At 58.7% G+C, this 135,313-nt stretch overlaps 8 protein-coding genes across 17 annotated transcripts in view; 3 read left to right on the top strand and 5 right to left on the bottom strand.

Moving 5' to 3' along the window:
- Nucleotides 1-2,514, bottom strand: part of PHACTR4 (phosphatase and actin regulator 4) — a 32,752-nt gene extending 30,238 nt beyond the window's left edge. The window contains exon 1 of one of the 3 annotated variants that reach the window (XM_015883517.2): nt 2,436-2,514. In XM_015883517.2, coding sequence (XP_015739003.2) covers nt 2,436-2,497 — 62 coding nt within the window. In that variant the 5' untranslated portion in view covers nt 2,498-2,514. The remainder of the gene's footprint in view (nt 1-2,435) is intronic. The other 2 variants (XM_015883518.1, XM_015883520.2) reach the window with 2 other exon arrangements.
- Nucleotides 2,515-3,478: 964 nt separating this feature from the next.
- Nucleotides 3,479-9,603, bottom strand: SESN2 (sestrin 2). Of its 2 annotated transcripts, XM_015883720.2 has the most exons (11): nt 9,513-9,603; nt 9,338-9,475; nt 7,354-7,419; nt 6,509-6,706; nt 6,086-6,268; nt 5,685-5,894; nt 5,415-5,565; nt 5,216-5,331; nt 4,908-5,098; nt 4,644-4,788; nt 3,479-4,530 (listed from the first exon to the last, which is right to left on the bottom strand). In XM_015883720.2, the coding sequence occupies exons 2-11, from the start codon at nt 9,413-9,415 to the stop codon at nt 4,444-4,446; spliced, it is 1,425 nt and encodes a 474-aa protein (XP_015739206.1). In that variant the 5' UTR covers nt 9,416-9,475; nt 9,513-9,603; the 3' UTR covers nt 3,479-4,443. The 2 variants fall into 2 exon arrangements, with proteins under 2 accessions (XP_015739206.1, XP_015739208.1); XM_015883722.2 differs by lacking the exons at nt 7,354-7,419; nt 9,338-9,475; nt 9,513-9,603 and adding an exon at nt 6,922-7,090.
- A 2,053-nt stretch (nt 9,604-11,656) lies between these two features.
- FAM76A (family with sequence similarity 76 member A) lies at nt 11,657-26,933 on the bottom strand. Of its 2 annotated transcripts, XM_015883685.1 has the most exons (10): nt 26,799-26,933; nt 24,551-24,615; nt 23,710-23,764; nt 23,014-23,166; nt 22,053-22,210; nt 21,492-21,578; nt 20,711-20,842; nt 16,556-16,691; nt 15,987-16,088; nt 11,657-13,641 (listed from the first exon to the last, which is right to left on the bottom strand). In XM_015883685.1, exons 1-10 carry the CDS (start codon nt 26,877-26,879, stop codon nt 13,555-13,557), a joined length of 1,056 nt encoding a protein of 351 aa, XP_015739171.1. In that variant the 5' UTR covers nt 26,880-26,933; the 3' UTR covers nt 11,657-13,554. The 2 variants fall into 2 exon arrangements, with proteins under 2 accessions (XP_015739171.1, XP_015739172.1); XM_015883686.1 differs by lacking the exon at nt 20,711-20,842.
- A 3,682-nt stretch (nt 26,934-30,615) lies between these two features.
- Nucleotides 30,616-34,839, bottom strand: LOC107324070 (digestive cysteine proteinase 1-like). Of its 3 annotated transcripts, none has more exons than XM_015883759.2 (12): nt 34,781-34,839; nt 34,384-34,443; nt 34,214-34,306; nt 33,941-34,113; nt 33,508-33,748; nt 32,938-33,139; nt 32,667-32,860; nt 32,480-32,571; nt 32,243-32,404; nt 31,864-32,053; nt 31,492-31,727; nt 30,616-31,043 (listed from the first exon to the last, which is right to left on the bottom strand). In XM_015883759.2, exons 1-11 carry the CDS (start codon nt 34,827-34,829, stop codon nt 31,540-31,542), a joined length of 1,644 nt encoding a protein of 547 aa, XP_015739245.1. In that variant the 5' UTR covers nt 34,830-34,839; the 3' UTR covers nt 30,616-31,043; nt 31,492-31,539. The 3 variants fall into 3 exon arrangements, with proteins under 3 accessions (XP_015739245.1, XP_015739244.1, XP_015739243.1); XM_015883758.2 differs by having other exon boundaries at nt 30,616-31,040; XM_015883757.2 differs by lacking the exon at nt 30,616-31,043 and having other exon boundaries at nt 31,365-31,727.
- A 1,078-nt stretch (nt 34,840-35,917) lies between these two features.
- On the bottom strand, nt 35,918-41,038 carry LOC107323803 (digestive cysteine proteinase 1-like). The gene is made up of 11 exons (XM_015883201.2): nt 40,552-41,038; nt 39,934-39,993; nt 39,643-39,735; nt 39,369-39,541; nt 38,246-38,489; nt 37,977-38,172; nt 37,710-37,903; nt 37,523-37,614; nt 37,286-37,447; nt 36,625-36,814; nt 35,918-36,272 (listed from the first exon to the last, which is right to left on the bottom strand). Exons 1-11 carry the CDS (start codon nt 40,604-40,606, stop codon nt 36,085-36,087), a joined length of 1,647 nt encoding a protein of 548 aa, XP_015738687.1. The 5' UTR covers nt 40,607-41,038; the 3' UTR covers nt 35,918-36,084.
- Nucleotides 41,039-42,241: 1,203 nt separating this feature from the next.
- FGR (FGR proto-oncogene, Src family tyrosine kinase) lies at nt 42,242-50,419 on the top strand. Of its 2 annotated transcripts, none has more exons than XM_015883716.2 (13): nt 42,242-42,400; nt 45,260-45,317; nt 45,437-45,685; nt 45,771-45,873; nt 46,007-46,105; nt 46,206-46,309; nt 46,385-46,534; nt 47,125-47,280; nt 47,697-47,876; nt 48,018-48,094; nt 48,173-48,326; nt 49,053-49,184; nt 49,276-50,419. In XM_015883716.2, the coding sequence occupies exons 3-13, from the start codon at nt 45,448-45,450 to the stop codon at nt 49,482-49,484; spliced, it is 1,602 nt and encodes a 533-aa protein (XP_015739202.1). In that variant the 5' UTR covers nt 42,242-42,400; nt 45,260-45,317; nt 45,437-45,447; the 3' UTR covers nt 49,485-50,419. The 2 variants fall into 2 exon arrangements, with proteins under 2 accessions (XP_015739202.1, XP_015739201.1); XM_015883715.2 differs by lacking the exon at nt 47,125-47,280 and adding an exon at nt 46,858-47,022 and having other exon boundaries at nt 42,243-42,400.
- Nucleotides 50,420-78,893: 28,474 nt separating this feature from the next.
- Nucleotides 78,894-98,396, top strand: AHDC1 (AT-hook DNA binding motif containing 1). 2 transcript variants are annotated; one of them, XM_032448969.1, is made up of 7 exons: nt 78,894-80,820; nt 89,821-89,953; nt 91,077-91,186; nt 91,288-91,328; nt 91,417-96,449; nt 96,568-97,220; nt 98,130-98,396. In XM_032448969.1, exon 5 carries the CDS (start codon nt 91,494-91,496, stop codon nt 96,405-96,407), a length of 4,914 nt encoding a protein of 1,637 aa, XP_032304860.1. In that variant the 5' UTR covers nt 78,894-80,820; nt 89,821-89,953; nt 91,077-91,186; nt 91,288-91,328; nt 91,417-91,493; the 3' UTR covers nt 96,408-96,449; nt 96,568-97,220; nt 98,130-98,396. The 2 variants fall into 2 exon arrangements, with proteins under 2 accessions (XP_032304860.1, XP_015739165.1); XM_015883679.2 differs by lacking the exon at nt 91,077-91,186.
- Nucleotides 98,397-107,048: 8,652 nt separating this feature from the next.
- Nucleotides 107,049-133,211, top strand: WASF2 (WASP family member 2). 2 transcript variants are annotated; one of them, XM_015883649.2, is made up of 9 exons: nt 107,049-107,183; nt 118,868-119,021; nt 122,803-122,937; nt 123,450-123,603; nt 124,662-124,779; nt 125,775-125,905; nt 127,253-127,408; nt 129,098-129,618; nt 130,077-133,211. In XM_015883649.2, the coding sequence occupies exons 2-9, from the start codon at nt 118,892-118,894 to the stop codon at nt 130,232-130,234; spliced, it is 1,503 nt and encodes a 500-aa protein (XP_015739135.1). In that variant the 5' UTR covers nt 107,049-107,183; nt 118,868-118,891; the 3' UTR covers nt 130,235-133,211. The 2 variants fall into 2 exon arrangements, with proteins under 2 accessions (XP_015739135.1, XP_032304849.1); XM_032448958.1 differs by lacking the exon at nt 107,049-107,183 and adding an exon at nt 118,597-118,723.
- The last annotated feature ends 2,102 nt before the right edge of the window (nt 133,212-135,313 follow it).

Here is a 135,313-nt window from a genome sequence, read left to right as displayed (position 1 = left end):
ATGGAGTGCTTGGAGGTGTTGTACAGAGCTAAAGGGAGCATGAGCTGCAGCCACATGGGGGTTACCAGGCCAGGAGGGCTCTGCTCCCCCACCCCACAACCTCACCTCACCCTGAGCATCCAACATTTGGGCTTCCTTCCTCACCTTTATAGGATGATTTCAGGTCTCCTTCCAAACTGCTATTTAAAGCAGTGCCAACAAACACCAGCCCAGCTCCGTGCACCCCCCCACAGCCCAACATTCCAGTTCTACCAGTTCCCTCTGCCCCTTGTTGCTCCCTGAGGAGCAGCAGCTCTGTGAGCCGTGCCATTGCACTGCACCTGCACAAGGAGAAGCATTTCACCTGGGTACAGCACATCCTGCCATGTCCTGGATGCACATCCCACCCCCTGCCCTGGGCAGAGCAGCAGTGAATCTCAGAATGCAATGGTGCACCAACACTGCAATGGTGTGCAGCCTCTGCCTTTCTTGCACGCCCTCCTCCTGCTCCAGGAAGGAAGCAATCCTTTTCCAAAGGAAGCAATAGCCTGGAGAGTGGGCAATAAAACACTCAAGCAAGGAGCCCACCTCCCACCTGGGGCAGGTCTGGCTCTCAGCACCATGCAAGCAATGCCTGACTGCCCACCTTCCATCTACCAGCACCAACAAGGCAGAAGAGCAATGCAGGAGTGATCCCTGCCATCCCATACAACACCCAGCTGATCTGCACAAGAGGCAGCAGGGCACTGAAAGAAGCTGCCTGCCAAGCAGCTGCGAATACTCTGCCCCAAAGGGCTGCTTTGAACACAACCAAACTGCAACTGCAATGCATTGCAGCCCTTTGGTCTGCTCTTTCCAGCAGGTAATGACTTCTGAAGGACCCTTTGCTGTGATAACGCTGCAGAAGCAGCTTTAGGAGAACTCACACGTCCAAAGCAACTGCAGCCACCCCGAGGTGCTAACACTGACGTGGTGCTCTGAGGTCAGGCACACGCTGTGCTCTGACAGGGTGTGAGAGCAAGAAGCCAGGAGGCTGGAAAGGCACAGAGCTGCTGTGCTATCTCCATCGTGCAAATCAAACCCCTCTCGCTGCTGGCACTGAGATGGGAGGGTGGGATGGTTGCTGCAAAGTCACCTTGGGAGCAGCAAAGAGGAGGGACTGCAGTGAGGTGGGGGGTTGAAGCAAGAAGGCAAAGCCCAGCAGGGTGAGCAGCAGGAAGGACACAGCACCATCCATCCATCCTTGTGTGGTCACAGAACAAGAACAGCAGCAAAACCCACAGCTGGTGATGCTGGGTGCCATGCTCAGTTTGCAGCTATGAGTTTCCCCGTGTGGGTTCTCTATCTGCCTTCCTCCCTGCGTGCTGAGCAGGTAACCCAAAAGCAGATGGCCTCGAGCTACGGCTAATTGCTGAACTCATGGAGAACAGCACAAGCCCAGACAGCCTGACAGCACCCATCTGACAGCACCACCCCTACGCTGGATGCTGCTCTGAGATGGTGCAGCTGAGCAGAGAAATGGCCTTTAAAGATGCCTGCAGTCTCATCGGAGCCTTTTGGGGTCGGTTTTGGCTTTTCTTGGGGGGGTTTAGGGAGCTGTATGGTCAAAATGGATTTGGAATACAAGGTTAAATCAATTAGGAAACCTGTTACAGGGCCAAATAGATGAAGCCCACAGCTGTACCACTTCTGCCTCTAATCACAGATCTAAGGGACAACAACCAGCTTCTCATTACTCGTCCTCTTCCAGCATTATACAAGCACCATCCAAGGGAACAAACCCTGATGGAATAACAGGCCAGCAGGAAATGGACCACACTGAACATCCCAGCAGCAGCACAGTGACCTCACAGACACGCTCAGCCAACCCCTCCTCTCACTGCTGGCTATTTTCCCCAGGTCCCTGCAGCATAAAGGAGCTCATGGTAACACATCGCCCATCACGAGGCCTATTTCTCTCCACCAATGGACTGGGTAAAGCAGCCCCTATTTCCAGGACACCCGTTTGGAACCTCTGCCTACCCCCATGTGTGGCTCTAACCCAGCCAACACAATCACAACGAGCCTCAATCAGGGGCCACCAGCCCTGCCAGCCCTTCCCAATGGATCAAACACCATCAGGGATGGGGGGCTGCAGTTGTAGGGCCGAGAAGTGGGGCAGAAACAGCAGCACCTTCACGTTGTTAATACCCTGGGGGTCACAGCGCTGCACACAAAGGCCGAATAAACGGGAGGAGCCGGCGGACAAAGCGGGGCCGAGAGATGGACCGTGGGGAGGGGGACGGAGCGGAGCGGGGTCAGGGCACGGAGCTCGGACCCACCCCACAACCCCACACAACCCCATAGAGCCGCATAGAGCCCCACAGTCCCCCATAAAGCCGCACAGAGCCCCATAGAGTCCCATACAACCTCATAGGGCCCGGTTCCCCCCGCACCCCCCGCCGCCCGGCCCTCACCTGCTGAGCTCCGCCGCTCCCCAGGGCCGGCCCCGACGGAAGCCGGGTGGCGTGCAAAGCATGCCGGGAGATGTAGTCCACTTCCGGGGTAAGATCACGCCCACATAGATTAGGCCACGCCCATAATCATACATTAGACCACGCCCCCTTCTGCTTTAGGCCACGCCCCCCAAACTGCGTTAGGCCACGCCCACCTCACGCTTAAGGCCGATTTCAAACCACGCCCCCTGCTGGGTGGAGGTCCGGGGATGGGAGCTGGGGGGTCAATGGGGTTGTGGGGGCTGGGGGTTAACGGGGCTGGGGGTTTAGATGAGGGTGGGCGGTATGTCGGTGCAGCAATGCAGGTATTGCAGCAATGCAGGTTGTGCAGCGATGCAGGTTGTGCAGCAATGCAGGTTGTACAGCGATGCAGGTTGTGCAGCAATGCAGGTTGTACAGCGATGCAGGTTGTACAGCAATGCAGGTTGTACAGCAATGCAGGTTGTGCAGCGATGCAGGTTGTACAGCAATGCAGGCTGTGCAGCAATGCAGGTTGTACAGCGATGCAGGTTGTGCAGCGATGCAGGTATTGCAGCAATGCAGGCTGTGCAGCTCCTCTGTCCTCCTCCACCGAGTGTCGCTGCCGGCCCAGCAAAGCCCCGATCCCCCATTGGGAGCAGCGCAGCCCCCATGGCGACCCCCCCCCCTCAACCACCCCCTAGTGCCTGCAGCTCCGATCCCTCACGACCCCCCCCCCTCCCCCTTCAGGACCCCCGTTCCCATCCCCCTTTGGGACCCCCATTACTCCCTCCATTGCCCCAGCAACACGCACCCCCACCACACACTTCAGCCCCCCCCCCTTGCAGGGCACCCCCTGCACCCACAGACCTCGTGCAGCTGCTCATTGCCCCCCCCCCCCACACCGTCCCATCTCTTATCTGCAGCTCCCAGGTGCCGCTGGGTGCTGATAAGCACCTGGTGCTGCTGCACGCTGCCCCCCACCCCATATCACAGCATGTTGGGGGGGGGGGGGGAAGGTAAAAGAACAACACTCAGACACCCCATAATAATAAAAAAAGAATGTATTCCCTCCTTCACATGAAGGCTGCAGACTCCAGGCCCACATAGGAGTCCAAACAACAACCAGAAATAAGTTAAAGTGGAGCTGTGATGCAGCAGAAACAAACCTGGGGGGTGGTGGGGGTCCCCATGGCTCCCCCAGTGACCAGCACTGAGGGGAAAGGCACATGGGGTGTGGGATGGGAGGGGGGGGGTTGAGCATGGGCACCCCATATCCCAGCCCAGCAGTGCTCCAATGGACCCCCCCCCACGGCAGTGTGCTGTGCAATAAAGTGCAGCAGGGGATGGGGGGGTGTTGGGGGTCCCTTGTGCTGCAGGGGGGGCAGCTGCCCTCCTAACAGCCCCCCCCAGCTTTGGAGTGATGGGCAGCGATAGGAGAAGTGCTGCCCTGGCACTGAGCTCCACAGCCACAAAGGGACCTGAGGGAGGGGGGGGGATGGCACAGGATGCAACACAGACCTTCAGTGGCACAGAGCAGGCAGGGGGCACATGGGGGGGTCAGAAAGGCAGTGCAGGTGCTGCAGCCCCCACCCTAATCCCTACCCAGGGCTCAAGGCACTTCCAGTCCCCAATTGCAGGGGGGTACAAAGGGGGCACCAACACCTCTGTGCCCCTCAGCCCCCTATAGGATGACAAACATGATGGGGCTGTGGGGGGGGGGGCACAGCAGCATCATTGCTAAGGGCACCCCAGGGAAAGGGGCTCAGCTCCACGGGGCTCCCCCCCAACACAAGGCACACAACAGCCCCGTTTCCAGCCACCCCACAGGGGCACATGGGGGGCACTCAGAGACCCCCCCACCCCAGGATAAGAGGCACAGATACCCCCATCTCCCCCCCATATCTCTACATCCATAAGGCAGGAGGTGACATCCCAACACAGTCCAGCTCCCCACTGCTCCCAGCCCCCCCCACAGAACAGGAGGAGGATGGGGGGGAGCAGGGGGCTGTCAGGTCATGTAGCGTGTGACAGCGCGCAGTGCATACAGCAGGGCAGCCTGCAGCCGGGCCTCCAGCAGCAGCAGGTTGACGTGGACCTATAGCAGGACAACAGGGTCAGGGCATGGTGAGGGGGGGGCTCAGCCCCAAAGGAGAGGGGAAATAATGAAGGGAAATGGGGAAATGAAGGGGGAAATGAAGGGAAAAGCACCTTTTCGGAGTGTTTGAAGTGCCTCCAGAACTGCGCGTACATCCTCTTGGTTGTCTTCTCTGGGTAACAGGCCACTGTCTTGATGTAAACCTTCAGGCTGCGCTCCAGCAGCTGGTTCACCTCCCCATAGTCATAGTCGTCATAGCTGGGGGGTGATGAAGCGAACACATCAGCCCTATGCCACAAGCCCATTGGGGCACCCATACCCAGACCCACATCCCTTTAGCTGGACCCAGGGGATGGGGGAGCACAGGGGGGACCCACCGGATGCCGAAGACGCAGTGCACGTAGTTCCAGATGGCGCGGCGCAGCATGGAGGTGTCGACGCCGCAGTGCATCGCGATGGTGTTGTACGTCAGGTTATAAACCACCTGGAACTTCTCGTCCAGCAGCTGCCCCACGTCGGGGTACAGCCGGTTAATGAGGGAGAAGCCGTGGTCCTCCCATGTGTAATCCTATGAGGGGTGGGGAAGATGGTCACCCCTCCATCACAACTCTATCACCTACCAGTGCTGCTGCTTTGGCTCCATCCCAGCCCCTGTTGTTGGTGCTGGGGGGGGAGTGGGACCCACCTGAGCACGGAAGGTGGGGGGCGCCTGCTCTCCTCGCCGTGTAAAGTCCTTATAGCCGAACTCAGGGTCCTCCACGAAGCACAGCAAGCCGGACTGCAGGGCATGGTCTGTCACATCTGCAAGGCACAACTGTGAGCACCACCCCACGGCCCAGCAATGGGGGCCAACAGCCCCTTTATGGACACAACCCCCTTCTTACCCGATGGGGCCACCAACAAACTCTCAGTCTTCTCCATCTCGAAGCGCGTCGCCATCTCCTCCTGTGTGACGCCCTCCTCCTCCCTCTGACTGTCCCGCAGCAGCTGCATCCGCTCCATCAGCGCCTCCACCTCCCGCACAGCATCCCTGCCCTGCACAAAGGGGGCAGGCTCAGTGCTGCACCCCCAATAAACCCCCATACAAGGGGCCACACTCCATCCCTTGGGTGTTATAGGGAGACCCCAGCAGGACGGCACCCCCCAGCTCTTACCCCTGAGCACCCCGTGTTGTCCTCAGCTGTGGGGCTGCTGTCGCTGTGGGGTGAGGGGGGTCTGCAGCCCTGCCCCCCATCCTGCCCTGCCTCGGGGTTGATGCCGCAGCCGAACACGAAGGAGGCGAGAGAATGGTAATGGGTGAGCAGCACCAGCGCCTGCACCAGCTCTGCCAGCGACCAGCTGTGCTCCCCTGTCTTCAGCAGTGCCTGCAGGGGGGAGATGGGGGGGGACAACAGCATCAGGCCCTGAGCCCCATACATACATCACATGCTCCCAGCCACCGCTCCTTCCCCATCCACCCACCCGACTTATGGTCCCCAAAGGGTTAAATCCAGGCAGCGATGTGGCCCCCAGGACCACCAACCCCCCTTCAAACCCCCCTATTGGGGTGTCCCACCTCAATGTGCTCCTTGGTGATGAGCCAGGGCCGATGTGCCAGCAGCTTGTTGATCTCATTCAGGTTCCTGAGCTTCTGTGGGGCGCAGTGCAGCCCCTGCAGCCATGCCGGGTTGCCCCCCGCCTGCAGGAACTCCCCCATGTGCAGCCCCACCAGGTAGGTGCATTGATGCCGGGCTGCAGCCTGTGGGGGATCAGCTGGGTCAGCCCCAACCCCAATACGAGCCTTTGGAGAAGCCACACAGGGACCCCCCCCTCCCCATCACCACCCAGAGGGGTTTCCCTTGGGGCAGCGCTCAGCCAAGGGGGGCTCTGCATCCCAACATCAACCCCCAGGCTGTAAAGGGTGTTGGGTACCCCATAAATGACCCCAAAGTGGTGTTTAGGGGATGGCATCGCCCACTCCTGGGGGTCCCCCGCTCACCATGATGGCGATGTAGTGGCGTTTGTGGTAGGGGAGGGGTCCGTCCATGCGCAGCAGGAGATACTGAGTCTTCCAGAAGCTGCTCAGGTACTGGGGGTGCAGCCCCATCACCATCGTGATGTTGTCCACGCAACCAGCGGACACGAAGGCTTCGATCAGCAGCTGCCGCCGGCTGCTCTCAATGCCGTCCTGCAGGATCTGCAGCCCACAGCCTTTATTTAGGGCCACCTCCCCCAAAGGATACAACCCCCCCCAGCCCCTCACACTAAAGGACACTCTCCCAGCCCCCATATAGGGCCACGTACCCCAAAAGATGCCGCACAAACCCCTCACCCCAAAGGACGCACCCCGACCCCATATAGGGCCATACACCCCAAATGCTGCCCCTCCAGCCCCCATTTAGTGCTGCTCACCCCAAAGGCTGCCCCCAGCCGTCCTCCTCCTGCCCTGAACGGGCACCTCCGACCGTGCGCACCGCCTGGACCCCCATCCTCATGGGGTGAGTTGGGATCAGGGGACCCCATGGCAGCCCCACGCAGCTCAGCACCGGGTTGTTTATGCCGTGGGAAGGAGCTGACACTCAGCACCCCCCGCCCCCCCCCACGGTGACGGCAGCGCAGCGTTATCTCTGCCCTACGGGGATCCAGCTGTGTGTCGGCACTGATAGGGCTGCGGGATCCCCGGCTTTGGGGTGGGAGGGAGGCACGGCCCCAGTAATACAAGGGGCAAAGCAGACACGCTCCACCCCATATCCCACCCGCTCCCAGCCGGGTACCACCAAGAGCCCCCTCCCCTATTAGCTCCGTATCCCACCCACCCACAGAGGACGCCCCCTCCCTTCTTACCTCCTCCGCAGGGATGAAGGCGCTGGGCCCCCTCCCCAGCTGGGGGGGCACCGGGATCCCTGTGTCCTATAGGGAATAAAGAGAAGCGATGTCAGCCCTGTCAGCGCCGGGATGGGGGTGACGTGGGGCTGATACCGGATGGTGACTCAGGGCCGTGGGATGACCCCCCCCTCGGCCCCCCCCAGGCAGGGACATGGGCGGGGGGTGTTGCATCAGGCTGATGAAATCACAGCCGGGTGTTGCTGGGAGGTGACAGCGGGACGGGAACAGCCCCAACCTGCACAGCCATGGGGGGATTCGGGGCCTTCAATGGGGGGAGAAGCACAACTCAGAGCCCGGGGGGCTCCACCTGCACGGGGGGAATGGGAGACCCCAACCTGGGGGTCTGCAGGGCTGGAACATGGGGATGCAGCAGAGCCTGAACCCCCCAGTACCCCCATCCCCACCACCCCCATCCTATTATTACACTGGTGGGAGACATGCACAGCACTTTGGGGGGAGCACCCATTTCCCCTCTGCCCTGGGATGTGGGGCAGCAATGGGGCAGCAGGACCTGAGCCCAGCAATAGGGGCAGGCTGTGCTTCACCACCTCTGCAAGGACTCCTGCAAGCAGAGCATGCAATGGGATGCATCACACAGCACATCTACACCTTATAGGGTTGGGAAGGGTGGGATTCAACCCATGCAGAGATCCCACAGCCCTGGATGGGACCCCAAAAAGCACAGAGCTCCATTGACACAAAGCTCTGCCCCCCCATTCACCTGTAGGATGTGGGACATGGCACAGCAGCACAGCACGTGTGTCCCCCCAGCAGCATCAGCACCCAGACCCAGCACTGACCCACAGCAGGACGGGGGGGCACAGAGCCCACCCCAAATAGGACGATGGGATGAGGGGGGGGGGGGTGACACGGGGCAGCCAGGTGGCAGCTGTCAGTGCGGCCACGCGCTCACAGCGTGATGGGCAGCGAGTCACCATGGGCAGCACAGCCCCATAGGCACCCTATGGGCACCCTATGGGCACCCATGGCCCCAAGAGCATGGAGAGCTCCTGCCCTGAGTCACAGCGGAAGCAGCACTGGGGTGACAGCAGGGCCAGGCTCGTGCCGTGCACTGACTCAGCATCCAAACCACGCTCAGCTCAAAGCAATAGAGAAACCCCATAACACAAAGCTGCACCCCCTTAAAGCAGCCGGGGCTGAGCGCAGCCCTCCCCGCTGTGAGGCTCAGGGTGACCTTTGGAGGCGCGTTTTAATCATTGCTGTGATGTTTTGCTGTGGGAAGCAATGCTGCTCTTAACCCCCGCCGTGCTGCCGTGCTCTGCGGGTGGGGAAACTGAGGCGTAATGGGGATGCGTTGACCCCAAAGCCGGGCTGTAAGGGGTGCAGGGGGGGCTCAGCCCCAAATGGAGAGCTTAAAGGAAGGAGTTAATGGCCGCAGTGCCAAGCTCTGCCCCGTGCTGCTGCCAGGGCTCGGTCAGGTGTTGGAAAATCACTCCTGATAAGGAAAGCTCAAATAAATGCCCTGCAGAGACACTGTGAGAACCATCCCACACCCCAGGGCTGGGGGCTCAGCTCGGCCCCATTGATTGCTGCCCCTATATACAAACAGAGGCAGCTCCCAGATTGGGGGGGAGACGCAGCAGGAGGGTCCTGCGGAGCTGGGTGGGCAGCCCAGGACTCACTCAGCTCTATGGGACCATTCCCAGCCCTTTGAGCTGCCCCAGGTCTCACATGGGACCCAGGGGGCTGCTGCCCTATACCTGTAGGGTGGGTCAGACCCACCGGGATGGGGACTGAGAGCTATGGGGACTCAGCTCAGAGTCACAACAGCTCCATAGGGACCCCACGCAGCCACCCACCATCCCCTATAGATGGGGACGGCCCCATTCATCACAGCGGGCGCTTCCCATACAACCGAACCCTCGTCCAAACGACCCCCGGGAGGGACCCGAACCCCAACCCCCTCCTTGTCCCCTCGTACCTCCTCGCCCCGCAGAGCCCCGCATCCCAAACGCTCCTCCAGCCCCGCAGGGCAGCACTGAGAGCCGGCCACCAGCATGGGACAGTCAGCGCGGCTATAGAGCGCTCATAGCCACAGCAGCGCGATCCGGGGCCGTATGGCTCCTATAGGGCCCATAGCTCCTATAGGGCCCTAACGCTCCTATAGGGCCCTATCGCTCCTATAGGGCCGTAACTCTTCTATAGGGCTGTGGGACCCGGAGCTCCCTTTCATAGAGGGTGTGAATGGACTCAGGCCACGCCCCCTCCCGTCTCCTCCACCAATGATATTGAGGGGGCGTGAGCCCGTAATTAACGGGCTGAGCAATTAGGGGCTGATCTCCCCCCCATTGATGAGCAGCTGGAGCTGGGGCTGCCCCAAGTCCCCTTTTCTCTCCCCCCAGCTGGGATCCCAATTGACAGCCCTCCATTCCCAGCCCTAAACCTGCAGCATGGAAGCAACACGGAACACACAGGGGGAGGCTGCAGCACTGGGTGACCCCGTGCTGGGTTGGCCTCATTTGGGGGCTATAGGGGGGGCTGCTTCTCCTTCCCCCATCCCCAAAGCCTGGAGCGCATTGGGGCCATGGGCACACACCGGGCAGGGCCCAGCTGTGCTGCCAAGCAGTTTTAACCTACAAACCCCCCCTTTGAGGGCTGTGCCCCGTTGGTGCTGTGCACTCACTCAGCAATAAGGAGCTGCACGTCGTTCCCCATCTGCTCTGCAGCTCCGGGCTCGGATGAACCCGACCTTCAATGCAACCTCAGCACTTTTCCTGCTCTGTTTGTGCTTCTCCTTCCCACGCAGCAGCAGCCGGTGGGGGCTGGCAGCAGCTTCACCCCCTCCAGAACAGCCTGGTAAAGCCAGCTGCCATGTGGGTATCTCTGACCCCATCCCATGGGGGTCCTGCTGGCAGCTGGATAACACACAGGGGTCAATGCCCACCCTATGAGCTGAATTGGAGCACCCAGGCAGGGTTTGATTCTGCTTTCTCAGTCACCTGAGAGCAAACAGGGGGTGGGGGTGGGGTGAGCTGCCCCTCAGGACCCCAAGGATGGGGGTAGAACAGAAGTGGGGCTGTTTGAGGAGCACTCAGAGGGGACCTCACCCAAATCACAGCCCTCAGCACAAGGATTCACATGGGGAGCCTTTGGACTCGTGCAGCTCCTGAGGCTTCCTTTGGGAGAAGGCAAAGTGCAGCGAGTTGCCCCCCTGCATCAGGAACAACCCGACTTTCTGCTGCTTTAAAGGTGTTTGAAGACACAAACTCGCTGCCCCCAGGACACGCCACAAAGCCAACGCTCCCAGCAATTAGACAAGGAGTGTAAAGGAGCGTGTTTGGGGTTAATTACCGGCTGGGGAAGGCAGTTCTGCTGCGGGTTGACTCCTGCTGCAGGTACGTGTTGTCGGGCTGCACAACTGTTTATTCATTCCTATATACGAGCTGCAGATCCTTGCCGAGGGGCCTGCAAGGTTGGCAAGAGGTTTGCTGCAAGCAACTACTTGAAAAGCAAACAAACAGCAGCCAGCCTCTGGGTTACAGCTGGAGAAACGCTTTGCAAGGGGTTTTCAAAGCGCCCTGAAGCTCCACAGCTCAGCACTGCTGGAACTGCAGCCCTTGGGGCTCTGAGGTGTCTGGGGTAGGGAGGCTGAATGGCTGAGTGCTGAGACTGGGATCGAATGGACAAGTCTCCTTTTGGCCCTTTGAAAGCCTCTGTTAGGTGCAGAGCTGGGGGCACGGAGGCTGCGAGCACTGAGCCTTGGGTCAATGGAGCTCTTATCTGCCTCCCTGCCTGCTATAAACGGGGCTAAGTGGGCAGGCTCAAGGATACGGGCAGGTTTGTGCTGTGCTCAGCAGAGATAAGGTGAAGCCCTACTGGCACACTTCTGCTGAGCTGCCTGCTATGGAAACAAGCCCAGATCGCTCCTTGCGCTCACATCCAGCAAAGCTGGGGTGAAAAGCCCAAGGAAGTGGGTTGAAAAGGACCACAATGATCATCTGGTTCCAACCCCCTGCTGTGTGCAGGGTCACCAACCAGCAGCCCAGGCTGCCCAGAGCCACATCCAGCCTGGCCTTGAATGCCTGCAGGGATGGGGCACCCACAGCCTCCTTGGGCAGTTCACATCTGTACCTTAAAAGCAGCACAGAGCTCTGTTTCCTATGGAGAACAGTCTGTGCTCTGTCATGTTGCTGTGGTTGTGGTCTGACAGCAGCAGTTCGGTCCTGGAAGGGGGATATAACACAACCAAGTAGCACCCCAGTGCTTTGCTTGAAGGCAAAGAGAACATGAGACACACAGCTGGGCATCATGGAAAACGCTTTAACATCTGTCAGAGTTTGGTACAAATCAAAGCATCCCTTTTTTAAAATCTCCCTTATTACAAACATACAAAGAAAACGAGGTGGTTGTTACTACAAATCAGCCGCTACTCAACTTCTCTGTGTCACCATGAAAAAAACAAACCCCGAACAACAGAAAACCTCAATAGAACCCATAGGGCCTCGCCCCCCCCCACCCCAAGCTGAGTCTGTTTGTGGAGGGAAGCAGAAAGAAAAGCAGAGCCCCCCCCCCAGGTTAAAAACCAATCCCACCCATGCACCTCATCTAAAAACGAGTGAAGTATAAAATCAGGTGGGGATTTGGCAGCTGTTGCTCTCTGGCAAAGCGTTAACAACCCTTCTGGGTTTTGTTTTCCCCTTTTCCCTCACCTCAGAAATCTCTTGGAAAAGCAAATAGAGAACCAACCCCCCCCCCCCCTTTACCACCCCCCCATAGATGTGGCAGTGTCGGATGCTGCAGCGCGTGCTCCCCCCGCGGCGGAAGCCAAACACCATCAAAAAGTGCCTTTGAGTCAAGTCAGCTTCAGAGCAGGAATCAAACCCTATCACAAAGTCTAGTCGAAAGCTGAATAAAAAGCCTGGCAGAGCGGGCAGCCCTGCTTCTCCTTTTCGCTACCTGCCCTCAGTGCTGCTCCACACTATAGGGGTCACCCCCTCCTCATCCTCCTCCTCCGAGCCCTGAGCTGTTTCTTCACGCCCTGCATGGAGCTGGGATGGCAGGGAGCAACCTGCTGCTTCCTCCCATTGCCAAGTGCTTCTTTGCCCCCACTGCTAAAGGGGCTGTGGGCTCTGCTCACCCCATCTCTGAGAAGCACTGGGAGCTTTGGTAGCCCTTTGATTCTGCTGGCTTTGGGTTGGCAGTGAGAAACATCCCCGGAGAGCCCCCAGAAATGCTTCCTGCCTTGGGACGCTGCCTCTGTAAGCACTTTCCTGGAGCCAAGCTGGCCTCTGCTTCTACATCTGGAAGGGGCAGATCTACATCAGAGGGGCAGGGGAAGGAGGGGGGAGAGGGTGAACTCAGTGCAGCAAACAGCTGAGCCTCGAACCGTCCTGATGTAAGAGATGGAGTAAAAGCTCAGTCACATCAAGCCCCAGAGGCCACAAAGCAACCGTGGCACCAGGGGATGAGGTGGGTCTGGGGAGGTATCGTTACCCTCTGGTAATAACCCAAAAGCTACAGTAACAAAACCCCAAACCAAGCAGTCAAGTGTGTCAAGCAGACGTCAGGAAAATAAAAGAAGGAAAAAAAACCACACCAAATTCCTCCCTTCTCCCCCCCTCCCCTCCCCAAACCCTCCAAGATAAATACAACAGCCCCCATCTTGGAAGCGTTCTCAAAAGGATGGACGAACCGTTCTCAGCAGTGGCACAACCTTCCAGTAAGAGCTGTAGGGCTGGTGATGGATCGGCTTCCTTTCCAAGAGGGAACAGTTCAGAGGCATCAAGCTCCCAGCACACAGCTCCTGTCTCATCTGCACAACAACTGGCCATGGCTATCGCCTCACAGCAGCAGGTCTGAAACCAGCAAGCAGTCTGTAATGCAGCAGGTTCCTGGTTGCTAATACAAAGAGTTGGCAGTGGTAGTTAACTGGTCAGTTCTTCCAGTCAGCAGTACTTCAAGGGGGGGATATTTGGGGTGCCTGGGACCTCTCCCCACGGATCGCCATGATGCAGCACAGAATTCAGAGACCAGACACACTCAAGCATGCTGTCAAAAGGCAACACACCCCAGGTGCTTCCATCGAGTCCACAGCAGTGGGGTAGTGACAACACTGAGGTTTTGGCTTCCAGCGATCAGGCGGGTCTCCTAGACTCCTTGGCTAATGCTGGGGAAAGCTCCCACACTGTGGGTTTGGTTTTAAGGGGAGGTTATTGCTCCCGACTTCTCAGGCTTTTTGCCCTTGGATAGGGCAGCTGCTTGCTTCAGGAGTTCTCTGTTCTTGGCCTGAAAACACAGTGAAAATGGGTGTTTAATGGAAGGGATCACCGTCAGTTCTCAGGGTCCAAGCAATGCCTGGATAGAACTGCTGGCAAAGAAAGGAGGGAGGTGTTGCTGTGCAGCACCACAGCACACATCAAGAACCTCACTGCTACCACTCCAAATGGGCTCTTCCCACCCCTTCCCCCCTCTCATCCCCCTGCTGTAACTGAGACGTGGGCTGGACCTTAACAGCTCCCATAGAGAAATGTGACAAACGCGCCGAGCCAGCCAAGGACACTCACCAAGGTCAGCAGAGCTGCCTTTCCTTCCTTCCCTTCCCACCAGCCGCTGCGCTTTGGCAGCACAAGAAGCGGTGGAGAGAAGCTGAGAGTGACTCAAGCTCCCATCTTGACTCTTGTTTCAGCAAGTCAAAGGCACAAGTCTCCTATCTCACACACTCACCCACATCCAGAGGGCGAGGAGGAAGAGCTCACTCTGTTCTCCAATTTTCTTTCACCCTCAGCTTGAGGTGCTGCCAATGTCCTACCAGGATTCAGCACTGACTGCATCCCCACAGGGAGCCTTATGAGCACATCACAGCACCAAAACACGACTCTCTCTTGTTTGAAACAAATCCCAAACGATGGCAACTCACAAACAAGGCTCTGCAGCCTCTCTGACCAAAGCTCTGAGCTCACCCACCTGCAGCCTACACGGTACATTTATTCTATTTCAGCAGGGAAAGGGGAGAACCCATACAAAACCAGATACAGCCCTTCTGCACTGGTTTGATTGGACATGCAAATGTTATTAGAGCAATTAAACCCTCAGCTCCAGTGTTGCGTGTGGTAAAGCAGCTCCTTTTGCATCCTACATACTAAAAGAACACAGCCCAAATTGCTTCCCCCCCCATGGAAAATAAACCAGGACAAAATAAACCAGGAGCACATTCAAAAAGTGAACGATGTGAACACTCTGAGGCCCCTCCAGCACAACAAGAGGATTCGAACTTTTATTTTGGAATCGGTGAGGAATGTTTCCAGAGCCTCAGTCAATAGCAGCTGAAATAGAACATTCAGACAACAGAAAGGAGGAGGTCAGGGCAGTCCCATCGAACTAAGGACAGGACAGCACCATAGGGACAGACATACAAACCCCTCTCCAGCCAGCAGAGCAGGGTGGCAAACCTGCCTGTGGATCTGATGCTTCCTCTTTCTGTTCAGAACTGAGCGTGTTTAAAGCTGCTGGAAGGTGTCTGACAGCCTTCAAGATAAATATGCTCTTATAACTGCAGCAAAGGCAGCATCAGGACATACTCCTCCCATACACGGGGTGACCAGCACGCCCTGTCTTGGAAACACTTAGGGAAAGTGTTCAGAACAGCAAGCCTTCCTTTGCAGGCCACCCAATGATCTGAGATAGGAGCAGCTCTAGGCTGAAGCAGACAGCACAGGATCAAGGAAGCACAACACAGAGCCAAGGCTTTGGCTGCCATCAGTCCTTGAATCACCTCCCAGCCCCCTGCACACCACGCAGCCATCCCAGCTTTCACACAGTGCACTGTGATGGATGCCAGCTCCCTGACAAAAACCGTAGCCTCCAAAACCTGTTGTCTTCTCTAATAATTAACTTGGGTGTGTGCTGATGGAGGAGGGGCTGTTTTCTCAGCAGGAGCATAAGCCTTTTGTCTCATCCCCTCCCACCTCTCATTGCTCGGGCTTGAGATCATTATAAACCCCGGGGTAATTAAAGGGGTGCAAAGTTCATTTCTAAGTCTGACTCTAACCAGCTCCCCTTTGACCCCATCTCTTCAGTGCCTCGCAGTGTATTCATGCTGATAGTCTGTCTAGTGTTTCCATGGCCGTGACAAGAATCCTGCTCTCCCTGTTCCCTCCAGCTCAGGGACTTCTTTATTTGGACTACAGATACAGCGCTGAAGAAACCGCCAGTTGTTTCTTGATCTTTGTTCCCTTTGGTTACTGGTCACATAAATCACATTGAGAGCTACGTGGTGTGAGGAGCTGACAAAGGTTCTGCAGTCTGGAGGAACAGGTTTAAACCTGATTTTGGCAATAAGTCAAAGGAGTTTGACAGTTCCCATCTAGCCCGTAGGGGGGACAGCGCAGCACTTTACAATGCAGTAAGGCTGAGTCCAAGTAGAGAGCAAGGAGGATATAAGTAGGGGGTAGAGCTGCAGCCTGGTGTAGAGCTGGGGGATGGCCTGCCAGGCAGAGCAGAGGCTGGAGGACAGGGCTGAGGAGCATTAGCAGAGCTGTGTGTAAAGGCTCATGATTTGTTCCCATCAGGAGTGTCCTCAGTCACTCCTGGGTGCAGCTCAGCTCAGCAAATTAAAACAAAAATGCTGTCACCTGTAACTGCTCCATGACCTCCTTGTGCGTCTTCTCCATTTGGTTCATCTTTGCTCTCATCTGTGACTCCTGGTATTGCAAGTCAGCCTTCAGCTCCGTGATCTGCAGACACACCAACAAAGAGTGCATGAGATGGAACAAGCGGCTGCTCTCAACACTGCCAAAGAAAGTGCCTCTGCAGAATTTGCCTGAGACTGGATGAGGTTGGAAACACACTGAGGTAGCAGGGGGAGAGCAACAGGACCAACAGAGCATCACAGAGCTGCACAGGGCAGCACAGAAGCACCCAGGGTTCTGCTCTTGTTCTGCACAGAGCTGTAGGATTTCTCTGGGTCTTGTCCCCACATGGATGTTTGAGAGAGTGGCTGGAAAATGACCCTGTATGAAATGATTCCCTCAGGTGGGTCCTGAAAGCCTCTTCAGCTTTGGAAGAGGAGGCAGAATGGAAGCAGCCAGAAAGGCTTCTGCTGACTGCAGTATGAAAAGCTAGACTTGGTTTGAGTGTGATCTGTGTGAACATGCCAGCTGTCAGCGTGCTGGGGGTGGGGGAAGCAAGCCAAGGGCTGTACCTTCTTCTCCTTCTCCAAAATCATCTGATCTTTCTGGTGCAGCATCTTCTTTAAAGTAGCCACCTCCTCCTTCAGCTGGGCAATGATAACGAAGTGGTCAGTGCCAGGAGAATCCAGGGCGAGGTCTGGAGAAAAACTGCAGCAAAGAACAGGGAATAGCTCTCATCACAACCCCTTCTCTTCACTAAGGCAGAGGAATTCCCACACAGACTGCACTCAAAGTAAGAAAGGGAACTGCTCCAGGACACACGTTGTGCCTTGCAAGCACCGTCTGGAGGTGTTACCTGCACCCCTGCCCTGAATGCCACAGGGAGTTTGGGAAGTGCTTACAAAGACAAGCAACAGTGTGATAAACTGAGCTGTATTCTTGCACAATCAGCAGGGACACGGGGCTGCTATGGTGCACACCAGTTGGCACCTGCAGCAATCAAATGGTAATGATCTATTTTCAAACCAAAGAGCTGAGGACAGCAATCAGAGAGCTCATGAAAGTTTATGCAATCACTTAGGAACTCTCTTAGCTCACAGGCAGTCCTTGGATGTCCAGCAATACTTCTCACTCAATGTAAACAAACACGTTGGCAAGGAGGGAACACAAAAGAGAAACAAACAACCTCCAAGTTCAACAAACAAAGGCAGAACAGACACCTAGATTAAAGTCAGCGCTGTCCTCAGCAGGGGGAAAGGGAAAAAGACACACTGGACTTTTGTATTTTGATCCCTACGTGATACAGCAATGTAGGAAGAAGCCTGGTTACCACTGCAGAGCAGACAGGACTCTCTCCAGGAAGACAGAAATAGCTGAGGATCTGCTCAGAGACAGCCCAGGCTAAACTTAAGCAACAGCTGAAAACCCATCTGGATGTAAATCACCCTATAAAGGTAATCCAGGCATCTCCCAGTCAGACACCCAGCCATCAGGGCAGCCATCCACAGCCTTGCACTACAGCTGCATTTCAGATGGTAAGATATGATAAGCTGCAGCCACAGGCCCAGAGAGCTCACCTGATCTTTGCCTGCCTTTTGTTCCCCACTGCTGTAATGGTAAGCTTGATTTTTATCTCGTGGCTCTAAAAGGGCAGCACGCTCCCAGCTCCACACACTTGAAATTGCCATGTATAAAAACCGAACAGTAATAAAAGCGACAACAAAGTTCCACCTAGAAGGTTATTTAAAGCCTGCCCGTTATCACACAGCACCACTGCTACAAACAGCCCGGGATACCTGAATGCTGACATGTTCTGGCAGCCTGCAGAGCAGATCAACACGCGTCCTGAAGCTCACACTCAGCACTAAAACTGGGAGCTGCATCTGGAGGAAGGCACTGCAGGTCTAAAGGCAAACACAGCCCCCCCAGTGCTGCCTCCCAAGCACCCCCAGGCTCCCAATCCCCAGCTATACAGCAGGACGGAGCACTGGTTACACACACAGAGGTTTCCTCCAGCATCTGGAAAGAATCCATTTTCTAATTAAAAGCACAGCCTACACTGATTGGAGAGCAAGAATGGAGCAGAAAACCTTTCTCCATCACTGTGCTGGGGATTTACAGAGGGGAACTAAGCATGGGCAGCAGCTTCACCAACCTGAAAGGCACAGCTCAGTACTGCAGCAGTGAGAGAAAGCTTGGCAAGGGGAAAGCCAGAGCTGGGCAGAGCTGTCTGCAGGGGACAGCTTGCTTTGTACAGCTGCAGCGTGCTGACAGCAGAGCCCGCTCCATTAGGATGGTGCAGGTCTCTGGGTTTGCTATTGGCTCGTCACACTGCAGCTCTTGAGAGCAGATGTCCATATGTGCAGGCTGCACGTATGAAACCATGCCTGAGTGCAGCTCCCTGAAAGCACAGGCTCTGTGGGTGCTCCAGTGCCTTTCTAACAGTAGCTTTCACGTCCCACTCAGTGCAAAGGGAGACAAAAGGAGGATTGGGGGGGGGGGAAGAAGCAGCCTGCTCAGAGGGCAGAAAACCCTCAGCTCTTCCCCACTGAATTCTTCTGGCCCAAAACAAACTGGCTTGCACTAATCCCTTGCCCAGGCAAGCTTCCCTGCTGCCATGTCCTGGGGTGATGCAGAGTGCTGGGAGGTGCTCACGTTTCCCTTAGCAGCTCAGGCAGGAACAGTTCACTCCTGGGCAGCTTCTATTGCAGCAAATAGAGCCATGGAGTGAGAGTGGCCCTGCCACCCAGTGGAGAGAAGGGACAGAAAGGCCACCAGCCTCCTGCAAAGGAGGGGGAAAAATGCCAAAGGCACATCTCTGCCCTCCTTTAACTATCAGATTAAACATTAAACCAACCAACCGACCCCAGACACATTATTTCTGTAAGTAAACTGGAGATCAGGGTTGCAGCCCTTTAGGTTTGATTGGAGGGATGTGTGTTCTCCATGTGTGAGCAGCCTAAAATTCATGCCTCTAATTAAAGCAAATTGATGAGCTCCCATTGCTTTCATTGGAGATGGAGTTAAAAATGGAGCCCTTCCAAAGGCACCTGCCTCTTTCCATTGAGTGGAACAGGAAGCAAACTGGCTGCCTTACCCTCAACACCTGTTAAATGAATGAAATTAGGCAAAATACATGCCAAGATTAAAGGTTCTGCTATTCAAGGGGCACAATGCAAGCTGACCAAACCAGCATCCAGATTTCACCAATGACAAAAATACACTCAGTTCTCAAAAGTCCATTCAGGAATCAGCATGACGGGCTGCAGGTGAAACTGGGGTGCTCATGCACGTATGGGGTGCAGGGCTGAAGGGCATGGGCAGAACAGTGAGGTTTATAAGGCAGGATGTGCTGGGAGCTGCACCCAGAGCTGCTGCTGGAGAGCACTGCTCGGAGTGAGGCAGGGCTGCTCACTCACAGCCCACCCAGAATCACACAAAGCCACCCATTAAATGACTGCTGGAAAATGCTCAGCCCCTTGAACGTAGGCACTGAGAGCATCCTCTGCTCAGAAACACAAATGCATAGAGCTCAGAAGCAGTTCAGTAGGACACAGAAATTCCCATTGCATCCACAAAAGAGCAACCATTTGGGGTAAGCTGCACCTCACTGAGCCCAGGCGTGCCCAGATTTTGTCTGGCTGAAGGCTGCACAAGGTTGGCTGGAGCCAGAAGCTGAGACACACTGTAAGAACAGTGCTAACAAAGGCAGCCTTGAGCTCCATACCCAGCCTGCAGCTCCAGGAGGGCTGTGGGGTGGAAACCCTCATAGAAAATGGTGCAGGGATGGAGGCTGCTGGGGGCTTCATCCTCCGCAGCTCCACAAGCACAGTGAAGCACCATTATTATTCCACTCAAGAAATAAAGCCAGGGGTCTATTTAAGGCAGCTGCAGCATTTTCCACAGCATGTAGCTGGAGCTCTTTAGGAGTTGCTAAAATTACCCACAGTTTGTTACTGGGATTCATCAGAAAAAGTCTGTGGCAAGGAGCACAGCCTTGGCAGAAGCCAGGCTGACAGCATCTGACACAAGCAAATAGAAATAAAGGCAGTTGGTTCTTCTAATTCATGCTCCTGATTGCAAACAAACGACTGAGCATCTGATGACAGAGCACAGGACTTTTTGCTCCCCGGATATTTTAAGCCAGCAGTGGATTTGTCTCACCCCAGGCTTTAGCAAGCAGGTGAAATCACCTGGTCCTGTCCTACAGCCCACACTGCAGCCTCAGGAGGGGAGCAGGGGGATAACAGGGCTCCAGAGGGAAAGCAGTACAGATGGGCTACACCTTGCTGCAGAGATCTGCCTCCAGTCCCTCCTCCAGCTCCACCAGCATTAAAAGCAGTCAGATGAAGTGGAAGCTCCTAAGCCACAGTTAACTCTGATTTTTGTCTTCCAACTTTTAACTGAAAATTCTGTGATAAATGGTCTCGCAGATTGCTCAGCGGGAACCACTGCCTTATCAAATTATTCTATATCACGTAACAGCATTTTGTATATTAACAGACATTGACTAGATATCAACAGGAGAGACGTAATGTGTGACTGTGGAGAAAAGACCTCCAGTTACCAGTGGTTTAACAGACCCCTTGGCACTGAGAAGCCTGCACCACGCTCCCATCTCACTGCTGTTTGGAAGCAGATCCGTTCAGAGGGACAGTTTCCATGTGTGAGACAGTTCCCAGGGAGGGAGGGCAACAAGGGGGGGAGAAAACAACAGGTGATCTCACTTCAGGATGTCAGTGCCTTGAGAAACAGGACAATGGTGGGCACCGAGACTCTGTTGGGAAGCAGCCCACTGCGCCAACGTGGACGGGGCACTCTGGATAGGGGGGCAAAGCATCTCGGGAGAGGAAGGAACGCTGAGAATCAGAGAGGAAAGGGAGGAATGAAAATATGCATGTACAAGAGCATGAAATAAAAAAATAAAAATAAAATCCATCTCAATTTCCTGTTTCTGCTAGTGCCTCCCATTCTGCTGCATGTGCAGTCAGCAACGACAGCACAAACTGTGACAGCAGAATGGGATTGGCTGCTTTCAAGCAAAGCCTGATTGCTTGTCCCACCCCCAGAAGGCAGGAGGGGAAGCAGGAGGTGGGCTCTGATCCTCTCCTCTGAGGCCATCTCTCCTCTGAGAGCCCAGAAAGCACAAAAACCACACAGCTCAACTGTACGGTGCAGCCAACAGCCAGCCCTGCCCTGCAGCTGCAGCGAAAGATACAGTTGATCGGGTTGCAGTTTTTGTGTCTGCTGGGGAGCTCAGCCAACAAGCAGCTTCTGTTCTAACAGGTACAGGCACTGGGTATTATTTTCCTTTCCAAAGCTGTCTAAGCACTCACTAACGCTGGCCTGTCAGATTCTGGAAGCTGCTAAAGCAGCCCCTAGACATCCCAAAGCCCAAGATCCCTGCTCTAAGCATCAAGTTTCCCACTGTTCACACAGAACTCTTCTATAAAACTTAGCAATTAAGACCACCCGCCCACCCACAATCTCCCCAGATAACAGGCTCACCTGTCACCATTGGCAGATATGGCATCAAACTTGGCTTTCTTCTTTGGGATTTCATTCTGAATAGAAGAGGTGGATAAGGTTTTCTGGCTAGAAAAACAAGGAAACGGTACGTCAGAGCCTGAATGACTTGCAGTCAGAGACAGAGGTGCAAATACACATTCCCACCCACTTTCAACCTATTCAAATGAGATTTCTTAGTGCAAGAAAGAACAGTAAAAAAAAAAATAAATATCACTCCTTGAAGAGCAGCTGGAGACTAAAAATAAACAGAAAACAACGTGTCGGTCCAATCAGCAGGCAGGTGAGGAACTCATGCTTATTATCTGTATTTCAATTACAACCCAGCTTAGCTTTAATTGTATACAAGGTGAATCACTGAGAACTGTCAGGTCACAAGTCTGCACCACAGTTGTTTACAAAGGAGCGAGGCCTGATTTAGCCACATTCACCCCAACAGCAGCCAACTGCCAAACTGCTGCTCCATGTTACTTTGAGGCCAGGCACTCTCTTTGCTCACCCTAGAGGGAAGCCCTACACAACATTACAGCCTGTGCAGGCTACCTGTTATAATGGCTGCTGCTGCTGAGCCTGCTGTACTGCTCCTTCTCTTGCAGGCTGGTCCGGGAGGAGCTGCTCAGGTGCTTGCACTGCTCTTTGGTCTTCTGTAGGACCCGTTTGTAGGACAGTGTGCATAACCAGCAGAGCAGCTTTCCATCCACCTGGAGGGCATGAAAGAGAGACATTTTTGTCTTGCTTCCTGCCCGCAAACAAAGCAGAGAAGACAAGAAGCAGCTTCAGGCTTTAAGATCACATAAAAACAAGCAGCAATTCAAAAAGGATCCCTTGAGTGCTTAGAAAGCCACTTGGCATGGCTGGTGCAATGCACTCATTAACAGCAGCTAACTCATCCTAACTTCAGTCTCATTCAAGCTTCGCTTACAGATTGTCTTACAACATCCAGGACATCAACAGGACAGTCTAACTCCACTGGGATTTCTGAACAAGGAAAGCCAAGGAATGGCAGACGACAGGGCAGTCACTGCACTGCACAAGAGCCACAATTTCTGCTCAAACCTGGACAAGATTCTAAACAAAGAGTAGATCTTTATAGCCTGCGGAAAGCAGGCTTTGGAAATACACAAGCAAGAAGCTCTGATGTTGTTTAAATAAAGGATGTGCAGGAGCCACAGGACAGTTGTGGAAGAACACGCTTCCAGCACCTCAGGCTACAGCAGCAGTACTGCTCCCACCCCTCTACCCTGCAGGCCCCTCCTCCTTTGCCCCCTCACTCACCCTCATACCAAATTCAAGAGATCTTTCTCAGAAGATCTGGCAAAGGAACAAAGGGGCACAAAGGCTAAACAGCACCAAAATACAGCTCCCGGAGCACAACTCAACTCCAAAAAGCATTTTACAGTCAAGAGGCATCCCCTTTAGAAACACCAGACATCTGTGAAAGGAGGTTAGAGCCACTGTGACCAGCCCCTTTACCTTTTCAGCCTCCTTTAGCAGAGATACTGACCTTCTTTCTGTCATCCTTCCGGTCGAAGGCACACTGCTGCTTGCACTGCTCACAGGAGTGTGGAGGTCCATACTTCTTTTCTGAGTTTGTGCAACGCTGACACTTGTTGCCAATAAACGCTGCGATGATGTTGCAGTACTGGCAAGGTTTTGGCTTAAAGAGACAAGACAGAACAATATAGCAGTGCCTTCTGATGACACTATTGGCATTGCTTTTTCCCCTTCCCCCCAGCTCTTCTTAACGTCTATTTCCCTATACCAAGCTAAGTGTAACACTGATCCAGGAGACATAACTGCATCCAGACCTCAGGTCTCTAGCCAAGTTTATTTAGGCACACAACCTTTATCGAGGGTTAGGAAATGTTCAGAAATATTTATCACCAAAACAGAAACAATCAAAATCTCTGCCTCAGATTTCACACAAGCAGGAAAACAGATCTAGCACTGCAACCTCAGTTTGTACGACCACGCTCTTGTTTCAGTTAAATATGGAATGGTTCGTTTCATGACCTAAAATGATGCAGAGCTGCTCTTTTCCATACTAAAAGAGAAGGTAAAAGCTTCATGCTTGAGATCTGCATATTATTGATCAATCATGCTATTACAACAGAGCCAGCCCATAAAGTGCTTTGGGACTCGGCAGCATAAAGGCGAGAAAGATGAAAGCAGAAGAGGCTGGTGAGCCCCGCTCACTTACTGTGCCATAGAGCTTCACGTTCTGAGCACACTTCTTGCATATTGTGTTGGTTTTGCTGTGAAGAAGAAGGACAAAGCACGTCATTAACACCTCCCCAAAGAAAACAACATCTATGTGGTTAGGATCCCAGCCTCCCCCAGGCTCTCTAGTGGCAAGACTGCATTCAGCTTCACTAGGGACCCTGATACCAAAGTGCATTTCCTATTCCCTTCTGGTTGAGGATAACCTGGCAAAAAGTGGAATTCCTAGGAGGCACCTTTTAATCAAGGCATCCCCACATGACGTCAGTTTTTTGTCCTGACAAATGCATGTGTCTGATCACTGCCTAATTGGCAGCAGGCATGATTCAGCACCGGTGACAGCCTCACTTCTGGAGGAGGTCTGTGCTCGATTACAAGGTTAAGGCAGGTCAGGCACAGAGGTATATTTGCCTAACAAACACAGGAAAGAACAGTCTGCACAAGTTATGCTCATCAGCTCCTGGGTTCACCTACCCTTCCTCTGTAATCTACACAAGTTGCAGAAGGCAGGATCACAGCTATAGGAAGCACATCCCATGATTTTTAGATACCAGAATCAGGTAGGAGAAAACTCATGGGAAGATTCCCTCGGATCCTTCATTGGAAGATGTTGGTGAGTGCTGACCAAGCCAAAAACCAAGCACTAGTGCAAATCTAAGGACACTGTGTAGGCACACTGACTCGCCCAGCAGACGTTTAAGGCCAAAGGTCTCCCCCAACAACAATCAGGCTCAGCCATTAAAGGTGTGGAAACATTACGGTTCGCCAGGTGCATCCGTCCTAAGGAAACCATCATCCTGCCCAGCACATCAGTCATTTACCTTTCCTGCTGGAATTCAGTCCTGCAGTAAGTGCATTTAACAATGGGATGTGCAATCCGGCACTCCTGCAATAATACAGCAGTCTGTGAGGTGCAGTGCTTCTCCCACATGCTGTTTCCCCAATGCCCAGCTCTCCTGCTGACCTCCACTCCCACCACACACACACACACACACACACTCACACTCATCCAACTCCAAACGGTTCCTCCCTGTACACTCACTCTGCTCTTAGAAGGGCTGAGAGCAAAGGAAGGGTGACAGGAATGCCGTGTGTCACGGGTGACCCAGAAGTAAACCGTGATTTGTAACAGGGGCTATTTGTGCCCAACGCCCACAGACAAGGGTCACAGCTGGCCTCACCTCCGGTGCAGAACATGTAGTCCTATCACAGTCATTCACCTCCCTGCTCTCCAAAGCTTCCTGTGCCCTCCAGCCCAGCTCTCTCCCCTCCCCAACACACTGATCTCATTCTTCCCCACTCAGGTTGTCCCCCAGGACTGATCTCCCCCTTTCAAGATACCACAAAAGCTGCCCCTAAATGTCCCCACAAACACCTTGGGACCACCCAGCTGCCCCACACCTCCCCTCTTGCTATGAGCCACCCTCACCAGCAGCCCTTCTGATGACCGCAGATCTTCTGACTCAAGTGCCCACTCAATGCACAGCCCCTCATAATCCCCCAACACTACACCCCCAAGCCCCTCATGCTCTCCCAACTGCCCCCTCACCCCCATCATCCCCCAAATGCCCCCAGGACCCCATCCCTGTGGCCCCCACCCACCACCTTCCATTCACCCCAAGCCCCCCCTCTACACTTTTCCTTATTAAGCCCCCCAAAAAGCCTACACTCCAAGGCCTCAGCCACCCTAGGAGCCCCCAGGACCTCCCCCTTAGCAGCCCTCTAAGTGCCCCCAATCCCCTCCCAACTACCCTCCCTCAAACACAGCACTCCTGCTGCCCCTTGCCCCCCTCACCTTCCCTCAAGACCCCTCAACTTATCTCCAGAACCACCCCAAAGGCCCCTTACCTCAACACCAGGAACCACTCCCACTTTCCCCCAGTATCCCCATCTCACCTCTGCACTCCCCACTTTCACTTAAGGCCCCCCAGTTACTCCCAAGACCCCTCCAATTTACCTCAGCACCCCCTCTCTACTTCAACACCCTCGAACTTTACCTCGGGACGCTCCACTTTACCTCAGGATGCCCTCAGAACTCTGAACCAACCCCCACTTTACCTCAGCCCTTTACACCCCACTTTACCTCAAGAACCCCCCTTCAACTCGGGGACCCCCCCCCTATTCCTCACAGGTGCCTCTTTATCCTCAGGACACCCAAATCACCTCAGGAACCCCCCATTCACCCTATGACCTCATCATTCACCTCAGGACTCCCCCCAATTCACTCCTCAATTCACCTCAGGACCCCCCCCCCTCAATTCACCCCAGGCATCCCCCCCATCTCATCTCAGAAACCCCCCATTCACCTCAGGATCCCCCAGTTCACCCCAAGACCCCCATTCACCCACAGAACCCCCCCCCGCAATTCACCCCATGATCTCTCACCATTCACCTCAGGACCCCCTCACCCATCACTCCTCAAATCACCTCAGCACCCCCCATGTTCACCCCCATGACCCGCTCCCATTCAGGCTCAGCGACCCAGGTTCACCCAAGAACCCCCCAATTCACCTCAGGACCCCCCCCATTCAACCCCATGACCCCCCATTCACCTCAGGACCCCCAGTTCCCTCAACCCCCCAATTCACCCCAAGACCCCCCAATCTTACCTCAGACCTCCCAGTTCACCTCATCTGACCCCCCCATCCACCTCAGGACCCCAATCACCCCAAGACCCCCCCCATCACCTCAGGACCCGCCCCAATTCACCCCAGGAGTCCCCCCCCTCAATTCACCTCCGGCCCCCCCCAATTTCACCCGAGCTGCACCCCATGACCCCCCAGTTCACCTCATGACCCCACCCATTTCCCTGTCTCAGAGCCCCCTCCACCCCAAATCACACCCCCTATTAGCGCCAGGCCCCCCTTTTCCTCCAGTACCCTCCAGACTCCACCTCACACCCGCCCCCCCATCCTCCCCACACCCCATTCTACCTCAGGATCCCCTTTACCTTCCCCCCCCACCCGAGCCTTCCCTCAGAGGCCTTTACCCTCAGTGACCCCCCATGACCCTCCGCCCCCCCATCCCTCATCCCCAGCCGCTCCTCCCGCTTTCTGCCTCCCCCCGGACCTTGCAGAGCTGCTGGCCTTGGCTGAGCGCTTCGAAGGGAAGCCGCTGGTGGCACTTGGTGCAGGCGTACAGCGCCGCCATCCGCCGCCGCGGCTGACAGGCGCACCCAAACCGCCTCGGCCGCCCGCCTGATAGCCCGCCCACGCACCGACGCATCCGCGCATCTCATCTGGCTTTCCTTTTGCATCGCTCACAATGAGGCCGGTTTTTGATTGGTCGGCTCAGACGTCGCTCAAGGAATTTCCCTTCCGCGGGCGTTGGGCGGTGGAGCGGTGACGTCACACGGGGCGCGTTTCCTGTGATGTAACCGCCGCGGGGGCGCGCACGGGGCGGCGGGGAGGGCGCGCGGGAACGCGCACGGCGGGGGCGGCCCAGAAGGCATTGCGCGGAGGGGGGGGGGGGAGGGGAGCCGTGAAGCGGAAGTGGGGCGGGCTAGGCCTGAGCCTGAGGGGAGAGGGGAGAGGGAGGGGAGGGCATGGATGGGTCAGGGCTGAGTGTGAGCACAGAGATGGGGTGTGGGCAACAGATTGGGATTGGGATTGGGATTGGGGTTGGGGTGAGGGCAGGAGATGAGATGGGACAGGCCTGGCCAGGGGTCAGGGCCTGCAGAAGGGGGAGGGCAGGAGCAGGCCTGGTCTCAACATGGATCTGGGCCTAGGCCTGTCCAAAGGCCTCGAGCAAGGGCTTTGGCTTGGGCTGAAAGATAGGGAAAGGCATCACCAAGCTAGGAGAGGGCTGAGTGGAAGCTATAGCTGTCCTGTGTGAGGATGGGAGCGAGAGGAGGTTGGATTCAGGGTGGAGTGTGAGCACAGAGATGGGCTGTGGGCAACAGATTGGGATTGGGATTGGGATGAGGGCAGGAGATGAGATGGGACAGGCCTGGCCAGGGGTCAGGGCCTGCAGAAGGGGGAGGGCAGGGAGCAGGGCCTGGTTCTCAACATGGATCTGGGCCTAGGCCTGTCCAAAGGCCTCAAGCAAGGGCTTTGGCTTGGGCTGAAAGGCATTACTAAGCTAGGAGAGGGCTCAGGGGAAGCTATAGCTGTCCTATGGGAGAATGGGAGGGAGAGGAGGTTGGGTTCAGGGTGCTGAGGGACAATGAGGGCTATAGGAAGGAGAGGTGGAGGCTGTAGGGCTGCTCAGCCTGAAAGCAGAGCCAGGAGGAGGCTGATGGACGCCATAACGCAGCCACAGCTGTGTCAGATGTATGAGCTAAAGGATAAGGAAGGGAGAGTAAAGCAGGAGGTGGCGTCTGCAGCAAAAGCAGAACTGCCTCGCAGGGTTGTTTCCTTTTTTTTGCTCCAAATGGTGGTTGCTGTGAGGGCAGTTGCACGTCTGCAAGCTGCAGGCAGAGCTGAGGCGAGCTGTGATCTGCAGGGGTGGATCTCCTCACGTTTGGGGCAGGATAAGCGATGTAAATTGCAGCTGGATGCGTTAACACCACGGGTTGGTTGGGTGCTGCAGTTTGCAGCTCACGCTGTTGGGAAAAACTGCCTCCATTTTGCTTCGGGGGTGTGAGGTTGGGCTGCAGAGAGGTGAGGGAGAACCATCTGCTGTGCAAACAGCGGGTAATTGCTCCGCTTTTTAAATGGAGCCTTTGTCGTTGTTGCAGTGTGACATTCCCAGGTGCTGTGAAGGCACAGCCCAAACAAACAAGGGGATTGAAGCACTTGGGAGTTGAAAGTTCACTCTGCAAACCCAAGAGGAAGCAGCAACCGCTGGTGGTTGTGTTCATGATGGCACAGCGCTGTGATCCAGTTGCTCTTTGTGTTGCCTGACGTTCCTGTGTTCTCAAACACTGTTGGGCTATCAGGGTTACCTTGAAACCTTTGGGATCCTTTTCTTTCCCCACCTTTCAGGTTGGGTTTTTAGTTAGTGCAGTGGATTACAGACTATTCCCAGCCGTGGTTTGTGTGAGTGGTGGAGCTGAAATACGAGATGCTCACCGCAGTGTTCAGCCTTTCCAGAGAAGGACCGGGGGAGTGTCTTGGGTTTTTAGTAAGGCTGCGTGGGTGTGCATATTAAACTGAAATTCTGCTGTGCTTGGCTACCTCGGGGACTGGTTCTAATCACCGGGCAAATATGCTGCATGTAGGAGAAAGACTTAATTTCATGAAATTTGTTGCATTGTGCATGGATGGTGATTGGGAAATAGCGGTGGGTGAGAGCAGAAGGCAGAGCTTGGCAGAGGCGGTGGGGAGAGTTAAACAAAACCCTTCCTGGTTGCTCAGGGGGTTGGTAGGGAAATAGGGTGGAGGTTGTAGGACTTGTGGAAGGGTTTGATGGCACACCTGGAAAACCTAAACGCTGTGAGGAGTTTGTTACAAGGAATGAAACCTCCAAGAAGTCCTGGGGGGAGAAAAGGGGGGTGTGTTGGAAATCTCTGGAGCTGAGCAAGAGGAGCTGTTTCATTTCAGAACAACAAAGCTGCCATGAGCAGTCGCAGTCGCCAAGGGAAGGACGTTTGGCTGAGGAAGAGCGTTTGCAAAGCTGCTACTGAGGGAAGTGTAAGAAGAAACGTTTCGAAAGCCGCTGCCTCAGTGATTTTCCAGGAGAGCCTCGTTAGCAACAAAGCAGCTTTGAGCAAACTATCTTGCAGAGGCCATGTGACCACTTAGGTCTTTCTGGACGCGATCACTCGTACCCCAAAACGCTGTGGTTTCTATGAGGAAAAAGCAAGTTTTGCAGCCCCTCATCGTATTCTTTGTCATCGTAAAGGCTGTGCAACACATGTCCTCCTGTCCACAGAGCAACCCGAGGAGCCCTGACCCCAACTGGGAGTTCATGACAGCCTCGCTCGGATGGAGGCATCTGGGAGCCAAGGAATTGCCAAACCCGCTTTGATCCAGCTGCTGTTCTCCGACTCTGCCTGTGGTTCTCTGTAAATCACTCGCAGATAATATTTCCATGTGCTGGCTCTCTCAGTGTCCCCCTGCTTTCTGAATAATTACCTTGTTTTGTGCGAGCCACCAGAGGTTTTCACAGATAATTCATCCGGCGCTGAAAGGCAGCCAGAGCTTTGGGGCTGGAGTGAGTTTTGTGGCCACCTGGCATTGCTGCACTGAGGTCTGTGTCGGAGCACAGCTGTCTCTGGAGGGAAATGCAGCATCCAGCACAGCCCAGGGCAGGGCGCGAAGCAAACCCAGCTGAAATCCCCGCCGCCCTTCCTCAGGGGATCGTTTACCTTGGCAAATGCAGCCTGCCCTGAGTTTCTGGACGTGTGGACAGATTGATCCTGCAGATCTGAATGCTCTCACCCGCAGAATGCACATTTTGCTGGAACAAAACGCCTTGGGGAGGGGGGGTGTTGTTTGAGGGCTGCACTGTCTCATCTCACTCCATGTCTCAGCCAGCACAGGGCTCAGAGCATGTGGGTCAGAGCCCAGCATGGAGCCAGGGTTGTCCGCCCCCTCCAGGTTTATGTCCTCATCATGGGGACGCTGTGGTGGCACAGGGCCTGGGGTCACAGAGGGGCAGCCAGGAGGCTGCCAGCCCTGCTGGAATCGCACCACAAAGTCCTGCTCTGCCTCTTCTGGCTTGGCAGAGTGGAAACAGTCCTTGCCGAGATGAGTGGAGAAGCTCAGAGCCCTGTGCTCCCCAGCCATGTACACTCACGTGGCCAGGCACGTGAGGACCCGCTGTGCCAAAGGAGAGCCCCTCACCCCCAAATCACACCTTGTGCTTCTGCAGCAGTGCTGTTACAGGCACCAGGTAATGATGTGGGGCTGGGATGGGGGAGGGAGGGAGCACTCACTGCCTTCAAAGCACACCGAGCTCAGCTCTGTTTCACCTTCCAGTACCAAATCTGGGGTGTTTCCCCCCCCCCAGAACCACTCTGGGATGGCAGTTCTGCAGCTGTTCTTCTCAGACACCTCCATCCCTGAATCCTTTTCCAAAGCAAACAAGCCGACCTTAATTGAAAGTCCCATCCCTGCTCAACAACCCCCACTTGGAGCCTCTGCTGTCCCCAGTGCCACAAATGCAAAATATCTTGCTCCTGATAAATGCTTCTGGGGGTGCAGAGCCTGCAGCTCCCGGAGCCTCCTGCGTGTTCAGCAGCAAATTCACAGCATCACCCATCCAAAGGGAGCCTGAAAGTCACGGTTCCCTGAAAGTCAAAGCGTGTTTTATTGACTGCAGCCAAGAGAATGAAAGATCTGGAGACCCCAGACTCCCACGGAATAAACCACATTATTCCTGCACGGTGATCGTTTCTCTCCCAGACGTGAATTCGAGTCAGCACCCCTGCTGGGAATGATTAAAGACCACTTCAGAAATCAGTGCAGCAAATTGTAAAATAAGCAGGTGAACAAGGGAAGGAAAACAAGAAAATATTATGACCTGCCACCCTCAATCGGGAGCAATCAGGGAAGGACGATGCACCGCGGTGCTGCCTGGGGTGAGGGAACACAGCAGACCCCCCCGGCTGTTTGCTGGGCACAATGAGGGTGTAGCTATGGGGCAGAGCTGCTCGCTGCAACCACAGCCTGTTTTGGGGAGGATGCAGCCCATACACACACACAGATACAGGGGGATGCCATCAGGTGAAGGTGAGCACACCCAGCAGGATGGATGGTATCACTTCTCTATGGATGTTTATTGTTGTATTGATAAAATACCTCAACAGAGCATTGGCTGCCCTCCTCCACCCCACAGCCACCTTGTAGGACCCTGTGTCCCTCTGCTATCCCTTCTCCTGCATACAGGGACACGGTGGGGACAGTGCCTGCGTGGGGCTGTCCCATCAGGCGAGGATGGGGAAGGAGGCAGCGGTGGCCACGCCGCAGTTGTTGTCCTTCATGGCCATGAGGATGTAACCGTCGTTGCCCCAGTAGGTGGACCAGGAGTTCTTGATGAGCCAGTAGCTCTTGCCGTGCAGGACACCATAGCCCACAGCCAGCACTGCGTGGTCCAGCTCTGATGTCTCATTGCCTGGGAGGAGAACAGAAAAGAGACATCCCCATCTCCACCCATTGCCACCCATCCACTGACCTGCATCATCCCCACCATCCCCATGTACATCCATCCTCATTTCCATCCTCTCCACTGGGTGCCCCCACCCCCTCACCACAGTGGGGCTCCTCGTAGACCCCATTGGCGTAGAAGGTGAAGGACTTGTGTGAGGCATCAATGTTGACAGCAATGGGGCCGTGCTTGAACAGTGCAGCTTTCAGAGCTTCAGCATTGCCTGGCTCCACGGTGACGTAGCCGGCAAGTGGGGCCACCAGCTCCGACTGGTTGTAGTGGCAGTAACCATTCTGGGAAGGGACACTGAGGTGACTTCATGGTCCAGGGCAGGTTTGTAGGGGATCCAACCCACCCCAATAACCAAACCAAAGGGGAGCATCCATCCACCAACAAAGAGATGGAAGATTTGGAGGAGTCTCTCCCTGCATCCCATAATGTTGGAGGGGAGGATGGGGTGTGTGCACCCCCAGCACCCTCACCTGCCCCAGGTAGGGCCCATAGGACTCGGTGCTGGCGATGCCGCCGTGCTTCTTGATCCACTCGTAGGCTCTCCACTCCTCACCCCCATCACACGCGTAGTTCCCAAAGCCCCAGGAGCAGTCGATGAGGACTTGCTGGGACAGTGGGGTCAGCACTCCTGTCTGTGGGGGGACACGCTGTAGGGACAGGGATGGGAACCCACTGACCACCCCAAAGTGTTGGGTCCCTGCTCCCACCTTGAGGAATAGGGCCCCCTCCATGGCGCCCGTGGTGGCGAAGCTCCAGCAGGACCCACAAACAGCCTGGTCCTTCACTGGGGTCACGGCGCCTGGGGACAGCGGGACAACCGATGGGGTGTGAAGGGAAACTGAGGCAGGAGGTGAGGGCTGCCCATGCTCCCAGCAGGGCTGGGTCCCTCCTCACCGTACAGCCTCCAGTCCAGGCTCTCGGGCAGGACGAGGCCGGCATAGAGCTGCATGGAGAAGGGCTGCCCACTTTTGGGGTCCCCGCTCCAGCGCCGTCCCCGCATTGCAGCCATCTCCTGTGCTGTGCGGTCAGCCAGGTGGTTCAGTGCCAGCGAGTAGGAGAGCGCAGCGCGGTTCTTGGAGTGCACAAACCTGGCCATGGGGAGATGCTATGGGTTTGTGGGAGCCCCACTGAGCCCCCAGCTCTCCCCCCACTGCCCCATACACACCGCATGTTGTGGATGAAGGTGTGCTTGCGGTGCTCGTGCTCCTCCTCGCTGCTGTAGCGCTTCCCAAACCTCTCCTTATAGTGGTGGAAGAGGCGGTGGTGGACGTGTTCTGTTTGCGGGGCGGTCCCCACAAACTCCTGCATGGGGTTGGCCATGATGCGGTGCTCGGGGCCGGCTGTGGGCCAGTGCTCACACTGCACACCTATGGGGCACAGAGTGGGGCTGCGGCCTCAGAACATGGACAGCAGGGTGTATGGCACCTGCAGGCCATGGGGTGCCCACCCTATATAGGGGTCTGCATGCAGGGTCTACGCCCAGTGCCCACCCTATACTAAGGGTCTGAATACAGGATCTGCATCTGCAAGCAGAGCTGGAGCATCCCTGCACTGCACCAGAATGGGGTTCCATTGATGCACTAGCATCACTACAGTTGTCATTTGCACTAAACCTATTGACCCAGATTAGGGGGTGCATGCAACTTCCTTAAAGCGAGTTAAAGAGGAGGACACAGAGCTGCATTTCATGCAGGCACATCCCCAGGAGGGCTCTGGGGTGGCAGCAGCTGCTCACCGTGTGGGAGCTGGAAGATGCTGGGGGCAAAGTGGTGCCCAAAGGTGCTGTACTCGATCTGGTATTTGTCGTAGTGGGAGCCCAGCAGGCTGTTGTAGCCCCGCACCTCGTAGTGCAGAGGCACGGGGCCGTGCTCCGAGCTGCCCACCCGCAGCGTGTAGACATTCTTCTTATGGCCCCAATAGGAGATGTTCTGCCACACGGCGCACTGCTGCCCATGGAACTGCTCCTCCCGCACCCACTGGGAATGGAATGGCAGCAACACCGCGCTGCCTCCGCATCCCCAGAGTGCCAGGCCTGGACCTGGCCTCATATTTGCCCCATTCCCAACCACTTCTGCCCTCTCACTGGGTGCTCCAGTGGGAACCACTGTGTCCATCGCTGTCCCATCCCCTCCCCTGTCTCACTGCCCGTCCCCATGCCCTGGGCTCACCCTGAAGTGCTCCAGGCTGGGGAAGACGCTCTGTGGGGTGATGAGGTCCCCGTCGGTGCCATTGATGCGGAAGCACTTGCGGACGTTCACCTCCGTCTCCGTGGTCTCCGGTGTCACCTTGAAGCTGGCACCAAAGGGCCCCATGGAGCCGAACTGGAACGTGACCACTTGGCCTGGGGATGGCACAGCACCGGGTTCCAGCCACGGTGCTGCCATTGGGGTGGCTCCATGGGGAGCAGAGGAGTGGGGTGGCCATGAGCTCTGTGCACCCACCGCCATAGTACTCAATGCGGCTCATTCCCCCGCTGAGGTTGTACCAGGCTTCAAAGGGCTCCCTGATCTCAGCATAGGGCAGGCTGATGGCTCCTGTGGGCACCCCACAGTGAGACCCCATCAATCCCACCCACAGCAGCACCCAGACATGCCAGACCCCCCAGCAGTACCTTTGACATGGTAGACATCTCCAAACGTGGGTCTCTCTGGAGGAGTTTTGCTCTCTGCTCCTGGAAGGATAAAAGGGAAGCAATAATTTTTAAAGCCCTTTAAAATGCTGCTTGCCCACCTCTTCAAGGGCAGAGCTGGCAGCTGAGCTGGTCCCTGGCTCAATGCCTGCATCAAACCCCAGGAAGAGGGGACAGAATGGGGAGGGGATGCAGAGGAGGACTCCCACTCTGCCCATCCAGGACAGAGGCAGAGGATTCTGAAGGTGGGGGTCAGTAGGGAAGGGTCTCCACTCATCCCTGGCCATGGGGACAGGGCAGAAACTCAGCAGTGCCTAAGGGACATCTCCCCATGAAGAGGGCACAACCATCACCCCCCACCCCAGAACTGGGTACTCACCCAGCAGCGCTGCAGCCCCAAGCACCACCATCCACCTCCAACCCTCCATCCTGCATCCACCCACCCCACCCACTGCTCTGCTTAAATAGGACCACTGGGTGGGCAGGGAGCTGGCAGCAGCCAACAGGCACAGCCCTCCCAGAGCCAGGATGGGACCATGTTGGGGTGGGGGGGGGTGGAGTGTATGGCTTTGGGCTGCCCCACCATGAGCACCCTGGGGTTGGGGGTACCCCTGTGCTCCCTCCCAATGCTTTGCTGCCTGTAGCTTGCAGCAGCACTTACAGCAGTGCAGGAGCTGCAGGTAAAGCTCATCAGCTGCCCCAGGAGAGCAAGAAAGCAAAGTGAAAGCAAAGTCCCCCCAGGCGCTCCCACCCCCTGGTAGAACATCCCCACCGAAGCCATGGGGACTTCATGTGCCTGCATCCCTCTGGATAAGCCAGCAGCACAAACACAGGGTCTGCAGTTATGGGAGTTAACTGGGGGAAAATTACAAAGAAAAAAAAGAAAAGGAGGAAAATATAGCTGACATCTCAGGAGCTACATGGAAAAAAGGACCCAGCAAGGAGAGCAGCGCTGTCCCTGCAGCAACGGCCTTCACCCCTCCTGCCTGCAGCGCATCCAACTGGAGCCCTGCCCAAGGTGACAGCGAACCCCAAACAAGGCAGATAGGAGCTGGGTGCAGGAGGGCAGCGTGCGCTGCTGGGGACATGTGTGGGTAGTGCCCCCCGTGCTGCAGCGTTCCCCAAATGCCACAGCCCTATAAGAGCAAAGCTCACCCTTTGAAATGCTCTGAGGGTAAAGCAGAGACCCCCGCAGAGCAGAGCAGCCCCCCAGGGTGCAGAGAAACACAGTGCTGCCCTGAGTGCCACCACCACGCTGAGCCCCAGCACAGCCCAGGCACTGGGGCAGAGGGTGGCTGCTCCCCCCGTGCATCAGGAATGTCTCAGCTCAGCAGAAATCCTGGAGCTGTTTGTGCTCCACCTCAATACAAGGCTGCAGGAGCCTCCCTATGAGCGGCTGAGACGCTGCAAATGCCACTTGTCCCCTCCCCAGGAGAGCCCTGCAGTCCCACAGGGCTGGGAACAAGGAACTGCACTGAGCCAGGCAGCCACCAACTGAATCCCTCCCATAGAAACCAAATTGTGTTTTTCCAGGGTCTTTATTGGCAAGCCCATGGCTGCTTTTCCAGCACCCCACTGTCCTGTCCCACCACATCCCCATCTTCATCCTCCACCAGGAGGTCCCACCGAAGGTTATGATCCAGGGGTATGCGTTGGGAGCACCATCAAAGGCTCTGCTCTGTCTTAGGCCAGAATGGGGTAGGTGGCCTCAGTGGCCACACCACAGTTGTTGTCCTTCATGGCCATGAGGATGTAGCCATCATTGCCCCAGTAGGTGGACCAGGAGTTCTTGATGAGCCAGTAGGTCTCTCCCTGCAGGACGCCATAGCCCACAGCCAGCACTGCGTGGTCCAGCTGTCCTGGCTTGTTTGCTGCAGGGACAACAAGGGAAATGGTCTTTTGGGGAGAGCAGCCCTGGGATGCTCTCATGTATGTGTCATTAAGAAAGACCTCCACTAGCCCCCAACACATCCCCCCTATCCATGCCCTCAGTGCCATATCTCCATGGTCCTGGAGTGGTAGTCACCACCTTCCTGAGCAGCCTGTGCCAATACCTGACTATTCCTTCCAAGTATAAATTTCTCCTAATACCCAACCTGGCCTTCCCATATGGGGCCGCTCACCTCCTCCAGCCCAGCCAAAGCCACTCAACAACATAATGGGGGACCTGGGAGTCTTGGCATCACCCCGAGAACCCCAATCCCTGCGTGCCACCCCACTCACCGCACTTGGGCTCGTAGTAGATCCCATTGGAATAGAAGGAGAAGCTCTTGTGCGAGGCATCGATGCTGACAGCCACGGGGCCGTGCTTGTAGATGGCAGTTTTGACCGCTGTGATGTTGCCTGAGGTGACGTTGACGTAGCCCGTGATCTTGCCCAGCATCTCAGACTGGTTGTAGTGGCACAAGCCATTCTGCAGCACCAGGGGGGGCTGCATCACCGGGGGCACCCACGTCCCCTTGCTGTGCCCCTGGCTGCCCCCTTCTCTGACTCAGGGACTGATGTGGCACTGGGGCTGTGTGGATCCCCACTCCATCCCCTCCTGCCTCCTGCAGGGACCCTGTCCCAGACACTGCACCCACCCCCCCGCTCTGCCCTGTCCCTGTCCCCAGGCAGCCCTGCTCCGTCCCTGTGCCACGGGGATGCAACACTCCCATGGGTGGAGAAGCATCGTCCCTGTTTTGAAAGAAGAGAAACTGAGGCAGTGATGAAACCAGCCCTAGGGCTTGGCTTCAGCCTGCATGGAACCATGGGGACTCTCGTGCCCTGGGGCAGTTTCCCCATCACCAGAGTGCGTGAGCATTGGATGGGGACCATCCCCAAGCAGGGATCAGAGCACATCCCAACAGCAGAGAACCCAACAGGGGTGTGGGGCCACCCTCACCTGCCCCTTGTAGGTGCCGTAGGACTCGGTGCTGGCGATGCCGCCGTGCTTCTTGATCCACTCGTAGGCTCTCCACTCCTCACCCCCATCACACGCGTAGTTCCCAAAGCCCCAGGAGCAGTCGATGAGGACTTGCTGGGACAGCGGGGTCAGCACTCCTGTCTGTGGGGGGACACGCTGTAGGGACAGGGATGGGAACCCACTGACCACCCCAACGTGTTGGGTCCCTGCTCCCACCTTGAGGAATAGGGCCCCCTCCATGGCGCCCGTGGTGGCGAAGCTCCAGCAGGACCCACAAACAGCCTGGTCCTTCACTGGGGTCACGGCGCCTGCGGACAGTGGGGCAACCGATGGGGTGTGAAGGGAAACTGAGGCAGGAGGTGAGGGCTGCCCATGCTCCCAGCAGGGCCGGGTCCCTCCTCACCGTACATCCTCCAGTCCAGGCTCTCGGGCAGGATGATTCCAATGTAGTGCTCAGCAGGGAAGGGCAGCCCATGGTTGGGGTCCCCGCTCCGGCGCCGTCCCCGCATTGCAGCCATCTCCTGTGCTGTGCGGTCAGCCAGGTGGTTCAGCGCCAGCGAGTAGGAGAGCGCAGCGCGGTTCTTGGAGTGCACAAACCTGGCCATGGGGTGGTACCATTCAGCCCCCAGTAGGGTGGGGGTCTCCCCATGGGTCCCCCCTTTACCCATACCTCATGTTGTGCACAAAGATGTGCTTGCGGTGCTCCATCTCCCATGCTGAGCCGTACTGCTTCCCGAAGCGCCGGCGGTAGTGATGGAACACCTCGTGTGCCCACGGCTGGTGCCGCCCCACCAGGTCCTCCATGGGGTTGGCCAGCACACGGTGCTCTGCCACGCTCCCTGGCAGCAGCCCGCACTTCTTTGTCTCTGGGTTATAATGAGAGGACACCATCGGCCCAAGTTCTCCCCAGCACTGAGGTGGGGTCCCAGACCTGCTCACCATTCACTGGGATGTCGAAGACGGATGGAGGGAAGCTGTTGTCGAATTCGGTGTAGGAGATCTCATACTTGTCGTAGTGGGAGCCCAGCAGGCTGTTGTAGCCGTGCATCTCGTAGTGCACCGGGGCCACCCCGCAGCTGGAGTTGGTCACCCATAGTGTGTAGACATTCTTCTTCTGCTCCCAATGGGTGACGTTCTGCCACACAGCGCAGTACCGGCCCTGGTAGTATTCCTCCCGCAGGAACTGGGGGGATGGGGATGGGTGTTTGGGGTTCCATTGGGGTTCTGCATGGACCCCAAAGTGCATGGCCCCCCACGCACCCAACATCACTTTGGGTATCCATCATGACTTTGGACACCCAACATTGCCATGGGTATCCATCATGGCTTTAGACACCCAACATCACTTTGGGTATCCATCATGACTTTGGGCACCCAACATCTCTTTGAGCACCCAACACTACTTTGGACACCCAGCATTGCTATGGGTATCCATCATGACTTTGGGCACCCAATATTGCTTTGGGTATCCATCATAGCCTTGGGCACCCAACACTTCTTTGGGCACCCAACATTGCTTTGAGCATCCATCATGACTTTGGATACCCAACATTGCTTTGGGTATCCATCATGACTTTGGGCACCCAACAACACTTTGTGCACCCATCATTGCTTTGGGGACCTAACACTGCTTTGGGCACCCAATATCACTTAGGACACCCAACAGTTCTTTGTGCCTCCATCATCACTTTGGGCACCCAGCCCATGCCATCCTCCTGGGACAGATCCAGCAGCCATGCCTGTCACGTTCCCCACACGGGATGTTGTTGGTGCTGCCCCAGAGCCTGCAGACATCAGGAGCAGAACCGCCATGCAGCGACTTGCCTGAGCCATCCCGAGACGCCGGCATTTGTGTGGGCTGCGGCACGTCCCAGCATTGCTCAGGATTGGGAAAGGAGTCGGGCGTCCGGCCCTGATGCAGGTGGGGAAATGACCCTCCCTGTGCCCGTGGGTGCAGGACGTGCTGCAGCCTGCCCTGCACCCTGCAGGAGCTGGTGCACCGTGCAGCTCCCATCCCAAGGGATGCTCCAGGCTCCAGGCTCCAGCACGTCCCACCCCTCACCTTGAAGCCATCCAAGCTGGGGAAGACACTCTGAGCTTTGACCACGTCCTCTTTGGAGCCAGGCAGCTGGAAGCATTTCCTGGTGTTCACCTCCTTCTCGGTGGTCTCGGGGGTGATTTTGTAGCGCATCCCATAGGGCTTCACCCCGGCCAGCTGGTATGTGATCACCTGCCCTGCACCCAGCAGGGGAAACTGAGGCACGGCCGTCTCAGCTCAGCTTTCTGCACAGGGACAGGCACAGCGTGGCGTGGACTGCTGCACCCAGAGCACTTACCCCCATAGTACTGAATCCGGCTCTTGTTCCCTGTCAGGTTGTACCAGGCTTCAAAGGGCTCCTCGATTTCAGCATAGGGCAGACTGATAACCCCTGCGGGACACCCAGCTCAGCCCCAGCACCCGGCATCCCTCCCCAAGCCCTGACTGCACTGCATGCATCCGAGGGTGCAGTCCTGCAGCCAAATCCAGCTGCAGATCCCACACACACAGTGACCTGCCCCATCTGGCTCAGCTCTGAGCACCCTCCTCTCCCCCCATGGCGCTGTGGGTCCTGCTGTGGGGCCCTTACCTCGCACGTGGTAGATGGAACCAAAGTCGGGGTGCGGATGGGAGAGCGCATCATCGTGCCCTGCAAGGCAGAGTGATGGGGTGAGCGCAGCCTGTGGGGCTGCTGGAGCCACACTTGGGGCTTGTGTAACCCCACACCAACATGCCCCGCTGCCTTCCCCTTCACAGCACCTCCTCCAGGACCTGGCAAGGCTCCGTTGCTGCTGCACCCAAAATCTGGGGCTCCCCACTGCGCCCTGGGCAAACAGTGCTGGAGATGTGGGGAGCAGCGATGGAGCCAGCAGCCCTATGGGCTGTTCCTAGCACTCAGGGGGGCTGGGGGGCACAGACCCTCTCAGAGGGGTACAGACCCTTCTTCCCTCCCCTCTCCCCTCCCTTTGCTTCCGGCAGCAACCTGCTTCTCTGCAGAACAGGGAACCAGCTGGAGTTACAGCAGCCTGCCTCAGTGCAGCCCTGTTTTCACACTTCCCCCTTACTAAAGCACTTTGTCACCCCTCAAGGGCTTCGAATTTAGGAAACCCCCCAAATCATGCAGGAAACCTCTTCCTCCCCTCCCAGCAATGAGGAGATGCCACCCCCAGCTCCCACCCATGGGTGTCCCCAAAGGGCACAGACTCACCCCGCATGGAGCTGCCGAGCAAGGCAGCCACGATCCAGCCCAGCACACCCATCATCACAGCTCCTCATGGGGATGAGCTCGGCTTTAAGCCCAAACCTGGGCCCTCCCCAGGGGAGGGAAGGAACCAACATCATGTGGTGCACGGGACCGGCTGGCAGCAGGTGCTGTGTGCTGAGATTGCTGGCTGGGGATGGGCAGCACAGCCAAAAGGTGGTGAAGGTGGGGGAACAGAGAGCACTGGGACCCCTTAGTGTCCCCTCTGGCAAACCAAGTGGCTTGCAGGGATAGGGGCTGTGGGGCAGAGGGAAATGCTGGGCTATAGTTTGGGAACTGGGATGGAAGGGGAAAACTGAGGCACCATTCAGCAGGTGGAGTGGGAGATGCTCCTCCAGCAGCACCAGAAGCCTCTCACCCCCCCGTGTCCCTACCTGCCCCCAAGGGCTCTGAGGTCCCCATGTGCTGCTGGGACCCCCTCAGAGCTGCCTCATCTCCCTGTGCTGGCAGCACTTACCCTGCACCAGAGCACCAGAGCTCCTTCATGGTGTTAAGGAGGCTGCAATGTGGTGCCTGGGTGCAGTCATGGTGCTGCAGGGGACCATGTGAGCAGCCACCATCCTGCAGTGCATCATCCCAACTGGGATCTGAGCCCCTCAGGACAGCAGTGATGGGCCACATCCCCATCCCAGTGGTGGTCTGTGAGAACAGGAGGAGCTTTGGGGCAGGACTTGGTGTCACACAGGAAAGCAGCCACCCTGCAAAGGCTGCACTGGGGGAGGGGGGGAAGGAGAGAGGAGGGAGAGGAGGAGGAAGGCTCTGGAGGGACAGCGAAGGGCCTCCATCCTACAAGGCAGCCCAGGTGGGATGCAGCAGCTCAGGGCTGAAGCTCCATCCCCTCCCCATGCACCATCAGCCCTTGGAAGCTCGGCCCCTGGGCAGGAAACCGCGGATGGGGTAAAAATACCGGCAGCCCCTCGCTGAGACCGTCCCGTCCTTGGGGTCAGACCCAGGCAGAGCTGCACTCCAACCACAGAGGATATTTATTTCTAGCCGGGGAGGTTTTGCTTTTGGCAAGCAGCCTCCATCTGGGTCAGCTCTGCACCCCATCGAGACCCCATAGATGCAGGGATGCGGGGGTCAGGTTGCCAAAGCTCTGAGTTGTCTTTGTAAGGAGCATCCCGAGCTCAGAACCCTCATGGGTGGGCTGGGAGAGGGGTGTGGGGATCTGGATGGGATGCGGGGGTCCCAGCAGGGTGTGTGGGGCTGATTAGGGTGTGGGGTCCCTGCAGGGTGTGGAGGTCTCAGCCTTGGTTTGTGCTGTTATATGGTTGATGCCAAATGTTGGGTTCCTCCCACCGGCACCTTCATCCCATAGATAACGAGCCGGTGTACGACCCACAGGGGACTTTATATCCCACCCCATGGCCCCGGTGTCCCCACGCTGTCCCTGCCCCGAGGGTCTCAGCCCCCCGGCCCCACACACGCCTCCTTTGGGATGGGAGCTGGAGGGCGACCATCCCACCCTATACTCCCTATAAGCACTAAGCAGACCCCGAGCAGCGTGGGACATCCCTATGCCAGCACCCCGTTGTCCCTTACGGCCCGGCGCTGCTCTGTTATAACGAAGCATCATCTCGGGGAAGGGGGGGTGGGGGCGAAGGGAGGGGAGGGGAGAGGAGGGGAGGGGAAGCTCCGCGAGGCGGATAGAGCCGCTCAGAGGCAACGGGGGAACCGCACGCACCGCTCCGCCTCTCCCCGCACTGTGCCCCGCAGCGCTGTGCCCGGCCCCGGGCTGGGGAGGGGGCCGGGTCGGGGCGCAGCTCCGGGGGGCTCCATGCGAACAGGGCTGACGGTAAGAGGGGGGAGAGGGGTTGGGAGGGGGGAGGCAGGTGGGGGGCACGGCTGTATCTTGTGTTATTTGAAGGGGGGGTTCCGTGTCTTCTCGCTCTGTGCTTTAGGGGGAGGCTGTGAGCTGCCCCCCACCCACCCGGTGAGGGGTGGGGGGGCTTTGTTGTCACTGGGGGTGTGTTGGGGGGGGGGGTCATTGCTCCCGCGGTCCTGCGGTGAGGATGGAGGTGTGTGTGTGTCTGTGTGTGTGTGTGTGTGCAGGAGACCCCCGGCTGCTGCTGCTGTCTGTTGGGGGGGGTCAGCCCCATCTCACCCATCCGCTTTGACCGGCCGCGGGACAGCAGTGCAGGGGAGGGGGCACGGGGGGGCACCCCTACAATGTGGGGGCGTCCGCTGCCCCCAAACGTCCCCGCAGTGCTGGGCTCTCCATCCTGCCCTCCCCCCCCCATAGCCGGGCTGGGAGCAGTGGGTGCACGCAGCCCTCACACGTACGGTGCCCCCCCCGCGCCCCCCATCCCGCGGTGTGTCCCGGGCAGGAACTGGCCGCTTCCTGCCCGCACAATTCCCTCCCCGCCCGGCTCCTCCCGGGACATTGTATTTGCAGCCCTGGCAGGGCCTTCCCCCCCCCCCCCCCCTGCAGCCCCCTCGGATCCGGGAATTGCTCTTCTTCCAGCGGAAATCCTGCTCTCATTGCCAGCCGTGGGGCTGGGAGGTGGGGGCACAGCTGTGCCACAGGCATCACCTTTGGGGCAGGGGGCGAAGGGGCGCCCCCAGCTATGGGGCAGGGCAGGTGGGGCTGCTCAGGGCCAAACGCTTTGGGGTGGTTTGGGGTGGTTTGTGTCATCGCCTTCTGCCCCAGGGTATTTGTAGGGGGGGGCAATGCAATGCAATGCCCCATTGCTTCCTGGGGAGCACCTTGGGTGGTCAGCAGCCCCCACAGCCCCCATATAGGGGTGGGCAGAAGGGATTTCTTGGCTGCTTTTTGGCTGGAGAACATCGCATACAACCATTGTGCCCCACCATGTCCCCATTCAGGTGTCACCATCACCCCACTGGAGTGCCACCCTGTCCCCATTGGGGTACCACCACGTCCCCATCCCCATCACCCCACTGGGATGGCCACTCTTGGGCCATAACTCTCATGCTGTTGCATCCTGGCTGCATCCCACCCTGCCATCTCTATTGCTGTCCCCACATCCTCTCATCCCCCCCCTCCTTCACATCCACCTGCCCCACTGTGCAGGTCCCACAGCTGGGATTGGGGCTGTGAGCTGTGAGGTCCAGCCCTGTGTGTGCTGTGTGTGCTGCAGTGTTGGTTCCTCTTCCCCAGGCCGGGCTGCAGCACAGTGCCCAGCACCTTTAGGGCTGTAGGGCCATGCAGAAGGACGTGACAGTGTGGGGTATGGGGGTGTCATGCAGCTTGGGGTGCTCAGCCCTGCTGGGGTCCCTGCTCTATTCCCACCCCTGGGTCTGTGCTGGCCAGGAGGTTCCTTTGGAGGCCGCAGCTCCTTCCCCTTCCTCCCCTCCTCCTCCTCATTGCTGCACTCACCAGCCGCTTCCTCCTGCCCCATTGGAGGTGCTTGTGGGGCTGACGTGGTTCCTCCTGTTGCTGCCCACACGTTCCCAGGGGCTGAGGCTGCCACTGTGGGCTCCTTTGGCCCCATATCTCCCCCAGTCATGGCTGAGCCCTGGTCACCCCAATGTCCCCAACGCCCACCCCCCGCTGTGGGTGCCCCCTGCTCAGGATATACCACGATCCCACAGCTCTGTGCTCAAACCATGGGGCCGGGGCTGGCACAGCACCCTGTGTGTGTCTCTGCTGCTGGTGGCTGTCACTGCCAGAACCTCCCCGTGCCATCAGGCCCTGCAAATCAGAACAGATGGATGGGATGCAGTGATGATGCTGGACCCGCGGCGCTGGGGGTGACAGAGGGCACAGCATGATGGCAATGGGGCAGGTGGGGCCACCGGGAAGGGCTCGGTGGCCATCTGCTATAGGGCCGGGTGCCAGCACGAGGCTGTGGGGCACAGGGATGAGAGCATCCCCTCCCCAATGATGGCACCGGGGAGCTGAGCTTTGGGGTGGGGGTGATGCTGTGGGGCAGCCCTGTGAGTGCAGGGATTTATGGGGTGGTGTTGGGGGGGTTGGTGCTTTCCTGGATGTTTGCCCTTTGCCTCTGCTGACCCCAGAATGTGTCAGTTCAGCGCAGCCATGGGGTGAAATGGGAAGCTGCTGTGAATGGCTCTGGATGGAGAAGCAGGGCCACAACCCCAGGCAGCGAGCAGAGCCTTCCTGCAGCCACCCGACCCATGGCAGCTCTGGGGGCAGAGCTGGGGGCTCACCCTGCCCCGCTCCCTCTGGCCCCTCTGCTGGGGTGGGGGTGGTCTCTTCATTGGGGACAGGACGGGATGTGGTTTCAGCACATGCAGAAGTGCTTCAGCTCCTGCAGGGCTGTTGCAGCGACCTGTCAGCCCTTGCAGGAGGATTGCATCCTGTGCAGGGCTCCTGGAGGCGCAGCAAAGCCCTTGTGAGCTTTTGCAGCCTGCAGGAGGTTTTATAGCCCGTGTCAGGTCCTGGTAACCCACATGGGAATGTTTTAGGCTGAGGAGGGGTATTGCAGCCCAGAAGTCCATGCAGTGTTGCAGCCCATGCGGTGTTATTGCAGCCCATGCAGTGGTGCTGAAGCCCTTGCTTAGACACTGCAGCCAGTGTGGGGGTATTTCAGCCCATGTAGGGTTGGGTTAGGCTATGAGGGGGCCCAAAAAGGGGCATTGCAGCCCCCATTCATGGGCATTGCAGCCCCCCACACAGGGGCGTTGCAGGGCTCTGCCCCCCACCTGGTGCCTCCCCCAATGTCTGCAGGTGCCTCTCCTCCCCGAGCTGACATGGAGCAGCTGAAGTGACCCGAGGAGCTGTCACAGTGAGTGGAGGCAGCACCCATGGGTGCTGGGAAGGGGGGACACAAAGCCCCCCACCAGGGCTGGGCAGGGGTTGGGGGATCTATGGGGGGCACAGCACTGCATCCTTCTGCCCCCACAGGCCGTGGCAGGATGGGCTGTGTGCACTGCAAGGAGAAGATATCCGGCAAGGGGCAGGGGGGGAGCGGCACGGGGACCCCTGCACACCCCCCCTCGCAGTACGACCCCGACCCCACGCAGCTCAGCGGTGCCTTCACCCACATCCCCGACTTCAACAACTTCCATGCTGCAGCCGTGCCCTCCCCTGCACCCTTCTCAGGGCCAGGCTTCTACCCCTGCAACACGCTGCAGGCACACAGCAGCATCACAGGTCAGTGGGGTGTTGGGGGGTGGGCTGCACCCATGGGTGCTGGATGGGGTGGGCTCACCCGTGTCCCCCCTGTTGTGTCCCATAGGTGGGGGTGTGACCCTTTTCATCGCCCTGTATGACTATGAGGCCAGGACAGAGGACGACCTGAGCTTCCAGAAAGGGGAGAAATTCCACATCATCAACAACACGTGAGCAAACAGCACGTGGCACGAGTTGGCCGGTCTCAGCAGAGTGGAGTTCAGGGGGTGGGGGGGGGTTGTGCTGTGTGTGGGGGTCTGTCTGTCCATCCCTCCCCCTCACTGCCTGCTCCTCCTGTCCCAGTGAGGGTGACTGGTGGGAAGCACGGTCATTGAGCTCAGGTGCCACCGGATACATCCCCAGCAACTACGTGGCCCCCGTGGACTCCATCCAGGCAGAGGAGTGAGTATGGGGGGCATGGGGGGGGTGGGCAATGGAGATGTGGGGCTGTGGGGCTGCTACGGGAGCTGGAGCCCCAATGGGTGACGGCAGCCCCCGCCAGGTGGTACTTTGGGAAGATCGGGCGCAAGGACGCGGAGCGGCAGCTCCTGTGCCACGGCAACTGCAGGGGAACCTTCCTCATCCGAGAGAGCGAGACAACTAAAGGTATGGGGACGGCAATGGGGCACAATGGGGCCTGCGTCCCCCCCTGCCCCATTCCTGACCCCTGCCCCTGTGTAGGTGCCTACTCCCTCTCCATCCGGGACTGGGATGAGGCCAAGGGTGACCACGTGAAGCACTATAAGATCCGCAAGTTGGACAGCGGGGGGTACTACATCACCACGAGGGCACAGTTCGACAGCATCCAGCAGCTGGTGCAGCACTACATAGGTATATGGAGGTGGGGAGGGGTGTGGGGGGGGTGATGGGACCCCCAGCTGGTTGGTGAACTGGGTGTAACTGGAGAAGGAAGGGGGACCCCCAGGTGTGCCCAGTGCTTTGTTGGGAAGGAGCACCCGACCTCTCCGGAGCAGGTAAATGGCCCCCGGGTCTGGGTGGGTATCAATGGGGCTGGTGGGGCTGCACGGCTGGCCCTGCTGGGGGGAGCACCCCACGCACATCACAGGGCTGAGTGCAGCTCTATGGGGGTGGGTGAGATGACACGGACCCCCCCACATCCCCTCCTTGCTGACTCCTGCCCCCTCGGTGCGCAGAGCGGGCGGCCGGGCTGTGCTGCCGCCTGGCAGTGCCGTGCCCCAAAGGGACCCCCAAGCTGGCCGACCTGTCGGTCAAAACCAAAGACGTGTGGGAGATCCCCCGCGAGTCCCTGCAGCTGCTGCAGAAGTTGGGCAACGGGCAGTTCGGGGAAGTGTGGATGGGTAGGGCCTGCGTCCCCCCCTCGGTCTGCATGCTGCATTCATCCCATCGCATCCCCCTCCCTCCCTCCCTCCCTCCCTTCCCCCCTCCCTGCGCCCCTGCAGAGTGCAACGATGGGTTGTGCCATCTGCTAACCCGCGTGTGCCCCGCTATGAAGCCTCAGACCTTGGGATTAGCTAAGGACGCCTGGGAGATAGAGCGGGAGTCCATCAGCCTGGACAAGAAGCTCGGCATGGGATGTTTCGGAGACGTGTGGATGGGTAAGGGGGGGCTGGGGGCAGGCAGAGCCCGGTGCCACAGCAGGCAGCACCACAGGGACCAGGTGGTGCCCACCATAGGGGAGAGCCCAGCATCTCTGCGGTGTGGATGGATGGGGAATGGGGTAAGGCTGTTAGCTGAGCCCGTGGGGTTCCTAGTGTGGAAGTGAGGAAGACTCCTGGCCCTGGGTTGGGTATGATGATATCACGGACCTTTCTTGCCCTGCCCCGATGCCCTCAAGTCATCCATCCATCCATCCATCCATCCATGCATCCATCCATCCATGCATCCATCCATCCATCCACCCATGCAACCATGCATGCCCCCATGCACTGCTGCATCCTCCCACCCCTCCGTCCTGGCCCAATCAGGGCCAGCTGTCCCCAGGGCTCCAGGTGACCCCCTGTCCCCAACTCAGGGACGTGGAATGGCACCACCAAGGTGGCAGTGAAGACGCTGAAGCCGGGCACCATGTCCCCCGAGGCTTTCCTGGAGGAGGCTCAGATCATGAAGCGGCTGCGGCACGACAAGCTGGTGCAGCTCTATGCTGTGGTGTCGGAGGAGCCCATCTACATCGTCACCGAGTTCATGAGCCAAGGTGAGGGATGACAGCACTCCCATGGGCATCACCCAGCATGGCTGAGGTGTGCAGGGACCTGCTCCAGGGGCTGCATCCCTATAGGGGTGGGCACCCCCAGGTGGGGGGCATAGCACTCCCAATGCCACCCTCTGCCCACAGGCAGCTTGCTGGACTTCCTAAAGGACGGGGATGGCCGCTACTTGAAGCTGCCCCAGCTGGTGGACATGGCTGCACAGGTACTGGGGGAGGGGGCTGTTGTGGGGTGGGGGGACCTATAGGAGCAGGAGGGGTCCTCAAGGCTGCCCCACCTGCAGATCGCAGCGGGCATGGCTTACATTGAGCGGATGAACTACATCCACCGGGACCTGCGTGCTGCCAACATCCTGGTGGGGGACAACCTGGTGTGTAAGATCGCTGACTTCGGCCTGGCCCGCCTCATCGAGGACAACGAGTACACGGCGCGCCAAGGTGAGCCCCATGGATGTGCTGCTGGGGTGGGGGTGGCCGTCCTGTCCCCACTGTACTGTGTGATACCCCAGACCCACAGCTGGTCACCCCTGGTGCTGTGTGCCTTGGTTGATGGGTTCCGTGGGTAGTGATGGGTACCTGAAATGATGGATACCCAGAGCTATGGGTACCCCAAGTGGTGGGTAGTCCAAGTGATGAGCAGTCCAGTTTATGGGTACCCCAAGGGATTGGTATCATGGGTTACAGGTACCCTGGGTTATGGATATCCCAACTGATGGGTTGTCCAAGTGGTGGGTTGCCCAAGTTTCAGGTATCCTGGGTTATAGGTACCCCAGTTTGTGGGGACCCCAAGCAATGGGTATCTTAAGCAATGGCTACCTCAAGTTATAGGTACAGTAGGTTATGGGAACTATGGATGATGGGGGCCCCAAGTGAAGATGGGTGCACCTCAAGTGATTGACACCCTGTGTTGTAGTACCTTGGGTTATGGATATCCCAAGTGATGGGTTGTCCAAGCGTTGGGTACCCTGGGTTATGGGGGGCCTTAAATTATGGGTACGCCAAGTGATTGGTGCCCTGCGTTATGGGTACCCCACATTATGGATACCCCAAGTGATGGGTTGGATACCCCGGGTTATGGGGACCCTACGAGAAGGGTATACCCTGGGTTATGGGAACCCTCTGGGTGTTCATCCAGGACTCATCTACCTCCCATCACCTCCACAGGTGCCAAGTTCCCCATTAAGTGGACAGCCCCGGAGGCAGCTCTCTTTGGGAAGTTCACCATCAAGTCTGATGTCTGGTCCTTTGGCATCCTGCTGACCGAGCTGGTGACCAAAGGCCGGGTGCCCTACCCAGGTACAGCCTCCCCTCCCCATCCACACCCCCATGTGCCTCAGTTGTCCCAGTGCTGCTCACTGATGGCGATGGGGTGCCCCGTGTTTGGCAGGGATGAACAACAGGGAGGTTCTGGAGCAGGTGGAGCGGGGTTACCGCATGCAGTGCCCAGGCGGCTGCCCCCCATCCCTGCACGATGTGATGATGCAGTGCTGGAAGCGGGAGCCTGAGGAGCGTCCCACCTTCGAGTACCTTCAGTCCTTCCTCGAGGACTATTTCACAGCCACTGAGCCCCAGTACCAGCCTGGGGACAACCAGTGACCCCAAATGGGAGGGCTGGGGGGAGGGGGGCAATTCTCCCCTTTCTGCAGGGGGTTTGTTGCTCTCATCACCTGCATCCCCTGTGAGTGCCTTTGGGGCTGTGCAGGGGGTGTCCCTGGGGGGCTTTGCACAAGGATTTGGGACTCAGGGGGCTGCGCCGTGCCAAGCTGTGCCCCCCTCCCCCAGCACCTCTCTCCTTGCCTTCACACCCAGCTTTGAACATGAGAAGTGCTTTGGATGGGGGAGGAATGTGCCCCCCCCCCCCATAGCATACAGGTGTCCTAAGGATGCCCCCCTCCCTATGCCAGCCCCATCTCATTGCCCAGCTCAGCTCTGTGCAGCTGGGGGGTTCAGACCCCAAATCCTGGGGAGGTTCATCTCACCCCCTCCCAGTATTGTCTTTAATTTATAAGCCCTCCCAGCAGCCATCTCCCCCTCAGGGACCCCTATATTGGAGGGGGGCTGGGAGGGGTGGTGGTGCTCCTTGCCTCACCCACTGCTTTTTCTCCTCTCCTTAAAGCAGAACCAAAATCCTGAAAGCCATAAACTGCTGCTGCACTGAAGGGACATAAATGGGGCTGGGGGGACCCAGGGCAGGTCTGTCTCAGGGGCTGTTTCTTGTGGCCCCATTGCCTTACATGGGAACAGGGAGGAAGGGAGCATGGGGCAGGTTCACCCCCATAGTGCCTACAGGGGCTCATCTCAACCCCACCCCCCCATTCCACATCCCTGCAATGAGCATTAACTGGGGTGGGGGGGAGGGATGGAGTGGGGGAAGATGGGGCACAAAGTGAATGTGATGGCACTGAGGGGGGTTGGGGGCCCTCCTCATGGCCAGGAGCCCCCTATCATGTGGGGCAGAGCTGTGCACTCAGGCTGTGCCCCCCCTCTCCCCCTCCCGGTGGGGGGCTGGGGGGAGGGGAAGATGGGAAGGTTTTGTTGTTAATTTCTTTTTTTATATAGAAAATTCAATCTGTAAATAGAGAGAAATAAAACCTTTCTAACAAGTGGTGGTGGGGGGGCTGGGTCCTTCTGGCCTCTGCCTGTGTCTGGGGAGGAAGAGGTTAATTTCCCCTGCAGCTCAGCCCCCCCTCCCGCTCCCCCCCACCCCCCCACAGGGCCCAGCTGTGGCCGCTAATGAATTCCCCAGCACTGATGGAAGGGGCCTTGTGCCCGGCCCCACATGGGGGGCTCAGGGCTGGGGGTTGGGGACGTGCTGCCATCTCTATGAGCCTCTCATCTCCTGGGTCACTGCTTTGCACCCACAGGGATGTCTGCACCCCGCGGGCATCACGGTGCCTCCATCACCCCCCCCCTGCTGCTGCTCTGCCCCCCGGCTCTCACTGCACTGTGCACTCGTGATGCCATGCATGCATGCAAGCTGCCTGGCCCCGGGTTGAGCGTGCAAAGCAGAGTCGGTGCACACATATGTGTGCAAGGCACAATGCTGCCTTACTCTGTGCATGCACCTGCACGTGTCTGCATGCTTGCACACCCTGCTGCGCGTGCACACACACCCACCATCCCCAAACTGCTTGCAGGGAGCAAACAACGCACCCAAAGGATGTGTCCCTCGTCCCCATAGCCACAGCTGTGTTGTCCTTTCCTCCTCCCATTGCTGGCCCTGCTCACACGGGGGGGCTGATGCACCCCTACATGGAGCAAGGTGCCCGCAGCACCCCAGCAGTGCGGGGTGGAGCCCATCTGCAGCTCAGCCCGAGCAGAACAAGCCTCATTTGGCAGTGAAGGGGTTAAAGGGTGCAGTGTGGCCCAGCGTGGCTGCAGGCTGTGGGGGGGGGGGAAGCATCGATTTGATGTTAATGCCACGCTCCATCGACCTGTGGGTGGAGGGACAGGCACCAGCCCCGAGGTGGGGAGGGCAGAGCACAGCATCCAGATGGGGGCTATGAAGCGGGCACTCCTGGCTGGATGGATCCCTGCAGCATCCTATGGAGGGGAAGGAAAAGGGCTCAGCATCACCTCCTGTCCCCACATCCAGGGGAGATGGGGTCCCCTGTACCTCATGGATGTGCCGCCCTGCTTTGGGGGGGGGTGGTGTTTGGTTGGGTTGGACCATGGCTGCCCACGCTGTGCCAAGCGCCGGGCTCAGGTGTGAGACCACTGCAGATGGCCAACAATGCAGGCCTGGCACAGCAGAGCCGCAGAGCTGCCACCAGCCCCCACCGTGGGGACCCTCACCCAAAGCCGCTGGGAAGGACCATCCCCACCCTGCACAGTGCTGGGGGTGGGGGGGCTGTGTCCCCTGGGGGCTGTGCAGCCCATGGATGTCAGCGTGCAGTGCTGGGTCGTGGAGCAGATCCGCGTCCCCATGATGGTGATGACCAGACAACAGTGGAGAGTGGCCAAGAACGCCATGCAAAGCTTGGCCGGGTGCAGCAGAGCTGCTCCAGCCCTATGGGAGCTGTGCCCGTAGGGGAAACCGAGGCACGGAGGGACCCATGTGCATCACCCCACGGCTCAGCAGCGGGCGTTGGGAGGGGACGTGTTTTTCCATGCATGGAGTGGAGGAACAGCCACGCACCGGCCTGTGACCGCAGCTGGGGAGCAGCCAGGCTGTGCACAGCTGCTCGCCTCCTGCCTGCCTTAATGACGTGGCCTCCATGTCCCCACCTCTCCCCACAGCTCGGGCTCTCAGGCCCCACGGCCCCATAGATGGGTTGGGATTGGGGCTGGGAGGGGGGATGTTGGGGGCTGCGGGGTGTCACAGTGGGAGCCGCGCTGAGCCGGGTGACGCTCAGCGATGTTGGCAGCTGAGCCAAACCCGGGGTGGTTTTGCTGCCTGGGAACGCCCTGCTCTGCCATGGCGGGGCTGGTTGAGTCTTTTCCGCTGTGGTGAAGGGGGCAGAATCAGGCTGGATCCGCAGCTGGAAGCCCCCAGCCTCAAATGGGGCTGCAGGACCTGCAGTGCTCCCCATAGGCAGCTCCACAGCCCTGCAGCCCCTCTCGCCCCCCTTCTTACCCCCACCTCGCTGTCTCTAAACGACCCCCAGGGCCCCTCCCCGGCGATCTGGAGCTGGTTTTGGGGGTCCCAAGCGCTGCCACCAACCACAAACCCAAAGCAGGGGGGTGGTGGAAGACACTGCATGAGGACAACGGGTCACCCACCGCCCCAGTGTTTAAAGGGTTGGGGAGGGGGGTCGGAAACCGGGTCAGCCGCCCACCGCCACGACACGAGGACCCCCCCACGGCGCGGGGACGCGGGGACAGCGGTGTCCCCGCTCGGCTCAGCAGCCGCTAGATGGTAGCGTAAGCCCAAGGCACCGCTGCTGACACAGCAACTGTCTGCGGGAGGGACAGAGCGTCCGGGTGACCCGGGGGGCCCTGGGGAGCCGCCTCCTCCCTCCCCCCATCCACCACCAGGAGGGGCCGTGACGGCTGCGACACGAGTGGGGCCGGCGCTGCTCTCCTCCCCTACGACCCCCCCCCAGCACGGCCCATATCCGCGCTTATGGACCCCCCCCACCCCGCATCCTCCCACCTCCCATCCCAACTCAAACCACAGACCCCAGGGTGACCCACCCGGATGCTGCCTCCATCCCACCCCCCCCAGCTCAGATCCCACCCGTGGACCCCCCTCCTCCCCCCCTCCACTCCCAGCCCAGCGAGGGCTCGGTGCCAGCCTGATATCTATATATATTTTATGATAACTATAGAGATGCACTTCAAACCTGACAAAGGACTTTGACAGTTTTAAGCATCTCTTTGATTAATACATGACCTTTTAATGCTTGGGATTAAATTAATAAATCTTTTACATTCTAACCCATCCTCTCTTGCAAAGGAATGTTTTCCCTGCGACCTTCTGTGCAATGCAGCCGACCCGACCCTCTGTCCCAATGCATGTGCAGGTGCAGTAATATATATATATATATAGGGGTAGGAGCTGCAGTATATATGGGGCAGGTGCAGCAGGATATAAAGGGCAGGTATAGCAATATATATATATGGAGCAGGTGCAGCGATAGACGGCCTGGAGATATTCACACGGCGCGAGGTGAGGACGGAGGGATCCTCCTCGTGTCGGAATCAGCCCTAAAAATAGCAAGAAAATTCAAAGCTGACATTCAGGGCGAGGGGACGAGGAAGCCTGCAAAGTTGCTCACTCAGCCACCAGCGATTGCAGCGATCCTGTCTGCGTGTGCAGATTCCTCTGCTGACCGGGCTGGAGTGCAGGCAGGGCTGCTCCTCTCCGCGTGGTTTCCAGGAGGTGGGAGCGATGCGTGCGGGTCTCTGTCCCCTCTCTGTCCCCCCCCATCCCTATTTCCCCCCCTTTCCATCCCGTTTTGGGTGCTGGGATGGAGCTGATGCATTTGGGGGTGGGATAATTCCATGCTTGAAGGCTCGACCCCCCCCTCCCCCTGGCCGGCTTTGGGGTCATTGCACGCAGCAAACCCCGACCCTGAATGCAGAGCGCTGCTGTGCAGTTGGGTGCTGTGCCTCTCCCTGCACCCATGTGTTATTCTGGCTGTGACTCACGTGTTATTAGCAGCCAGGCTGGATTCCCAATTCCCTGGAGTTAACCCTTTGCTTGTCACTCACACCAACAGTGTCACAACAACAAACGGCGGCGGCGTTATCTGCTTTAATCAGATCGGATCTGGGAACGTTAGTGCTGGAGGGGAAGCAATGGGGAGATGGAGGTGGGGGGTTGGGGGGGGGGGGGCTGCTGCTCTGCCACTGCCATCCTGGGGGCTTCAGGCATTGCTCATCCCCCCAGTGCCAAGGATGGGGGGATCCTCGTGCATCCCCATGCATGGAGGCTTAGTGTGGAGTGGTGATGTGTTGGTACAGCTGTCCCCAGGGGGGTGCAGGGGGGTCATTTCCCCTCGGGGTGCTCCAGAACAGTGGATGTGGCACTCAGGGCATTGGGCAGCGCTGGTGGGGATGGGTTGGGGTCGGACCTGCTGCTCTTGGAGGTGTTTTCCAACCTCAATGATTCTGTGTTTTCAGGAGTTAGGAAACAGCGGGGAAGTTTCCCGCACCGCCAGAGCCTTGGGACAGCATCGGAGTTAAAATAATAATCATCATCATAATTAATAAGAACAATAATAACGATCGTCATTGGGAGATTTTAAAACTAAGGGAGGGGGAAAAAAAAGGGTGCGCGCATGGGGCAGATGCGCACTCCGCGTTGTGCGGGTGTAACCCAGGAGAGGGCAGCAATGCCCCATACATCCCATTGGGGGGGGGGTGAGGGGGGAAATCCCGGGTGCAAAGCACCGATAGGGGTGTGGGGATCCCCGCCATCCAACCGCCAAACCCCCCCCCCTCCCAAAATCAGAGCGCAAAAAGCGCGCACCCATTTTGCGCCCTTCCCCGCCTCCTGTGCGCGCTTCGCAGCAACGGGGAGAAAAAGCGATGCGGGGGAGAAAGGAATGGATGATAGGAGCAGAATGGGGAAAAGAAGACTACCATCCCGGCAAGCCCGGGTGCTGCGCGGCTCCCCGGGTGCCGATGCGGCCGTCGCCGCTGACAGCGGAGCGGAGCCGGGCGGTCTCCCGCCGCGCCACGGAGAGGCATGGCGCGCCAGCCGCCCGGGCGCGCTCCTCCCGCTCCCACCCCCACAAAGCGGACGCAATGAAGGCAAGAGCGAGGATGAGGAGGAGAGGTTGAGAGGAGGAGAGGAGAGAGAAGGGGGAGCCAACGCAAGCAGGCTCGCTGCGCTGTGCTTTCTTTTGCTTTCCGCGCGGCTAGCGGGCGGAGCGGAGAGGGGATGTTCGGTTCCCCCCGCCCGCGCCCGCTGCCTTTTGTTGTTGTCGACGAAGGGGGGGGGGGAAGGTGTTGGGGGGGGGGGGATAGAAGATGAGGAAAAGGAGGAAAAAAAAAGCGGAGGAAAAAAAAGAGAAAAAGAGGAAAAGCCGAACGGCAACGGGGAGAGAAAAGGCAGGAAAAATCACATCGGTGGTGGAAGGGGTGGGATGGGCGTGGAGAGAGAGGAAGAGAAAGCAGAGAGAAGAGCAGGCAGGGACGGAGAGGGGGCGGGCTGGCAGGAGAAGGAGTTGCCCCTTGGGGAGAATGTACAGGAGCGCTGGAAATGCTCTCGTTGAAGGTGCGAGCGTGCCGAGAGCTCCGGAGTCCCCGCGGTCGTCAGACGCAGCCCCGGCGGACGGCGCGAGGGGCTCGGCGCTGGCCAACCGACGGGAGTGCCCTTTGTCGGGGCTGGGTCGGGGTCCGCGGGAGGGCGGAGGCGAGGGGGTGGTGTGTGCGTGTGTTCTGGTGGGGGCACCCCGCTTTGGGCGAGGGGGGGGGTGGGAGGATGGCCAGCCCCCCCTCCCCCCCCGACGTCCGTCCCCTTCGCGAAGTGCGCGGTCGAGTTGGTGCCACGGCGCGGAGTTTAATGGCACTTGGGGAGGGGAGGGGGGGCCCCCGCCAGCCCCCCGCCGTGCGCCGTGCCATTGCCATGAGTTCAGCCTGTTTCCCCCCCCCCCGCCCCCCACCGCCTCCCCCCCGGGCTGCGAGCGCTGAGTGACAGCTGTCAGAGCCGGCTCCGTCCGCTAGAAGGCGGAACGGAACATGTCAACAAAATTTGGGGTTATCCTCGCAGCCCGGGGGGGCGTGCGGAGCTTCCCCCCCCCCACAACGACCGCCCCGACCCCCGCGGCTCAACCGCCCCCGGTTGCAGCAGCGCTGGGAGCTGCGGGATGGCACCGGGGGGGGAAGGGGAAGGGGAAGGAAGAGGGGACGACGTCGAGGGGAGGGGGGTCCCCATCCCCGTTGCCAACTCGCGTGGCGCGCGATGCCTTCGCTTTGCACTTGTGCCGCCCCAAAACGTTGTGGGATGCTCGGAACCTCCCCGGCGCCTTCCAGCTCGGAGCCCCTCGGTGTGCGGCGTGGGGACGGGCAGCACCTCGGGGGGACACGGGGCTGCGACCACCCCATGGGGTCACCGCGCTGCCGACCCCTAAAAGCTCCATATGAAGGGGGTGGGGGGGGGCAGGTGGAGGCACCCCCGGGTCGCTGCTTGTTTACTCGCCGTGGGAGGAACTGGCCCCGGCCGCGACCAGGTGGCCTTGTGCATAAAGCCACTTGGCCGGTTGCTGTGAGAACAGCAACCAAAAGCCACAGGCTGAGCTCATTGTGTGCTGGTGCGAACCCCGGCGAGCTGTGGAGTCACTCCAGATTTATCCTGGCGTGACAGAGAGCAGAAGCGAGCCCCGAGGGCGCGGGCATGAATCCTGCCCAGCTGGGGGGGTGATGGGGTGCGTGGTTAAAGTGGGGCCCTGCAGCCCTTCATCCCCCCCCCCCAGGTGTCCCCTTACACTGCTGCTCTCAGGAATTTGCAGGGGAGGTGGTGCTGGTGCTGGTGCTGCTGGTGGTGATGGTGGGGAGGGGAGGAAGGGGAGGAAAGAAGGGGGGGGGGGGCTGGAGAAGGGATGGCGTGGAGCCAAATTCCGCTCTGCCATGTCTCTGTAACCTGAATAGGGCCAACTCCATCCCCGGTGTGAGTCCCCCCCCCGTGGCTCCGCCGCGCTCCGATGCAGTTGGGAGGGAGGTGGCATGCTGTTAAACCCCCCCTACACACACACACACACACACCTCCTTCTTTTTCCCCCGCCCCCCCTCGGGTCCTCGTCCTAAAGCTGTGCTGGAGGGGGACAGGCTGTGGTCTGGCACAGCAATGGGGATGGGGGAGCCAAGGACACGCCGGGAGCAGGCGGCCGGAGGAGGAGAAGAGATGGAAGCCTATGGAAGGTTATAGGGAGCCTGGGGGGGCCGCGCTGCCCTGCCCTCCTTAGAGCAGGCTGCAGGGACCCGGGGCGGGCTATTTCTGCTGAGATCCCGAGGAAAGCTCTGGGAGAATTGTGGGCTTCTATAAATAGTGTGTGTCAGCCGAGTGGAAACAGGGCCTTGAAATGCTCCTGCTATTCTCCCGAGTGCTTGGAACCAGCTCTTGGTAAACAGGGCAGCGCTGGGGAGGGCTGTTTCCTACTTCCGGGCTCGCGACGGGAGCGTTTTGGGGGGAGCAGGAGGAACAAGGGGGGGGGTTTGGCACAGAGATGGAGCTGGGCTCCCCATGGGGCCGGCTGGTGGCTGCAGGGCTATGGTGGGGCCGGCTGGATGTGGGTTTGCATTGAGACCCCCCCGTCCCCTCCCCAGCATTGGAGCTGTGGTGTGTTGCATAGTGCTGGGGGCTGCAGGTGCCATTGGGGTGGGCTCGGCTCTTTGGGGGATGCTCTGCGAGGTCAGGGTGGCTGTGCTGGCTCCGTCCCTTGGGGTGCAGCCCCTGTGTGAGCGCAGGGTGCTGTGCGTCGCGGTGGGCTCCGTGTTTGGAGGTTGGTGTTAGTGCTGCTGCACCCGGGGTCAGTGGGACGCTGCCCGGTGCAGCACGTGGGTTGCAGGGCAGGCGTTGCATCCCTGCTGCACTCCTCTACTAGGGGTCCCATCCCGCAGGGGGCTTTGCATGCAGGAGGGGACTGTGGACATTCACCCAGCTGCAGGGCTGCATCCCATAGCGGTTGAAGCCCGTCTGTGCACAGCAGCTTGCTTGTGTGCATGGCTTTGCTCCTGCTGCTCATCCCGAGGCGTTGCACGGGGACCTCGCTGTGCTGGTGCATCACACCTTGGTGTGCGGCCGTGCAAGGCAGCATTTCCCTCACTGTGCAAAAGGTGTCAGAAATCCCATAGCAGGGAAACAGCCGGGATGCTGCTGGGTGCCGGCCATGAGTTTCTAATGCATAGCGGTGCTGGGGGGCAGCTCAGCATCACAGGGTGGTGCAGCTGGACCTCACCGCTTGGATTCAGGGCTGTGGGGTGAAGAGCAAAGCAAGCAGCGCCGCGTGGGTGGGAAGGGGCGAGCTGAGCTGAGTCCGTGTTGCTCTTTGCTTTGCTTCTTTTCTTTCTTTCTTTTTTTTTTTTTCCCCTTTAATTTTTTTTTTTTTTTTTTTCTTTATCTCCCTCTCTGTGGGTTGAGCGTTGGGGCGACAGACAGGGAAAGTCTGAGCAATGGTCTCCGCGCTGGTGCTGTCTTCAATCACCGCGTCCCAGAATCCCTCGCTCTGGGCCTTCTAGGCACAAGGGCTTACAGCGAAAATCGGCAGCTGCAGCTGCGAGTGAAAGCACAAGAGCCCGGCTGGGTCTTTGGCATCGGCAGGAGAGCAAAAAGCTGGGGGAGGCGGGGAAGGAGCGGGGGGAGAGCAATGTGCCCTGTGGTTTTTTTCCAGCCCTGCCACCGAGGGGTTGTGTTTCAGAGCGACGGTTCCCGGGCACGGGAGGGGGGTGCGCGGCGATGCCTCCGGGGAGCTCATTAAATCTGCTTTGCCCCCCCCAACACACACACATACACACCACCACCCCCCCGTGCTGTGCCTCACCGGCCGAGGATGTGGCAGGGAGAGACGTGCCGGGTGGAACAGCACCGTGAGCCCGCTGCCCGGTGGGGACACTTACTGGCCCGGGCAGGAACGCTGCCCTGGGGGCTCACCTGTTGGAGCACGTAGGGCGGGTGTGTGCCAGCAGGGCCGTGACAAAGGCAGCCGTGTGCCGAGGATTCCCTTTGCAGTGGGGTGAAGCCTATGGGGACACCGACTTGAGGGCTTGGGGGGTCGGTGTACGGGGCTGGCGTGTAGAGCATGGGGAGCGAGGTGGGTGACGGTGGCGACATGGCGCTGTGTTGGAAAGCACGGGGACCCCTGCTCCCACCCTGCTCAGGCGTAAGGGCTGCGGCAGCCTGGCGAGGCAGGAAGCCGAAATGTGGTATTGATCCTCGCGGAGGGAGAGCTGAGTGGTTCTGGCATCCGCCAGCCCCAACCTCTGCCCTTCCCGCGGCTCAACGAGCTCCAGGCCGGCAGCAGCATCCCTTCCCTGTGCCGCCACCCCCGGGGCCCCGAGCCCTGCGCACGCTCCTCGCCTCCTGCTGACTTCAGCGCATCGGCTTGGGCTCGGCGCCTGTAAATTCCTCGCAAAACCTGGGCCTAAAATATCTGGAGGAGGAGGACGGAGCGCCTTGGGCGAGGGAGATGAGATCTTCAGCTGCGGGAGAGAGGGAGGCAGCTCCGGGCTCCTCCAGCTGCCGGCCCCCGGGAATTCGCCGGGAATAAATCTCACCCGGCCTACTCGGTGGTTGGGGTTGGGATGAGGAGCCGGGGGCACCCGGGGCGGTGGCATGGGAGCGAGCTGAGGAAGGACAATAATGAAATAATAAATGCCGAGAGGGAGGTGCTAGGCGGGAACCGTGTGAGAACCAGTTTGCGAGGTCCAGATTGGCAGCAGATCCTGAACCAGGAGGAGCCGAGCATCCATACGGCCCCTGCCGAGATCAGACGAGACGACAGCGGCTTGGTTTGGGGGAAGAAATTGGAGGCGGGGGAAGCTTTTTTGCTGAAATGAAATTTGAACCCCGAAGTGGGAGGGAAGTGGAGGTGGGGGGCACGGCTTTCTCCACATGGTTATTACTGCTGTTTTCCACCCAGCTGAAAGGAGAATGTAGCTTAATATGGACCCGTGGGGAGGAGAAGCGGTCGGGAGCAGAGATTTGTCTGAAGGGAGCTGGGAAGCAGCGTGCAGAGTGTAGAGGTGAGAGCGGCCGGCGGCGTGCCCCGAGGTGATGGCTGCCTGGCTACGGGCACGGGGCTGACACAGGGCAGCATTGTTGGCACGGACCAGCTGTGTCCTCCTCAGAGCTGTTGCCCCCAGCACAGAGCTCGGGGAGTCGGTGGGGAGGGAAGTGGTTGTGGTGGTGGTGTGAGGGCCTGATCACGGCCTGGTTGGGGTGTTTGGGGCCTGTGTGGGGCCTGGTTGAGGCCTTCAGGACCTGGTTGGGGCATGGTCAAGGGCTGCCAGGGTCTGGCTGTGGCGTTTGGGGCCTGGTTGGAGCCTTCAGGGTCTAGTTGAGGCGCGGTCAAGTCCTGGTCAAGGCCAGGTTAGGGCCTGGTTGAGGCCTAGTTGAGGCCTAGTTGAGGCGCGGTCAAGTCCTGGTCAAGGCCAGGTTAGGGCCTGGTTGAGGCCTAGTTGAGGCCTAGTTGAGGCGCGGTCAAGTCCTGGTCAAGGCCAGGTTAGGGCCTGGTTGAGGCCTAGTTGAGGCCTAATTGAGGTGTGGTCAAGGCCTGGTCAAGGCCTGGTTAAAGCCTAGTTGAGGCCTAGTTGAAGCATGCTCAAGTCCTGGTTGAGGCCTTGTTGAGGCGGACTCAAGGCCTGGTCAAGGCCTAGCTGAGGCGGGTTCAAGGCCTGGTCGAGGCCTAGTTGAGGCCTAGTTGAGACGGGCTCAAGTCCTATTTGAGGCCTAGTTGAGGCGTGCTCAAGTCTTGGCCAGGGCCTGGCCAGGGCAGTGTGTGGGTGCTGCGGGTAATTGCAGGTGAACCTGGATGAGGAAAGGGTTGAGTGAAAGTGATGGCAGCAGGGTGAGTTCACCTCTCTGGGTAGCCCCTCTTGCCTGTTAGTTTCCCCGGCATGCTGCTGTCCCCATGTCGCCTCAGCCAGCCCCGCCATTGCTGCCCCTATTGTGCTGCATTCATCGCACAGAGCTGCTGGCGTCAGCCCCCGCATTGCTGCAGCTGCTGGCTGTACCTCAGGCCATGGCGGTGCTTGGGGACGCCCCAGGGTGCTGCAAGCACTGGGACTGGGAAATGAGGAGGAGGAAAAGGATGAGGTGTGTGGTGGGGGGCTGTGGCCATGATGGGCAGTGCTGGGGGTTGTCTGAGCCCTCTGTACTAGCCCCATGGTGAGGGGCAACCCAGGTCATGTGGTTCCCCCAGGCCCAGCTGGGAAGGAGAGAACACCCTGGCATTTGCTCCCCATCCCCCACGTTCCCACCTCAACTCCTCTCTGATGCTTCAAACACAGAGATGCCCTAAAGGCAGCAGAAGCACCTTAGCAAGTGCACACTAAATATTTGAACACGCATGGGTGGGTTTGGGTTCGCTGCTGCTCTTGCCCTTCCCCAGCCATGACCCTGTTGCTGGGATTGGTGTGTGCTCCTCCAGAGCCTACAGATTTGGGGTACCCATGGGTAACAGGCTTCTCCTGTTTCAAGGCAGGATGTGATATTTGCTTGGCAGCTCCTGCTCTCAATTATTATGTCTGCTCCAGCAGAACCAGCATGGTACTGCTGTGCCACCATGATTGCCATTGCATCCACTGTGAGCCACAGCGATGCCGCTCACCTCCCCAGAATCACAGCCAGACCCTCATCCTTCATCCCCACACCCTTCTCTTCCTCCCTGCAGCAGCAAAGCACCCTGCAGCTGGGCCCAGAGCCCATCGGGAAGGGGGAAAGCTGTGCTCCCCTCCCCTCCCCGGCATTCCTCGGGAGTGAAACACAAGAGCTGGCAGGGCACTCGCGCTTTCTCTGGCCTCCGCTCCTCCAATTCCTGAACAAAGCCTCCTGCCTCTCCCGGGAGCTTGAAACAGGAGAGGTGGTTGCTGCCTGGACAGGAAAGGCGAGCTGTCCCCTTCTGTGCTGTGTCAGGAGACAGGAGATGGGATGTGGGTGGGTAGTGGTGGGCACGATCCTTGCAGTCTCTGTACCACCCTGCAGCATCACTCCAATGCTCCACCAAGCAGCTAAACTCCACTGTTCCGGGGACCTCCTCCAAAATGCACCAGTGATGGTTGGAGGACTGGCCTGAAGGTCTGGCCAAAAGGTTTCCCATTCCTGCCATCTTGCTGCAGGACGCACATCATATTGCTATGGAAACTGAGTCCTGGAGGGGACCAGTTCAGACCCAGAGGGAAGCACTTTAACCCCACAGAGGACTGGTTTATCCCCACTCCAGTCCCAGCTTGGTCCAGGCTCCTGCTTGCTGTGCTGGTAATGTAGGTTGGAGCATCCATGGCAGCTTCGCTCCCATGAGCCAGGTGATGGATCCAGCAGTTGAGTCCCCATCCACCTTCCCAAAAGTCCGACCCCTTCCTGCAGAACAAAGCTCTCCCTCCCCACCGCCCCCGGTGAAACAGGCCCCTGTCGGAGCGCAGTCCCCGACAGTGAAGGTTATTTTAATGGATGCATTACTTTAAACGAACCCTCCACCATCTGTTCCACCCCCTAATTACGCATGCAAAAAAAGCCCATCTCACAGCCAGCGCAGGAGAAAGTAAAGATATAAGTGATTTAAATGCATGTATCCCCAGCTCCGCTAGCAGCTGGGATGGGCTGCGCTCCCCTCCTTCCTCCTGGCTGCCAGGCAAATGGTGCAAGTTGCAGGGAAGGAGGCAGAGGGATGGGTCTCCTGGGTTTGGTGGCGGTGGCTGCAGATGAGGAGGAGGAGGAAGGGGAAGAGGATGGCGGCTCTGATGCTGGCAGAGGCAGGGGTGGGAGTTTGTCAGCAGACTCCCCCCACCAACCCCTACAGGTTGTCTGAACCCGTGTGGTGGTGGAGGCTCAGCCTTCAAAACTGGGGGGGGCTCGTGGCTGTCATGGAGCATGGTGTGCAACTGCAGCCTGGCTGTGTTTGGTGATGTCTCGTGTGAGTGCAGGGTCCTGCAGTGTGGGGTTGGGCTGTGCGCAGCCCCCATGTGTGATGTTGAGGTTTATGTCCCACCAGAGCCTCAGCTGGGGACATAAGGGTGACAATGGGATAGCACTGCTGTGACAGCAGGGCCAAGTGTCCAGCTCCCTGCCCTATGGTGGGGATTATCCTCACAGCCCTCAGGTTCTGCCTGTGCATGGAGAGGATGCTGAGGAGCACCCAGGGATGCAATGGGGATGGCTGGGGTGTGCTCAGCACCTCCATGGTGCCTTGTCCCACCATAGCTGCATTGCGTGACCTGTCCCAACATCCATGGCCCCGGAGTGCCCCCAGGCAATGCTCAGATCCTGTGTTACGTTCCTCAGTTCTGCAGGGAAGCAGAGGATGAGTGCAAAGGGGTGATCAAGAAGCCTCCAACAAGGCAGAACCAGCAATATTTGGGGAAAAAAAACCCATAAATTTAGGTCAGCCTCCTGGTGATGGGGTACAGGCAGGGCGTCAAAGGTGGCCACAGCCACCACATCCCTGTGGCTGTCCTGAGGGTGACCCAATCTCCCCATTCCCAACACAAACCCTCTCTAGCGATGGGTGTCCCCCAGGGACATCCTTGGGGACAGGGACACAGCCACAGAGCAGCGCCGCCACATCCTGGGTGCCGTCTCCCCTCTCCCTCCATCTCCTTCTCTCTGTGTCTGACTGCAGCAGATGCGCCAGCTCTGCAGGAAGAGGGAATTAAGTTGGGCTGGAGGAATTTTAAAGATTGCTGCAGGCCTGAGGGTCTTAGATACCCCTGTGGAGATGGGCAGTCATGCAGAATTAATCCTATCGGCAGCCTGGCTCGCCTTCAGCCGGTGCAGATCTCCAGGAGAGCGCGAGGGAGCGCGGGGGGCGATGCTGGGGGCAGCTGGGTGAGCACCGGCGCCTCTCAGCATCGATGGGAAATTAATAATGAAAAATTAAAGCCCGAACTCAGCCTTCCCACAGCCCAGAGGTGGGACTGGAAGGGGGGAGGAGGAGGCAGGCGAATGCTGCTAGGCTGATGGAAAACCTGTTTGTTGTAGCAGAAGGAGCTTGATGGCACGAGCTGGGGTCACATCCTGATTTGGGGGGTGGGGGCTGCATGGGGCTGGCTGGGCTCTGGGCTGGATGCAGAGTTGTGTGCAGTGGGTTGACCCAACAGCTCGGGGTGCTGCAGTAATGGGGGGGATGTGGGGACACGCTGGATGTCCCCACGTGCCGCAGTAGCCACGTGCCATGCAGGAAGGTGGCATCTGGTCACCCCGTGGCTGTGCCAGCCCCACAGGCACTGTCATCCCCATTGTCCCTGCCGGTCAGCGGGGCCGCACTGCCACCAGGCCGCCATGCTCGGTGGCTCGGTGACGCCAGGCGGGGTGGCAGCTGCTGCCGAGCCCTCTGCTCCTGTGTTTTATAAATAATGCACCGCAGAGGCGTGTTGGCAGCGCTGCACACAGCGCCTGCAGCCGAGCAGCCTGCAGCGCCGGGCATTTCGGGTGCTGTCACCACGGCTGGGTGACACCAGGCCAGCGCAGGCCCAGCGGGGACAAGGTGACCCCCAACGTCCCCTCGCCCCCTTCATCCCCTGGCCCCACGTAGCTCTATGGGGCGGTGGTGGTGGTGGGGGTCCGCGGTGACCCCACGTGCCATTGCTGCGCCTCGTGGCGGTGGCGCCGATGGCGGCGCGCAGCTTGCATAGTTGTCATGGTGATGTGCTGGCGCTAACGAAGCCGAGTAAACATTAACGAGGGAGCCCCGCGCAGGTTGGGGCTGGGGGCTGTGGGAGCAGAGGGGGGGGGGCTCGGTGCCATCCCAGTGCTGTGTCCCGTGGGCTCTGAGCTGCCTCCCATTGCGCTGCATGGGGCTGGTGCTGGAAAGGTCCCCATGGAGGGACATCTGGGTCCCCATCCCAGCTTAGGAACAGCATCTGGATGGGCCAGTCCCCAGGATCCCATACAGGGACATCACCGTGGTGTCACCCTGTCCCTGCAGTGCAGCACCCATGGCAGCCCTGTGTCCCCAAGAGCTGCCCGGTGCTGGCACTGAGCTCAGGGCGTTCCTCGGCAGCTGCCACCGCTGCAGTTGTCACTGTGACTCAACTCCCGCGTCCCTCCCTTCCTCCTCGGCCATGGGGAGCCCACATTGCAGCTCAGATAGGGGGCAGCCCCCACGCCGTGATGCCGCAGCCCAGGGCCCTGTGCTGGTGCTGCAGCTCATTAGAAGGAGGTGCAGGTGCCCCCGGTACCTTGGTCCTCCCAGAGGGCTCTTAATGAGCGGCCGCTAACGAGCGCCTCTGCTCCCCGATCTCCTCCTCAGCCGTGGGAAGAGGCTGATTGGTGAGCAGGCGCTGGGGAGCTGTGAGCAGGCTCTTTTTGGGGGGCTCTGTGGGGCTGAACGACCCAACCTGCTGCTCCATCCCTATATGCATTAGTACTGTGCTCCCCATCCCCTCTGCTGGGTTTGAGCATGGCTCTGTAGGTCTTTTACCCTGGGAGGTATTGCATCCTTTCCAAGTGCCACCCTCCAGCCTAGGGATGGGGCAGTTCCACATCTCTCCTTGCCCAGCGGGCTGTTACATTGTGAGAACTGGGTCCCCGTGCCTCAGTTTCCCTTCCCAGACCCTGGGGGCGGGCGCTGGGGCTGGATGTGGATGTGAGGAGATCAGGAGCCTTGTTTTTCTGCACTGTATGAACCTCCATGAGGACGCCTGTTTGTGGAGGCCTGGAGGGTTGTGGAGCTGTGCCTCCCCTGCTGACGCCCCCAAAATTCCCCACTGCTCTTGGCATCAATGCAGCGATGGGGGCAGATCAGCGAGTGCCGCAGGGGGCTGCATGGCCGGGGGGGGCCCTGAGGCTGTAAGAGAGCATCTCATCCCCCCACTCCTCCCCCCCACCCCCCAGCTGCTCTAATCTCCTGCCAAACCTGCTCTTCCTGCAGGGCCCTCAGTGGGGCTGTGGCCACGGGTCCCAGCTGCTTTGGGGGCTGCAGGGAGCTCAGCCCACCCCATCCGGGCCCATCACCCCACTGGGGCCGGGTCCCCCACCTCCTCCCCGCCGAAGGGAGCCCTAATCCTGCATGACACGGCGCCCGGCCCCGCGGTGGCTAATTGCAGCATCCCCAGCTGAGGATTATGGTTTAAAGCGGGGAAGGAGCAGCGGGAGCAGATGAGCTCCTGAGCAACAAAGCTCCCGTTTTCCTGCAAGCCACTTTTATTAGGGGCGTAATTAAAAGCCGACAGGAGGCAAAAATTATGGGGAGGGCCAGGGCGATGGAAGGGGACACCCAATCCCCCCGCACCCCTGGGGGCTGCCTGCTCATAGGATGCTCAGTGCACTGGGGAGGTGGGAGCGCGGTACCCAGTGCTGCCCCACTCACATCCCAAAGGCCAGGACAGGACCGGGCGCCCGTCCCGCTCCCACCGCAGCGTTCCTGCTGTGCTGGCAGGGCAGGAGGCAGCGAGGTGCCGGGCTGGTGGAGGAAACCCAAACTCAACTCCCTATGAAAGGGGCTTTGTGTGCCCAGGAAGGAGCAGCCCTTCTCCTCCTCCTCTTCCTCCTTCTCCTCCTCTCCACGTCGCAGGAGCGTGGGCGAACCTTCGGCACTGCTGAGCTGGGACTTTAGAGGGGGTGGTGGGAGCTGCCCTTGTGCTGCCCACTGCTGGCACCACCACCCCATGGGCAGGGAACACCCTGGGTGCTGCAGGGAAACTGAGGCCCTGAGCAGCCAGGCTGTCCTGCAGCCTCCTGCTCTGCTCAGCCCCTAAAAGGGCTTTTATCCATCGCTACTATGTGTGGCATCAAGAGGGGGAAAATGAAGTGTGTGACCCAACCCCCAGGGCTGTGTGGCTGTGCCAAGCCATCATGGCACCGGTGTCTCAGCTGGTGCCATCCCAGTGTGGTCTCTGTGGCTGGGGCTGGCTGCTCTGACACTATCACAGGTGATAGACATGAGGACATTGTCCCACATCCTCGCACTGCCCTCAGCCCTGCACCACCACCTGCCTCAGTTTCCCTTCCCATTTACACATGCTGTAGGTCCAGCCCTGCAGACCCACATTGCCCTCCCCAGCAGTGCCCAGGTGGGGACACAGCACAGCACTGGGTGCTTCGTGGTGCCCCACAGGGACTCCCACACACCCGTGGTTCCCTATAGGGCAGCGGGGTCCCCCATTGAGTTCTTGGCCCTGTCTCCCGCGCCCCGGCTCCGGCAGGGGGCTTGTTCTCTGCCTGGACAGGAAGACGAATGAATTCCATTATGGGATCGCGATTTTATTCCACGTGTCAGGGAGCCTGAGATTAACTTGCTCACCAGGCTGTGACAAACCCAGACATCCGCGTGCACGCGCTCGGGCGCTGGGGCTCTGCGTGCTAGTGGGCACAGAGCTGTCTGAGACCCCAGCAGACCCCCTGCAGACCCGGAGGGCAGCGGGGCTGTGTCTGTCCTGTCTGTCCTGTCTGTCCTCCGTCCTTCCTGGCTCCTGGGGTGGGTTTGTTTGTCATAGAGGCTCTTTGGCCACCCAGGGATTCAGGTCTGGAGCCAGGTGGGGAGCAGAGCATCCTCCTTGGATACATCTCTATGCCAGGATGTCCATGAGCCTCCAGAAAGCAGGCGGGGAGCAGGGAGAGGAGAGCTCAAGTGGTTTGTGGGGCAGAGTGAGGCCTCTTGCCAGAGCTGGGGATGTGCCAACCTCATTTCAATCCAGTCAGCCCTGGGAGAGCAGGCTGGGGCCATGTGCATGGGGCTGTGCCGAGCTGTGCCATAGTGCCATAGTGCCATAGCACACCACTGCGCCGTGCCATAGTGCTTTGTGCTGTGCCATAGTGCTTTGTGCCGTGCCATAGTGCCATGCAGCACCATGCTATGCTGTGCAACACCGAGCTGTGCCAGCCCATGCCGTGCCATTCCATTCCATGCCGTGCCATTCCATGCCATGCTTTGCCATGTGTTGCCATGCTGTGCCTCGTGGTGCAGCGCTGTGCCATGCTGTTCCATGGCACTCCATGCCGTGCCGTGCCGTGCCGCGCGCCCGGCTGCTCTCCCCTCGCCTCCCCCCCTACTCGGGCGCAGGCAGCTGGCTCTGTTTGCTGGAGGCTTTGCGCATTCCAGTTCTTGGGTCACTCGCCTTCGAAACCTCTCCGGGGACGGAGGCAGTTGGGAGCTGTAACAAACAACCCAAGGGCTCCGATGACGCCCGCGCCCAGCACCGAGCGCCAGCATCGGGGGGACCCGAGGGGGGGAAGGCAGCCCCCGGCTCCCCTGACCCAACAGAACCGAGCAGCCCGGGGAGGTCCGGCCGCAAACACGCGGTGCTGGGGCTCACGGTCAGGGAAGGGGCGGCTCCTTGCAGGACGTGGTGACTTAGAGGGGAGCGGCGCAGCGCACAGCAGCGCTGCCACAGCCCCCAGCACTCGGGGCACCGGTTTGATGCGGGGAGGGGTGATGGAGCCCAGCGAGCCCAGCGCAGCAATGGGGCCAGCGAAGGTTGGGGCTGGTTAATGTGTCTCGGAATGTGCTTCGGAGCCGGCCCGGGGAGATCAAGGGTCCGTGCGGGGCTGCGGGAGCGCGCGGCTCTCGGGGGCTGCGGGGCCGCGCGTCGGGAAGGCTGGGCGGTGCGGGAAGGTCAGGCTTGGCCAGATGCAGCCACTCCACCCTCCTCCAGTGCTTTGCACATTAATGCAAATGCACTGGCCTGAGTGGTTCATTAGCAGCATGTGGAATGGAATAATGCATCCGCATCCCATTAGCCTAATGAAAAAAAGGGAGCCGGCACCTGGAACAAAGCTGCCGACTCTTGGCGAGTGCTCTGGCTCGGCCATGCTGGGCCGTGCTCCCCCCCCCTCATCCCCCCCTTTCCTCCCCTTCCCTTCCTTTTCCCTCCGCCGCCCCTGAGCATCCTCCCACCGAGGGGTACAGGGCTGTCCCCGAGGCGGGCGCTGGCCGCCCCCATTTGGAGACCCCCGGGGGGGGGCAGTGCCGGTATTGGGGGTCGGCGGCCCCCGGTCCGGGTGTCGGTGCCGGGCGGAGCGATGTCCCCGCGTCTCTGGGGCTGGGAGCGCGGAGCCTGAAGGATTAGAGGAAACATTGCCAAACAAACCAGGCTGTGCCGGAACCAATTAGCCTCCAGCAGGCAGAGTTTCAGATGCTGTTATTTCTGCCTCTTCTCTTTCTCTGCCTCCTTCTGTCTCCCTCTCTCCCCCTTTTCCCCCTCCCCGGCCCTCCCCAGCCCCTCCTGCCCGCCCCCAACATCTCTGCCGTCTCCATTCCTCTCCGTGTCGGAGCTTGTTTTGGGCACTGGCTTTGGAGTGAGTCATGCCGCGCGTAGGGGATTTTAAAAGCTTTCTGCTGTCGCTGGGAGCCGGTTTGGGCTGCTCTGACACTGGGGGTGGAGCGCGGCGCGGTGCAGACAGCCCTCGTCTGGGGAGCCCAAAAATCCCCCCGAACCGCCGGGGTCCCGCAGCCCCACAACGGGGCCAAGCTCGGCCGGCCCAGCCAGAGGCTGAGTCACAGCCGAAAACTTTCGGAACCGTTGGAGCTTCCTCTGCGAGGCCCCTGGGCCAGGAAGTGGCTGCCGGGGCGTCGAAGCTGCGGGGCTGGGTGTGCAGACGCGGGATGTGGGCGCCGGGGGCTCAAAACGTGGGAGATTTGGGGGGTAGATTTGGGAGGTATCTGAGGTTTGGGAGATGGAGGTCGGGGATCGTGGACGTTTGCACCCTCCACCAGCCCCGGGGTGGAGACCCCACGGCGTGACCCTCCCGCCGGTCTGCAGCTGGCTCCCTTCCTCCTCCTCCTCCTCCTCCTCCTCCTCGCCTTGAGCTGTGCTGCTGAGGGACTGCAGCTCCCGTGGATCAGGAGGAGATTTAGGTCAAGCGCTCGACTGAGTCGAAACAGCCATCTGTGTGCGGAGGAAGCGGCCACCCAGAGCCCCGGAGCGGCTGCCCCATTGCCGTCCCGTGCTCTCCTCCATGCGGCCGGCACGCAGAGCCGCCTTAGTCTGCAGCAAGGAAATAAACGGGGGACAAAACAGTCGCCCCCTTCCCCCCCCAACCCCACACCCTTCCTTCGCCCTCTGCTCGCATCGCCCTCCACCTCTGCCCGCTGGCAAGTGAAGGGGAAAAGCCGGCAGGGCGCGGGGCCGAGGTCGCGGTGACCGGCTGCGGGACGCGGTGCGGGTACGAGCCCGGAGCCGAGCCCAGCTCCGTGTGCGGGTGGGAGCGGCGGTGCTGGCGGTGCTGGCGGTGCTGGCGGAGCGCCCGGCCATGGGGCTCGTGGGTTCCTGCAGGAACAGGGTGGAGCGGGACGAGTCGGTGTCATCCCGGCCACGGCGCTGCGCAGGGCGGGGGGAGCGGAGCCGCCCCCTCCGTGCCTCAGTTTCCCCACGTGGGGCTCGTTTGGTTTGCAGGCAGCGCCTCGACACCCCCCTCCTCCTCCTCCTCCTTCCCCTCCCCGTGTTGGGGGCGGCCCCGAGCTCTCCCGCTCCCCACCTGCGTCGCTTCTTCTCGCTTTCACTGTTTCCTTCCGGAGCTTTTTTGCTCACCGGTGTTTCCCGGTGCCCACACCCAGGGTGCGGGGAGAGGAAACGGCACCGGGGAGGCCGGGGGGGCTCCCAGCTCTGCGGGCTGCACGGTGTAGCTGTAAGGGGGGGGTCCCTCGCACCTCCTTAAGGAGCTTTGCCCAGCCCTGCCGCCCATTAATTAATCCGTGGTGATGGGGATTAAGAGTGGGGTGAGCAGTTTGGCTTTTTGGAGGTGGTGAGGGCTCGAAGCGCAGCGCGTTGTGCCGCGTATCGCACAGCAGGAGGAGCAGAGCAGCCCAGCTCAGCATCTCCTCCCTCCCATCCCTCCAACCACGTGCAGCCACCAGCAGGACCACGCGGCAGCACCGGGCGCTGTGGGGATGAGGCGTGTGGGTCCGGGGTGGGCTCCTATCGGGGGTCCCGTCCCCATTTCCCCACGGCCCCGCACTCCCCGGGGGTGTTGGATGGGGCTGGTGGATGCCGGGAGCTCGGCGGGTTCTTTATGGTCTCCGAGGGCTCCATTAATTCTTTAAATATCCAGCCTTTCCAGGTGGGTTTTGTTGAAAATTAATTTCCGGAGCTATTTTAATTTTGCTGTATTTAATTTGCTGTTTATTTTAATTAATTAACGTCGGGAAAAATCTCTTCTCCCCAAGCATCCTGCAGCCGGCTGGGGTGGAGGGGAGAGCAGGGGGTGCTGGGGGGGCACCCACCCCATCCCACAGTGCCCACCCCATCCCTGCAGTCCCCATGGGGGGCTTCCAGCACTGCACTGCGTGCCAGGAGGGGGTGGGCAGCGCCAGGCTGCGTGGTGTGGCTGAGCACTGTGGCTATGGATGTGGGGAGGTGGGGAGTTGGGGCCCTGCCCAGCTCCATCCTGGTGCTGGGGTTTGTTGCTGGGATGGCTGGGGTAGTTGGGATGGTTGCTGCATCTGTTGCATGGGAGGTGGGCTGCGGTGTTGGGGCACCCATTGAGTGGCACCGTGATGTGTGTGATGCTTCCATAGCCCCCCGGTGTGTTGGGATATGGGGCAAGGCTCAGCTTCACGCTCAGCATCCCCACACCCGGCCATCCCTGCTGGGAAAAGAGGCATTGAACCCCGTGCCAAGGCTGGGAGGGGGACGGGGAGGGGGGGAAGGGACTGAGCCGCCTTCCTCCAGATCAAGGCCTCTGGTCTCTTGCATGTCTAGACACTGCCACACACACCTAATGTGGTTCTTGGCAGCGGCCGCGCTGCTCTCCCGAGGTTAATTGCTGCACACAGCAATGCAGCGGATTGCCGGGCTGTGCTCTGCCCCGGGGACACCCATAGGCTGCAGGGCTCCGTGCCCACCCCCAGAGCCCCCAGGGGTGCCAGGAGATGGGAGGGGTGCGTGCAGCCGCCTGCAGTTGGGATGCAGGGTGAGGAGGAGCGGGGTGTGTTGTAGGGCTTTGGGATGGGGCTGGCAGGACGTGCACAGAGAAGAGTTAACAGCCCCAGGAGATGCCGCGCGGCCTCTCCCTGCTCACAGCCTCGTGGTCTTGGCAAGGCGGCCGGGCTAGATAAGGGGAAGCACGACGGGGGGAGCCGGACAAAGGCAGAGCCTTATTCAGCCTGCATGGCCGGATCCAGGCTCCGGAACGGGAGCTGCAGAGCGGGGCCTGGGGCGGGGAGGGCCATTCATCCTGCAGCAAAGCATCTGCTGTGAGCATTGGGGGGTGCTGGCACCATGGGACGTGACACACAAACCCTGCACGGGAGCTCAGGTTGGATGGAAACTGGACAGAAGCTCTGAGTATCTGGGTGTGCAAAGCAGCCCCTTCCCATCCGGCAGTGCAAAGTGGGGATGGGAAGTGGTGGCGGCACCCAAAGGCTCATAAAGGGGGAAGCGTGTTGGTGGGTGGAGAGCTCCCCACGCTGCACCCAGCCCTGGGACCTGCCCTGCACGGCATCCCCGGGGAACTGGGCGAAGGTTTCGTTCCGAGCTGTGTTTTGGTTTTGGGGTTTCGTCATGTTTTCATGGCAGGGAATTTCCGTTCCTAACCAAAGACAGGGGAGAGAAAAAAAAAAAAAAAGAAAAGAAAAAATAAAAACCTGCCTTGAATTTTGGCCAGAAAAATGGGATGTTTCCATTCTTGTTTTGGCTTTTGGCAGCCCCAAACTGCAGCCAATGGAAGAAACTATCTTTGTGGAAACGCTGCTGGGCTCCTTTGCGCGCCATGGCCGTGGCACTGCCCTTCCTGCCCCTGTGGCCAAGCAGTGTGGGGTGTCCAGGGGGGGGTTTGGGTGCAATGGGGGGGGGGTTTGCAAAGGGTGAAACTCACAGGGAGGGTGAGAATGAGCTCAAACCTTCCCCAGGAGCACAGGGAAATGTTCAGTGTGGGTCCATCTCTCTCCTCCCCACGGCTCCGCTGAATCCGCCGCTCGTTGCTCTCTGCCTGTTCTGCAAAGGACATTGCCATGAGAACGGGATCTTTGTTTGGTGGGGAGCATCGACATGAAGCAGGAGAACGGCTGCAAGGACACCGGTGGCACGGAGCGCTCGGTTCCCACTTGTCCTTGCAGTGGGTTGCTCTCTCCTCCCCAGCTGGCGACGGAGCCACGTTTTGCTGTGTATCACCGTGCACCGCTGTGCATCACCTCCCCTCCCAGCACAGCCGTTCTCATGCCACCCCGCTCCGTGCTCCGGCTTTCGGGGTCCCTCTTGGGTGGGATTTGCAGAAGCTGCAGCCTCTGCAGTGCTTAAATGAGGTTGTTTTTTTTTTTTTTTTTTTTCCCCTCCCAATCCATGCTAGGAAGAATTACAGTAGCCCAGGCATCTGTTCTGGCAGAGCCCAGCTAAAGAGCTTGTCCTGGGCTTGGCAACCCAGGCAGCGCAGCCGGCAGCTCTTCCAAGGGCAGCCTTGGCGGATGCAGAGCAGTGGGCTGACATTGCGGGAGGAAGAGGAGCCCTGCAGTGCCAGCCCTGCGCCCAGCTCCTCCTGCCACGCTGCTGCTGGGTGGGGGGAGCTGCCTGCACCCCACAGACACTGTGCTGTGCTGTGTGGGGCTCAGCAGGATGTGGCCGTCCGTGGGTATTGGTAATGGGGGGTGAGGGCAGGTGGTAGCTGACCCACGGATGGTGTGTGTGGTGGGGGCTGGGGCAGCTCGCCCTGCTCGGAGGGCAGTTTGCCCCACATGTGTGCGTGTTTAAAGGCATAGAGGATGGCCTGTGCAGTGCTGTGCCGCGGGCAGAGCCAGGAGCCGTGGGGCTGGGGGACGGGAGGGTTCAGCTGTGACCCCCAAACCTGCATCCCCCGTTCACCTTTTGGTGCTGCTCCCCGATATTTCATGCTATGAACACGGCGACAGAGCGGGGCTGAATCCCCGGCACCGCGCACCCCCTACCCCGCCGTGCCCACCCCCAACCCCCCCTCCATGCCCAGGCCTGCGAGCACAACTGCGGCGCTGGTAATTAGCAGTAAATCTCCGTCTCTGCTAATCAGCCGAAGGGAGCCGGGCTTGGCGGCTGCACTCCTGCAGCACAGGGGAGGGTCGGGGTCGGAGCAGCCTTCGCAGAGCTGCGGTGTTTGCAGCCGGTGTCACCGCGTTGGTTGCAGCATCTTCATCCCCGGGGCGGCCTCGGCAGGTCGGAGCGGAGCTGGAGCGTGGCAGGCGCGTATGGGGCCGTGAGCGGTGCTAAAATCACCCGACCCCTATTACAAACCCGGCTCAGCATCGCGACGTCTCTGCACCGATTCCCTCCGCGCTGTTCCCTGTCCTTCATCCCATCCAGGACAGGGCGGTGCCCGGCGTAACCCCGTGTCACCCGACCCCCCCCCCCCCAAAACCATAGCCCGGGTTGTGCCCCCCGTGCACCGACCCCTCGGGGTTCTCCGTTCCACGGCACAGGGCGCGCCCCAGCCCGGCCCCCGCGCCGCAATCCCTGCGATTTCCTATTGCTGTGTCTCTCCTGTTTGCTTTCCGAACTGCAGTAACCACAAGAGGGAAGTTGCAGAGCGGTGCACCGGGAAGGGGAGCGGAGAGGAGCGGCACCGCATCGCCACCGGGGGCTGCGGGCACCCCGTTCCCACGCCCGAACCCCCCGCAGCCCAATTCCCCGCACCCTGCGCTCAATGCGGCCCTGAGTCGGGGGTCGGGTCGGAGCCACCCGAGGGGCTCGGGCCCCCCAGAGCCGATCGATCGCTTTTCTCTCTCCCTTTCTCTCTCTCTTTCTCTCTCTCTCTCTCTCTCTCCCTTTTTTTTTCTGTTTGTTTGCAGCCGCTTGAGGGCTCTTGTGATGAATCCAGCCTGGACAGATTTCAAGAGCAGCTGAAACGCAGCCCGTTGTGGGGGTGGGAGTGGGAGGTTAGCAGGGCCCGGTCAGCACCAGAATGCAAAATGGTGCAGAGCACCGCGGGGACCGCGCAGGGGACACGGCACCGCGGCCCCAAAGCTGTTGGCACGGCGAGATGCGGGGCTGGGCTGGGCTCCAGCATCCCATAATGACAGCCGGCCCCGTGGCCTCGGCGAGGTCACACCTGCGTGGGGCTCCAGGTGCCGTCCGTCGGGGGAAGAGGGCGGCCTTTGAGCGCCGTGAAATGGCGGATCTGTAATAAAATGAGGAAGGGGAGGAGGGATCCCTTCCAAAAAGCCGCTGGAAATGGGGGAGAGGAGCGTGAGCGTCACCCCACAGCCCAGCAACACCCCACACCACAGCAACACCCAGCCAGCGAACAGTGATGGCACCTAAAGGGGGTCCCACTGCACCCAGAGGAGTGGGCGGCCATAAAGCAGAGCATGGGCTGTGTCATGGTTTAATGGGGGCTGGGGCCGGTTGGCATCGCTGCTGTCATGGTGCTGTGTGTGTGTGTGCAGCTGCGGTGCCGGGAGGCAGCAGGGCGCCTGCGCGCGTGCACGCGTGTGCGTATGAGTGTGTTGCGCACGCAGGAGGAATAATTAGTTCCTACTCCGGCACTTCTCACTCAAAGTGCTTTTTAAAAGCCTCCATTCATTAGGCTGCACGGCTCCCCTGGGGTGCCGTGTCCTGCTTCTCTCCTCGCTCCGGCTCCCCACCACCATCCCCAGTGCCAAAATGGGGGTCTTGAGGTGGGGGGCTCCGGCGGCGCTGGGGAAGCCCATGTGGGGCTGTGGGTGCTGGGAGGTGGGTATCAGTGGGGTGGGATCCCTCCCAGCTCCACCACGTTGTTGTGAAGTTCTCCATAGGGCTGATGGGGGAAGAGGGGATGCGGCTCATTGGGGTCACCCCCACCTCCGTGTGCCGCTGACCGTATCACACATGGTGAGGCCAACGAGGCTGAGCTGTGTGTCCCCAACACCCATCGTGGTTTGGGCTCCCGAGGTGGGAGCGTGGGGGATGTCAGAGCACGTCGTGCCCTTAAATCACTGTGTGTGTGTGTGTGTGTGTGTGTATCTGTGTGTGCCCACCAACTGGGGGGTGCTGGGCGCTGGCAGAGGGCCCCCCCCATGCAAAAACCCTAACCTTATTTTCCCAGGTCCGACTCCAGTTTCTATGGAAACAGCCAGGAGCAGAAATGGGAACCAGAATCCAGAAATGTGAAGCCTGGAGCTCCCTGCTCGCCTTCCTGGATTCCTGCTCCCTGCAGCCCTGGGATGTGGGGTTTGGGGCATAGGGATGGTACAGGGGGGGTGCTGAGGTCAGGGTGATGCTATGGGGCGCAGCGTGGGGCAGTGCTGGCATTGTGTGCGGTGCTGGGGTGGTGATGTGCAGCACGGCGTGCAGGCAGGCTGGGCCAACAGCTGTGCACATCTGCACGTCGGGACGTTGCACGCTGCTGCACCCACGTGTGCACCGTGTGGCTGCAGCGCGGGGCTGCATTGCTGTGCTGTGCTGCTGGAACACGGGGGGGGGGGGACACCAAGAGTGCAGACATTGAGGGTCCCCTTGAGCTGGGGGCCAAGCAGAGCTCACAGCTATAGGGCAGGGTATGGGGTGCTGCAGGCACAGCCAGCACTCTGCTTATGGAGCGGGGGCTCTGAGCCCATAGGGGGTGCATCCCCTCACCCCATGCATTGTGCCTGGGGGGCACCGAGCTGCCTTGGCACCGTGTGGGCATCATGTCCCTAAGGGTGTCCTAAAGGAGGGGCTGAGCTCTGCCCCATTACTTGTAGGGTGGGACGGTGACACCGTACAGCAGCATCCCCCCCCCCCCCCCCAGCCCCGCCACCATTGTGTGTGTGCGCCGTAATACATCATTTACAGACGGACAGGTATTAAGATACATTATGGATAACTCACAGAGAGAGACGCTATTAATAATACAGACACATACAGAGGGAAGAAAGTGCACACTTGATTTCCATGCTGCTACCAGGAGTTGTGAGGCTGCTCTGGCTGCCTCTTCCCACACGTGACTGCAACACAGTGGGTAGCTGACAGCCCAGAGAGCCTGGCTCTAGGCCAGGAAAAAGCAGCAAACACAATGTCTGTGCATATCCTCTCTCTTAAAATAACACTCCAACACCGTCTGAGACGAATTAAAATAAGATCAGGAGAGGAGAAGAAGAGGGAGACTGGAAGAAAGGGGGGAAAAAGGCAGGAGGGGAACGGCCAGGGCTGGGCTGCTCAGCGCCGTCACCGGGTGGGAGGAGGGGGCTTCAGTTTGTAGGAGTTGGGAATAAAAAGGGGAGAGAAGGAGAGAGGACAGAGCGGAGCAAATAGCAAATCCCCGGCGGCTGCGGGGAGGGGAGAGAGATTCCTGTGCCGTGGTGTGCGCGGGATGTCCAGCACATGTCTGTCCTTTGGAGGGGAGCCTTGGCAGGGCGGGGGATGCAGCCTGAATGATGGAGAGCATCAGGAATTTCCTGCAGCTGAGCAACACACCAACGAGCAGAGAGCGAGGGAGAGCGGAGGGGAGCGGGGTGCCGGGGGGAGCGGGGCGGGCAGCGGGCAGGGGGCTACGAAGGGACGGGGGGGGGGTTGGATGCTGCTGGGGGGGCGGGGGTTCCATCTGCGTGCCTGGTGTTGGGGTTTTTCGGCTGTTCCGTTGGCTGGTGGGAAGCTGATGGTGCCCAGCCGAGCAGCCCCGCCGCCCTGCCCTCCCCTCCCGCCGTGGCTTAGGGATATTTTGGGGCTTTTTACGTCTTTCCTCCCTTCTTTCCCCTCCGTTTCTCTGGCGCGGTGCCGGGGGACGCGGGGTCGGTAACGTCGGGGCTGCGTCCCACATCCCATCTCCTCTATATCACATCCCGCATCCCTTATCTCGTACCCCGTCCCACAGGGTCAGATCTGGGGGTCGGGGCTGCACTTGGGGGGAGCAAAAGCGACCGTCACACGTGCGGGCGGTTCGTAAAGGAGCCCTCGGTCGCTCTCCCTCCTCTTCCTCTGTCGGGTCGGGTTCACCCCGTCCCGGTGAGGCTCGGCCAGGTGCAGGCTGACCTCTCCCTCCCGCAGCTCCCCCCGCAGCCATCCAGCCCCGCTCACAATCCCCGGGGACGTTGTGGGGCCGGAGGGGAGGAGAGATCAGAGGGGGCATCGAGCAGCGCCGGAGCCAGGTAGAGCCAGAAGGTCGCACTGAAAATCTGGAAGTGGAGTTCGTAGCTCGGCACAGCGCTGCGGAGCTGCCTCGGTGGAGGGCAGAGAGGAGGAGGAGGAGGAGGAGGAGGAGGAGGAGGAGGAAGGCGCAGCGTGGGGCAGTGTTGGGTGCGCGGCTCTGGGCATCCCTGTGCCCCATAGCGGTGCTGTTTGTGGCTGTGCACTGCAGGGGGATCCTAATGAAGCGCATGGGGGGCTCTGGGGGTTGTGGGGGGGATGCGGAGCGCTGAGCATCACCGTGTTATTCCGTCTGCATCCACTCCGTGCCACGCCGCCCCCCCCCGCCCGGAGTGAGCCGTGACCCCACACCTGACGGGGCTGCGGGGCCTGGGGCTGCGCTGAGCTCATTAACGGGCTCCAACCTCCCCAGCGCAGGGGTCAGGGAGCACAGCCCGGGGCGGGGGGCGCGGGGCCGCGGGCGCTTTGTGTGGGCCGCTCCAGGGGCCCCCCCGGCCCTGCCGGCCCTGCACGGATGAGCTCCCCCGGCCCTTTGCGTGACGGGAATCTGTCCCGGCCCCACTGACGGCCCTTTGATCTCCGGCACCGGGGCCATGGGTTGCGTGGAGCGGACCCCGGTGCCCCCCAGTGTGGGACGCGGTGTCACCTTACCCGGGTGCGAACCGCGTGCTCGCCCCGAGCGTGGAGTATCTCATTAACCAGCTGCTAATTGTCCCCTCTGCAAAGTCAGTCCGCGGGGGGAGGAGGGGGGAGGGGGGTCCGTTCTGTCCCCACGCCCCCCTCCCCGCCGCCCCCCTCTCCCTGTGCCGCTGTGCAGCGCCCGAGCCTGGCATCTGCCGAATGTCACCTTACCCAGGCACTGCTTCCCTGTCTCCATACCAACCGTTCTGCTCCAGCCACCTGCGGGGGGGGACGGGCAGGGAGGCGAGATCAGTGTGAGCTCACAGCCGCCCCATAACTCTTTCTTCCCCAGCCCCGGCTATAAATCCGCCCCGTGCTCCTTGACCCGACCCGAGGCACGTGGGATGTGCGTGGGATACGGGCTTGACCCCAAAGCACATTCCTGCGCTGCCTCAGTTTCCCCTCTCCCCCAACCCCATCCCTGCTGAGCCCCAACGCAGCTGCAGCGTTTGGGGGTGGGGGGTCAAAGCTCTGTCCCCCCCCCATCCCTCATATCCAGGGCCCCTTCCAGCAGCTCTGCACATCTTCCCGACCAGCAGATGTTTGCAGCTTCTTTCCCCCACCCCCTTCATGGCTGCAGCCATGGGGACATCACCGACCTCATCCCACACCTGAGTGCTGCAGTTGGGGATGGGGAACAGTGCGGTGCTCAGCCCCCATCCATAGCATCCCCCCCTGACCCCACGCATAGAGATGGGATTCCCATGTGTGTGTGTGTGGAGCTGCCTTGGGGCTGGGCTGTGCTGGGAGCTGTGTGGGTTGTGGTCCCGAGGCTGTGGGATCCTGGAGCATTTGGGATCCTGAGGATGTGGGATGCTGGAGCTTTTGGGGCTGGCAAGGATTTGGGATGCTGAAGTGTTTGTGGACCTGGAGCGTTTGGGGACCTGGAGCATTTGGGATGCTGGAGTGTTTGGGAATCCCAAGGGTTTGGGATGCTGAGGGTTTGAAAGCCAGGAGGATTTGAGATGCTGGAGCATTTGGGATTCTGGAACGTTTGGGGACCCTGAGATTTGGGATCCTGGAGGATTTGGGATGCTGCAGTGTTTGGGGTGCTGGAAGATTTGGGATGCTGCGTGATTTGGGGATCCCAAGGATTTGGGATGCTGGAGGGTTTTGGGATCCTGAGATTTGAGGCCTAGGGGGATTTGGGATGCTGGAGCAGATGGGGATCCCAAGGATTTGGGATCCTGGACTGTTTGGGATGCTGGAGGATTTGGGATGCTGGAGGATTGGGGGATCCCAAGGATTCGGGATCCTGGAGCATTTGGGATTCAGAAGCGTTTGGGAGCCCTGAGAATTTGGGATCCTGTAGGATTTGGGATTCTGGAACATTTGGGGTGCTGGAGCATTTCAGGGACTGCTGGAGCCTTTAGGAGGTGCTGGGCCATACAGGGAGGTACAGGAGTGTTTGGGACACTGTAGGATTTGGGGCAGCTCTGCAGTGTTTGGGGTCACTGTGCTGTGTGGGTGACGCTGGGACACTGAGGGGACACTGAAGCATTTGGGATGCTGAAGGTTTCTGGGGGATGCTGCAGGATTTGGGGATGCTGAAGGTTTCTGGGGGGATGCTGTAGGATTTGGGGACTCACGATGCTCCGCTGCACTCAGTGGGTGGGTGGAGGGGATGGGGGGTGTGCATGGCCCGTGTGTGTGCACACGTGTGTGCAAGGCTCCAGCTGAGCCTTGTGGCCGTGCAATGGGATGGACGGACGGACGGACACATCCCTCCTGACCTGGAATTTCCCCACAGAGCCTGAAGGAGGGACAGGAGCGCATTGACCTCCTCACCCCTTTTCCTATGGGGGGTGGGGGGTTGGTTGGGATTAGGGGCTGCTTCCTGCTCTGTGTCTCTCAGCACGGGTTCCATCCTGCTCTCAGAGGGGGGGTCCCATCCGAGGGGCCCATTGCAGCCCCATTGCAGCCCCATTTCTGCCCCCTCTCCCCATTCAGCCTCCGGGCGCAGCGCCGCGCGGGGAGGAAGGTGGAAAATCGCTGGGAGGAAGGAGCTGAAGGCGGGAGTGATAAATATTGAAAGGGTGGGATTTCGATGTAGGCTGCAACAGCTGTGCTGGTTACAGTGTCACACTATCTCTCCACAGGTTTACTGACCCATTTCCATTCACACGGCTGCCAGTATCTTAGCAACTGCAACAGTCCCCCAAGAACAGGCGTATTGCCTGCTATTAGCGACTGCTGCAACTGTGTCAAGGTTAGCTCTCTCCTCCAGCCCTGCAGGGTCTGCAGGCCGCCCACCGCCCCGCCATGCTACGCTGGGACCCCCCTATGGGCACCCACACACGGCACAGCCCCCACTGGGGTAAAGACAGGGGTCCCGTGAGTGGGTGCTATGGGGAAACTGAGGCACGGCAGCGCTTGGATGGGGATCTACATCCCTCCATCTGTGTGGGTGCAGAGCTGGCCTGCTCCTTGCCAACCCCCAATGTAGGACCCTGCATCCCGCTGTACCCCTCATACCCACCACACAGTGAGGGAAACTGAGGCAGAACCCCCCAGCACCCCATATGGATGCATGGGGTGCAGCCAGACCCCCCTCCCCACCTCCATTCCCACCCCCCCCATAGCAGCTCTGCAGACAGCCGGCTCCACGCGAGCGCAGCCGCGGGGACGGCGGAGAGGGAAGCCACAAAAATGATTTAAGGGGCTGGCGGGATTGATTTATTAAGAACAATTAAAAGCGCTAAATACGCTTAGCTCAGCCAGACGCCGAGCAGAGAGCATTGAGGGGGGGGCAGCAAAGGGGAGGGGGGGGGGAAGAGACCTGTCTGATGTATCCGGAGGGTGAGGATGGCAGTGGGGTGGGGGGAATGGGTGGCACCAGGGGGATGGAGCAGACAGGGAGGCTGCAGTTGTACCTGGGGGGGGGTTGCATTCAGGGCTGGGTTTGCATTCAGGGATGGCTTTGCATCTTTGCATTCAGGGCTGGCTTTGCATCTTTGCATTCAGGGATTTTGCACCCCGTGCTGTGTTTGCATCCAAGGATGGGTTCACACCCAGGGCTGGGTTTGCACCCAGGGATGTTTGAAGCGTGGTGTGATACAAGGAGGCAGCAGATCTCCAGGCAGTGCCAAGAATGAGACATTGCTTGCAGCCGCTGCTGGCTGCGGGATGCCCAGTGAGATGTACTGGAGGTGCTTTGCTGTCTGCAGCACTGACCTGGTGTGTGCAGGGATGGAGCAGGGGGCGTTGCAGCAATGCAATGCGTGTCCCAAAGCTCAGGAAACCCCAGCCTGTAATAGCAGGGGATGGGAGAGTCCCCAGTGCTGCAGGGATCTGCCCAGGGTGCCCATCTGTGTGGGTGTGTGGGGTGGGAATGCAGCTTTATCCCCATTCCTGTGTTGTGTCCCCCCAAGTTGCTCGTCCCCACCATGACCCGGCCTTGGGGACAGCAAGATGGGGTGGCACTGGGAGGGGGGTGGCATTATTTGAGGTGGTGGCTGGTGTTTTCCCATCCCAGCACTGAGGCACAGGGCTCCCCCAGTGCAACCCCATAGAGCCGTACCCCTTGTCTGGAGGGCCGGGACACAGCCCTGTCCCACCTGCAGGTCACCAATGCTCCCCCCTTCAACCCAATGTCACCTCCTTGACCCTGTGCAGAGCTGGAGCCCATGGGGCACTGCCCCAAACCACAGACCCCCCCCTGCAGGTTGGGGGGTGTGTGTGTGTCTCCCATCAGCCCCATGAGCTGCCACCAGACCCCACATCCCCCTCAGCACTCAGGTGAACCCCCTCCCCATCTCCCACCATCACGGCTCCAGCTGCCCAAGGGTTAACGAGACTTTGCTGCTCCTGCAGACAAATTAGTGACATCTTTGCTGACAGCAGCACACTCAGCTGCCCGCCGCCTCCCCCTGGCGTTGCCCACGTCCCCCCCATCCCCCCCTCCCCATACCCCAGCATTGCCCGGCCTTCGCCCCTCGCCCTGCCGGCTGTTTGGGCTGCGGCACAACCGCAATCCGGCGCAGCAGCCAGCTCCCCTCGCTGCCCTCTGACCCGCTGTTGCTGTGGAAACTGCATCCGACGTAGGATTATGGTGCCTCAATTTGCAGGCTCCAAAGTCTCCCCCCATAAGCCAGACCGTGGTGAGGAGGATGGGGAAGGGGGGGGTGGATTTATAACCCCCCTTTTCCCTGATCCCCCCCTGCTCCAGACAGGCACAAACACTCCAAAATAGAAGGCACATGGGGTTGGGAGCTCAGTGCTGGGTGATGGAGGAGGGTGGCACGTGGTGACGGTGCCAAAGGTGCTGTGACATCACCACGAGGCTGTTGGTTCCCCCCTCTGGTACCATGAGTGTCACCTCCCCATATCCTCCATCCCCACATCCCCCCTCCCTTCAACCCAATCCCTGCATCCCCTATACCTGCATCCCTTCAGCCCATATCCCCATATCCCCTATCCCTGTGCCCCCATCCCCACACCCCCCATCCCTTCATCCTCCATCCCTCATCCCCACACCTCCCATCCTTTCATCCACCAACCTTCAGTTTCACATCCCTGCATAATCCATCCCCACATCCCCCATCCCCACATCCCCATCCCTCTGTCCTCCATCCCTTCTTCCCTCACCCTGGTATCTCTCATCCCTTCATCCCCCATCCTTCCACCCCCCATCCCCACATCCCAAGGCATTTGGGTACCAGGGGATGAGCCACACAGAGCCCCACTGCCAGCTCACCCCAACACACCCTAAGGAAGGAGCTTGGCCCCAAGGACCCGACCCCAACCCCATCTGTGTATCACTGACACCTTTAGGGTGGCACCCAGAGGAGCTGGGCTCCCAGCACCCCATTCCCCCCCATTGGCACCGCAGGGATGGATGGATGGGTGCTCGTCCCCCCCATGTTTGAGGGAAGGGGCGCGTGGGGGAGAGCACAGCTTGATTTGGGAGCTCTGTGGGCTGCATTTGTGTCTCAGCATCTCTCCCTGCCACCCGGGGAGGTTGGAGCTGAATTAATTGTGATCAATTAGCGCTGCTCGCACTCACCCGGCCCTCCCTGCACCAGCTTCGTGCCGGCACTGGGGGGATGATGGGGACCCTCCACACCCCATGTTGGGGACAGGGGACACTTGGGGACAGCGCATTGAGCCGTGGGGACGCTTTGGAACGCGGCCACGGGTGCGCTAGAGGGGGCGGTGATGCGTGGGGACGTGTGGGGACGCGTGGGTCCCTCCCAGCCCCACAGCTGCCAGCCCCATAGCGGGGCGGCGGGGGTCCGGATCCTGCAGTATACTGCAGCAAACGCCCTGCAATCTGCATCCGAATGAGTCCCACCTTCCTTCCCCCGCAACGTGCTGCCCTGGGCTACAGCTAATCTATTGTGCGCTGGGCTGCAGCCAGCACAAGCTGCAATACAGTAAATCCTTCTGCAGTATCCTGCAAGGGGACCGAGCCCAGCCGCAGCCGCTGCTCCTCCCAGACAAAGCCGGGGGCCCAGGCAGGGCCGGGGTGCAGCGCTGTGCCCTCAGTGGGTGCAGGGCTGTGGGGTGGCACCGGGTGCCCGCTGTGATGGTGAGGGATGCGGCCGCCTCCACTGGGATGGGAAGTTCCCCAGGGAGTTTTGCAGGGACTTTTGGCCCTATGGGATGTTCCCCAGCGCTGCAGTCCCTCTGTGGTGTGATGCAGGGGTGTTCCCGCTCCGTGCCTCAGTTTCCCCATCGGGATGGGCTCCTCGCGCTCCTCCCGTGCCCATGGCTTTGGTGCGGGTTGTGCTGTCGGTGCCCATCATGCTGTTGTTAGTGGGGTGCTATGGGGCGCTGCGGATGGGCTGGACCCGGCTTTGGAGAGGGAAGCATCCTTCAAAAGGAAGGCGCTCCGTCCCCGCCCCGCAGCAGCTGCGTTCTCCTCAATTAGAAGAGGTAATGAAGCAATTTATGGGCATCTACAAAGTGATGTGTGAGTGACAGGCTGTGTACGATCCGCGCCGCGGCTCCGCCGCCAAGTTGTGCTCCTCCAATTCTAATGGAACGCTCCCAGTCAGGGTTTTAAAGGGGGGGGGGGATGAAGGTGTGTGAGGGGTGATGGCTCAGAGCGCCCCATGATGAGGATCAAGGTGCCTGGTTCCCATCCTTGAGGGGCTCAGCCCCATGGCACGACCCTAACGCTGACCCTGACCCCGTGCCGCCCCTCCATCCCAGTCCCTGTGTGGGGTGGCGCTGTGCTATGGGGCCCTGCCCCACACTCTATGTGCTGGGGGGTTCCTTACACAGCCAGGCACAGCTGGGGGGCATCACCCCCCACACACACCCCAGCCCTGTGCCCACCCCCCTACCTGCAGTGCTGACCTTACAGTGCTGAGTATCCTCAGTGCTGAGGGCTCAAAGTGATCACCATCATCATCATCATCATCATCAAAGGGTTAATTGCATCTCAGGGTCACCTGCTGCACTCAGGCCTCAAGGAGCAAACCTGGGTGGGGGGCAGCTGGGCCTGGGTGGGGGGTGCACTGCATGGCTGTGCTGGGGGGGTCCCAATGCATTGGGTGCCACCTGGGTGTGCAGAAAGATGCAGGTGCTGCACCCCGGGTTGGGCACAAAATGCAACGTGTGCAGGGAGGGAGCGTGCAGCTCGGTGTGTGTGCGTGCATACCTGTGTGCACCCGTGCATGCACGCTTGTGCACCTACCTGTGTGTGCACCTGTGTGTGCACCTGTGTGCTCCTGCCCTCGTGCCATAACACAACCCCATTGCTGTCCTGGCTTCCCAGCTCAGCCCCACGGCCCCACACTGCCCCACATCTCCCAGGAAACAGGCCCCAGCGCCAGGAGCTTCCGCTGCTCTGTGCCTCCAAAAGGGAAAAAAGCAAAAAAAAGAGAAGAAAAAAAGAAAAACCTCCAGAGAAGAAAATAAAGAAGAACCCTTCCACCCCCCCCAACCGCCACCAGCGCGGCCGTAAATCTGCCCGGCCCGCTGCCTTTCTTGTCTGGCCAGTTTCTATAATTGGCCGAGGGAGGCAACTGGTGGCTCCCCCCGTTGTGGACCCCCGGCCCCACCGGGTTGCACACACCTGGCTGCTCCCTATGGGGCTGCAGCACTCCCAGTGGGGGCAATGGGGTGACCCCACACACCTGGCTCCCCACCTCCCCAATCCCCCCACCTTGGGGGTCCATAATGCCATACAGGGTGGTGGGCATGCAGGTGGCTGCGGGTGTCCCACCGCCCTCTGGGCACCACCCGTTGTCCTGCAGCCCCTCGTGCCCCCCCCCCATTGCTGCGTGCAGCCCCCAGACCCGGCTGTGGGGGACACGGTTTGTGCCGCGATCCCTCGGTACGGGCACGCGTCCATCTGGCGCCTTCCAAATGTTGCTGGCCTCGCAGCATCCCGGCCCCGCTCTGCATTAACCCGCAGCGCTCCGCGGCCCCGCAGCTGCATGGGGGCAGTGGGCAAAGGGTGGGGGGGGGCTTCATCCCCATAGCCCCCGCTGAGGCTGTATGGGGTTCTATGGGGCGCGGGGGTGGCACTGTGTGACTTGACCCAGCGTGGCCTGGCGCAGGGCAGGGCTGTGAGTCATGCTGGGCTATAAGCAGGAGTGCAAAGGGGGGGAGGGGGGGGCACAGGCGGTACATGGGGTGGGGGGCTACGTGGCTGCGTGGCACCAGGGCTGGCACCGTGTGGGGTCGCGCCTGCAGGACCCGCTGCACCCAAAGGCCGGGGGTTGGGGTGTCCCCACCACCCCCCCACCGAGCAGGGGGCCTAAAGGGGGGGTCGGGGGGGGGCAGGCCGGCTGCTGCCTCCCTCGCCGGCTCAGCGGGGCGGGGGAACAAAGCTGGCACCGAGGGAAGCCGCTAAATTTAGCCCGTTTCCCTGCGAGCGCTGAACCGCGGCGCTGGGCTCCAGCCGGACGAGGTGCCACCGTCGCTGCCGTCCATCTGTCGACAGACACACGGCCACAACCCCCCCATCCCCACCAACACCCACCACCCAGCACAGCACTGCCCCACTGATCCCACCCCCAGGCTGCGGAGGGGAGTGGGACCCCTATGGGGTGAGGGATGGGGGGCAGAGGGATGGGGTGTGAGAAGCATTGCGCCCGGGGTGGGGGATACCATTGGGGTGTTGGGGGTTTGGCCATCAGGGTAGGGGTCCTGGGAGCTGTGGGGGGGCACAGGGGGTGGGTGCAATGCAATCCAACCTGTAGGGCACAGGGAGGGGGTTTGTGATGGAAGAATGGCTGATGTAGGGATGGGGATGGGGTGGGGTCTGTGGTGCAGCCCTGTGACAAGGCCAGGAGGGCTGCATCCCCATGGCTGCATCCCCATGGCTGCATCCCCATGGCTGTGTTGCTGTGTCCCCATGGCTGTGTCCCCATGGCTGTGTCCCCCATCCCTGTGTCACCCCAGCAGTGTCAGCTGTGCCATTTGTGCCCTGTTCTCCTGCCTCGTCTCCATCCCTTCAGTCTCAGAGATGTTTTGGCACAGGGATATTCCCACCATGCCTTGCAGCAGCGGGGTGTGGTTGGGGGCTGCCAGCAGCCGCAGGTACCCGGCCTTTATGTCCTATGGGGCTCAGAGCCCCCCAAGTTCTCCAGCCCCCCGGATGCCTCATGCAGGGCTCCCCCCCATCCCATCCTGTGCCCCCCAGCAACCAAACCCTGTGCGGTGGTGCCTTCTCCCTCCCATAGCATCACCCGCCCCGTGGTGGGGGGGCAGCATTCCCTGCCAGCCCCCTGCTTTGGGGGTGCCCCCAAAGCTCTTTGCTCCGGTGCCCTACAGAAATGGGGCCGGGCAGTGGAGCAGCTCACTGGACCCGTTACCTAAGATGAAATGCAGGCACCATCTGCTCCGTCTCCTAATTACCAATGGAGGGGGTGAGGCAGAGAGGGGGGGAGTGGGGATGAACAGCATTGCAGGGCCATAAGAGCACCCACCCCCCCAGCACCCCCAGCCCCAACCCATCGCTGGTGGCACTGGGGATGCTCTATGGGGGTTGTGGGAGCTGTGCACTTTGGGGAGGGGGCTGTGATGGTGTTGGGGTGGGAGTGGGGTGAAGTGGGGTCTGCCTGACCCCCCCCATGGTGTGAGCTGGGGGTGGAGGTGGGGGCTGGCCGGGGAACACGGAAACCCTCAGCAAGTGTCTGCCAGGAAGCTGTCACTGGAGGGGATTTTCCATTGGTGTCAGCAGGAGCTGGATGGGCTGGGGGGGGATTTGCAGGGCGGGGGGGTCCGGGTGTGTGTGTGAGAGCAGCGTGAGTGTGAGAGTGTGTGAGGGATGGGGGCACAGGGGGGGGCACAGAGGATGGGTACCCACATGGTGTGTGTGCAAGGGGGGAGAGCCCCCTGTGTGTGTGTGTGTGTGTGTGTGTGTGTGTGCAAGGGAGAGGCAGCGCCCCAGGGCTGTGCAGGGGCTGTGTGTGCAACAGTGATGTGCAGCCCCGTGTCACTGAGTGCAATGGGGGCACACATCACATGTGGGGCAGACGTGACCCCCAGTGACAAAGCACATCCCCGTGTCCCTCTGTGGGGTGGGGGTGGATGTGGGGCCGGCTCATCCCACCCTGCTGGGCGATGTGGGGCCGTCGTGTCCCCATCTGTGTGGCGGCCCCCTCCCGTCTCCCGGTGGCATCTCCGGCCCCACCCCAACATCTGGGTGGCCTCGGAGCCGGGCAGCAGCCCACGTCCTGCGGGGCCGCAGCGCTGCCAGCACAGCCCTTATGGGGGGTCCGGGCACCCGCAGCCCCCGGCATGGGGCGGTGGGGGTTGGGCAGGGGGTGGGGGTGGCAGGAGGGATGCTGTCCCCCCTATTTCCCAGTGCCACTTCTCCCACCCCAGGGCTGTGCCACCCTGTGTGCAGGCTGCGCCGAGCCCGAAACCGTTAAACTAATTAAAGCTTTGCAGCAGCGGGATTAAGGCCGGGCAGGGGAGGTGGCAGCCCAGGTAGTCGATTAGTTCACCAGGCGCGGATATTGGATTTCTGCACGGCGAGTCAGCAGTCTTCGGGGGCTGTTATCTTTGCGAGGCTCCAGGGGTCAGGAGGTGGATGCAGGGGTGGCTGTGAGCCCCCCCCCCTTTGCTCTCCATCCCCCCCCCCCTTTTTTCGCCCGCCGCAGCGCCGCTCCCATCCATCTCTCTCCCTCCATCCCCGCTCTCTTGTGTGGTCTCGGATGGCGTTTTGTAACCAGCAAAAGGGAAAAAAAAAAAAGAAAGAAAAAGGAGGAAAGCGGCCCTACCCCTGGCCAGCAACCCAGGAATGGCGAAGTCCAGAGCGACTAATGCGAAACATGTGGCAGCTGCCTGGGGCTGAGCAGAGGAGGTGAAAGTGAGCGCGGCGGCGCGGCGAGCATCCCAGCATCGCGGGGCTGCTGGGGGCTGCCCGACCCACAGCTCGGGGTGGGGGGCTGCAGGTGGGGCTGTGGGGTGTTGGCACCGTGTGGGGTGCGTCGCTTCGTCACCGGACACATGGGCAGGAGGGCGGTGTGGGGCTGACGGCGCCCGAGATGCGCCCTATAGGTCAGGGTACCCCATAGAGCCCTCGTTGGTGCCCAGGGTGTAGAGTGGGGGCTGTGGGGTGGGGATACAGGATGGGGATGTGGGGTGGGGTGATGGACACGGCCGTGCCCTGTTGTCCCCATGGATCCGTGCGCTGTGTGCGGCGAGGATCGGCTCCCAGCGGCTGTGCTGGAAAACCTCCTGTTTGCTTCCTTCCTGCCTGACTCCCCTCCAGCAGCTCCCAGCTCCGGGCACATGAACAGATTCATCAGAGACTCGACCGGTCTTTCTAGCACATATTTTCCTGCTCCACGTTGCCCTCGGTGTAACTCTACACCCGGCAGCAACAGGGGCGCGTTTCTGCGGGGCTGAGCCCGGTGCCAGCGCTGCTGCACCCGGAGACGGGAGGGGGCTGAGAATGGCCTGACAGGTCTGAATTCTCCTTCCCTGCCTCGTTGATAAGTTGTCACGCTAATCCAGACACCGGGAACAGCGGGTGTGTGTGTGTGTGTGTGTGTGTGTGTGTGATGGGGGAGGGAACAGGCAGAGCTTCACACATGGCACCGTGCTATGGGGCTGCACCCCTTGTGCCAACGGGACCCCAAGCAGCAGCGCTATGGGGGCAGCACAGACCCACACACATCCACATCCACACACACACAAGGGGAGATGTCCCACCCCACATGGACAGACCCCTGTGTGTGGGTCTGTGGGTGCTGTGGGGTCTCTGGGCTGACACGTGGGGGTCTCTGTGCTTGCTTGGCAGATGGGAGCTCGGTCGCCTGCCAGCCCGGCGCACTGGAGAACGGTGCCAGCCCTCCTGCAGAGTGGTTCCCGCGCGCCCAGGGCCCCCGCCAGCCCAACAGAGTGAACCTGCACTGCAAACACCCGCGGACCAGGTACCTGGGGGGGGTCCTCGCCCCGGGGTGGGGAGCAGAGGGGGTGCACCAAGGTGGGGGACAGCAAACCGCATTGCTTTGCTTTGCTTTGCTTTGCTTTGCTTTGGTGGGATGGGGATGGTGAAGCATTGCTTGGTTGAGCGCTCAGCTTGGGGGGTGATGGGAGGGGGGTGTGGGGTGCTGGGTGCCCCTTCGCACTGGGTCTGGGTGACAGAGCTGTGGGTGCCCCCATGGTGTCCCCGCGGTGCCCCCCGCTCACAGCAAACTGTCGCCTCATGTGCTGCCCCACTGCAGCCGGCTTAGGGCAGCAGCTGTGTGTGGGGTGGCCTCGGGGGGGGGGCAGGGAAGGAAGTGGGGAGGGGTACGGGGTTGGGGGCCGGGGGGGGCAGCGCACAGCAGCGCTGGGCCGGGGTTGCCAAGGAGCTGAGCTCACTCTTTCCAGCCTCGACTTTCCATGTGTTTGCAGTGGGGGGGATGGGGTGACAGCCCCCAGCTTTGGGGCGTCCTGGTGCCTCACCATCCTTAATGCATGTGGCTGCACCACCACGTGTCCCCACGTCGCCTCTGCTGGTTCCAGCAGGGGGAGGCCCTCAGCCCCCCATGGCCCCCCATGGCCCCCCATGGCTCCCCATGGCTCCCCATCCCTCGTACGGGACATGCACCAGCAGCTTCCTGCCTCCCATCTGCCCACGAACAAAGAACTTTCCTCCTGCCCACCCCGACTTCCCCCTCGGCCCCATGCCGTGCCGTGCTGAGCCGTGCTATGCAATGCCGTGCTATGCAATGCAGTGCTATGCAATGCCGTGCTATGCAGTGTAGTGCTATGCAATGCCATGCCATGCTGCGCAGTGCCGGGCCGTGTTACACAGTGCCGGGCCGTGCCGGGCCACGCTGAGCCGTTCGTTCCGTGCCGTTCCGTGCCGTGCCGGGCAGCTCTGCGGGCGGGCAGCGCGGCTCGCCGGGGACACCTAGCGGCAATGGGGCCGTAGGGCCCCCGCCCGGCCCGTTCCCGTCGCCCGGCACCCCGGGGCACGGCGCAAAGCCGGGGCTGGGGGGGTTACAACGAGCATCCTCGGCCCCGCAGTCCGTCCCGGCGCGGCCAACGTGTCCCCTCTGTCCCCAGATCGCAGGCTGCCTCCCCCAGCCCCTGCCCCGCGCGCAGCCCCGACGGCAGGGTGGTGATGGGCACCGGCTGTGCCGGCTCGGGAGCACCCCGGGGAGGAGCAGCCCCTGGTACGGCCCTTAAGGGACTGGCGCTGGCACGGGGTATGGGGGAGGGGGGCACCGGGGTCCCCCTCAGCGGGGGGCTAACCTCTGCACCCCTTCCTTTGCAGAGAGCTCAAGTGCAATAGCAGAAGCAGCAGCAAAGCCGAGGGTAAGCCGTGGCCGCGGCGGGGGGCGGGAGGGCGCGGGCGGTTCCGCGGGATCCTCACTGTCCCTCTCTGCCCCCCATCCCCCCCCAGGTCCCCGCCTCACCTTCCCCGACCCCCATGTCAGCACCTGCTCAGCCCAGCGGCACGCGGGGGAGGAGGAGGTCAGGATGCGCGTGAAGCCCCCGGGCCCAGTGGTAACGACCAGCGTTGTGCGAGGCTCGCCCGACTACGTCCGAGAGCCCAAATTCTACCCTCCGGGGCACCCGGCGCAGCAGCCCCCCGCGTGCCCGGCCGAGAAAGCCTTGTCCTGCAGCGTGCTCAGCTTCCCTGAGGGCTCGTGCCCGGCGCTGGGCCGGGAGCACCAGGCGGGTTCGCTGCTGCACGGCGACCCGGCCGACCGGTGCCAGGGGGTGCAGGGCGGCACCAAGGAGGCCGAGGAGCTGCTGGGTTGTGCTGGAGAACCCCGGATCCTGGGGGGCAGCGCGGAGGAAGCAGCCGCCCACGATCGGGCGCCCGACACCTTCCCCAACGCGACGCTGGCCTCGGGCCGCTGCAACGTCGACAGCATCGTCGCGCTGCTCCGGAGCAAGTGCGGCAACGGGCACATCAACCTTCACCCCGTGGTGCAGCTCATCGACATCATGAAGGACCTCAACCGTCTCTCCGAGGACCTCAAGAGCAGCGGGGTGCACCTGGACTGCGGCAGCCTGCGCGGCAGCGGCGGTGGCCAGGAGGACGGTCGGCTGCTGCCCGCTGACCGCGACCTGCAGTACAGCTTCTTCTCCTCGCCCTCCCTGGCCAACAGCATCCGCAGCCCTGAGGAGCGTGGGGTGCACTGCAAAGCTGAGCCGCCGCGGCACCCCCGGCCTCCAGCCCGCGATGGGGAGGGTGAGGGCGGTGGGGGGAGCGCCCCGCAGCCCCCAGCCTCTGGCAAAACCCCCGCTGAGGAAGCAGGGTGCTCGCAGCCCGATGCTGGTGACTACTCCGAGCTGGCCGAGGCGGACATCCTCAATGAGCTGGCATCGCTGGCGTGCCCGGGGACGCAGCTGCTGGAGTCGCAGCCGATGGAACCGCAGCCCCAGTTGCTCCCGGCCCAAGAGCTGGACTCCCAGTCCCGGCTGCTGGATTCCCAGTCCCTGGAGTCGCAGCCCCAGCTGCTGGATGCGCAGAGCTTAGAGCCGCTACCGGAGTCGCTGGAACTGCAGAACCTGGAGCCGCTGGGGCTGCAGTCGCTGGAGCCACTCTCCGAGTCCTTGGAGCTGCAATCTCTGGAGCCACTTTCCGAATCGCTGGAGCTGCAGTCTCTGGAGCCGCTGGCCGAGCCGCTGGGGCTGCAGACGCTGGAGCCGCTGCCCGGAGCGCTGGAGCCACAGCTCCTGGAGGCACGAGCCCCACTGCTGCCCTCCGAGCCATCCCTGCTGCAGCCGCAGCCACTGGGCCCCGTGTCGGAGCTGCTGGAGGCGCAGCCGGGCGCCGGGGACCCCCTACGGCCCCACAGCCTGCAGCCCCGCCTGGGGGGCTGCCCGCTGAGCGGCGTGGTGAAACGTGGCCCCTGTGGGGGTCGGGGGGCTGGGAGGTGTGGGGAGGACCACCGCAAGTACGCGCTGCGCCGGACTGACAAACCAAAGATGCTGTGCCGCCGCAGGAGGGCAGGGCGAGGGCGGAGGGCTGACATCGTCCCCGAGAGCCGCGTCCTGCCCCTCGCCCTACCCGCTGAGCTTCCCCCCGGGCCTGAGGAGCCCAGCACCCCGCTGCTGGGCCCCCCGCCACCCCCCGAAGCCCTGGAGCCCGATGAGGTGCCCAAGACCCCCGCAGCGGCGGGGAAGAAGAGCAAGTGCCGCGGGGTGCGGAAGATGGTGGTGAAGATGGCCAAGATCCCAGTGTCGCTGGGGAGGAGGAACAAAACCACCTACAAGGTGTCGTCACTCAGCAGCAACCTGAACCTGGAGGGCAAGGAGCTGGCGGCCAGCAGCTCCATGGAGCCCACGCCGCTGCTCAAGATGAAGAACAATGGGCGCAACGTGGTGGTGGTCTTCCCCCCTGGCGAGATGCCCATCATCCTGAAGCGCAAGCGGGGCCGGCCCCCCAAAAACCTGCTGCTGGGCCAAGCCAAGCCCAAGGAGCCGGTCCCAGAGGTGAAGAAGAGGAGGAGAAGGAAGCAGAAGCTGGCCTCGCCGCAGCCCTCCTACATCGCCGACACCAACGACAGCAAGGCCGACTACTCGGACGTGTTGGCCAAGCTGGCGTTCCTCAACCGGCAGAGCCAGTGCTCGGGGCGCTGCTCCCCGCCGCGCTGCTGGACGCCCAGTGAGCCCGAGTCCATCCACCAGGCGCCCGACACGCAGAGCATCTCCCACTTCTTGCACCGCGTGCAGGGCTTCCGGCGGCGTGGCGGCAAGGCGGGCGGTTTCGGTGGGCGCGGAGGAGCACATGCAGCCCGCGCCTCCCGCTGCTCCTTCAGCGACTTCTTTGAGGGCATTGGGAAGAAGAAGAAGGCGCCCGCCGCCCTGCACGCTGACCCCGTGCACCCGCGCAAGAGGGGCCGGCCGGAGCCCGACCCCGTGGGCAAACCCAAGCGCAAGCGGCGGACCCGCAAGAACGGGGTGCTGTTCCCCGAGCAGAACCCCGGGCAGAGCTTCAGCGACAGTGCCTCCGAGTGGGCCGGGGACAAGGGCAGCCCCTGGGCCCCACATCACGGCCACACCGCCGGCCAGCCCGGCCGCAACTGCGGCTACCAGGGGGCTGATGCGCGGCCTTTCCACGCCGCCGCACTGGAGTCGGGCTCCTCGGGCCGCGCCGGGTTCTATGCGGGCAGCGCGGGCTCCTCGCAGGCCGAGGTGGGCCAGGAGCGGCACAGCCTCTTCACGGGGTACTTCCGCTCCTTGCTGGACTCGGACGATTCCTCCGACCTGCTGGACTTCGCCCTCTCGGCCTCGCGCTCTGAGTCCCGCAAGTCGGCGGCCTATACAGCCCCACCAGGCGCCATGGCGGCACAGCGCGGTGGGATGGCGGCCTACCCGGCGCGGGGTGGCAAGGTGCCAGCAGCCGCGGGCCCCGGTGCCGAGGCCTTCCACGCGGCCATGCAGGCCCGGCAGGCCTTCCCTCCCGGCCGCCCGGCCGCTGGTTACGGTGTCAGCCAGGCGGGCTCCTCGGAGTGCCGCGGTGCTGAGGCCTTCCCCAAACTGGTGCCGCCTTCCGCCGTGTCCCGCTCGCCCACCGCGCACCCGGCGGGCACGGCCGGCTTCCCACAGTACGGCGGGTACAGCGCGGGGCAGAGCGTCACCCCCGCCAGCGTCTTCCCCCCGGGGAAGCAGTACCCCCCGGCACAGGAGTGCCCCACCAGCAAGGACTGCAGCTTTGCCTATGGCAGCGGCAGCAGCCTGCCCTCGTCCCCCAGCAGCGCACACAGCGCCGGCTACGCGCAGCAGAGCGCGGGGCCCAGCCTGCCGCTGGGCAAGGCCTCCTTCTTCAATAGTGCCGAGGGCGGACAGTTCTCCAGCGCCGCGCACACCCCACTGCGCTGCGACAGCCGTGCCAGCACCGTGTCTCCCGGTGGCTACATGGTGCCCAAAGGGTCGGCCTCCTTCCAGCCTTCCCCCGAGAACTGCCGGCCGTTCCCCAGCACGTCGCAGTGGGCGTTCCGGCAGGGCTACGGCGGGCTGGAGTGGAGCTCGGAGGCGTTCAGCCAGCTCTATAACCCGGGCTTCGAGTGCCACCTCAATGAGCCCAACGTCATCCTGGACATCTCCAACTACACCCCGCAGAAGGCCAAGCAGCAGACGGTGTCCGAGACCTTCTCCGAGTCGTCCTCCGACAGCACGCAGTTCAACCAGCCGGCCGGATACCGGCGCGCCAACAGCGAAGCCTCGTCCAGCGAGGGCCAGTCCAGCCTGTCCAGCCTGGAGAAGCTGATGATGGACTGGAATGAGGCGTCCTCGGCCCCCGGCTACAACTGGAACCAGAGCGTCCTCTTCCAGAGCAACTCCAAGCCGGGCCGGGGCCGGCGGAAGAAGGTGGACATGTTCGACGCGTCGCACCTCAGCTTCTCCTCCTCATCCTCCTCCTCCTCCGTCTACCCCTCCAAGCGCAGCACGGGGCCCCGGCAGCCGCGGGGCTCTCGCGGGGCGTGCGCCTCCAAGAAGGAGCGGGGCACGGGCAAGGCCAAGTTCCCCAGCAAGGCGCAGGCGGTCAACCCGCTCTTCCATGAGAGCACGGACCTGGGCTTGGACTACTACAGCGGGGACAGCAGCATGTCCCCACTGCCCTCGCAGTCGCGGGGCTTTGGGGTGGGTGAGCGGGACCCCTGCGACTACGCCGGGCCCTACTCCATGAACCCCTCGACGCCGTCGGACGGGACGTTCGTGCAGGGCTTTCAGAGCGACTCACCTGGCTTGGGGCAGCCGGAGCTGGAGGGCAAGCACTTCCCTGCCCTGCCCCACCAGCTGGCAGCCCCCGGGCAGCAGGCTGTCTTCGAGGCCGGCCTCCAGAAAGCCTTCTCGCCCAACTGCTCACCCACCTTGGCCTTCAAGGAGGAGCTGCGGGCGGGCGAGCTGCGCAAACTGCCCGCCTGCGACTCGCTCAAGCACAGCATGCAGGGGGGGTCCCTCCCGCACGGCCCCCACGTGGCGTGCCGCGACCTCGCCATGCCGCAGCCGCACTACGAGTCCCCCAGCTGCAAAAACCCCCCGTACTGGTACTCGCCCACCGCCAGCACGCGCAGCCCTTCCTCGTACGACGGCAAGGCGGGCTCCATGCTGGTGGACTTCATGGGCAGGACGGACCCCTCGTGTCTCAACCCCCATTTGAGCAGCCCCGGCGGCCCCCACCCCTCCAAGGGCGAGAAGGAGCCCTTGGAGATGTCCCGCGCCCACCACCGCGGCCCCTACGCCTGTCCCCTGATCAATGACTTGAACATCTCCCCCGTCCCGAGGGACTCCATGCTGCAGCTGCAGGACAACTACAGGTACCCCACGTTTGCACCCCAGGGGCACCCAGTTATGGGCCCGGCCCAGAAGAGCGGGTTCTTGGGGCCGATGGTGGAGCAGCACCCCGAGGACACGTTTACGGTCACCTCATTGTAGTGCCACTGACGTGCCAAGCGGACAGCGAGGTTTTCTTACAGGGTAGGTGTGGGGCAATGCTGGGGGGTGGGAGGGGGGGGGGCATAGGGGGGCACGGGGCCCTTCTCACCCCCCTCCTTCTTTCCCCTCTCCCCCTCCCCGTGTTGTGTTTCTCTTGCAGAGGTAATTTAGCCAGCACTTTTTTTCTGGAACACTTTTCAAGTTCTGTATTTAACTGGGATTGGAGCCGTTTGTTTCGTTTTCTATGAAAAAGAGAAAAAAAAAAAACAAAAAAAAATGACAAAAACAAAAAAGATTTTAAAAAAAGGAAAAAAAAAAACAACCCAAAAAAGGCCAAAAAAATAAAACCAACAACCCCACAAAAACCCCCAACAACGAATTATCAGATACGAGGGGAAAAAACAAACTCAACCCAACAAAACAAATGGAAGAAGAGAAAAGGAAGAGAGAGACAAGCCCTGGTTTCCCCCCCCCTTACCCCCACCCTCACTCCCCCCTAAACCCTTCATACTCCAACCCGCTCCTTCTCACCCCTCAACCCGGCGCTGCTTTCCGGACTGCCCCACAGAAGGACAATCGGATGGATGGACGCACATGGGGGGCAGCAGCCCGGACCCCCACAACCCCCAACCCCTCTCCCTGGTGCCGTGGGGCCCCTTGGCCACCCTTAGAGGGGGGGATTTGGTTTGTTGTTTTCTTTTCCCTCCCATTTTCTCGCTTGCTGGGGGTGTTTTTGTCGTGCCGGATGGTGCTGAGCGCCACGAGAGACTTGGGCTGCTTCGCCGTGGGTCCCCGAGATGCAGCTGTCACCCAGTAAGTGCCATATGGGGAGGGGATGGGGGGCATTGTATATGTGGGGTGTGTGGGTGCTGGGTGGAGGGGAGAGGGACCCCAGAGCCCTGGGTATGTGGGCACCAGAGCACTGGGTATGTGGGTGCCAAGATGAGGTGACCGGGACCCCAGATCCCCAATAGATGGGCACCAGACCCCTGACTATGTGGGGCTTGGATAGGGATTAAGAGGACCCCAGACCCCCAGGTATGTGGGTGCAGGGATGAGATAAACAGGATGCCAGACCCCCAGGTTGATGGGCACCAGACCCCTGGGTATGTGGGTGTTGGAGGGGAGCGCAACCCCCGAGCCCTGGGTAGATAGATGGGCACCAGACCCCCAGGTATGTGCATGATGATGTGGGATGTGCAGGACCCCAGACCCCCAGGCCTGTGGGTGTTGGATGGGGGGGGACCAGGACCCCAAATCTCTTGGTGTGGGAGTGTGACAGGTCCCTGGGTACTTGAGGGTAAGGTGGGGGTGAGCAGCCCCCTGGGCACAATGGGTGAGGGGAGAGAACAGGACCCCAGAGCCCCGGGCACATGGGTGTCAGACCCCTGGGTATATGGGCTCCAAACTGGGGTAAAGGGGACCCCTGACCCCGAGGTACATGGGTGCCAGACCCCTGGCTATGTGGGTGTTGCATGGAGGGGACCAGGACCCCAGACCCTTGGGTATGTGGGTGCTGAATGGGTGTGAAGAGAACCCCAGACCCCCAGATATTTGGGTGCCAGACCCTTGTGTAGGTGGGTGCCAAACCGGTTTGTGGGTGGATCCCACACCATGAGCATTACACGGGTGCTGGGTGGGGGCATTCAAGACCCCCCCCATTACATGAGTGCCACCCATTGCTGACCCCACCCACCCACCCACCCTCTCCTCTCCCCACAGCCCCCCCAGCAGCGCATCCCGTGCCCTCCGCCGGCCCCAAGAGAGCAGAGAGAAGGAGAGAGGAGGGGGCTCCGCTTCTCCCTCCCACCTCCCCCCCCCCAATCGGAATCAGAGGGGACTCTTCGCGTTCGGAGCTGCCGATTCTTTGGGCTGTTTTCAGTTCTCGTTTGGATCCCGTTTCGTTTCCTGCACAAACACACACACATACAAACTAAAACCAACCCGACCAGCAGCTGTAAATACTTTTGAGGTAAAAAAAAAAGACAATAAAAAAAAAAAAAAAAGAGGAGAAAAAAAAGAGAAAAATTAATGAGAAAAAGGCAAAAAAATTCAACACCCCCCCCCCATAAACATAAAATGTGTGGGGGATGGGGGGGGGGATAGGAAGAATAAAGGGGGGCGACGTGGAGAGTGGGATCCCAATGGTGTGCAATGAGCAACCGAGGCAGAGAGAGGGGAAAAAGCACCCAAAAAAGAGAGAAAAACCCAAAAAATACAGGAAAAAATAAAAGGAACCCCCCCTCACCTCCCCCCCCTCAAAGAAGTGACAATAACCTATTTATTGTATATAATGTTTTATTATAAATCGTGTCTTGTATATTGCAGCCCCCCGCGCATCCGGCTCTGCTTTTGTGGCGTGCGGCTTCATTAGTGGGGTTATGGGTGGGGGGGGTCTGCCCCATTGCAGCCTATGGGAGGGGTTGGGCAGTGAGTGGGGTCGGCTGGAGCATCCTGACCCCCCTCCCCCCCCCCCAAAGAGCACGGTGCCCCCCAGCCCTTACCAGCACCCGTGGGTCCCCCCCCATCAGGTGCAGGAGGTTGGGATTTGGAGGAGGCATTGCTGTGGGGCGGGGGGGGGCTGCTGGGCTGCAGCACCCAGAGTGTCCCCCAGGGGTAAAGCTGGCATCTGGGGGGGCTGCAGCATCACCAGGGATGTCCATTGCATCCCCAGGGACCACCTCCATCCCACTGACCTCCATCCCACCCCCTGGGACCACCCCCATCCCATAGACCTTCATCCCACCCCCTGGGACCACCCCCATCCCATAGACCTTCATCCCACCCCCTGGATCACCCCCACCCCATAGACCTCCCCCAGATCTGATCTCCATCCCATGGACACACATGTTGAGCTGGGAGGACCCATTGGGTATCAGTGCTCCGTGCCCACCCCGGTGCCACCCAAACTCCGGGGTCTGCACTGTGCTGGGGGGCACCATCCCCCTGCTTTGCCCCAGTGCCATTTGGGGGGCACGGTGCCACCTGGGGGTCTTGGACCCTTCCCCCCCCCCTTAATTAATGGCATTGCCATGAAGGAAATTGAAGCCATTATTCTCCACTCCCATCCTCCATGCCCACGAAGCTCATCCACTTGACATGCCGAGCACAGCTAACGAGGGAGGGGGGGCCATTCCCCACTGAACCCCCCCAGCTCTCAGCAGTGCCACCCCCGACCCCACTGCAGCACAGGGAATGGGGGCAGGGACCCCATTGCAGGGTTGGCCCCAGCTGCAGTGCTGCTATTCCCAGAGGAAGGGCCGTGCCCTGGGAAGCTATTTCCCCCCTCCACACCCCCCCACCCCCTGCTCCTCCCGCTCCTCCTGCACTGATTGGGGCTGTTGGTGGGATGCTGAGCTCAGTGTTGGAGGACCCCCGCCCCATTGTGGGGTCACTGCACCCACCGAGCTGCAGCTGAACCCTTTGGCCCCATCCACGTGCTGGACTCAGCCCAGCCGGGCACAAAGCTCTGCAGCCCATTAACATTCCCCCGAGCCATCTCGGCCCCTCTCTGCCCTGCCTGTGTTTTAATCAAGCCCAGCCTGGCGCCGTGCAAATAACCGGGGCGGTCTCGGCACCCTGCGAACCCACAGCGCTGCTGGCGCCGGGCACTGCTGCCCTGCTGGGTGCCCACAGCCCCCAATGTGAGCCCACCTCCCTGCTGGGCGCCCATGTCCCCCACTATGTCCCCATGGTGCTCAGGCAGTACATGGCACTGCATCCCCATGTCTGCAGTGCGTCCCCAGCACCCCAGTGTGTCCCCATGTCCGCATTGTGTCCCCATGTCCCCATCATGTCCCCATGTCCCCAGTACACCCCCATGTCCCCAGTGCCCCTCCATGTCCCCCATATATCCCCACGACCCCACTGTGTCTCCATGTTCCCCAGTATTTCCCCCATATCCCCAGAGCACCCCCAAGTCCCCGCTGTGTCACCACATCCCCAGTGCACCCCCTTGTCCCCATTACATCCCCTTGTCCCCATTACATCCCCATGTCCCCATTACATCCCTACATCCCCATCACCCCCCAGCACATCCCCATGTCCCCAATGTGTCCCCATGTCCCCATTGCCCCCCATGTCCCCACTGCAGCCCCCTGTCCCCACCATGCCCCCAAGTCCCCCCCCCCATTTCCAATGTGCCCCCATGCCCCCACCGCATCCCCCTGTCCCCGGCCCCACTGTGCCCCACATCCCCGCACATGGCAGCGCTGTGGCCGCCCATCCCAGGGGGCAGCAGGGGGGGCTGGATGGCCGTGGGGGGGGGCAGAGCCTCACCCAGATCTCCACTCTCCGGTAATTTTCACATCCGCGTTGGAGCCGGAGGAGCTGAGATCAGCACAGAGGGGGCCAGGAGAGCAGGGGAGGGAAGCGAAGGCTCTTGCCGGGCTGGCAGTGATGTCTGCTGGCTGACAGAGCAGGGGGGGCTGCGTGCCCAGCACAAGTACAGCCCCCAATAGGGGGGGGTTGTAAGCTGGAGGTTTGGGCTCCCCCAGACACCCATTAACTGGGATGGGGAACCCCACATCAGTGTGTCCACAGCCTGAGCAAAGGGGCGGAGGGCAGAGCTCCTTCTGGGGGTGAAACAGGGGATCCTGACCCCATAGGGTGGGGGCACTCAAACACTATGGGGAGCAGGGGGGTTCAGCCCCTGGGGGGGCTTCTCTGCAGGGGAAGCAGGAGGCATCGGGAGGGTTGTAGGGGCATTGATGTGGTGGGGTGGGGAGGGCAGCTGGGTCCTACAAGGGCAGAGCTGTTGGGGTTACGGCAGCCCTGCCCTATAGGACACAGCCAGGAGCGAGGCCAGGAGTGCCCACCTGGGGCTGGCAATGGGTTGGGGTCTGTATGGGGTTTGGGGTGGGACGGTGTGGGGCTGTATGGGGTACGGTGCCAACCCCACAGCTTGTTTTTCCAAGGGCCCCACTGCTGTGAGTTATCAGCGGTGGCAGAAGCGCGGCGCTTCCTGTCTCGGTGCACGCGGCTCCTCGGGGAGGGATTAAGGGGATTAGATTATTATTTGTTATCACTGAGGGGGGAGAAAAATAGGAGAAGAAACCTCCATTGCTGGGAACTGTGCCTAATAGGAGCTGAGGTTCGCTCCCATCCTGCACCTCAACCAGCCATGGGCTGCAGGCAGGGGGACACTGCAACCTCACCTGGTATGGGGACATGGGGGGCTGCCCCACGGCTCTTGTGTCCTTCCCATTGGGGTAATGTGGGGCCAGAGGTGAGCGATGTCCCACTGCCAGCTCAGCCCTGCATGAGTGGGTCAGAGGGAGGGACCCATGGATATGCCATGGATATACAATGGATGTGCCAAGGATGTGCCATGGATACACAATAGATGTGCCATCCCATCCCATCCATCCCATCCCATAATATCCCATCCATCCCATCCCATCCCATCCCATTCATCCCATCCCATCCCATCCCATCCCATCCCATCCCATCCCATCCCATCCCATCCCATCCCATCCCATTCATCCCATCCCATCCATCCCATCCCATCCCACTTCCCATCCCATCCCGATTCCCCATCCCATCCCATCCCATCCATTCCCATCCATCCCATTCCATCCATCCCATCCATCCCATCCTTCACTCCATTCCCATTCCCATCCCATCCTCCCCATCCCCATACCATCCCATCCCGATCCCTCCCATCCCATCCCATCCCCATCCCATCCCATCCCATTCCATTCCCATTCCCATCCCACCCCACCCCATCCATTCCCATCCCATCCCCACCCCACCCCATCCCATCCCATCCCATCCCATCCCATCCCATCCCATCCCATCCCATCCCATCCCATTGATCCCATTGTCTCTATGTGCTGCTCCCTGCCCTGTGGTGCTGCCAGCATCCACCTGTGGATCAGAAACCCCCTCCATCCTCAATGCACAGAGCTGGGCACCCCATGTAGCCCAGCGCAGGCTCTGAGCACTGTGCAGAGCTCTCTGGAGATGGGGTTGGCTTTTTCATCCCTTGCACAGCTCTTCCTGCTGGCCAGGAGCTCCCCAAGGCCAGCCTTGCTCATTACATTGCAGCTCACCTCCTCCTTCTCACCACAAACAAGCACACGTCTCTATTTATTGTTTCCCTCTTTCCAAAGCCCCCTTATATCCCACCCCCCAGCAACCAGAGGCTGCTCCAGGTTCTAACACAGGATGTGGGGCAGCCCCATCTCCAACCTCACCTGTGCTGCAATGGGGCCGGAGCACACAAAGCCTGGCTCTGGAGCTGCCTGTGCTCACCCCTTACTGACGGACCAGGCTATTTTCTTTAGTCTTTTATTTACACTTTATTGCTCTTGTTTTTGCACCGGCAAAGCGCTGCTGGAGTGCACAGAAATCCTTCAGATCTCGGCTGGCAGCAGAGCTCTGCCTAATCATAGTCATTATCTGGAAGCAGGTAATGGGCATCTTTCCCATGTTAATTTGCAAACAGAACCGGAGAGAGCAGGACGGCGGCAGAGCAGGATCTGAGCTTTGGGGTGGGGGCACAGGGGGGGCACCCCATGCACGGCTGCAGCTCCAGGCTTTGTGAACCCAGCAGGAAGGGCTGCACACCCCAATGCTGCAGCCAATGCATCCCCAGCTCTGGAGGACGCAGCTCACCCTCCTCCTCCTCCTGCCTACCCTCAGAACTTGCCCTCGGCTCGGCCCAGCGACGCTCAGCCCTTCGTTAGCAAGGCCTGCTCCCTTTCATCCCCAGCTGCAGGAGGGGATGGGATGGGGGGCGGAAGGAGGATGGCTCCCATGGGCGATGCTCCCCTTTGCAGGGGCCGGGAGGGGAAGGCTGGGTGGCATTGGAGTTTCGTTTGCTGAGATACCATTAACGAGTGAGCAAAGGTTGCGGAGTCTCCATGGAGACAAGACAGCAAGCGAGACGAGCGGGTGTGCAGCCGAGGTTAGAGCTGATTAGTAAATGTCAGCAGCACAGCCACTGCCCGCTGCGAGCTGCACAGCTGCACCCTGTGTGTCCTGGGTGTCCCATGCACCACGGGCACACTGTGCTGCATTGCATCCCATGCACCTTGGGTACAATGTGCATCCCATGTGCTGCATCACATCCCATGCACCACTAACACACTGTGCTGCATCGCATCCCATGCACCATGGACACAATGTGAATCCCATGTGCTGCATTGCATCCCATGCACCACTGACAAACTGCATCCCATGTGCTGCATTGCATCCCATGCATCATTGATACACTGCATCCCATGTGCTGCATTGCATCCCATGCACCACGGGCACACTGCATCCCATGTGCTGCATTGCATCCCATGCATCATTGATACACTGCACCCCATGTGCTGCATTGCATCCCATGCACCACTAACACACTGTGCTGCATTACATCCCATGCACCATGGGCACACTGTGCACCCCATGTGCTGCATTGCATCCCATGCACCACTGACACACTGTGCTGCATTGCATCCCATGCACCATGGGCACACTGTGCACCCCATGTGCTGCATTGCATCCCATGCACCACGGGCACCTCATGCATTACATGTGCTCCGTGCTCCCTCAATGCAGCACACACCCTGTGCATTTCATGCATCCCATATGCATCAAGCACCCTCAGCGCTGCTTGCACCCTTTGCATCGTGGGCACTTCATGCACCCCGTGTACCCAGTGCAGCCCAGACTGATGCTGCAGCTCATAAGAAGCAGAGAGGGAGGACGAGCCCAGAGCGTGTTATTGTGTGTCTGTTTCCAGAGCATCTCTGCAGCTCTGGTGCTGCCAGCCCTGGCTCCCTTCCTGCAGGGCTGCAGCTGGAGCTGCTCTGCCTTCATGCTGTGTTCTCTTCAGCCATTTTGTGTGCAAGGACAGCACAGGGGCAGCCAGCTGGGAACAGGAACCCAATGCTTCCCCCTCCCCCAGCATCATCCCTGGGTGAGGACGTGGCCGTGGCCCCACGCAAGGCTGGGCAGCACAGCAGAAGATAAGCTGGGAGCTCAGCCCTTCAGCCAAGGATTTCTGCTCATCGCCGTCTGTGGGGCGAGGAAAGACGAGGCTGGATCTGCGGGATACCATCTGATTTTAATGAGGAGCAAAGCCCAGGCTGAGGAGAGCAGGGGTGGGATGGAGCTGAAGGGGGCAGCAAGGTGGGGAAGGGCCCATTTAAGGCCAGCAGGGGTTGGGATGATGTTGGAGCCCACCCAGGGGAGAGGCAGGAGCAGCCTGGCTGCCTGGCCCCGGCCCCCAGAGCATCATTTCTCTCCAGCAAACAGCACCTGGCAGGCGAGAGCATCCCTCTTGCAGAGAAACAAGTGTCAGGGGGTACGGCGGGGGGGCTGGATCCTGCAATTTAGCAGGTATTATTCGGCAGCTATAAACAGAGCCTCTCACACAGGCGGGGAGAGATAAAGGTTGCGGCGCAGATACAGATTAGGTGGTTCCCTTGAGGCTGTGACACCTTGAGATAGAAGCAGATCTTCTTCAAGGCAACGGCTGGCTGGCAGCCTGGAAAACCTGGAGCCAACAGCCTCCAGCTGCACCTCCAGGCCCCAGCCTCGCTCCCATCCTTGCACCCATGGATGGGGCTGGTGGGTGAGGGCTGCAGCTGAGCATCCCATCCCAGGGCATTGCATGTGAGAGCTGCAAACCAGGTGAGAAGCAACACCATCTCAACCAGGAGGTGTAAAGGAGGCGGTGGTGGAGGTGAGACCCCCAATGTCCAGCACAACACCCCGGCTTGGTTGGTTGGATATGGGAGCGATCCAAAGCCCCCCCAGCTGAGCTGCCTGCACCTCACTCCATTCATTTCCCCTCCAGGCAGAAACGAACCCGGCGTTCCTGTTTGTAATCAGGCAGGAGAAGAAAGATTTAATGCTCCAGGTGCACAGACAGAAGCTGCTGTGGCAGCGGTGCACCGTGCCGTTCAGTTTTGATCAAGTATTTGCTCCTGCAGCTCGGGACAATGGGAATCTTTGTTCTCTCTCTTCCTTTCCCCCCTCGAGGGTGTTCTCCTCCAGGCGGAGGATTATTGCTCTATAGCAACCCATGCTGTGTGCAGACCTATGAGGGGGGTCCCCAGCATTAAACCCACCCTGCTGATGGTGACCAAGGCATGAGGGTATCCCTGTGCTCAGTACCCCCAGTACCCAGCACCCTACAGCCCAGTATCCCCATTGTGGGCTGTTACCCCCATGCTGAGTAGCCCCAGACCCCCATAACCCCAAGTCCAGGCACCCCAGAGCCCTGAACTCCTAGTGCTGGGTATCTCTGAGCCCTGTACCCCTATGCTGGGTGCCCTTAGGGCCAGTACTCCCAGTGCTGGGTACTCCCAGATCCTGTACCCCAATGCTGGGTACCCCCAGGACCCAATAACCCCAGAACTGGGTGGTCCTGGACCTGATACCCCCTGTACCGAGTACTTCTATGTCTGGTACCCCCAATGCCACGTACCTTCAGCCCCAGTCCCCCCATTATCCCCATTATCCCCATTGCTGGGTACCCCAGGTCCCATTAAGCCCATCCCATTCACCCCCAGTACCCCCATTCCCTATACCCCCAGCTCCCAGTGCCCCCACACTGGGTACTACCAGACCCCACACCCTCCAGCCTCATCCCAAGGCCTTCATAGTGTATAGGGCCTTCATAGTGCATATAGGGCCTTCACAGTGTATAGGGCTTTCATAGTGCATATAGGGCCTTCATAGTGCATATAGGGCCTTCATAGTGTATAGGGCCTTCACAGTGCATATAGGGCCCTCATAGTGTATAGGGCCTTCATAGTGTGTATATATGGGTCTTCATAGTTGCATATAGGCCTTCCATCAGTGTATATAAGGGTCTTCATATGTGCATATTGGGCCTTCATAGTCATATAGGGTCTTCATTCAGTGCATATAGGCCCTACATAGTGCATATAGGGCCCTTCATAGTGTTAGGCTCTCATAGTGCATATAGGGCCTTCAATCAGTGTATAGGGCCTTCATAGTGCATATAGGGCCTTCATAGTGTATAGGGCCTTCATAGTGCATATAGGGCCTTCATAGTGCTTATAGGGCCTTCATAGTGCATATAGGGCCTTCATAGCACATATAGGGCCTTCATAGTGCATATAGGGTTTTCATAGTGCATACAGGGCCTTCATAGTGCATATAGGGCCTTCATAGTGTATAGGGCCTTCACAGTGCATATAGGGCCTTCACAGTGCATGGTCCCCCCTGACATGACACCCCCACTCCCCCAGGTGGAACTTTCCTCCCCGGCCGTCAGACCATAGAGGCGAAAGGCAACACCCAAGTGAGGACTCTGGGAAGAGGCGGGGGGGGGGGGGAAGGGTGGAATAGAGACGTTTTTATTCCAAAATCACACGGATTTTTGCCATGATGTCGCTATGTAGAACTCAAAGATATGTTCTGAAGGTGATGTAGCTGGTCGTGGTGTGGAGACTGTCCCTTGTGTAGCGGGGAATCATCCCAAAGTTGCTCGGATCCCCCCGTCCACTCCTCCCCGTGGTACATTCCGCCCTGTTTACTCTCTTTGCGCAGCTCCTTGGGTGGGGTTCCCCTCCTGCTCCACTTTCGTACGTAAGTAGCGCAGGGCGGCTTTGATTGACAGCAGCATTCAGCCAATAGCGTGGCCGTATGGCTGGGCGGTGAGCCAATGGCGGCGCGGGCCGGCGGCCTGGAGGAGGCGGGGTGAGGCCCGGTCAGGGCAGGGAGGGGGAGCTGTGGAATGGCGGCCGGGCGGGCTGGGCCGCCCTGGTGATAAGGAGCCCGGGGGGCCGGAGAGAGCAGCACCGGAGCGGGGTGAGTGCGACAGGGGGGAGAGGCGGCTGTCGGGCCTTATGAGGCCGTAAAGTCCCGCAGGAGAGCGGCAGAGGCGTTGTGCTGGGCCGCTGGGCCTTTGCTAAATAGTGAGCTGTGGGATTGAGGCGGTCAGCGCTTCCTGCCACATTGTGAGCCATAGGCCTCACCGCCCCCGGAGCGAGAAACGGCTCCGACCCCAACGGCACCGGCCGGAGCAGCGGGACGGGGCGGGGAGAGGGGGCTGGGCAGGGCCGGGATGGGGGAGGACGGGGCTGAGCGTGGGGCTGCGTGCAGGCCGCGATGGGGAACGGGATGGGAATGGGAACGAGGCCTGGGGGGTGGTCATGGGGTTGGGGTGCTGCTGGTGCTGGTGCTGGGCTCCCTCCTGTGCCGGGGTTGTGCTGTATGGCTTTACATGGGTGTATGTGAGAAGCCTGCCTGGCTTTTCCCATGTCAGAGCCGTGCTGGGTGCCCAGCTGCTGCCCCAGAGCTCCCCGTGTGCCCCTCCCTCCGTGCTTGTGCTATAGAGATCTATGGGAGCCCCTTTAGCACACGGTGACCCCCCCTTTACCCACACGGTGTGTTGGAAATGCCCTCCTTTAGGCTCTGGGCACAACGGGATCTGGTGGGGAAGGTTGGGCAGAAGCACTGACCCAGCTGTGACCTCAGCCCTTGCTCCTCTCAGGGAAGGAATAAGTTGCTACAGAATGGCCTCAGGGCTGCAGCTCGCTGGCACTTAAAGCTTGTGCTGGAGCTGCTCCTTTGGGGTACAGACAGCAGATGCCCTGTGGTGAAAGGGAAGGGATGGCAGCTCTTCCCTCTGAGCTGTTGTTTGACCCCAGAGACTTTCTTCTGCTTATCCCCCCTCTGTAAGTTTCACATTTGCTCACTGCTGTTCTGCTTTCATTAGCAGCAGCAGCAGGGCTGTGTGCCTTCCCATTGACCAGAGTGTGGGTTAAGAGATCAGGCCTGTCCAGCTGTAACAAATACCTGCTTCTAAACACCACGTTGGCTTCCAGGAGCTTCATTTGTCCATTAACATCAAGCCATTAGTGGATGTGAAATAAGATCAGTGATAATAAAGCTGTATTAAATCCACCTGCTTCAAGCTGGGCTGTGCTTTACACACCCTCACACTCGTGTGTCCTTCCATAGGACTTGTGAGAGTGGAAAAGTTGGGAGCAAAGGATGTAACAAGCCAATTTTGTGTGTGTGTGAGCTTCCCTATGGCAGAGCTGATGCACAGCATTACTCTGTGGGAAGTAGTGGAGTGTGTGAGCTCGGTCACATGAGGAGGGGGATGGTTTTGCTTTCCATGGCTGCGAGATGTCTGCAGAATGGGTTGCTATGAAGTGCTGCACAGAGGCACTTCTCGCTCTGCTTTGCCTCACAGTGACCTCGAGTGGGATTTTGTCATCCAAACTGATGGAGTTTCATCCAAAGCTTAGTTAAAAGCAAACCAAAGCTAACATCTACCCACTGAAAGCACAGGCAGTGCGTTGATAAGAGCGGCTCTGACGGTCTGCTTGCAATCACAGCCAAGGACAAGCTTGATCCCAGAGCTGGGGTGCAGTGAGCAGAATGCTTTTGTTTGCTTTCCATTGCCAGAGTTTGGAGGGGAGAGTGTTGCCTGTGCTTTAAAGGCCACCTAATCCTGGTGTTTGGTGATAGGAAAGGTTGGTGACTGCAGGGATTGAATGCAGCACTGCTGCCTTCCAACCCATCACCCTGTGTTGGTCATGGGAGGTTTAGGTTGATATTAGGAGGAAGATTTGCACCCAGAGGGTGGTGTTGACTGGAACATGTTGCCCAAGGAGGCTGTGGATGCCCCATCCCTGCAGGCATTCAAGGCTGGATGTGGCTCTGGGCAGCCTGGGCTGCTGGTTGGTGACCCTGCACACAGCAGGGGGTTGGGACTGGGTGACGCTATGAACCCAGAGGGGCAGCAGGATGCTTATCCTTGGCCCATGGGCTCACCCGTGCTTCTTGCTTTATCTGTGTGTTCTTTAGGTAAGGCTGGTTCCTTAGTGAGTAACACAGCACACTGAGCAGCACGGTGCCTTTCGGAGTCGCGGTTCAGAAGGTATTTGCAGGCAGTGGTGATTCATGATGAATAATAGAAGCCCTGTGATAACTGCCAGCCCAGTTTCTCAGCATATTTGGGATGGATCTCATTCTTCTGGGCTGGTCTAGGAAAAGCTGATTTCATTCACAAAGCTTAGATAATCACAGAGCGTGGGCGGAGGGGTTCAGGCTGCACTGATTGCTTCATGTGCTCGCCGTTACGTCTGGAAATCCAGCTTTTTTTAAGCGATGATGGGTGACCAAAGGTGAAGATTAACGCTGCCACCAAATGAGGTTTCCTGATGGGCTGTAATAAGGATCCTACAAGTGCGAGGTGCTGCTTTGATCCTTGTTGCTCTCTCTAAGCTTTCCAGGCTCGTTCTCAGTGCATGGTTTCTCTTTTGGCTTTGGTTTGGTGGTGCTTAGCCCTGGGTGATGCAGCTGTGTGACCGTGGTCCGTCCTATGGGAGCCCTAGGAAGGAGCTGTGTGTCTATAGCAGCTGCACGAGGGTAAATATTTGTGAGATCAGGCCCTTGGTTACAGCAGATGAACGTTTCTTTAAATATTTGGGGTATTTATAAATGCTGTGGAGGTGGCTGCCGGGTAATAAGCAAATGCTCGCTCAGAGCAGAACCACCCTGGTGGCATTTTGCACTTCCTTTGTATTTCTGTAACCCTGTGCAATCAGGGCAACGTGCGTTTCCTCTGCGAGGAGTTTCACACTGCAAAGGGTACAATGTGAGCAGGAGCTTGTGCACAGGGTTGGAACGAGGCCTGGTCCTGGTTCAGGCATGGTTTGATTTCCTGGTCAGCAGGATTTTCTCCTCCCAGGTCCTTCCCATGCATCAACCTCAGTGTTCTGCTCAGGCACTGCAGAGCATTGACCCACATGAGGACTGTTGCTTTGTGCCCACCTTACAGGTCCACATCCCCCAGCACTGGGTTGGCTCTTGGTGTCGGCTCTATGTCCTGTTTGCTCGCTGTTTCCTGCCATATTCTGGAGCAACCTTGCCAGCTCCCATTCCTCCTCATCAAACCGGGCTAATGACTCTGACCTTTTGTTTGTAAAGCAGAAGGAAAAGGCTCAACAAAATACTGGTGCTTATTTACTATCATTACGGCAATGATGAGCAACGCCACTTTGCGGTGCTTCAAAGAGGATTCGCTTCTAAGATGCTGGAAATCCCCAGAGAGAGAGAAAACGTTTCAGATGGAGGAGGAGGAGGAGGGGGAAGGTTCCTCCTGGCCCAGTGCTGTTAGCATACATGAGGTAATGCCTGCAGCCCTCGCCCTTCCATCTGGCTCAATGCAAGAGCCTCTCAGCTTCCCTATGCAACAGCCAGGCTGGTCCATATCACTGCATGGGAGCCTAAACCTGCCCCCATCCCTGCAGAGCTCTTTGTTGACCTCTGCTATCACCGCTAATAAGATTGAACGTGGCTTTAATTTCTCGTTTCCTCTTTCATTGGCTGCCCTTTCCTTCCTTCTGAGAGCCTCGCTTCAAGCCCGCGCGCGGCCAAAGTCTTTTTCTGCTGCTCAAAGAATGAATGATGCTTTGCTTTCAGGCGGCTCCGTGCTGGAGGGCTTGAAGTGGCATTCAGAGGAGGCTATCAGCCACAATATCTGCTGTATCGGCGGAGCCGAGCTTCATGCATGGAGTGCAAAAAATGGGATTTAATTGAGAGGGAGGGGGAACGGCGGCCTGGCTGAATGGCTGGGTGAAAGTTCCCCGACCACCCCTTAGCCCTGCATCCCTGCACGGTGTGCTGAGTGCTTGCTGGAGTGGAAGGAGTTCCCTTTCAGACACCCTGCTTTTGTGCATAGGAAGAGCCAGCTCACGTGGAGGGGTTTGGCCTTGCAGCTGCAACAAACCCCCCCACACACACACACCCAGATCCTGTTCTTTCAGTGGCAACAGCTGCTGAGCCAATGGCTGTGTCTGGCTCTGAGCACTGCTCGTGGCAAACCTTTACCTGCTGTAGCGGCCGCTTCCCTTTGCAGGTGGAGCTGGAGATGCACAGCGTGCATGGAATGGCCCTTTGGTTGCTATTGAGGGTGAATGTATCAAGGCTACGTGTAGGGTCTGCCTTCAGTTGGAGGGCTCCATAAAGCAGCTTATCACAGAGCTGTGATAGAAAGACTTGCGTCTTCAGCATCCCTTATGCAGCCTCGTCTCTGCAACAAAGATCAGCTCGATAAAGGGACGGTTTCCAACTCTTTGCAATAGTTTGGGGCTGAGGCAGAGCCCAGGGTTGCACAGGTTGCATGAGGTGAGGCCTGGAACACAGCATGGAAGCAGTGGTGGCTACAGGGCTGTTGTTCTGGCTGTCCCAGCATCCCCACATCCCAAGTGCAGGTGGTGCTACCCGGGTAAGCAGCCCTATCCCTGCTGGAGCAGCCATTGGAGTGGGGAAACGGAACCCTGGCATTGGGGTTTGGGGCCTCATCTCCCCATCGCACCCCCAGCAGTGGCTGCTCTCATTGCCCTCCCTCCATCTCCTGCCTCCATCTCTCCATCCCTTCCATCCAACAACCCCATGAGGGCTCTGAATGCAGCATCACACACAACACTTCTGCCTCCTGCAGCCAAAAACCCCTTCACGTGTCCTGTAACATTACAAAGGTGCTTTTTGCAAGCTCATTGAACTGGGCTGCTCCAGGCTGTCCAATTGTTGTTGTTTTAGTTTGGCTTTTCACACCAGAACTCCCAGCACACACACAACACTCCTAGAGAGCACCAGGGCTTCTCTTTATTTTTGCTCATGTCAAAGGTTAACTTAAAATATTAATGCTGCAAAGATTCGTCGAAGATATTTCCAACCGTTCAGGCAAGAATGCGTGTACATATTGTAATTACTTCCTTTTTCTTACAATTAAAGTAATTGGATTATATTTAATGAGCTATTTACATTTAATAATTAAGAAAAGACTTATCTTTGCAGTATTCCCCAAGTGCAGCAGAAGGGTGGGGGCACTCGGAGCTGGGATATAATTATCCAGGCGTGAGTGGAAACTGAAAGAGCAGTTGAGCTGTATAGAAAACACTTGGAACCGGGTTGTTCCTGCACTCCTTCGTTAACCCAAAGAGCTGAGTTAAAGGAGCGGGGATGACATGGGGTTTGTCTGCTGAGAGGGAAGGCTGAAATGCATTTGGTGTTTGCAGATGGCTGCTGGGGTAACTGAGCACCTCATAGGGGCTCCTCTGGCCTAGAGCTACCTGTTGATTGAGGCTGTATTGCTGCTTTGTGTCCTTGGCAGATCGCTCCTATGTTTAATGTGGAGTGCAGTGCTCCTATTGCTGCTCCTGTTTCCTAGGAGGCAGTGAGGCCGGAGCAGTGCATGCTATAGGAGCCCCATCTCCCTCCTGATGTGTATCCTCCCAGCAAAGACCTTGAAACCTTTCTGTTTCTGAGCTTTAATTCCTGTTTAATCAATAGTTCCGTATTCCGAGAATGAAATCTCTGACAGCTCTCTTTAATTGAACCCAACTGCCTTTCTCTTGCCACATCTCTCCTACACTTCCATTTCCATGTGTTTGTTCTGCCCGTGCCCCACTGTGGGCATTGATGGGAGCACTGGGTGACCTTCTTTGTTTAACACGTTGGTCAGCTGAAGGAATGAAAGCATCCATGAGGACAACAGCTTGGTGAGCAATGTTGAGGTCAGCCAGCTGGCTCTGCTTGCTATGGGGGGGTGAAGGAGGGCTGTGTGTTCCCCAGCACCCAACCAGCCCCTATATCCAGCAAAGCACCGTGGCTGTTGGTTGCCCCGGGGGCTGCATGGCGTGCTGTACAATGCTGTTACTATGTGAGAGCAGAGCTGATGCTTCCCAATGGCAGAACGTGACCCTGGAAGAGTGTGCAGTGCTGCTCCTGCCTCGTGCCATTGCCCAGATGGTTCTTTGCATCCCAGGGTTGTTGGGGTGGGTTGGCAGCACGTGGCAGGGAGAAGCCGTGCATTGGGTACATCCTGCTTTGGGAATGGCAGCAGCCCATGCACTGCAGTGGTAGGAGATGGTGGGGATTTACCCATCCAGCTCCCAGGGAGAAAAGAGCACTGAGAAAGGAAGCAGCCCTGCAGCTGCCCCTCACTGCTGAGTGCTGGGCCCTTAATGCCAGATGAGCCCGTGACGTGGTTTTGGGAATGAAATACTTGTTCCAGCTGGCAGGATGGGGTTTGTGGCATCGCGTGGCAGTTTGCTCTGTAATTTCGCTCCCTATTGCTCGGATGCAGCACTGATTGCTGGGTCTCTCTCCGAGTGTGGAAGCTCTGATTGCTGCATCCCACTTCTGTGTGGCTGCATTGTGAGCCTGGATATCGCCCTGAGCATTCAGCACAGCCTTCTGCTCTGTGTGTGTGTGTGTGTGTGTGTGTGTGGCTGCTGCTTCCCTTTCTGCTCGCCTTTTGGGGTTACATAAAAGCCAGTCTCTTTCTGGCCATTACAGCTGCATGGGGGAGTAGTTACTGCTGAGAGGAGCTTGAAATTTGAGGCAGAGTTGTCACAGACATTAGAAAGAACAGTCAGGCTGCGTTGGCAAGCTCCTGAGTTAAGTCTCATTTCATACTGATGGGAATTTCAGATCTGATTAGCTCCTTCCTCCCTCATTCCCCAGCCTGCTGCTGCAGCCTGTCCCCCCATGGGCACTCTGCAAGGCTCTCTCCAAGGCACTTGCTGTGCTTGCCCTCACTGCCCGCTCATATCCAGACTGTGGCTATTATGAGCCCCACTGTGTGCATGGTGACCACTCACCCCATGGACCCCAAAACCCGAGCTCTGTATTCCTCCCCTTCTCCAAACCTGGGCTCTATCCTCCCTAGGAGCTTTGTGCCACTGTGACAGATGATATCACTGCCGGGGTCCAGATTTATCTGCAGATGGTCCCTTATTGAGGGGTGCTGTGTCACATTGAGCAGGGCATTACCCAGGTGACTCCCACTATCACTATGCTGGCCGGTCAGATACCAGCAAGGGGAGCATTGCCAGGTCTCTGCATTGAGCTGGGCTGTTATTTACAGCTCTTTGTGTGCATTGCACACACATCTCACCTTGCAGCCCTGCACTGCTGTGCTGCCCGTGCTGGCTGCAGACAGCAGCTCCCCTCTTGCTGTGCGCTGCTGTTTTCTGCTCGTCTCCAAACTGCTTGTTAAGGACTATTTGCTCTGAGCTGCTGTTTGCAGTCGACAGAACTCGCGTTGGAAAGCAAATGCTCAATCCTAAACCATCCCTGTATCGCTCCCCAATACTTGTAATCAAAGTCTGTCTCCTTTATTGTTTCTAACAATGGTCCAATTTCACTGTGCCAGCCCTCTGTATTAAAACTAGTCAATAAGACGTGGCTTTGTGCGAGGGCTTTAGAGAGCGGCGGCTCGTGTGCGAAGCAAACCAATTGTGCTTGATTCTAATCCAGAGCCAGGATTCCTGTGTGATCTGCTCCAGCCGAGCTCCTGGGGAGAGCAGTCAATGAGAAACCCTACAGCAGCGTGCTTGTCTTCAATGTACCTTGTGCTTCCCTCAAAGAGCTGGATTAGGAGGAGCACAAACTGCACGGCAAGGTGTTGTTTTCCCTTTCCTGGCCCTGTGCTTTGCCACACTTGTTCCCCAGCACCCCAAGAGTGTTTGCAGGAACCACTGCCACACTCAGAGTGTGCTTAAAATGCATTGAGCAAGGTGTTAAAATGCAGTGAGCGAGGCATTCCTGCTTGCTGTGCAGGGCACCAGGACTCAGATAGCCAGCAATGTGCACAAATCCTGCTCTCCTGCAGCAATGCAAAGAGGCCAAAGGCTTCATGCATGCAGCACAGGTGCTGAGGGGAGGATGATGAGGTGCCTGTTGTGGCTGGAAGATTGCTAGGAATGTAGGAGCAGGGATCTTGTGCTCAGCAAACTTTCCAGGCTGGCTGAGGGCTGTGAGCAGCACAGTGCTCAGCAATGTGTGTGTGAGCGCTTTGGGGGAGAGGGGAAGGATGAGGAATGCTGGCAGTGCCTGCTGGACGTGGGGGGAGCCGAGGGGAAAGCTCAGGGCAGAGCTGGGCTCTGGGTGCTTTGGCTTTTAGGCAGTGCTGTCATAACAAGGCTCGGAGCATTGTGTGATTCAGGTCGTGGCTTGGAGACTGGAGAAGAAATGCTTGCCCAGAGCAGGTAGGGATGTTTCGCTTCTAAACAGAGAGAAAAAACATTGATTAACTGGAGAAAACCCCTTCCTTCTTATTGCAGAGCAGCACAGCGGGTGGCAGGACGGGCATTTTGAGCATCTGTGGGTGCAGCAGTGTTGGTGGATCTGGCACAGGAGCAGCACCAGCACCATTCCCTTCCACTCTGCTTCCTCACTCCCAGCTCGAGCTGCCTTCACTTTGATGCCTTGCTTTTCTTTCCCCCCTCCATATTCATTCCAAAGCTGTTGCAGACAGTCATGTTTCACTTGTACCACACTCTATGTCCTCCCTGCTTGCAGCAAGGTTGGGGAGGTGCTGTTTGCACCCCAAACATGACAACAAACCAGATCCTCAGCGTTAACGAGCGAATGGAAAGGCTCGTCTTTACCCCAAAGATAAGTGTTGCTTTATTATTATTAATTATTATTATTGGCCTCGCAGTTCATTCGACTCGCTCCTGAATGGTAGGATTTAGTTCTAATACCCAGTCTGCAGTGGTTACGTGACAGTGACTAATGCCTGCTGGCCACTCTGGCTGGCTGGGGTGGAAAACTGCTGTGCTGTCATGCCCTGACTACGGAAAGCAGAGCAGCTCTGGATGGCCCTTGCTGGTAGCGTGCTGTCACTCAGCTTCTTAATGACTCTTTTAAAGGAGAAAAGCAAGAACCTCCTGGCAGGCTGTTTTTCTGTCTGTCCCTTCCTTGTTCCTGTGTCCCTCCCCTGCCCCCAGCCGCACACCTCGTGCTGTCTCCTGCATTCAGCTTCCTCCTTCTCTCTCTGCTCTCAGACCTTCTCCCTTCTCCACGCTTTATTTCCTGCCCCTCCCGGCTGCTGCTTTCAAAACACGCCACTTCTTTTCCAATCCAAGACTATTAATCTTTGTCCCACCTACTCGTGAGGCATGAAGGTTTTACAGGAGCCCATTAGCTGTTATCTCTGCAGCTCCCCACCATGGATGGAGAAAAGGGATGTCCACCAGGGCAGTGCCTTCTTGTGGGGGCCCTGCTGTTATTACTGGTTCTGTGGGTCCCAGATTTCCTCTGTCTGTGCTGTAAATCTCAAAGACAAGGGGTCATGGAGTGTTGCTTTCAGTGCCTCTCATCCCATCACTGCTGCAGGAGCACAGGGCTGTCTGCCTGCTGCCACCCCATCCTTCCTGCCTCGCTCATCTCCATTGCTCTGCAGGGTTAATGCCTTCACGTCTCACTGCTGCTCCTGGCTGGGGTTAGGGGCAGCAGGGCCGGCCCTGTTGCCTTGGGAAGAAGCAGCGCTGCCGTGCTGTGCTGTCGGAGCCATCACAAAGGTGAAAGTCTTGATTCTGCAGTGGAGTGTGGCAGGCTGTGCTGGGAGGGAGGGGGTGGCTGCAAGGATGAGCCAGGCTATAAAGGGAGTGTTTTTTCTTAGCCCTTATCGCTGCTGGCTGTCTTGCACCGGTGCAGATTGGTGCCGGAGTTGTGCAGTGCAGTTGTAAAGAGGCGATTTGCACCGCTACTCATTGCCTTGAGTTGCAGAACAGGCTTAGAAGCCAAACCCTTTTGGGTAGGGAAAGGGTATAGACAAGGTATAGGTGTATTTCAGGCTGGTGTTTCTGCAGGGGTATCTGGGGGTGGTAGTCCATCTTTCTGCCCTCTTCTACATGCAGCAATGAGTGCTCCTCTCTGACCCAGCACACCTACCATCTTTAGTGGTTGTTCTTTGTGCTGGTGGTTTATTTTGCTTCCCTTTATTCCATATGCATCTCTCCCATCCAGCCCAGGCTTGGTGTCTGTCCCGGCTCTGCAGATCCCACCGAGCCCTGGGGAGCACGAGGGAGAAGCTGGATGCAGGCAGCCTGCAAATGCTGCCTTGTTTATGAGAGCTGCAGACTGCAGTCTGGGGGGAGCTGGGAAACTTTGTCTGGCTTGAAGCGCTAAAGCTGGCAAAAGATTGCAGGGCTTGGGCTGTAATCAATAAAACACGGGGTGTTTGGAAGCGAAGGTCAGAGTCCTTCCTTGGTTCACCCTGTTCTTTATATATCTCAGCAGTTACAGTGGCTGCTGCAGCGCTTGGACACGGCGAAGAGCAGCACAGACCTCAGTCCTTGGAGAAGCTCAGCTTTTATTTACCTGGCGTCAAACCCTGCTCCCTTCTGCTCCGAGGTTTATGGTTTGGGGCCCTGTCCCTGGTGCAGGGCTGTGTGCTCGCAGTGCCTGGCTCAAAATGGCATCCTCCATCTGCTGGGCCAGGAGATAGCCCAGCGCTGCAGCACTCCAACTCCTCTGCCTTAATGGGTCACATTTAGCAATTCAAAATCTGGCTCGTGAGGTAATTAGGAGGGATAATGCCCACTTCTTCCTCTTAACACCCTGATAGAAAAGCATCCAGGAAGGACTCCTGGACCTCAAAGATAAGCTGCCAGCTGCCACAGAGACTATCAAAGGGTGGCTCAAAGTCAAGAGCAAACAGCTGATTTTTTATGGTTCTTGCTTTTTTGCTGTTGGTGACAGGAAGCCATGTTCCCCAAGCTGTTAGCTTCCTGTTTTATTTTTACACCCAGCCCTTGCAGCTCAGCATGCCTATCACATGGGAGCTGGCTGCTTCTCTTGGGCTGCTCCTCAGCTGACCTAGAAAAGCGATTCTTTCCCCTTCTAAATTAATCACCGACTTGGGCTGGATTTGCTTTCCCTGAGTTTCGAAGGTTTCAGGCCTGTGCTCCGAGCTCTGCTTACCAACAGGGCATCATTACAGGGGCAGACACTACAAGAGGGATGTTCGTTGCTTGGACGCTTCGGCCTGTTGGCAAAGGAGAGTTTAGTCCCTTGGTAGGGCTGAGCAGCTGTAAAGCTCTTGGTCCTGCTTAGGGTTCCTTCACTTCGGGTTCCTTGATGGTTAAACTGCCCCAGCACAATAACAATGGCTCAGTGTAAACCTGAGCCCTGGGGCATTTCCTGAGGGTGCAGCCTGCAGGATGAGGAGCAGCCGGCACAAAGTTTCCTGGTCAGCTGCGAGCGCTTCCTGTTGTTCCAGCAGAGCCGCGTTGCAGGAGGAGCCGTGCTTTGTTCCCCCCCCAACCTCCTGCCCTCCACGAAGCAAAGCCATCCGTGTCCAGCTGAACGTGTTCCTGAAGGAGGGTTTTAAGGCTTGATGCTGTGTGTGAGCGGGGAAGGAAGGAGGCTGCGGATGGGTAGGAAGGGAATGGTGACGGCCATGCCGGCAGCACCTCATGTGTGGGTGAAGCTGGGTAGTTTTCCATGTCTGCCTCCATACCTGAGCTGGTGGGACTGTGCTGTCACCGAGTCACAGAACAGCGGGATCTTTATTTCTGAAGGACCAGTATTATAAGGTCGGGGAAGGGAGGGGGAAAGGAGGCTTATAAATAAAGCCATTTGAGAGCAGGAAAAACGAACACCACGGCTCTGGTGTGCCTGGAATTTGCGGTTGAGTAATCCTTTCCTGTTTCTTTTTTGGGTTGTTTTTCATCTTTCAGAACAGCGCCTGAAGCAGGTCCACCATGCCGTTAGTAACGAGGAACATTGAGCCAAGGCACCTGTGCCGTCAGACGTTGCCTAGCGTTCGAAGCGAGCTGGAATGCATGACCAACATCACCCTGGCAAATGTCATTCGACAGCTGGGCAGCCTGAGTGAGTACCATGGCGAGCCTGCGCGTTGCCCTCAGGAGTCGCTAGTGCTCTTTATTTAGCTCCCTTTCTACTCTTGTGTTCCTATTTCTCCCCCATCTGCCTTCCCCGGGTAATGCTAAAATGTTTTCCTAAAGAAATGCGATGCTAATTTCATATCCCTGGTCCCACCGCCTTCCCCAGCTAGAAGAAACTGGGGAGGGGGTGTGCGCATGTGTGTGCGTGCGTGTGTGCGAGGCTGCAGCAAAGCTGCAGATGGAAGGATGGAGCACAACTCAGCCTTGTAAAATGGGAGGCTCTCGGAGCAGCCAGGATCTTGTGTCAGAGAATGTGCCTCTAATTGCGTGCGCTACTAAATGGAGCTTGACTGTGCCGAAGCTATGGTGTGTAAGTAGTCTTCTTTTTAATGAAGGATAATTAAAGCGCCCGTGCAGAAGCAGCCTGTTGGCCCCTGCTGTGTGCTACCTTGGAAGACCCAAAGTCCCCAAGCATTGCCTTTGGAGCACAGGGGGCTCAGGGCTGCTCGCACAGACGGCAGCACCGAGCTCAGCTCTCCGGTGAGCTGCCCCATAGCCTGGGAAAGGCTATAGGGAAAACATGGGCCTGCATGGCATGGGAGGAGAGAAGAGTTAATGGTGGTCTCTGTGGGATGGCTCCGTCCTCTCTTGAAATGCTCTGGCTTCTGATTAGCCGCCTCTGCCCTTGAAGCGAGACTATGAGAATCCAACTCATATTGTTGAGCTTATTGGTGGTGTCTGCGAGCACTTGTGCTTGCTCTGCAATGTAAGGCCCTTGCCTCGTGTGGCAGGAAAGCCTCAGCTACAGCCTCTTTCCAGCAGTGAAAGCCATGGCTGCAACTGAAATCGGGGCCTGTGATGGCTGCCAGTCGGTGTCACGTTCTGTTTTGGGCTGTGGAAATGTCACTGCACGGGCAGGACCCGTCCATCCGCTCACATCCCACTGACCCCTGTTGGTCGTTTGGTGGCTCTGGTAGCCAAGATGGTTGTGGAATGCGAGGAGAATCCATCTCGTGCATGTGAAATGAGGAGGAAGGAGGCAGTAAAGCTGTGCAGATCTCAGCTGCAGAGAAAGCTAATCCCAGTCCAAAGGCATGCAGCGGGTTAGTGTGACAGAGCCCTGGTGAGATCCTGCAGATTTAGGCCGTCTTTGCAAAGCTCAGATATTCAAAGCTTCTCCATGGCTGCCTCAGCTGGACACAGTGAAGCACTGGGAGCCACATTGCAGCCAGGCTCCTTTGCTAGGAAGGTGCCCTGTGATATCTGCGTGGTGCAGGGAGGGAGCTGCATGCAGCCAGGTACCTGGAGGAGAGCAGGGCATGTGGGGGGATAATGAGCACCATCCCTTATCCGCATCCCTGTGGTCAGCGGTGCTTTAAATGAAGCTATTTAGACTCGGTGCTGCACAGCACTCGCAGCCAGCTGACCAAAGTCCTGCCCCCCTCCTTTACCTCTCTTACTTTGGAGGAAGAAATCCACTCCTCCTTCGTACGCTGAGCGTTGAGGGAATGCGAAGCAGGTTCAGTAGGCTGTGACAGCTCTGTCAAGTGAATAATCAGCCATGCCTGCTGCACCACAGTCTCTTTACAAAGATGCAAACATAAATCTTGTCAAACTTTCATATTCCAGTGAGTTTACCCTTCGTTACTATCACAGCTGGTAGCGCTCTGTATAAGCCGGCTGTGCAGTGCTATGGAATGCACGAGCTAAAGATGGAGAGACCTATTGAATCACACCGCCTGTCTTCCTGCCAGTGCGTGACAGAGATCATTCTGATTGTGAGTTGCACTTTTGCAACAGTCAAAGTAATGAGACCAAAAATGAATCTCTGCCTTTCCCCATCTAAAACTGCACGTGGAGCACTGAAGCGTATGCCAGATCCTGAATGGTAACTCAGGACTGATGCACTTAGACAGGTGAGGGAACACCAACCATCCCTGCTGCTTACGGGGCTAAGGACACCACGTGCAGTGCTCTTTGTGCTTGAAACATGCAGCTCAGCACCACAAACTTGGTATCTTCCCTTCTACTTGTTGCAGTTCCTGGTGAGATTTGGAACTGATTCTCGGTTCTCATTAACACAGAACCAAATTACAGCTCTGTGGGCTGTTGCTGGGAGGGGCAACAAATGATCACGTAGGTAAGTGTTCACTTCCTTTGGTCAAACAGGAGAGCTGGTGCTGATGGTGAGCACAGAGTGCTTGGTGAAACGTGGCTGCAGTGAGTGCAATCCAGCCCTTGGGTCTCCATGGCTGCAGTCCTCCCCATGAGGTTGGGGAGAGCTGGCTGGGCTTGTTAGCAGAGCATACGTGGAGTCAGTGCTGTCCAGGTGAGCCGAGGGAGGTCAGCTGCAGTTCACATCCAGCTTTTACCTTCTGCAGGCACTTGGAGCTGGCACTGCCACCAGAAAGGGTGGGGGAGGTTGATTTTTAACCTGCCTCGTTCTCCGTGCTTGGCAGTGTAAGGAGAACTGCGTGGCATTGTGAACGAGTCACTGATAACAGGGGGGGAATGAGCAACCTCTGCTATGGGTGTCAGCTCAGCCCTGCTGGAAGGCTTTGCACAGGCACTACCAGCTGCCATTGCTGTGCCTCGTGGAGGGGATCTTTCCCCTGTGACGTGCTGCAGACAGCCACATTTTCCAGCATTGCTGTTAAAGTCGGCCTTCCCACTGCTTATCCTTCCCTGAATGTCGGAGAGGATCTCTGGGACTAACAGATTCCAGAACAAACTGCTGACCGTGTGATGATGCACTTACAGAACCAGACGGCTCGTTGGGAGCAGCCTCGTGCTCAGCAGCCGTGCCTGGAAATGTTTCCCATCAATGGGAACTCGGTGGGTCTGGCTGCTGTCAGTGCCAAGTCTGTTCCCACCCCATCAGTGCTGTCCTCTGCGTGGTTATTTGGGGTTCCCACCCTCAGGTTATGCTGGAGAGCAGAGCACTAAGGACGTTGCTCCTTTTAGCTTCTTATTCTGTCAGTTCACCCATCTCTGTTCACCCGTGGTCATGTCTCCTTGCATATGTAGATTTTAAACTCTTCAGGACGGGGGGCTTCTTTTTGTTAGACTTGTAAGTGGTGCAGCAGGCTCCTGGTCCAAGCCCCGAGGCGCTCTCACCATCCAAACGATGGATGATGTTTGTCATCGCAGCTCACTGGGCAAGCCAAGCTGTTACAGAGAGAATATTCCTGTTGGAGAAGTTCCCTTTTGGTTTTGATTTAGAATAAACGTGAATGCATCAATTTTTCAGACACTGCCACCTGAAGGAACAAAAGGGTCAGTGCTTTTGTCTGCGGTTATAGCTCAGGCTTTAGGATCAAGGACTGGGTCTGCTCTCTGGTTCCAGAGCTCTTTGAGCTTGTAAATATGTGCCAGTTCCCCTGGAGGCGGGTCTGCTGGAGACCAGGAGCCTTTGAGCTTCTCCAGAGCAATAAAAGTCTGTGTTGTCTTGTCTAATAAACAGCAGCAGTGAATCTTAAAGGACCTGCAGACCCATCCGGATTCAGACCACTGTTACGTTGTCAGCCCTCTTTTTCATTACTCTAATACGGGCTTGAAAGCACGTCTCAATTGTTTCTTTGTGGCCCAGAGATCCCTCAGAAATGTCAGGTGTTGGTGGAAGGGAATGTTGTCTTTTTGGGTGTTGCACCCAACCCTGGTGTGGCTCATTCTTCTTTCTTTCTTTCTTTCTTTGAGAAGACAAAGTGGGAGTCGGCGTGTGGTTTGATGTGGCTGATGATGGTAACACGGTCACTTTAATACTGCAGGTAAATTTGCTGAGGACATATTTGGAGAGCTGTTCACTCAAGCCAACACTTTTGCCTCCCGGATGAGCGTTCTTGTCGAGAGAGTTGACCGCCTGCAAGTCAAAGTCACTCAGCTGGATCCCAAAGAGGAGGAAGGTAATGGAGTGCAGCACGGTCCCTGCAGACAAAGCGTGGTAAAGGTTCTCTTGGAGCCCGGCTGGTCCATGGCCCTACAATGAGCATGGTGCTATGGTTGGTGTTAATGTCTTCTCTTGGACTAAGAGGGACTGTTCTGTCCCTCCCAATGAAGCCCGGTGCTGCCATGTGAGCATCCATCTGGCTGGGGAGAGATTTCCTTGTTAGCAGTTCTCCATGTGGAAGCTCGTCCTTCAGCAGTTGGGTGCCCATAGACTTCCCAAGTCTTGGTTGCAGGGGTTTGAAACCACGCTGGCAGCTATTGAGCCGTGTCTGTACAGCAGCAGGTTTTGTCACAGCACTGTGTGAGATTTGCTGGGCTTCCCGAGAGATCTGTGGGAACAGGAACCTGAGCTTAAGGAGTGCTGAGCACGCCAAGAACTCCAGCTGAAATCAGATGTTTGCTGCTCGATCCTCAGTGCCGTTGGCCTGGGTCAAGCTGCTCTTCACTCGCTCTTTTCTCTTTCTTACAGTCTCCCTGCAAGGCATTAACACCAGGAAGGCCTTCAAAAGTTCTACAACTCAGGACCAGAAGCTCTTCGACAGAGATTCTTTGCCAGTGCCTGTCCTTGAAACCTATGGGACCTGCAATACTCCTCCACCTCTCAACATTCTTTCCCCTTACAGGTAACACCACAACACCTCCGTAGGCACTTGTTCCCTTACAGAGGAAGCTGCTTCCTCCCGTCCAGCCGAGGTCATTTCCCATCCCCTGCTGTACTGAAGTAGCCATCTTCAATAGGAAATAGAGTTGGAGATCCCCCAGGAAATCTCACGTGAAACTTTGCTTTTGAGGCTGTACAAATGAGCATAGCTAGAAAATTATACGTTTGGTTACCTGCTGTCACTTTTGTGACCGCCTTGGGGCAAGGCTTGCCTTGCACTGCATAAACACGCAAGGTATTGTGCAGGTGATGCATTTTTCTTATGCTTCACTGTAGCCCCGTGGCTTCTTTCCAGAAGGCTGCAGTGCAAATTGCAGAGCATCCATCTGTGTGTGGCTCTCACCCCAGTGGGCGCAGCAGGCTCCTGTAGGTCTGGGGATGCTTCCCATGGCCTCCCACGCCTGCACTGAGACATCCAATGTGACCTAGGTGGGCTGTGTGAGCCCTTCTCTCCTGCTGTGTCGTTCCATCTTGTCCATAGTAGAAGCAAAGGGGGTCAGAATGCAGAGACTTAGCCCACATCCATAAATATCTTCTGAACAGGTAAAAAGTAATTACAGATAGCTGGAGGCAGCTGTCTTCTGCCAGACGCAGCTGCACTGCAAAGTAGGAGAGTGAGTGTGTGTGCACACACGAGTTTCAAGGACGCTGCCGGTCTGATTTAGGGTTCCCAAGCTGGAGAAGATTTTTTCACACCAAAAATACAAGACAAACAAGTGGGAGTTGGAGTGAGAGACCTGCTGCTCTCCTGCTGGTTGCTCAGAGCAGCCGAGCTCTGAAATCCAGAGCGTGTGTGAGGGTGGAAGCGATGGCAAGGGGGAGTGCTGGGACAGGCGGCTGCTGCTGTGGGTCTGCTGCCTATTTTTGAATGGAGGACAGAGGTGAGAGCAGAGCGTTTGACCTTCTCAGTGCAGCCCTTTAATCTGTTGACTGGGCTGGTGGCTTTTATTTTTCTTTGGGCTGCAAACAGTTGCATGACTTGGCCTCTTGTTTGTGTGTGTTTCCTCCCCCCTGTTCTAGGGACGATGGCAAGGAGGCGCTTAAATTCTACACGGATCCTTCCTATTTCTTTGACCTCTGGAAGGAGAAAATGCTCCAGGACACCAAGGATATTATGAAAGAGAAGAGGAAGCACAGGGTGAGGGAATGGGAGATCTCTGGCAACAGCAGCATGTCGGGGTGGGAAAGGAGGTGGAAAGCGTTAATGAGCTCCAAAGTTACTCTCCGAAATTGAGGTTTCCTCTCTTAAGCTCTTTGGGGATCAATTCGGAGAAGTTTTGATCTGCTTTACTTTCATCGCTGTTAATTAAAAAGAAGACAACAAGGATACCCTTAATCTGGTTTTCCAAATGCCATCTTCTTTGTGTTGTTAGGAGGGTTTAATTTGATGTCTTCCAACACAGCGCTGATGCAGCCGGCAGAGCAGGGCTGTGCCAGTCTTTGTGCTTGTGGTGGTGCATGGGGGTCTGCTCAGTGTTGAAGCAGTGCAGGTCCCACTGCCCCAGCTCTGTGCTTTGCCAAGTGCTGCAATGAATTCTATTGTGGAAGAGGAAACATTCAGGGGTGCCAGAAGAGTTAAATGAGCAGCCATTGGGAGGCTTAGCAAAGCCATGCAAGCTGAAAGCACCAGGTGAAGCTCCTGGTTTGGTTACTGGGGGATTTGAACCAGGTGACACCACAAAAGCTTCAGTTTGAGCGTACCTTATTTAGCGTTTGGGCAACCAAAGTCCTGAATATCAAAAGAGTAACAAAGGAGGGAGCCTGGACGTGTCAGAACATAGAAACCAAGGCTCACGGCAGGTTCACCCAAAGCATTAACACCAGCAAAGCAGTGGTAGGGTTTGGCAGCCTTGACGCACGGGCCAGAAGCAGAATTGATGTGGGGAAATGGAGCTCTCGCTGCCCTCAAGGTGGTGGTGCCAGGCTGGAGCCCTGCCGTCGTGCTGGGGAAGCTGGGTGGTGTCTTTTGCTCTGCTCCATCTTCTTTGTCTGGGAGGACGTTGGAGCTTTCAGCAGTCAGGAAAATGAATGACAAACCCTGGCCCTCTTGTCTTATCCAATCCCTTCCTGTTCCCGGTGAGTTTAAAGCAAAAAAAGGCTTTTGTTTGATTCCTCCTCCCTTTCCTCCCCTAGAAAGAGAAAAAGGAGAATCCGAACCGAGGAAACGTGAACCCCCGGAAAATCAAAACCAGGAAAGAAGAGTGGGAGAAACTGAAAATGGGGCAAGAATTCGTTGAGATCAAGGACAAACACGGCCCTGCTGGGTAAGCAAGTGCAGGGCTCGGCTCTGCTCCCCAGCAAGGGGCAGCGGGTGGCGTTGATTGTAATGCAGTTCACCCTGCTCTGCAGCTTCTCCAGATCCGCTGCACAGTGCGGATCGATACTGCCACTAATCAGATTCTCCAAAGTAAATCCATCTGCGGATTTAGAATTTGCTAAATAAATCAGGGAGCCACACGGCTTCAACAGGGTGGCAGGAACAGCCTCAGCAGCACGGCTGCTCCCATCTGCCTGCCTGGCGGGCACGCAGCACAGAAGGCTTTGGCTGCACACCCCGTGGCAATGCCCTTCCATCACCCCGAGCTCTGGGGCTGCTGCTGAGGAGCGGGGTGGCATCTCGGTGGTGTGATGGCTTTGTTAAATCTCACTACCGGCTCTTCACGCCCTGGAGTTGAAGCGGGGGCAGTTCCCATCCAAGTGTTCCAAGCTACAGATCTCTCTTTAGTGCTTTTGGCTTGGGAATTCATTTAACTTTTGACACCAGCTAGGCTGGAAGCAGACTGAATTCCCCACAATGCACCTCTCGCTTGCTTGCTCCTCGCAGCTTCCTTTCATACAAGAAAAATCTCTCTTTAAATCACACTCTCCAGCTAAAAATAAAACTTGCTCTTACTTTAATAGGAGGACAGGTTCGGTTTCTAGCAGAGGAATCGAGCAGCACAACAGCACCGTTCCCTTGCTCCTCTGTTTTCTGGCATCAATGCAGGCATTTGAATGCCCATGAGGAGCAGCTGCAGCACCTCACCCCATGGTGAGATGAGCCCCTTAAAGCTGGGCAGCAGCAGTCCTTGCTTAGCAGTGCTTGGGATGCTTGCTTTTAATGGCACATCCTATCTTTTTAGTAGTTCTTTTGTCACCGATGTGCTCTTCTATTTATTCCATCATCAAATTCTTCAAACGTGGTTTTGCTTTTCTTGTTGTTGGCTAAAATCATCGTGTTCTGATTGTGACCGAGCAGGAAATTATCCAGCAAAAGGATTACGCAGAGTAAACCGTACGTGATTCCCCATGTAGGATGCATTGAGGAATGGAGACTTGTTGTTTTTAACCGTTGCTTTGAGGTTTTGCTCCGTGTGTCCTGTTGTGGTGGTTGATAAGGTCCCACCTCAAGGCAGGTCCAGCTGTGCTGGGAAAAGCCTTCCTGCTAGGAAACCTAATTTCTGAGCCTTGCAGGTTGATCCATCCACCTGGTTAATATCACTGGTGCAACTGCCGCACAGTTGTAATGCTGTAACCCTCCCGGGAGGCAATGCTCTTGTGGGCGAGGGGGAAAATGAGTTGGAGATGCTACTTTGAACTCTTTAAATGCAGTTCTCGCCTTCCTCTCTCAGGTACCCCTCTAACATGGTGTATCAGAACGGCAGCATCGGCTCCAATGAAAGCATGGACGTGAACTGCTACCCGCCACCGCCGCAGACTGACTCTATTGTGCCACCACCTCCTTCGTTCCCAGATGACAGCCTGCCTCCACCCCCGGTGGAATTTAGGTAAGCCTACGGGATCCCTTCTGTCACCGGGGAGTAGTAGGTGGTGTAAAAGGATGACAGGAGACAGGCTGAGATGGCACAGAACTTCCTGACGGGCGCTGTATGGGAAGCTGTGTGCTCCTGTCTGCCTGGGGCTGCAGCAGCAGAGCTGCAGTCAGCACAGCTGCTCTCTGTGCTTCTCATCTGCTGTTGTTGTTCATGGGCAGGAGGGGAGAATGGATTTGGAGCAGGGCTCAAGCAGTTGTTCTGCTTTCTAAAGGAGCGGGGTTATGTTTAATGGCCTGGCTCCATGACATGGGTCAGATCAGTCCCCCTTCTCCAGTACAGTTCTTCCAATAGATGCAGGTTTACATTCCTGATAGACCTTTGCAAAGAGCACTTTCTCTCCCTCATGGTTTTCTTTGCTGTTGCCTTTTGCCCTGTGATTTTTGACAGGCTCATGATGTGGGCGCTGAAGATGTAGATGTAATAAAATGCGAAGGACTGGGACCCACCAGATGGCTCCTTCCCAGCACAAGTTCAGTGCTGCTGCTTTGTATCACATGAAATGGTGACTCCCAGTCACCTCCAGAGATGAGAACTGTGGTCCGGCGGTGGCTGGAGACACAGATTGAAATGAGAGAGGAGCTTTTTGTTTTCTCTTAGAGGCGGTGTGTCTGATAGGCAGGACTGCGTTAGCTTGTCTCCATCTTATCCAGAGGCAGCAGTGCTGCAGAAAAGGCTCTTCTGATGTGTCAGGGAGACCAAGCACTCCACTCTGCAGCGTGTTCCTCTAGGGCAGAGCAGAAATGAGCTTTCAGATGAAGCTTAAGCTGCCTTATGCAGTTCCTCAGATCTCTGCCCAGCCACAGAGATCTTCTCCTCTCTGGTTTTGTTTTGGTGGTTTGTTTTTAAAGGATCCCAGCAGTGAGGTTTGATCTCCAATGGTCTGTCATGGATCAGTGGTTGTGCGCTGCCAAAAGCTGTGACATTTTTGTGGCAAGCAGACCAAACCTCTTCTGCCTTGCAGTGCAAGATGTCGTCGGCTTAGGGCTTCCTTTACACACACGTAGGATACTGCAGCCTCTTCTGGGTAGGACTGTTCTCTGCTATAGCATGGGAACTCGGTGTTCTCCCTATGAGCACACTGGGTGCTCATCCCTTCGGTCCCCACGGTGAGCTATGAGACGTGGTTGCTGTGCTCCAGCTCTGAGCCACGGAATCCAGTGAGGAGATCTGTTCCTAGCAGGTGTTGAGAGCATATGTTCTCCTGGCGTACCCACCGGTCCCTGTGCCATTTATCACAGTAGATGTCCCCGCTTGGCGTGTCAGAAGTCTGACCTCAGCATGGAGGGATAGCAGCTAGCAGTGCTGCAGGAGCTCTCAAGCCAAGAGGCTGCTCTGAGCTCAGATGTGACGCCTGGCCCCTGGCAGGGAGGTGAGATGGCTCGTGTTCTTGTCAGCCTGGGAGATGGGACAGATGATAGCGGCGCTGCCAGGCCCCAGAAGCTCTCCTTTGTTCTGCTGGTGGTAGCCAAAAGAAACCCTGCAAGAAAGCTAAAACCCGGGGAGCGTGGAAACACCGGCTGAAGCTGGAAGTTGGGTTTTGTCTGGACTGCAACAGACGCACATGATTCTCATTAACATGGAGACTGTATGGTCTGACCTCAAAGCTAACAGCCTTATTTGTCTCTCCTCCTTTTGCAACAGCTATCCTGTAGACAACCAAAGAGGTTCTGGTTCTGGAGGGACCAAGAGATCCAGCCTGGTTAGCCCAAGCCACCCACCACCAGCTCCTCCCATCGGATCCCCTGCTGGGGCCAGGCCGGGCTTTGCTCCCCCTCCGGCACCACCTCCACCACCACCACTGATGGGCAGCACCCCTCCTCCACCACCCCCCGTGGGATTCCCATCCCCGGGGACCCCCCCTCCACCCTCTCCCCCCTCTTTCCCACCTCACCCCGAGTTTGCTGCCCCACCACCACCGCCGCCCCCTCCAGCGGCCGAATACAGCAGCGTGCAGCCCCCTCCTCTGCCCCAGCCGGGCGGTGGGAGCGCACCACCTCCCCCTCCTCCACCCCCACCTCCTGGCCCCCCACCTCTGTCTTCCAGCGGCCTCGATGGGCCCCCAGCACCGCCTCCACCCTCAGACACCTCCACCTCCAAGCCCAAGTCATCCTTGCCCGCGGTTAGCGATGCCAGGAGCGATTTGCTTTCAGCCATTCGTCAAGGTAAGATTGTGTTCCAGCTTCCTCCACAGCCCGTGGGATACCCGCCTTGTGCTGGGTGAGAGCGTGTGGGTGCTGCCTCCCGAGCAGGGCTGCCACTGCCCCACTGTTGGGGGTTGTTTGCTGTGGGTTCTCCTTGTCTGCCCACCCAGACGATGGCCGCGATGGCTGTGTGACGGCAGTGCCAGAACTGCCACGGTCCAAGTTTGCAAAGTGGATTGAATGACAGTGGTATAACCCTTCAGAGGAGCACAGAAACGATTCAATTCCCATTCCACCTGCCCACCCAGCCTGTCTTGGCTGTCATTCACCATCACTGTTATTCCATAGCGTGTCCAATACTTGCTGGCAGAGTACGGGCTGTCTTGCTCAGAGGATTTCATCAAAGGGATGGCTGCCTTGGGGATTTCAGTGTGACCAAAGCCTTTCAACGATCCCCTCCATTGCCTTCTTCCCATTAGGCTTCCAGCTCCGCAAGGTGGAAGAGCAGCGTGAGCAGGAGAAGCGGGACGTTGTTGGGAATGATGTGGCAACCATCCTTTCCAGACGCATTGCTGTGGAGTACAGTGATTCTGAGGATGACTCTTCAGAGTTCGATGAGGACGAGTGGTCGGATTAACCACGGTCCCATCCCCTCGCTTCCCTTCCCTCCTGGGTTAACGGCTTCTTAAAGAACCAGGTGGCCAAACCTCCCACCGTTTCCTTTTCATCCTGTAACCAAAGATGTGCCAAGGGTTTTCAGACGACCACCAGCATATCTCCCCCATCCCTCCCCCCTCCCCCAGGCTTTGGCAGGAGTTGGTGCTCTGCCTTTCCTAATGTCTCCTCACGGGCAGTGAGGGTGGCAGTGGTGGGATTTGGCTGGATGGAGTGGAACGGTTGCTTATCTAAGAGAACTGAACCTCCAGATTCTCGCTGCCACCAGGCAGAGCACACAAAACCCCTCCGTCCTGAGGGATTCTTAAAGCAAAGATGGATGATCCTGTTGTGGCCGCGTGGCCTTTCAGATGAAGGACATTTTCAGCCAGTTTCCTCATTGCAACAGCAGGCAGTTGATCTAGTGGCTCTTCCTTTCTGGTGAATACTGGTAGTGCTGCAAGAAAATGGGCTTTAAATGTCTGTTCTCTGCCGCATCCCGCTGTCACATCATCAGTTTTCGGCAGCAGGGCACGATTCTTTCCCCTCTGACCCTCCTTAGTATTGCCAGACTTAACCCCCCACACCCTACAGGGTGCAGTGCTGGCTGTAGGGCTGCATAGGGACAATGTGAGGAGGGGTTTGTTCTGGTTTTTAATGCTGCCTTTTACCTCCGGGACTGCTTTGCCACAAGAGAGCCTTGCACAAAGGGATGCAGAGCTGCAGCAGGGACGGCTGCTAGCAAAGCCCAGAAGTGCCTACAGCAGGGAGGAGGTGGGTTGGGCTGCTCTGAGCACCAGGCCCCTTTTGGACCCACTGCAACAGCTGCTTTCCTACTGCAGGAATGGCTGGGGTTACCCTTGCTTCCTCCTCCCTTCCACCTCAGGATTGAAGGGTTTGTGTGCCTAAAACCACGTCGTGGGTGTGAGCTGAGTTGCCCATTGGTTACACTGGACCTATGCTGTGTTGTTCCCTTTGTTTTGTTATGATAGTTGATTAGTTGATTGTTAGGAACATTTCTTCTCCTAGCTAACCCTATTCCTACCTAGGCTGCTCACTACAGGCAGGGGGAATAAGGGAGAACTTGAACCAGGTGTTAGTGCTGTTTTATATCACACAGAAATCCATTCCAAAGCCTTGTGGAGACACAGCTCGGCCTGCCCTGGGCCAGGACCATTAAGAGCGAATCTCCAACCTCTTTGCCTTTCTAATTGTAAAGTATTCTGCCAGCCTGGGCCTGTTGTTCCCTCTCCAGCTTGCCTTGTATCACTGTGTTGCTGATAGCTGGGATGCCAGGCCCAGCTGGAGGCTGCTGGGTTGCTGCAAACCCTTCTTGGGGCTTTGATTGATGATTTCACTTGGTGCCATCGAGTTCTTACTGATTTCTCGCGTGTGTGTCGGTGCATTTTTAATGCGTGCCACAGCAGATGAGGGCCTGGAGGGAGGAGGGGCTTTGCTGGGGTGTGGGTCGGGCTGGGATCTAACTCAGCCCTATGTACTATTAGGAGAGCTTCAGCGGGCTCTCCACCATTCCATGTGTGGTTGTAGATGGGCAGGATGCAGAGGACACAGTGAGGCATCCCAGCGGGCTGGGAACATCTGAGCAGGATCTGGAAGAGGGAAAGAAACCCCTCGAGTGCCATCGTGCAGCGGAGGGACTTGGAAATGCAAAGTGATGAGTGCTGGGGCTGCAGGAGAATGGCTGCCTGTTTTCCTGCTCCTCCTGTAAGCATCCTCCTCTGGCTGCTCTTGGAGACAGGTTCCTGGGGAAAACAGACCTTTGAGCTAAGCCAGGCTGACAGCGTTATCACACAGGGAAGAGCCGAGCTCAACAAATGCCAAACCTGGGTTCATTTTAAATTGCCTTAAGTAGACTTGGCCCCCTGTTGGGAAAGGGGAGCGTGTTTTTCTGTCGTGTGAGATGCAATGAAGTGCCACGTTCCTTGCAGCCCAGCATGGCTGTGCCTCGGGGCGCTGGGGATGCAGTCACCCCACACCTATGGCACAGGGATGCTGTGGGTGCGCGGTGCAGCTGCAGGTGTTGCACTGTGCTCTGCTGGCAGCAGGGGGGATGCTGCCTTGGCTGTGCAAACCTGCTGTTACCCAGGGCTGCTTTCAGAGCCGGGGTGAGAGGCAGAACTGCAAGATCCCGTGCGGAGGGACTGCAGATATAAAGCTGAGCGTGGAGATCCCTGCGAGACAAAGGGTGTGAGGTGTCCATCTGTGAGCAGTGCTGCAGAGCCACCGAGCCAGCCTCGTATCTCTGAGCACAGCAGGGGCAGAGGAGAGGTGCCAGCAACAACCTTTGCAAAGCAGAGCAGCTGTGCAGCGCTGCAGGGCCCAGCCCTGTGCTCTGTCTTTGCCTCTCCCCATGGCAGCAGAGCCTTGTTTATTCTACATGGCCAAAAGCAGGGCTGGCAGCCACGGGCCAACCCTCTGCCCGTCCCCATGGATGTCTGATGACCTTCACTGCTTCCTCCTCCCCTTATCAGACCCAGAGCACTGGGGGCAGTGGGCTCTGTGAGGTCCCAGATGGTCCCGGAGCTGCACCGTGTCATTTCAGGGCAGGGATATTATGGTCCATGGGCTCACACAGTGCTGAGCTCTTGGATGGAGCATCCCCAGGGCAGGTGCTGCTGCCCCATCTCAGCTCCGTGCTGCTCATTCCTTCCTTTCGGATCGCTTTAAACAAAGCCTTGAAGCAGGGAAGCGGATTCGCTGGGTTTTATTACCGTATTAACGTTCATTTCAATCCATTTCAGCAACTAACTCCTCGCTCTTCCTGCTTCCAATGTCTTAGGCGAGCTGTAACCCTTCCAAAGTGCCTTATTTGTCCTATACGACATAAAGATATTTATGAGAACTATGCTGTGTGTGTGGCCGGGGTTGCACTGCAGAGCTGAGTTGGAGCGATGCTCTCAGGGTGCTGGGGTTGGGGAATAAAATACCACCTTTATCCATCCCTGCCTTCATGTGTTGTTGTGCGGAGCCCTTGGCTTCTGCCTCCATCTCAGCTGCACCAGGTCCCTCTGCTCTCACTTGTTCCTCTTGGGCTCGATATGAGCCCGTTTCTTGCTCGATATGAGCCCGTTTCTTGCTGCCGGATGGAGAGCAACAAAAGGAGAAGCTTTTCCTGCATGCTTTGCTGTGCCAAATCCCTTCGGCTTCCCGCAGCCCCCCGCGCTCTCACTGCAGCTCTGTGCCTTTCCAGGCTGACAACGGTCCCCGGCTGCAAAACCTCATTAGATTAATTGGCCTCAGCAGCTTGTGAAGCATCGAGCCCTGTGCCGTGCTGGGGCACGGAGGGCAGGGAAGGAGCAGCGCTGGGCTGTGCGTCCCAATGGCTGCGGGCTCCATCTCGTGTCTGCAGTTGCAGCCGTGGAGCTGCGGTGCGTTGCTGATGGTTGGGGTCTCGCTTTGCAGGTAGCACTGCATGCACGTGCTGTGGGGCAGCAGAGCCCAGCAGTGAAGATGAATCCTCCACCCCCCCTATGGGACCGACGTGCTGCCAGCTCCCATCAGCGTCCAGCCCCACGCCTGGCACTGCCAATGTCACCCCGTTGTTCCCTATGGAGCACCCAGCGCTGCAGGGCTGTTGTGTGAGATGGCAGCTCAGCCCTGCACTAATGGCCGGCTCCTTCCTCTCCCTTTTCTCCCTTTCCTCCTTCTTTCTCCCCCCCTTATTATTTGATTTCTTCCCCCCCTGCCCACGCGGCGCTGAGCGGCTCCCGTGCTGGGGATGGCTTTATCTGCAGCTCCTCCATCTGCTCACAGCAGCTCACAAATAACCGCGGGGTGCCAGAGGAATTATGGATTTGGAGCCGCAGTTCTGCAGTTCTGCCAGGGCAGCAGCTCCATCCCATCGCCCAGCACCAGCGTTGGGGGCTGCTCGGATGTGGGCACAGCCTGCAGGTCACCCTGAGCCCCTGCTGGGACTCAACCTGGGCTCCGAGCTGCTGGGATCGGGGCTGCTGCATGATGAGCGCTGGCAGAGGCCTGGTTTTGGCAGCGGGATGGAGGCTGTGCTGGGGGAGCAGCCCTGACTTTGCCGTGGTTACTGCAGAACCCCCGGACTGTGCAGCCCTGGGGGTGCTGAGGGGCTGCCCGTGTCCCACAGCCCTGCTGGCAGTGAGGGCTGCGAGCCAGATGTGTGCACAGCTGGAGCAATGCGTGCCCGTCCTGCAGCTTCCCAGCCCTGCTCCCTTCCCCAGCACCACGGGGGGGCTGGAGGAGCTCAGTGCTTCCTCCCACGAGCAGCAGTTGGTGTTTAGACCCCCCCCACCTCGCTGCTGGGCTCACACGGGGCTTCGTCTGTCTCAGTGCTGGGGGGGGTCCCAGTGTGGAACTGAGAGGTGTGTGTGTGGGGATGGGGAGGTACCCACTTGGGGTACCTGCACCCCCCAGGCTTTGCTCCGTTCTCTTAATTGTGATGGGGCCAAAGGGAGCTGCCCCCCCCCCCCCCCCCCAGATGCTCTGTGTGTCCCCTTCACCCCCCGGGGAGGAAGGACCCCTCCTCTTCCTCTTCCTCTTCCTCCCCCTCCTTGAGGTGCCACATCCCCACGGACATGGAAGTGACCCAGGAGGCACCAAGGGGGGGAGGAGGGGGGGGAGCCCCTCATCCAGAGGGGACGAGCTGCCCTAATTAACGCTGTGATCATTAACCCAACCTGACCCCCCCCAACATCACACAGCCACTTGTTTCACAAATCACTTTTATTCCCCCCCTCCCCACCCCAAAACGGCTGCAATCAACACCCAAACCCGACCCCCCCCCCCCAAAAAAAGTGCAAACCCACCCCCCTGTGCAAAGGAACGCTGTGGGAGGGGAGGTTATGGGGCAGCCCCACAGCATGGAATTGAGCACCCTTAGTGAGGGACAGGGGGCTGCTCTGGGGCTCTGAGGGGGCACTGAGTGGGCAGCACAGCCCTAAATGTGCAGGGTACCCCTGGAGCCCTTCCCATGGCCATGTACCCACACGGGCTGGCAGCCCTTCCCCAGTATCCCCCATCACACTGCCATCCCATCCCACTGCATCCCAGTACTCCCTTATCCCAGCACCCC

This window comes from Coturnix japonica, chromosome 23, assembly GCF_001577835.2.
Source record: "Coturnix japonica isolate 7356 chromosome 23, Coturnix japonica 2.1, whole genome shotgun sequence".
Taxonomy (NCBI): Eukaryota; Metazoa; Chordata; class Aves; order Galliformes; family Phasianidae; genus Coturnix; species Coturnix japonica.
Note: the sequence above shows the minus strand (reverse complement) of the source record. Positions and strands in the feature narration are given on the sequence as shown.

What these genes read in the sequence shown, in the direction of transcription:
- FAM76A (XM_015883685.1), bottom strand. Translation starts at nt 26,879, where the DNA reads ATGGCGGCGCTGTACGCCTGCACCAAGTGCCACCAGCGGCTTCCCTTC. An exon ending in ACTGAATTCCAGCAGGAAAG is followed by an intron (nt 23,765 to 24,550) that starts GTAAATGACTGA and finishes TCTTCTTCACAG; the next exon opens with CAAAACCAACACAATATGCA. An exon ending in TTTTGGAGAAGGAGAAGAAG is followed by an intron (nt 16,089 to 16,555) that starts GTACAGCCCTTG and finishes GTGTGTCTGCAG; the next exon opens with ATCACGGAGCTGAAGGCTGA.
- FGR (XM_015883715.2), top strand. Translation starts at nt 45,448, where the DNA reads ATGGGCTGTGTGCACTGCAAGGAGAAGATATCCGGCAAGGGGCAGGGG. An exon ending in GACTCCATCCAGGCAGAGGA is followed by an intron (nt 46,106 to 46,205) that starts GTGAGTATGGGG and finishes AGCCCCCGCCAG; the next exon opens with GTGGTACTTTGGGAAGATCG. An exon ending in AGAGAGCGAGACAACTAAAG is followed by an intron (nt 46,310 to 46,384) that starts GTATGGGGACGG and finishes GCCCCTGTGTAG; the next exon opens with GTGCCTACTCCCTCTCCATC.
- AHDC1 (XM_015883679.2), top strand. Translation starts at nt 91,494, where the DNA reads ATGCGCGTGAAGCCCCCGGGCCCAGTGGTAACGACCAGCGTTGTGCGA.
- LOC107323803 (XM_015883201.2), bottom strand. Translation starts at nt 40,606, where the DNA reads ATGATGGGTGTGCTGGGCTGGATCGTGGCTGCCTTGCTCGGCAGCTCC. An exon ending in GCTCGGCAGCTCCATGCGGG is followed by an intron (nt 39,994 to 40,551) that starts GTGAGTCTGTGC and finishes TCTGCCTTGCAG; the next exon opens with GGCACGATGATGCGCTCTCC. An exon ending in ACGGCACCTACAAGGGGCAG is followed by an intron (nt 36,815 to 37,285) that starts GTGAGGGTGGCC and finishes CTGGTGCTGCAG; the next exon opens with AATGGCTTGTGCCACTACAA.
- WASF2 (XM_015883649.2), top strand. Translation starts at nt 118,892, where the DNA reads ATGCCGTTAGTAACGAGGAACATTGAGCCAAGGCACCTGTGCCGTCAG. An exon ending in AAGAGAAGAGGAAGCACAGG is followed by an intron (nt 124,780 to 125,774) that starts GTGAGGGAATGG and finishes TTCCTCCCCTAG; the next exon opens with AAAGAGAAAAAGGAGAATCC. An exon ending in GCTTTCAGCCATTCGTCAAG is followed by an intron (nt 129,619 to 130,076) that starts GTAAGATTGTGT and finishes TCTTCCCATTAG; the next exon opens with GCTTCCAGCTCCGCAAGGTG.
- SESN2 (XM_015883720.2), bottom strand. Translation starts at nt 9,415, where the DNA reads ATGCTGGTGGCCGGCTCTCAGTGCTGCCCTGCGGGGCTGGAGGAGCGT. An exon ending in TCACCAAGGAGCACATTGAG is followed by an intron (nt 5,895 to 6,085) that starts GTGGGACACCCC and finishes TCCCCCCTGCAG; the next exon opens with GCACTGCTGAAGACAGGGGA. An exon ending in CACTGCGTCTTCGGCATCCG is followed by an intron (nt 4,789 to 4,907) that starts GTGGGTCCCCCC and finishes ATCACCCCCCAG; the next exon opens with CTATGACGACTATGACTATG.
- LOC107324070 (XM_015883759.2), bottom strand. Translation starts at nt 34,829, where the DNA reads ATGGAGGGTTGGAGGTGGATGGTGGTGCTTGGGGCTGCAGCGCTGCTG. An exon ending in CCAGCCTGGAGCACTTCAGG is followed by an intron (nt 33,749 to 33,940) that starts GTGAGCCCAGGG and finishes TTCCATTCCCAG; the next exon opens with TGGGTGCGGGAGGAGCAGTT. An exon ending in ACCTTCATCCACAACATGCG is followed by an intron (nt 32,861 to 32,937) that starts GTGTGTATGGGG and finishes CCCCATGGCCAG; the next exon opens with GTTTGTGCACTCCAAGAACC.